The 144,179-nt window shown below is 40.7% G+C and overlaps 2 protein-coding genes and 1 long non-coding RNA gene across 7 annotated transcripts in view; 1 reads left to right on the top strand and 2 right to left on the bottom strand.

The window, feature by feature from the left end:
* The window catches only part of MAB21L3 (mab-21 like 3), a 24,611-nt gene extending 21,858 nt beyond the window's left edge, over positions 1-2,753 (bottom strand). Inside the window, exon 1 of the mRNA XM_057719815.1 lies at positions 2,618-2,753. Within this exon, the coding sequence (XP_057575798.1) occupies positions 2,618-2,665 (48 nt within the window). The 5' untranslated portion in view covers positions 2,666-2,753. The remainder of the gene's footprint in view (positions 1-2,617) is intronic.
* A 34,764-nt stretch (positions 2,754-37,517) lies between these two features.
* SLC22A15 (solute carrier family 22 member 15) lies at positions 37,518-121,352 on the bottom strand. Its single transcript, XM_057719803.1, has 12 exons — positions 121,092-121,352; positions 106,363-106,575; positions 80,891-81,023; positions 80,116-80,280; positions 72,135-72,264; positions 67,928-68,143; positions 62,977-63,117; positions 60,047-60,132; positions 46,528-46,648; positions 44,888-44,960; positions 42,854-43,042; positions 37,518-42,530 (listed from the first exon to the last, which is right to left on the bottom strand). The coding sequence occupies exons 1-12, from the start codon at positions 121,176-121,178 to the stop codon at positions 42,441-42,443; spliced, it is 1,644 nt and encodes a 547-aa protein (XP_057575786.1). The 5' UTR covers positions 121,179-121,352; the 3' UTR covers positions 37,518-42,440.
* Positions 120,733-138,673, top strand: LOC130843905 (uncharacterized). Of its 5 annotated transcripts, XR_009051101.1 has the most exons (5): positions 120,733-121,121; positions 123,388-123,465; positions 124,649-124,791; positions 129,369-129,460; positions 135,954-137,355. It is a non-coding gene; the product is annotated as an uncharacterized LOC130843905 (long non-coding RNA). The 5 variants fall into 5 exon arrangements; XR_009051102.1 differs by lacking the exons at positions 123,388-123,465; positions 124,649-124,791 and adding an exon at positions 138,659-138,673 and having other exon boundaries at positions 120,878-121,121; positions 135,954-136,102; XR_009051096.1 differs by lacking the exons at positions 123,388-123,465; positions 124,649-124,791 and adding an exon at positions 137,368-137,833 and having other exon boundaries at positions 120,884-121,121; positions 135,954-136,102.
* Positions 138,674-144,179: the final 5,506 nt, after the last annotated feature.

Here is a 144,179-nt window from a genome sequence, read left to right as displayed (position 1 = left end):
TCCAGCCTCAAGAAACTAAAAATAGAGCTACCATATGATTCTACAATCCCACTCCTGGACATATACCCGGAGAAAAACATGGTCCAAAAGGATACACACACCCCAGTGTTCATTACAGCGCTGTTTACAATAGCCAAGACACGAAAGCAACCTAAATGTTCATCAGCAGAAAAATGGATAAAGATGTGGTGTATATATATATATATATATATACACAATGGACTATTAGCCATTAAAAAGAATGAAATACTACCATTTGCAGTAACATGGATGGACTTAGAGATTGTCTCTTCTGCTTATTAAAACCCTATGCATTACGCATGTGCTAAGACTTTGCCTTCACTCCTCTTTCTGTGAGATGCCCCTCCCACCAGAGCTCACACTCTGCTCTTCTCGTCCAGCACCCTGTTTAAAACTCTATGTAGCCCTTGTGATGTGAAGCATTTGCCTGTCTGCATAGGGAACTTCCTCCTTTTCCCTTTGGGGTTATGTGCAAAATCTGCAGGTGCAATAGGGCCACCCTTAAAGGTACCCAAACACAAAATTTCTCTCTCACTGAGCGGGCCCCATCTGGACCTGTCTTTTGGGCACTGTGTTTTGCACTGTGTGTGTTTATGGTAATATAGAGGGTTTAGCAGAGGAAACCCTGGTTTGGTTTTAAAAAAGAATAGGCTGAAACCTCAGCACCTTCGCTAACTGTAGAGGTGTTTAATCAGCATAAGCTCTGCTGCTTCCTCTGTTAAAATGGAGGTATTATGCATGTGTCACAGAGCTGTTGATTAGAGTAAATGAGACCCTGTAGGGCCTCAACCCGCCAGCACCTTTAACACGCATCTTGCATTATCTTCAATGAGCCCTAAAGATACTTCTGACCGCATATGTGCAATGATACTATGTGAATGTCAAGGGGAATAAAGATATCCAAGACATTGTTCTTCCCTCTGGAAACTTCTAAGGAATGAAATGATATCATATTTAAGTTATCACCAAGATAGCAACAGGAAAGGTGTCCGGAGTCAAGATACAATTGATCGTCAAATACACATGATCAGTGATCATTATGGTGGGAGTTCATAGGAAGGCAAAGGTTTGTGCTGGGGTGTCAGATAAATCTTTCATGAGAAAGCGGACTCTGAGCTGAGTTTAAAGGATGAGTAGGAGCCAGAAAAATGAAGAAGAGACAGGATACCTCCCCGGGTAGCGGGAAGAGGGACGCTCTGGCCTGAGATCGTCTCAGAGCTCAGTTCTTGTGAGACAGGAATGTCAGACTGACCCATCTACAGGGGCGGAGTAGGGGACACACGTGAGAGGGAGGGGTGGGGGGGCAGGTGTCCGACTAGTCCCTCACTCTTTCTTTAAATGTTTCAGCTTTAAGGGTGGCTCTGTGCCTTAACAGCTTCATCTGTCAGTGGAGAGGCTTAACTTCGTTAACATTTCCGGTCCCTTCCGACTCTAACACCCAGCAGTACTGCAGCCTCCAGTGGGACAGACACTCAGCTCTGGCCCACGGGGCTGCCAGGTAAGAAACTGTGACCTGTGGTCGCCGGACAGCCTGGGAAGATGGAAATCTGGATTTCTACGCCAACAATCGCACAATGTGGAAATGTGTGTAACAAACCTGAAAAAGTTTTAAAATTCTCTGCAGGCCAAAGAAAACACTCGCACAGGCTGGATGCAACCTAGAGAGCTTGTGTTTAGAATTTCTGCAGTTGTAGATGCAGGGAAACAGAGGGTAGAAACATAAAGGATTATTTGAATGCCAGGCCAAACTACTTGGACGTTTTTCTTTCAGAAAACACAGGACCATGGGGGAAATGCCAGCTAGCACCCTTTCCACTTACAGCCCCCAAAGGGAGCAATCATTTAGTTTGCTATAGCTTTTATAACATGTTTTCCCCATTTATCTCTCTTAATAGTTTTGCCTAAGAAATCAACTTGACTTATCACTATAATAATGAACTCTGCTTTGTTTATTCGTAAAGGCATGAAAACCCTAGACTAGTCCCTAACTCTTTGTTTAAATGTTTTAGTTTTAAGGGTGGCTCTGTGCCTTAATAGCTTCATCTGTCAATGGAAAAGCTTAAATTAGATAATATTTAAGGTCTCTTCAAGTACTAACATCCTAAGAGCCTATGACCCTATAGAGAAGAAATTAAATTAGTTTGTAATTGATATGTACTAAAAATATAGTGATAACACCTATGTATAATAATCTAGCAGTGTTACAGCTGTCTAAAAGCTTTCTTATTTACTCTTTTTCAAAGATCCCACTAAGAGCCTATTATTGCTCCCATTTGACAGAGAAGAAAACTGAGGCTCAGACAGGTTAAGTGCCTTGTTCGTGACTACCCAGAGGCATCAGTGGCAGAGCTGGAGTTCCAGCCCAAGTTCTAACTCTTCGTTTCACATTCTATACCCAGCGTGCCTCTTGCACTAGAACCTCAAAGAGAGGAGTGAAATTTGATTAAGTCCCTGAACGCTCTTATGGGTGATGGTCTTGGGTTCCTGAGGAGCATTTTCTGTATCTTTGGAAACAGCCTGAAATCCTTTCTGCATCAAGGTTGGTGGGGTGGGAGGAGCGGAAGGGGCACATGAGAGAACCCCGTAACTGCCTTACCTTATTCAGTAGGCAATCTTCTAAGTCTCCTTCAGTTAGGGATTTCATGGCTTCTTGGTCAGTTCTGAGTGGAACAGCAACGTTTTGGTTTGTGTCTCAGTGGAGACAGCGCTTGTGCGTAGCTTTCCCAGTGAGGTTAGTCTCTGGGTGCTGAATTTCTCCGGGAATGTGTACGTGTACCAGAGACTTGCCTTCTCGATCCTTCAATCAGGCTCTCATTTCCAAATTGTGAGCATCCATCTTTCATCTTTTGGGAAATTAAAAAAAGAAAACAGTTAAAGACGGAGAGTTGATGAAACTGAATTTGAGTCCCACCTAATTTTACTCTATTTCTCTCTATTGACTGATGCTTTGACTGCAGGACAATTTTCCTAGTTGCATTTCCCACTCAAACACTCAAAAGCTCCATTTGAGACAGAAATGCCCTATAGTTGGCTTCTACCTATTCATGCTCTTATTCTAACACTAGATGCACCTTTGAGCTCGGTCTCTTATATCTCCTCGTTCTAATCCTGTTGACAGTAAATATCCCTTGCCCTCCAATCCAGAAAATCCCGCAGATGGATTTCCCTTCTTTACAATAAACAAATAAGAAACTTCCAAACAACCAGCACCCATCATTATGCCTACAAACAAGTGATTAGGACATAACAATTCACGTGTGGAAACACACACAGACACACAGGTATGGACACATACAGGCACAAACACACAGGTATGGACACACAGGCACAAACACACACACACAGGTATGGACACACACAGGCACAAACACACACATACATAGGTATGGACGTGCACAGGCGCACACACACAGGCACACCCAGGAATGGCCGGGCAGGACAGGGATCCTTCTGCTCACCTGCTGACCTTTAAATATAATCCCCCTCTTCCCACCTGAAAGCCAGCAGTAAAAATAAAGTCAGGGTAAACAGGCCCCTCAAGAGTCGAGGAAACACTTACGTCTGGTTTTGCCAGCAAAACCATGTTGGAAAACAGCTCAGGCAGCAAATTCCCAGACTGGCTGGCTGGGGCTAGTTTTATTACAGAAAAAAAAAAAATTCACAATGGCTTGATCTCCCTGAACCTAGTAAACATCAGGGTCTGCTATCAGATGATCTAAAGAAATTACAGCACTTCTGGGAGCCCAGCTCAATTTGGAGCAATGTTCCAAAGGCAATGCCTTTACCAAACCCACCTCTGAGTGCTGAGCAACCATGCTGGGCGCCTGGGCTGGTTTGCATTCTGTAACCACAGTATTTGCATATCTTCCCGAACTTGGCACCATCTGAAAGCCACATTGGCAACATCTGAAAGCCACATCAGAGCTCTGGCTGCTTGGCACTCCACCCACCTCACTAATCCCAGTGTTCTTCCAGCTTCTACAGCTCTCCTCTGGGAATCTGTAATCTGATATAAACATGGTAAAGCCACCCCTCCCCAATGCTGCCTCGATTTTTCATTTTCGTCTGTTAGCAAATGCTCCCGAATATTTCAGAATCTTCTTCTTTTGCCTTCTCTTACTGCTGGTCGGTGGTTCCAAACTCTCGGGTTTCACAGACAGACCTCCCTCTGAGCCTCTCCCTCTGAGCTTCTTGCAATTTAGAGTTCTCTTTCCACCTCATTTTCAACTTCACCAGTGTCCTCCTCTTTTTCCCAGGTGTCCTTGCTTGTGTCCTTACTTCCACTTCCCTGTAATCATTAACGTGGGAGTCCCTTTCCTCTGGTGGGGCATTTCCTACTATTCTAAGATCATCCCAGACGCCCGTCATCAGATGCACAAACTTTCATCCTTTTGTGCCTGTGGCAGCCCTACCTCAATTGCTTCAGTACCGCAGCTGATCAGAATGCCAAAAGTGGCATTCTTCTCTCGTGCTAGGGTCCAGTGACACTTGCCAGATGTGAGCGGGGAAAGCAATGAAAGGGCCTAGAGCCTGGGAGAGGAAGAAGGTGCACATGTTCAGGATGGCTTACTAGAGTCTAATTTTACCTGGATGTTGTACCAGGGAAACAGAGCGTTGTCTAAACACAACCAGTTGCCTACTCCGTGATGTGGCTCCTTACGGGCAAAGGTTCTGAAATACAGGAGAGTCCCACAAACACAGGTGCTCTGATGGATTGGCAAAGACAAACTTTCTTTGTAGATAGAGATCTCTGGCTAATTGGATATTGGATCAGCAAATATTTATTGAGCAACAAACGGCCCAAGGCATTGTGCTGTGTCACTGAGAGTCAAAATGAACTCGGATTCTTCTCTTTCCTCGCAGAATAAATATCCTCATTTTTCATGACTCACACCAAATGCAGGTATGAACATGTAAACCAACTTTGGCTCAATTTCTATTGTGAGCACTAAGAAGTTATTCTTTAAAGTCAGTTTAACAAGGTATTCAAACCATAAACCACCAATATGAGAAGCCCAGGGAAGATCACGTCACCTGGTTCGCCAGCAAAGGTGTTTGTTACTGATTTACCTTATTGGCTGGGATTTTCATACCCAAAAGGGGAAGGGTTGGCTTGATCCAAATCAATCTTAAATATACAAATTTGTTAAAGTTCACCAAGGTTACAAATTCTGACATTCTTTCAAAGATTTCTTTTAATCCCAGGGTGACTCAAATCTGACATTTCAGGGGACCAAATAGAGATAATTGTTTAAGCTGTGAGGAAACCCTCAACAGTGAATAGCAAGGCAGCGACCCTGTCTGTTCTGTGTTACCTGTATAGCCTGATACCTAACACATAACTGACCCTCAATGAATAGTGGTGAATATTTCTTTGCATTAAATATTAGTGACCATTCTAATAAATAATAAAATACCTTAAGATGCATAAAACAGCAAAGATGACCTGTTACAAAATAGTATATACTCAGTGATCCCAGCCTGGGCTAGAGGAAAGGAAAGGAAACTATCTAGATCTGTGTCTATCTGTGTTTCCATCCCTTTATATTTCTGTGCACTGGAATGTCATTCTGCATCTCCCTCACGCAAATAGCCCAATGCTGAAAGGCAACACAGAAACTTATTTTTAATAGAGAACAGCTGTCGATGTAATAAAACTCCCACTATGGCTTGGACGACACTTTATTTTCAAATTAAATAGTAAGGTGTTTCCATGTTCACGTCTCTATCCCTGGTAAACAGAGCTATATTTTCATCTGAAACTTTTCCTTAAGTCAGGGTGCAACTCCCTTCCCTCTGCTCAGAGTCATGTGAGGCTGGCATATTTTTCAGTTGACATCACCAGGAAAACACTGGGAGTGAAGAAAGCCTTTAAGGAAGAAGATGTTTGGTTTTATTAATTTGTTATACCATGAAACTAGTTCACCTCAGTTTCTGTGATATCTGAGTTAGGAAGTGGCAGAAAATAGGTGATGGGAAGAATTAATTGTTCTTAGTTCTCAGAACACGGGGGACTGCTTTTCCTCCTACCCTCCATTGCTTGTGACACACGACAAATTTGTCTGTTTTTAGTTAAAAGAGACCCAGAGGGAAGATAAAGGCATAGAGATCGATGGAACAAAATAAAAAGTCCAGAAATAGACTCACACAAACATAGTCATTGGATCTTTGATAAAGTGTAAACACAATTCAGTGGAGGGAAGATATTTCTTTCCACTAATGCTTATTGGAACAATTGGTCATCCATAGGAAAAGAAATAAACCTTGATATAAAGCTCATACCTACATAAAGATTAACTCAAAATGGATCATAGATCTAAATGAAAAACATAAGCTAAATTCTTATGACTTGAGGTTCGGCCAAGAGTTCTTAGCAATGACAACAGATGGATTATCTATTTAAAAAAATGATAAATTAGACTTCACCAAATTTAAAAACTTTTATTCTTCCAAAGATAGTGTCATGAGAATGAAGAGACAAGATATGGACTAGGAGGATATATTTGAAAACTACATACCCAACAAAGGACTTGTATCCAGAATATGTAAAGAATTCTCAAACTCAATAATAAGAAAACAGCATAACTTAAAAATGAGTAAAGGCCTTGAACAGACACTTCACCAAAGAGGATATAAGGATGGCAAATAAGCATGTGAAAAGATAGCCAGTATCATTAGACACTAGGGAAATGCAAATTAAAAACACAAAAAGATACAGCTACATACATACTTAATTGAATGGCTAAAATGAAAGAAGGCTGACAATACCTAGTGCTGACAAGAATAGGGAGCAACTAAAACTCTCATACATTTCTGAAGGGAATGGAAAATAGGAATGAAAAATGGTTTGGTAATTTCTTATGAAGTTAAATATATATTTTACCCCTAGCTATTCCACTCCTAGGTTATACAGCCTAGAGAAATGAAAACCTGGTTTACACAAAAACCTGTCCATGAACATTCACAGCACTGTTATTTGTGATAGTCAAAAGCTGGATGCCACCCAAAAGCTTTCAACAGGTGAATTGGTAAACCGTGGTAGATCTATAACATACAATAATATACAACACTAAAAAGGAACAAATTATTGACATACACAACTTGGATGAATCTTAAATACATTGTGCTGAGTGAGAGAACCAAGTTTCAAAAAGTTACATATTGTATGATTCCATTAATTTGGCATTCTAAAAATTCTTAAACAAAGACCAAGTTATGACATAAATCAAAGCAAGATCCTTTTTGACCCGCCTCCTAGAATAATGGAAATAAAATAAAAAATAAACAAATGGGACGTAATGAAACAAAAGATTTTGCACAGCAAAAGAAACCATAAACAAGACAAGGAGACAACCCTCAGAATGGGAGACAATATTTTCCAATGAAGCAACTGACAAAGGATTAATCTCCAAAATATACAAGCAGCTCATGCAGCTTAATATCAAAAAAGCAAATAACCCAATCCATAAATGGACATTTCTCCAAAGACAACACGCAGATGGCTAACAAACACATGAAAAGATGCTCAACATCACTAATCATTAGAGAAATGCAAGTCAAAGCCACAATGAGTTATCACCTCACTCCGGTCAGAATGGCCATCATCAAAAAATCTGGAAACAATAAATGCTGGAGAGGGTGTGGAGAAAAGGGACCTCTCCTGCACTGTTGGTGGGAATGTAAGTTGGTACAGCCACTATGGAGAACTGTTTGGAGGTTCCTTAAAAAACTAAAAATGGAACTACCATATGACCCAGCAATCTTACTACTGGGCATATACCCAGAGAAAACCATAATCCAAAAAGAAACATGTACCACAATATTCATTGCAGCACTATTCACAATAGCCAGGACATGGAAGCAACCTAAATGCCCATCAACAGATGAATGGATAAAGAAGATGTGGCATATATATGCAATGGAATATTACTCAGCCATAAAAAGGAATGAAATTGAGTTATTTATAATGAGGTGGATAGACTTAGAGATTGTCTTTCAGAGTGAAGTAAGCCAGAAAGAGAAAAACAAATACCGTATGCTAACTCATATATATGGAATCTACAAAATGGTATTGATGAACCCAGTGACAGGGAAAGAATAAAGATGTAGATGTAGAGAACGGACTTGAGGACATGGGGTGGGGGTGGTGGTGAAGGGGAAGCTGGGAGGAAGTGAGAGAATAGCACTGACATATATACACTAGCAAATGTAAAATAGCTGGTGGGAAGTTGCTGCATAACATAGGGAGCTAAACTCGATGATGGGTGATGCCTTAGAGGGCCAGGACAGGGAGGGTGGGTGGGAGTCGTGGGAGGGAGGGGATATGGGGATATATGTATAAATACACTTTGGTGTACCTCAAAAACTGGCACAACAGTGTAAAGCAATTATATTCCAATAAAGAACTTTAAAAAACAAAAAACAAACAAAAAATAAAAACCAAAAAAACAAAAGACCAAGTTATGGTGGTGGAGAACAGATCAGTGGTTTCCAGGGATTTTGGGTGAAGTGAGGGTGTGAGTACCAAGGGATAGCAGGATGGAGCTTTTAGGGATGGTCTAACTGCTCTGTGTTCTGAATTTTGTGGGGTTTTCATGAATATGTATATATGTCAAAATTCATAGACATTTTCACCAGAAAAAAGAAATGTTACTATAGATAATTTTCTAAAATAAAGAAACCCAAAGATATTGACTATAATGAAAACACAATCAAATCACCAGGTCCTCATAGATAATACATTTTGTGTTATTTTATTGGAAAATATAAGTGTTGTGTAATCAAAGTGTCTTTTAAAAAAAAAAACCTTAGAGCAATTTTAGGTTCACAGAAAAATTGAGAGGAACGTAGAGATTTCCCATATTCTCCCTCCCCCAACACATGCATAGCCTCCCCCATTATCAACATCCCCCACCAGAGTGGTACCCTCGTCACAGCTGATGAATCTACATTGTCACACCATTATCACCCAAAGTCCTAATTTACATTATGGTTGACTCTTGGTGTTATACATTTCTGGGTTTGGATAAATGTATCCATCATATAATGTTGTACAAAGTATTTTCACTGCCCTAAAAATCCTCTGTGTTCTGCTTGTTCATCCCTCTTCCACCACCCCCACCTCCACCCCCACTCCCACCCCCCACCAACAACTGGCAACTATTTTTTTTACTCTCCATAGTTTTGCCCTTTCCAGAAAGTCATATATTTGGAATCATATAATATATAGCCTTTTTAGATTGGCTTCTTTCACTTAGTAATATGCATTTAAGTTCTGCCATGTCTTTTCATGGCTTGATAGCTCATTTCTTTTTAGTGCTAAATAATAGTTTATTGTTTGGATGTATCAGTTTATTTATCCATCACCTACTGAAAGACATCTTGGTTGCATCCAAGTTTTGGAAATTATGAATAAAGCTGCTACAAACATCCATTTACAGGTTTTTATGTGGATATAAGTTTTCAGCTCCTTTTGGTAAATACCAAAGAGGGCAATTGCTGGATCATATGACAAGGATATATTTAGTTTTGTAAGAACCCACCAAACTGTCTTCCAAAGCGATTGTACCATTTTGTATTTCCACCAGCAGCAATGATTATAAGTTCCTGCTGCTCTACATCCTCTCCAGCATTTTGTGCTGTCAATGTTTCAGATTTTACCGATTCTCATAGGTGTGTAGTGGTATCTTGTTGTTTTAATTTGCATTTCTGATGACTTATAAGGCACAGCATCTTTTCATATGCTTATTTGCCATCTGTATGGCAGTGGTGAGGAGTCTTGTTAAGGTCTTTGGCACATTTTCTAATTGGATTTTTTGTTTTCTTATTGTTAAGTTTTACAAGTTCTTTGTGTATTTTGGGTAATAGTCCTTTATCAGATGTCTTTGGCAAATATTTTCTCCCAGTCTGTGGCTTGTCTTCTCATTCACTTGACATTGTTTCTCATAAAGCAGAAGGTTTTCCTTTTAATGAAATCCAGTTAATTTATTAGTTCTTTCATGGATGGTGCCTTTGGTATTGTGTGTAAAAAGTCATCACCATAGCCAAGGTCATCCAGGTTTTCTCTTAAGTTATATTCTAGGATTTTACAGTCTTGTGTTCTACATTTAGGTCTATTATCCATTTTGAGTTAGTTTTTGTGAAGAGTGTATGTGTCTACGTGTCTAGTTTTTTGTTGTTGTTGTTGTTTGGCATGTGCATGTTCCAGCACTATTTGTTGAAAAGATTATGTTTCATTGTATTGCCTTTGCTCTTTTCTTAAGGATCAATTGACTGTATTTATAGTGGTCTGTTTCTGGGTTCTCCATTCTGTTCATCCATCTGTCTATCCTTTTGTCAATACTACACTTAATTGTCTTAATTACTATAGCTCTATAGTAAGTCTTGAAGTCAAGTATTGTCAGTCCTCCAACTTTGTTCTTCTCCTTCAATATTATGTTAGCTATTCTGGGTCTTTCACCTTTCCATATAAACTTCAGGACCTGTAGTGTTATCCCCTCTTTCATTTCTGATATTAGTAGTTTCTGTCCTCTTTCTTTTTTTCTTAGTCTAGCTAGAGGCTTATCAATTTTATTGATCTTTTCAAAGAATCAGTTTTAGTTTTGTTGATTTTCTCTGTTGATTTCCTGTTTTCAGTTTCATTTATTTCTGCTCTAATTCTTATTCTTCTCCTTTCTTTTGATTAGAGTTAGCATAGAATATTTCTCTCCATGCCTTTTATCTTTATATTTAAAGTGGGTTTCTTGTAGACAACATAGAGTTGGGCCTTGGGTCTTGTTTTTCGATCCACTCTGACAAGTTGTGTCTTTTAATTGGTGAATTTAGATCATTGAGATTCAAAGTGATTATTGATATAGTTGGATTCATATCTACCAAGTTTGTTACTGTTTTCTATTTGCTGCCCTTATTCTTTGTGCCTGTTTTTGTCTTCCATTCTTTTTTCTGCCGTTTGGGGTTTTAATTAAGCGTTTTATGTGATTCCATTTTTCTCTCCTTTCTTAGCATAGCAGTTAATTAATAAATTAACTTATTTTTAAAATTTTTTAGTGGTTGACCTAGACTTTGCAATATATACTTATAACTAACCTAAATCTACTTTCAAAGAACACTATACCACTTCACAGGTGGTATGAGTACCTTATAATAACAAAATAACCCTAATTCCTTCCTCTCAACCCTTCTATACCTGTATCATTATCATTCATTTCATTTATATATAAGCATAAATGTGTGTAATGTAAATGTATTATACACACACACTCACATATAATATACAGAAATACACATAGTCAAATTCATTGTTGCCATGATTATTTTGAAGTATTCTGTTAGATCAGTTAAGAATAAGAAAAATAAGTTTTTATTTTACTTCATATATTCCTTCTTCAATGCTCTTCTTTTCTTTATGTAGATCCGAGTTTCTGACTTATTTTCCTTCTCTAAATAACTTCTTTAACATTTCCTGCAAGGCAAGTCTAATGGCAACATATTTTTTCAATTTTTGTTTGTCCGAGAAAGTCTTTCTTTCCCCTTCATTTCTTTAGAATAATTTCATAGGGTACAGAACACTATGTTGGTGGGTTTTATTCTCTCAGTGCTTTAAATATTTCCCTCTACCCTATTCTTGCTTGCATCATTTCTGAGAAATCAGGTGTAATTTCTGTCTTTGTTCCTTTATAGGTAGGTGGGTGTTTTCTTCCTTTATTTGACATTTTTTCCGTCTCTGATTTTCTGTAATTTGAATATGGCATTTATTATGCTTGGTATTCTCTGCGCTTCCTGGATCTGGGATGTGGTATCTGCAGTTTATTGAGGGGAAACTACCAGTCATTATTGTTTTAAACATTTATTCTGTTTGTTTCTTTTCCTTCTGGTGTTCTCATTATGTGTATTTTATAACTTTTGTAATTTTCCCACAGTCCTTAAATATATTTTTTTAAGTAGTCTTTGTTCTCTTTATTTTTCAGTTTTGGAGGTTTCTATTAAGAGAGCCTCTAGCTCAGAGATTTTTCTTCCTCAGCCATGTCCAGTTTACTAATAAGCCCATCAAAGGCATTTTCATTTCTGTTTCAGTGGTTTTTGGTTTGTTTTTTATCTCTAGCACTTCTTTTTGGTTCTTTTTTAGGATTTCCATCTCTCTGCTTACATTACCCATCTGTTATTATCTACTGTCTACTTTATCTGACAGAACACTTAGCATATTAATCACAGTTGTTTTAAATTCCATGTCTGAATATTCCAACATCTCTGCCATGTCTGATTCAAACTGTGTTTTTTTGTCTTTTCATCTACTTCTAATTTTTTCTTGTCAAACATAACATACTGGGTAAAAGGAACTGATGTAAATAGACTCTAGTAATGTGGTAGTGGGGAAATATTCTAGAGTCCTATGATTAGGGTCAGTCTTTTAGTGAGCCTGTGCTTTTGAACCATAAACTTCACTAGAGTTTCTCAGTTTTTTTGCTTTCATTTTTATTTTTATTTTTTCCTCACTCCCGAAGTGGAACAGGATGGCTAGAGCGGGCTGGAGTTGGCTATTCTTCCTCTCCCGTGTGGAAGGCTAGAGTTTACTAGAGTTGGGTATTTCCTTTCTCCCAGGCCTGATAATACCCCAGCAGGTTAGGCTTTGGTTAACCAGTTTCTATTGAGGACAGGCCTTGCTAAAAAGAATAGATTGCTCTGGTTCCTTTTCCCTCCCCTGCAGGAAGCATGAGGGTTATTTTTGTTTGTTTCTTTCTTTCTTTCTGATATTTACTGTGAGGATCTGGTGAAGAACCTAGAGGTAAGTCCCACAAAATTGTGGAGGTGCCCCCATGACCGGGTCCCCGGAGTTTTCTGTGCTGAGCTTCCAGCAATTCATCAATTACAGTGCAGGCTTCCCTACCTTGGTGCTGGATCCTGTGGTGATTTCTATGTCCACGTCTCTGCTCGGTGACTCCCTGTGTTTGCTTGTCTCTCTTCAGCTTTGGGGAGACTGGTCTGCCTTGTGTTGTCTCCTCTCTTACGACTCCAAAGAGAATTGTTGAGTTTTCATCCTGTTCAGCGTTTTTTGTTGCTGTGAGGATCGAGCGGCAACTTCCAAGCTTTTTTATGTGTGGAACCAGAGACCAGACATCCAATAGTGTCTGTTTCGAGCTCTCATTATTAGATCTCAAATATTGCTAATTATTAAAATGCTAATAGTGATTTTAAATTTTAAAATTAGATAGCTAACAAGTCAGATTTAAATAATTAAGTCTAATATTATGAGTGAAAAATCAAGAGAGTCATTCTGGATATGTAAAAGTGCTATTAATGCCTTGGACAGTGGCCTTTCCAAACAATACAGTTTGATAAACAGATATTTGGGAAATTTTTAAGAATATGTAGAAGAAAGGGGAGGGGTAGAAAAACATGCAATGAAATTAACAGCTGTTATTTTTGAATGGTGGAATAATTATGGGCTTATTTCTTTTCGTGAATTGGTTTTTATACATTTTCTACAATGAGCATATGCTATTTACAATCAGAAAAAAGGTGTAAATGCTACAAATGCTATTTAAAATAAAACAAAATGAACTCATTTCTTGATGCTTCTTTTTATATTTGCTTTCCAGTTTTGCCAACATTATTCTGCATAATCAGAAGACAGGCCCAATCTTACAAATGTTCAAAAGTAAGAAAATACTATTAGTGCAACTGCAAAGTATATACTTCTGCGTTGGTTTTCTTTATTAAGATATATCATGCTGAGGCCAGATATAATCAGAAAAAGAAACAAAAATATATGTAGGTCAGAGGCAGTAAGAAAACATTCGTAAATCATGTCATGGTACATGTCTATCTTTTCAAGGTAGCTACACAATTTCAAGGGCAAGCACTTAATATTTGAAAGTACATTGGGAAATTTTAAAGGAATCTTCAGATGCCATGACCAAACTCATTGCCCTCCCGCTTTGTACAAGTCCTGTGCTGGGTCCCCCAAATGCAAAGGTCCTATTGATTCCATAAGTTCCTCCCTCAGGTAAAGTTAGAGCGTTGAGGCCATAGGGTAAAGTCTGGTTATCATCAGTCCTATACAGAAGAATCAAGCCCCAGTTGGTCCAGACAGGCACTGCTGTAGGGAAGCATGGGAGGTGTACAGCGAGGAGGTGAATGATAAGAGAGGTGGGTGGGAGGGGATACCCTAAGCCAGGGATAACAGCTGGGCACAGGCACAGCCAGACACTGTGGTCAGAGCAAAACACCTGAAGGATGCCAGATTAGTCTGAAGAGATTACACAAGGTGCTGAATTCAAGGCTAAGGTATTTTGATTTTTCCTTGTAGGCAATGGAGAGCCTTTAAAGGATTTTGAGTAAAGACTGGTAGGATAGAAATTGTTCTTTAAAGTGATTTATTTGCAACTACTTGTCTATGGGATTATCCATCTCTATTAGCCTGTCAGCCTTGCAGGCATAGGTTGTGTCTGATTCACTGCTGTCACAAGACTCAGGACTGACACTAGCTGCTTTAACACCATTGTGCAAATCAGAAAGGGTGGCCTCTCTAGGTAGACTCAGTCCTACAAGGCCAGTGCTTGGTGAGCTGACCATACCCACGTGAAAAAGATCTTCCAGGAAGAAGCAGCCCTCACAAAGGTTTATGTCTTGCCGAGTAAATAGGATAATATTATATACACTTTCTCTGTATCTCACTCCCTAACAATATAGCGCGGAAATTCCCACCCCATCCCCCTGCCATGTTTACTGCTATAGACAGAATCCACTCTTTAAACACTTATATAATGGTCTATAGTATAAGCACGTCACAATTTACTGTACTTCTGATGGGCATTCCCTTTGTTTCCAGGTTTCTGCCTGGAAACAAACAATGCTGCAATTCATGCATAATTGTTGACAGTCTAGAATGGCTTAAATAATGTAAGAAGTGTCTTTGACTTCTTCAAAGATTCCAGCCCCACTTGCCCCTCACTCAGGCATCCTTGTGCGGTATACAACCTGCATTACATGAGGTGGAGACTCTGAGGAACCACAGGTAGGGGACCAGTTAGGAGGTGACCAGGTTAGACACAGAACTAGGGTAGTGAAGTGGGGTTAGAAAGAAGGGGAAAGGTCTAAGAGACATACTGTCTTGCACTTTAACTGGAATGGCTCCTCTAAGGGATTCTGGGTATTGTCTATCACAAGCACAGGCCTTCCTAACAAATTTTCTTCATTCATTCAGCTCCTCAATGATGCCTCTGCTAGAAAACTCTGTTTTCAAAGGCTTTGGCTACAGAGGCATAGGTGGGCTCCTGTTTCCTCCATTCTCATGTGATGGGATTTAAGACTGAGAGTTTACCCAAGGAAGCTCTGTGTTTTTCTGAGTTAATAGTCCCTATAAATACCTGTCCTCATGCTATATTAGAAAGAAGCTGTGAGGATGTTGAACAATTTGTTGGCAATGAGATTCTTGTGAGGAAAAGGAAATGGGGGGGCAGGGGTGGGACAGGGCGGGAGAAATTATTTCTCTTGTGGGTTTCTGAGATACCTGTAAAGACCACTTCTATCAAAGTGGGGTTCTTACTAACCCCATTCACTCAGTGTCTACTATCCCAGGAATACCTGTTTCCCTTGTGGCATTTCTGGTTGCCCCATCTCTGTCTTTCACTGGCGCTTCCTCTTCCACTGCACATCTCTTTGCTGGAGTTCTTTCTGCTTGGTCTTGGATTTTATTTTTCATGCACTTTGCACACCCCACTTGTCAGTCCTATCCATGCTCATGACTTCAAATGCCCTGGCTGCCGTGACTCCCACGGACGACCTCCAGTCCACACCTCTCTTCCAAACATTAGACCTTACAGCATCTTGGCCACTTGGCATCTCCTTGCAGAGATCTTGCATATTTCTTAAAATCCACATATCTAAAATCTAATGGATTAGTTTTTACTTTTTATCATGAAAGTAATATATTGTCATAGTAACAAGTGAGACCATTTGAAATAAAAAGGAAAATGTAAAAACTACATCACCACTACATTTGCACACATGTACCATTTAGGTTTTGTGGGGTTTCTTTGTTGTTGTTCCTCTTGACAAAAATTTGGTATTATCATATACACTTTCTCTGCATCTCACTCCCTAAAAATATAGTGTAGAAATTCCCACCCCCTTACCTTGCCATGTTTACTGCTATAGACAGAATTCACTCTTTAAACACTTATATAATAATTCATAGTATAAGCACGTCACAATTTACTCCACTTCTGCTGGACATTCCCTTTGTTCCCAGGTTTCTGCCTGGAAACAACCAATGCTGCAGTTCATCTGTATTTTTTGAGAGTTTAGAATGGCTTAAGTAATGTAAGAAATGTCTTTTCTTCAAAGCTTAGATACAACTCAGCTGCCAAAGCATTTTGGCTTGGTCCTTTTAAAGGTGAAAAATCTATTTTTGAACATCTCTCAATGCTATTGCTATGTTTAATTTTCTACCTCTTCTAGGGTCAACGCTGGCAGTTTATATTTGACTCAAAAATCATCCATTTCCTCTAAATTTTCCAGTTTATTGTCACAGACTTTTACATAATATTCCTTTATGATTATTTTCATTTCTTCATACTAAACTCTCGATGTTTCTCCCAAATTTGCTCTTTGTCCATGTTTATGGAGATCAGAAAAAGGAACCATCATCATCCCAAATTCAGTCATCCTTGTCTCTTTCCTTCCCTTCACCTCCCACATTCAATCCTCCACTCAATCCTGTCTGCCTCTACAATAATTCTGAGGTCCACACATCCATTCCTTCTGACCGCCGTTGCCATTGCTTCCCTACCTCACCCTTGGGAATATAATTCAAAGAAATAATTATATATGAGGATGCCAGATATGAGTAATAATGACAATACCATCAATAATAATAGCTAACATATATTAAACATATTTTATATGCCAGATACCATTTCAAATATTTTACAAATATTAAGCCATTTTATCCACATGACAATCCAATGAGATAAGTACTATTACCTTTCCCATTTTACAAGTGTACTAGAAAATATGAGTACAAGGATGTTTATTACAGCATTATTTATGATAAAGACAAAGGAATTGCCTATCATTGCCAGAATAGTTGAATAAAATGTGACCATCCAATGGAAGCAACATGAATGTCCATCAATAGAAGAATGGATAAAGAAGATGTGGTGTATATATATATATATATGTGTATATATATATATATATATACACACACAATGGAGTACTACTCAGCCATTAAAAAAAATGAAATTTTGCCATTTGCAGCAACACAGATGGACTTGGAGGGTATAATGCTAAATGAAATAAGTCAGAGAAAGACAAATATTATATAATATTACCTATATGTAGAATCTAAAAAATAGAACAAACTAGTGAACATAACAAAGAAGAAGCAGACTCACATATATAGAGAACAAACTAGTGGTTACCAACGGCGAGAGGGAAGGAGGGAGAGACAATATAGGGGTAGAGGAGTAAGAGGTACAAACTATTAGGTATAAAATAAGCTACAAGGATATATTGCATAACATGGGGAATATAGCCAATATTATAACTATAAATGGAATATAATCTTTAAAAATTATAAATCACTATGCTGTATACCTGTAACATATAATATTGTACAGCAACTATACTTCAATAAATTTTTTTAAAAAATCAGACCATCCATATCATGCAACAGTGTGTAACTATTTAAAAGAATGATTTGGATTTGTTCTCAACCCTGGTTACACACAGAATCATCTCGTAGCTTTTGCAAAACATGCTTGGGCCCCACTCCAAACCAATCAAATCAGTCTCTGGGGGGCAGTTAGGGTAAGAGTCATTGAGGTATATTTGGTAGTTATCTTGGAGGGATGTCCATCAAGAATTACTAAAGATGCCAAGAAGGATGCCTAACATAATGCCATTTTTTAAAACAACAACAAAGAACCCCAATCTGAGTGTATCTATATCTTTATATTGCATTTACATTTGGTGTATATAGACACACTATGTAGATATAGATACAATATATATACTTATATAAAATGTCATCTATTATATATGGCATATATAACATACATACTAACACATGGGAAAAGTATACATATGTTAACATGAAAAAAGTACAGAAATATACACACATTGTTGTTATTAGTTAAGAAATGGGGTACAAATGGCTTGTAACTGGGAGACAGAGAGGGAGGAGGCAGAGGGCAGATACTAAAAAAGCAAAAGAAGCTTAAATCTTTCTTTCTCTTCACCACGTGAAGCAGCATATAGTCTCACAGCAGTTATCTCAAGGAAGTAAAATCTCAGGTAATTTTTTTATAGTTCCCTGTGTAAAAAACATTTTCTATAAGCATGCATCATTTATATAATCAGAAAAAAACTTTCACATTATCTTCTTTCCTTAAAGCCGTTTTTGCTTACGGCTTCAGCGTACACAGTGCTCTCTGCTGGAGCAATGCTCCTCTGATTCTTTGCCTGGCTAACTCTCTGTTATCCTTAAGGCCTCAACTTACCTGTCAGTTTCTCAGAATTCCTTTGAGGTGGATCAGAATGGCTTCTCTCTGTCCCACTCAATCCTGTCTCACTGTCCTTTGCTTTCAGAGCCCTTATCACAGTTTGAGATTAAATGTGTGCTATTTAGAGCACATCTGCTCCCCACTCTACAGTGGAGACCACAAGAAGTCAGGGACAAAGTCTGCTTGGCTCTCAGTGAATTCCCAGTGCCTTGCCCAGGGCTGGACACATAGAGGTCTCAAAAAAAACCTTAGTAAATTGTTGGATCATGTCTCTGAACTTAATAACTTTCCACATGTTCCTACCTTGTGCTTTAATGAGATTTTGTGCTCTCTGATGTCTGGGACTGTGGCTTCCACCTCTCAGCACTCTCTGGAGTGCTCAACAGATCTCTGGCTGATTGGATATGCTGATAAGCCTTGGTTCCCCCAGGAGCATAAGCACTTTTCCTACCATGCCCACCGCTGCTGTCATTTTGTCCTGCTGCTCCAGGAGAAAGATAAATGGGGATAAAGTTTGCAACTACCCTAGAGATTTCAGTTCTTTTGACTACACTTCAGCTCTTTTGACTATACCTAGAAGGTCATTAGTTGCCAAGTATTGTAAATTACAGGCTTTTTTTTTGGCGGAGGGGGGCGGTGGTGAGATTTCCCCTTCTATGTCTACCAAAGGTAGACTTCACTGTCTCCTCTTTTTATGAACTTATGTTCCCTGCTCCCCTCCTCCAACTCATATGTTGAATTCCTAACCCCTAATATCTCAGAATGTGACTGTATTTGGAGTCAGGGCCTTTAAGAGGTAATGAAGTTAAAATGAGGCCACTTGAGTGTGGCACGAATCCAATCTGACTAGTGTCCTTACAAAAAGAGGGAGCAACATCATGGATGCATGTGAACAGAGGAAAGGCCATGAGAGGACGCAGTGCGAAGGTGACCATCTGCAAGCCAAGCGGAGCCCTCAAGAGAAACCAAACCTGTTGATTCCTTGATCTTGGGCTTCTAATCTCCAGAACTGTGAGAAAATAAATTTCATTGTTAAGCCACCCAGTCTGCGGTATTTTGTTCTAGCAGCCACAGCACACAAGTACTCCTCTGTTGAAGAACTCACGTGGGTTCCCCAGGGCTAAACAGGCCTCTTAGAGGAGCTGCCCTTTGTTCATTCCCTGTCACCAGTCAACCAATTGCCCCAGGCAGGGCAACAACATTTCATCTGGTGTCTCCTGAAGGGTGGGTTTCTTACTTTTCTGGGACCTGTTTCTGATACTCTTTCCACCTCTACCAGAAGTTGGGGACAGTTTTATCTTTTCTCTTTACTCAGGACTTTCAATCCTAGGAGCACAGAAAGCTTACTCTTACATCACAGTTCCTTCTTTGTTATTTTTCTTCAAATGAGTCTCCCAACGAGTCTCGATAACATAGCATTCTTGATTTAGGCCCCCAAACTGGAACCTACTAAGGTAGAATCTCTCTTCTGAGCTTTCTCTCAGGACTTTAGGAAATCTGGAAAGCCCACAAAGGCTACACAAGGAACAACGCCCTTTCTTTCCTTTGAGAAAGGTAAAACCTCTCAGAGCTCATGCTGGAGGCTTCATCACCAAGAGAAACACTCAGACACCACTTCTCTGCTTCACTACTCAGAATCCACAATATTTGTTCTTGAAACAGGACTGAGGAAACCAAATGCCAAGGAAAACATAGCTTTTTACCATGGGTGTATGGAAGTTTATAATCTACAATCAATGTTGAGAAAATAAAATTTGACCTTTTGGGCGGATGTTCCTTTAGTAAAAGTGATCAAGGTCAACCCATCCAGAGAAAATAACAACAATAAGAAAAAAAAGAAAATAATGAATGAAGTTTGATACCTAAACATCAAGCAGTCTTTATTATTAAACATTTTATTTAAAAAACAAAACAAAACATGGTGGAACAGAGTGCTAAATGACCGGTACCAACTGAAATAACTCTTTTACATTTTGCTTTAGTTCCTAAATTCATTGTATAAACACTAAAATTTTTCTTACTACTAAGTCTCTGCCTCAGTATGTAAGTCTCCTTGGGGTCATGGGCTAATGGAGTGAACACAGAGACAAGCCTGATTTGCACAACCACAGGATAGTTTTACTATCTTCATTTTATACTCTTAGCATCAGGAGAGGCAACTTGATACTACAAGCCCTATTCAGAGGAAGGCTATAACAAAGTCTTATTAATAAAGGATATGTAGGTTAAGTCCTTTTCTTCCACACTGCCATGTCTATTACAGATACCTCCCAATTCATTCTCTCCCATCACCATGACAACCCCCATCAGTCATAAGCAGCCAGAATGCTATCAACCGAGAAGTAAAGAGTAGGCCTTTATCCCCAGCTCATGTGAGTTTATTTCAAATAATGATCTTGTTTCTCAGTAAATTCTTGCCTTATTACAACATCGAGTAGCCAGTCATTAGCAGTGGAGAGATCCAAGGGCTTCTGGGCTCTTGGCACCAAAAACTGCTTAGATTCCGATTTCCTCTTCAATATGCAATTAAGGGTAAGATTACATAAATCCTCAGCTTCTCAGCTAAGTCTAACTATACCACAATCATTACATGAGACTAAAATGATCTAAAGTAAAAGGCAATGCTGAATGACACAGGGCAACAAATTAATCACACCCAGGCCTTACCAAAAGAATGAAAAGAAATGGCATAAAGGCCAACCACGTCTGTAGTTTTTGTACCTCAGCTTGGGTGTCCAGTACAGCTCAACATAACTCCTTTTGATTAACTACTTCAAGAAATTTCCTAAACCAAAATATCTGTTTAAAATATTTCAGGTTAATTGAGACGACCCACTTAAAGACAGAACAATCCATGGCTGTAATCATGAGGGAATTATAACAGTTTCTGTCCACAAGCTGGGGGCAGAGTACTTATTCTTCATAGAGTTTGTAACCCTGAATTGGGTAAAAGCCAATTACTCGCAGCAAGACTACTATGTGGGACTTCCCTGGTGGTGCAATGGTTAAGAATCCACCTGCTGATGCAGGGGACGCGGGTTGGATCCCTGGGCCAGGAAGATCCCACGTGCCTCAGAGCAACTAAGCCTGTGTGCCACAACTACTGACCCTGCACTCTAGAGCCTGTGAGCCACAACTATCGAGCCCATGCACCCCAACCTCTGAAGCCCGCGCACCTAGAGCCCATGCTCTGCAACAAGAGAAGCCACTGCGATAAGAAGCCCGTGAACTGCAAAGAAGAGCAGCCCCCACTCTCCGCAACTACAGAAAGCCCACACACAGCCAATAAATAAAAAATAAAATAAATAAATAAATTTTTAAAAATATTAAAAAAAAGACTGCTATGTAAGGTGGATAGAAGAACACATAACTGAAAAATCTGTCTGCCATTTGGAGGTCTATCCATAAGTTGGTTTTAATCTCTTGATAAATGAATTTTGTATCTTCTATTTTAAAGCCTTACGTAAAATCTTTCAGGGTAGCTGTGTGCATTTAAGTTAAGCTGTAGAACATGGAGAACACTTTTCTTTACATTAAACGTGGCACCACACTGAGAAGTTCCAAACTCATTGAAGGGACACAAAAGGGCCTGTTTTCATGATGAGAGAAACACAGACACTCAGTTGCAATAGAGGGAGATAAAAAGTACAATGTGATATGTAGGAGCAAGACCATTAACGGTGCTACAGTAAATAAGATCAATGTCGCCTGGCAGGTTAAGAAAAACTCACTGAAGAGGAACAGTTAGATTAAATCTTGAAAGGTGAAAAGGACTCCATGAGGGAGTTTAGTAAAATGATCTTTATTTGAAGATGACATAATCTTGTATAGAAAAAATCATAAGGAATCCACACACACCAAAATCCATTAGTGCTAATAAACAAGTTTAGCAAAGTTGATGGATATAAGATCAAAACTAATATACTAAACGAGCTGTCAGTTTTGTTAATATACTCTTAGAAATGAACAATCTGAAAATGAAATTATGAAAATAATTCAATTTATAATGGTATAAAAAGAGAATAAAATATTTAGAAATAAATTTAACAAAAGTGTAAGACCTGTACACTGAAAATTAAAAAACACTGACAGAAATTAAATAATACTTAAGGAGGTAGAAAGCTATTTCATGTTCATTAAATGGAAGACTTCCTAGTGTTAAGATGGAAATGCTCCCCAAACTGGTCTACAAATTCAGCACAATCTCTATAAAAATTTCAGCTACATTTTGAAAAGGGCAGAAATTGACAAGCTGATTCTAAAATTTACATGTAAATACAAGGGACAAAGAATAGCCAAAGAAATCTTGAAAAAGAAGAACAAAGTTGAAGGACTCATGCTTCCTGATCTAAACTCACTACAAAGCAACTATAATCATGATTGTGTGATACTGGCATTAAGCGCAGACATCTAGAACAATGGAATAGAATTCAGAGTTCAGGGGAAAAAAACCATACATCTATGACCAAATGATTTTCAAAGAGTGTCAAGGTAATTTGATGGGAAAGAACAATCCTTTCAAAAACAGTGCCGAGGCACTGGATATTAATATGCAAAAGAATGAATTTGGATCCCTACCTCATACCATATACAAAATTAAATAAAAATGGAACAAAGACCTAAATGTAAGAACTACAAAACTCTTAGAAGAAAATATAGGTATAAATCTTCATGACCTTGGAATAGCAATCATTTCTTAGACATGATACCTAAAGTACAAGTTATTAAAGAAAAATAGCTAAATTAGACTTCATAAAAATTAAAAACTATTGTGCTTCAAAGATCATGATCAAAATGTGACAAGATAACCCATAGGATGGGAGAATATATTTTCAAATTATATTTCTGATAGAGTCTGGTATCCAGAGTCTATAAAGAAGTCTTCAAACTCAACAATAAAAAGACAGTTAATTAAGAAATGGGCAAAGGATCTGAATATATATTTTAACAAAGTAGACATACAAATAAGCCAATAAACACATGAAATGATATTCAACACCATTAGTCATCAGGAAAATGCAATTTAAAACCATGAGATGCCACTTCATATCCAGCGGGATGGCTATAATCAAAAAGACAGACAATAACAAATGTTGGGAGGATGTGGGGAAGTTAGAATCTTCATAAACTGCTATTGGGAATGTAACATGGTGCAGTCACATTGGGAAACAATTTTGCAGGACCTCAAAAAGTTAAACAGAGAGTCTGACCCAGCACTCCAAGGTATATACCCAAGATAAACAAAAACATGTCCGTACAAAAATCTGTACCTGAATGTTCATAGCAGCATCATTAATAATAGCCCAAAGTAGAAACAACCTAATTGTCCACTGACTGAGGCATGAATACATAAACTGTCATGTATCCATACAATGGAATATTATTTGGCAATAAAAAAGGAATGAAATACTGATACATACACACCACAATATGGATGAAGCTTGAAAACATTATGCTGAATGAAAGCAGCCAGACACAAAGGGCCACAAATTATATGAAGTATCTATAATATGTCCACAGAGACAGAAAAGAGATGAGTAATTGCCAGTGGCTGGGGACAGGAGGGAAAGGGAAACAACCACCAATGGGTACAAGGTTTCTTTGTGGGGTGATGAAAATACTCTGGAATTAGATAGTGGTGATGGTTACATAATCTTGTGAAGCATAAATCATAAAAAAAAGTGAATCATACATTTTAAGAGAGTGGATTTTATGGTATGTGAATCGCATCTCAATAAAAAAAATAAAGAAAACACGAAGCTGTAACAAGTTTCCTAAAGCATTCTCTATATGCTTCCTGTTAACCTACATGATAGGAGTTATCAAAACTGGATTGATAATAAAACTGATACATTTCTCTGCCTCCTCAACCTGTCTTAAAAGATCCTTAAAATTAGAATTTATTAGAAAGACTCTGTTTTCCCAGAGTCCGGCATAATGCTTAGCAGAAAGTAGGCTTAAGGTATTTAAGCAACTGGAATGAGTTTGTCGGTGCTGGAGTCAGGTGAAAAGTGGCCTGATTTGAGACCCTAGAGGTCAGCAGTGTCCAGGTAATGGCTAGGCCTAACATGAAGAGGCATCTGAACTTTGTCCTGTAGGTATTGGGGAACCCTTGAGAGTTTTTAAGCTGGGGAGTAAAATGATAACATTTGCATCCAGAAATAAATCCCTCTGATGGCAGAAAGATGGCAACAAAATAGAGATATTAAGTTAGGAGGAACTGAGTGACCATAGACTTCCAATCAAATGATAAAATAAGTCCAGGCATCAAAAACTCTCCTCTATTCTCACCCCCACGCCAACTGAAATGAACGAGAAAAATATGTTTGTTTTTTAATTCACATTGGAACTAAGGGGTGATATCATCAATCTGTCACAACCTGCAGAGGGATACAGACTGGAAGACACCGAGAGCCAATTCCCTCTAATGACAGTGAGGATGGGATGTATGCTATAGTAGGTAGGTATGGGTTCTACCAAAGCCCATGAATAACCCTAACTTGGAAGGAGAGGGTAGGATACCAGCCAGAGGAGATGTGCTTCACCTCTCCCAGTTCCCAGTTGTGAGGCATCGGTCGCAGAGGCTATTGTATTGGAAGTCCCTAGGTGAGAGGAAGCCCAGCCAGGTGGTAAGCTACTAGTAAGAACCCAGATGCAGGCACACTGACCACCTGGCATGGCAGCCAAGCCAAACAGAAAGTTAAAGTCAGTGACGCAGATCCCGGTTCAGAGGTTTTGCCCAGCCGGAAGGTTTTCCGCTGCAGCCCCAGCTCTGTCTCTCCTCCACTCAGGTCCTGGGACATCGAACTACTTAGGTAAACTTTTATCAGCCATTTCCCAAAGTTAAAATCCAGGGAGTAAAATTCTAATAGTAACCAGGTGAGGGGATTCTCCAATAAGAATCCAACAAATTTGCTGGCAAGCATGGGACTGGATTTGTCCTTTTGGTTCATAATCACTTAATAACTAACACGGGACTGTGAAAGTATTATATAACCTAAAAACATGGAGGAAAAGCATCTTTCAAGACGTGGCGCGTGAGGAAAGTACTATAAGAAAGAAAATTTAGGGAGTTTCCGTTTTCATGTTGTATATAAAATTAAAAAGAAACACATGGAATTGATTAAATAAAAGGAGAAAGATAAAACTCTAAGGCAAGCGGGATCTGGCTAGACTGAATTAAATGAAGAATGTGAGAAATACAATAATAATCAAAAATGAATTTAAAACAGAATTAAAAACAGAAGAATCTGCATTACTGTAAGTCAAATTAAGCATGTGGATAAAGTTGAGAAACCTCTTCTAATGCAAAGAAAAAGGACAAAAATATTAAAATAATGGGAAGATGATGGATATAAAGAAAAGAAAATGGAAATCCAACACATGGTGCAACTTAAGAAGAGAGGACAAATAGAAAGAAGCAATAATTAAAATAAAAAATAGAAGGAAGCTTCTTCCAATGAAAAAACACCTGAATCCACAGGATAAAGGACTCACATGTTCTATACAAGATAGATGAAGAGACAAGATTAGTTAGATGTGTCCACGCAAATCTTTACAACTTAAATCATAAGTAAAGAATTCTACCAGTATGCAGGATGGAGAAAAATACCTAAAAAGGAGCAAAAAATGAGGTGGCCTCAGACTCTCTACAGTAATGAGTGATGGAATACAATCAAGAAAACTGACAGCTTTGGGGGCAAATATTTTTACTCATCATGAAGACAGCAAAATATCCTCGGAGGTATAAGAATTTAGAAAGTATACAACTATGTAGCTATCCTGAAAAATTTACTCAAATTCATGAGGACAACTGGATTTCCACATGCAAAAGAGTGAAGTTGGGTCCCTACCTTAAACAATATACAAAATTTAACTCAAAATGGATCAATGACCTAAAACATAAGCATGGTAATTATAAAACTCTTAGCAGAAAACATAGGGGGAAGGCTTCATGACATTGGATTTGGCAACAGTTTCTTGGATGTGAAACCAAAAGCATAGGAGACAAAAGTAAAAAGAAACTGGAGTATATCAAAATTTAAAACTTGTGCACCAAAAATCATTGTCAAGAAAGTGAGAAGACAACCCACATAATGAGAGAAAATATTTGCAAATCATATATCTGCTAGGGGAATGATATACAGGATATATAAAGAACTTCAACTCAGCAACCACAAAGCAACTCAAAAAAAGGGCAAAGGACTCAAAAATCATTTCTCTAAAGAAGATCTACAAAGAGCCAACAAGCACATGAAACGATGCTCAACGTCACTAATCATTAGGGAAATGCAAATCAAAACCACAATGAAGTACCACTTCACACTCTTAAGGACAGCTATGATTTTAAAAATCAGAAAACAACAAATGCTGGTGAGGATGTGGAGACATCAGAACCCTTGTACACTGCTGCTGGGAATGTAAAATTGTGTAGCTGCTGTGAAAAACTGCGTGGCAATTCCTCAAAGAATTAAACATATACTTACTATCTGATCCAGCGATTTCGCGTCTGGGTAGTGTCCGCAAAAGAAATCAAAGCAGGGACTTGGACAGATATTGCATACCCATGTTCATGGCATATTATTCACAACAGCCAAAGGGCAGAAGCAATCCAAGTGCCCATCAACAGACGAATGGATAAACAAAATATGGTATATACAAACAATGGAATGGTACGCGACCTTAGACAGCAAGGAAATTCTGACAATAGGCAACAACACGGATGAATCTTGAAGACATTACACTGAGTGAAATAACCCAGTCACAAAAGGACAAATATTGTACGATTCCACTTGTGCGAGGTACCTAAAGTAGTCAAATTCATAGAGTCGGGATGTAGAAAAGTGGTTCCCAGGGGCTGGGGAGAGAAGAATGGGGATTTAGTGTTTACTGAATAGAGTTTCAGTTTTGGAAGATGAAAAAAATTCTTGAGATGGATGGTGGTGATAGTTGTAAAACAATGTGAATGTACTTAATTCCACATAACTATATATTTAAAAACGATTAAAATGGTAAATTTTATGTTATGTGTATTTTATCACAATAAAAAAACCCAATTCATACAGAAAAATATAGAAAATACATAATATAGCAAGGAAACATACAAGCCAGAAAACATATGACAGAAGGCCGAAATATCAATTATGACAATAAATATCAGTGGGTTAAATGCCCTTATAGACTCTCACATGGAACACAATTATTTCAGTTTTCTGCTATTTTTAACAGGCATTGTGAATATGTAGTAGTCAAGTAAGAATCTTCATGTACCATTACAAACATTAAGAATAATCATATAAAGCATAAACTACTAGAAGTACAAAAAAGAATTTGGCATAAACACAATTGTAGTGGGAAGTTTTAACACACCTCTTTCAGTCCTTGGCAGATCCAGTACGCAAAAGTTAAAACAGTAACATGAACAATCTTATCAAGTGCTCATAAAAAATATGGAAAAAATCATGGCAAAGAGAATCTTAAATATTCCAAAAAGATACTGCACTGATTACATATTTTGACTAGTGCAAAACAACAACAAAAAATAATAATGATTATATTCAAAATAATTTCAACTACTTGGAGATTTTTTTAAATAATTAAAAATAACAGAAACTCACAAAGACACTAGTTAATCTTATCCAGTAAAAAGAAGACAATTACAATATACAAAATAGGAATCAGAAAGATATAGTCACAGACATAAAGAGATTACTCTGCTAAACCATATGCTAATTAATTCAGCATCTGAATAAAGTGGATGATGTCCTAGAAAAATATTAATGAGGGACCAAACTCCGTCCAGTCACCAACCTCCAGCGGAGGAAGGGGAGGGTGGCCTAGTGAGGCCCTGTGATGTCACGGGGCACCACCTGGGCCTGCCTAGTGGTGCAGTGGCTCCCGCCGAAGTGAGCATTTAGAAAAATATTAATGAGGAAAATCAACTTGAAAGAAGTAAGAACATGTTAAGGATGACTGCTGTAGAAGAAAGGATAAAATAGTTAAGATGATGCCAGGCTCAATTTACTGGTGATTCTCAAACTTCCAGGGAATATACAGTTCTCGTAAATTTTTTTCCAGAGCACCAGAAAAACACAGAAAATACTTCTAGACCCCTACATCCAGACCTCACAAATGGAAACATTTGTCATTTTTGCCGCTGATCTTTTTTAAAACATGTAATTGACACACTGCTACTCATAAAGCTGAAGTCCCTTTACTTACTGCCTTTCCCAAGCCCCATTCCCTCCCACCCACCTCCCTTCTTCTGCCTGAACAACTCTGACCAAGCATGAGCTCTGAACCCGTACGGGCTCTAAGATAAAGGTGGCATTTTTAATCTGTGGGGATGAAATGAACCACTGAGATGAAAGAAAAATGCTCAGCTATTCAGAAAAAAAAAAAATAATAATAAAGCCAGGTCCCTATATCCCTTTACACACCAAAATAAATTCCAAGTAAATGAAGGAGTTACGTATAAAAACAAACCACAAAAGGAACCAGAAGATAAATGAGATCAACATTTATCTAAACATATCTTGTGTATATGAAGAACACATGCTGAAAGTCCTGAAAACTTTAAATAAAAATTCAAAACTTCAAAATTAGAAAACATAATTCCACAATATAGAATAAGCAGCGAACCCGAGTAGGCAATCAATAGAAGAATAAATACAAATGGTTAATAAACATTAAAAAAACTATCACACCTCTAGTTACAAACACATGCAAATGAAATTCTAACAATGAGATACTCCTTCATCTGACCCCTCCCCTAATTTGCTACCTTGGCAAAAATTAGGAAAAGGTAATAGTGCTTAGAAGACTGTGCGGAACGTGGCCCTCATATATTAACAAAGGCAATGTAAACTGACAGGGCAATTTTCATCCAAAATTTTAAAAATCATGCCCCTTGACCCAATGATTCTGCATCTTAAAATTTACACGAACGAAACATGAGAGGTATGTCAACTCTCTGTATGCCTCATTTATAACAGGAAACAATGGACATAAACTAAATAACAATTGGATGCTGGCTAATAAGTTACAATACATCTATATGATGGAAGACTTTGTAGCCTTTAAAATTTATGCAGTAAAAGAATATTTAATAACAGAAAAATGTTTGTGATATTATTGACAGATGGAAAAAAGTAGGTCATAAAACATTAATCATACATGGAGAAAAAGTTACAATGGCCTTCTCTGGGTGGTGGGAGTGCATCTAATTTTCACTTTGCATGTTAGTTTTTCTTTTTTCATTGAATTTTTTTTTTACAATTAAGATATTGATATTTTTTATAATCAGAGAAAAGATATACAAATAATAAAATTCGATATTCAGAGTGGATGGCGTTGAGATTGCTCAGGGAGTGTATATAAATTGGAAAGGGAAAAGGGCAAGGAATAGAACCCATGTGAACAACTAGATACAAGTGAGTGGTAATATCTGTTTGTTCTCAAAACAGTAAGATCTGTCCATCAACCTTAAGAGTGGTCCATATATTGTAATTGAATTTGCTTCCTGTTTGTTCACCTAAGGCTCTCTTGAGTTTTAATGATTTAAACACAGATGACACTGGCCAGATCACACTCTTCCTTAGCACACCTACAGCCAGAAAGAATTCTCAAGAATTGTTCTCTCTCCCTATGGCCCAGAGAATGGTGAAATAAGCATTCGTGGCTTCCTCTCCCCAATTCCCTTGTAGAGCTCTAGATAGGAAACACACACACACACCCCGCCCCCACCATTGCCTCTCTCTCACACTTACCCTTCCAAGCTGGTTCCAAAAGGGAAAGATCTGAGATCCAGGGCTAGAGGAAATTGATTATATAGTCCTTCCTCTCCTCCCACCAGGAGGCTACTGTCTCCTCCCCAAACCAGGATTCCTCCGAAAAGTGGGAGGGGAAGGGGGAAGGGAGCTTACATATTTTCAAGGAAGGTAAAGAAGAAGGAAATGGTCTTACAAAGTCTTATTTCCTCAGTTACATGATTAGGTGGCAAATGAACTGGACCAGATTGAAAATTATGTTTTCTTGAAACGGTCCATATCAATTTCATTTTTGGAAAAAAATATGGCACCATGAGAGTCCACTTTTTTTAAAACTTTTTTTTTTTAAAATGTGCGTATTAAATCCTTGTTTTAACATCTTTGGCAGTTTCTAGGTAGCAAAATTTAGTGAAGTCCTCCTACTTGGCAGCTGGAGTTTTACATACACATTACTTAGAAATCAGCACAAGCACTTATAATAAAGATGATGTTATTAATATTTCATGTTAAAGAAGAGGAAAATGAGAATGAGAAAAAAATATCTCTGATTCTAAAACCGTATTCCTGTGATACTGTGATGCTTTCAGAGGGTACTTAAAATATCTTTTGGGAATATTCTGAACTATTCCAAAGCTAAAAATTATTAAGTATCAAAGAAAGAAGTTTAATGAGGAATGTGAAAAAAAAATGGTGGCAGTAGGGAAGGCCTGGTGTGTGTACTGGACTTTGAAACGTGGTTAATCTGATAAAGAGAAAGAGTATTTACAAGAGGAAATGTTTATGTGTCCCTTTGCTGATAGGAGCATGCTTACTCTCCCCAGAAGATAGGCTTCAGCCTGTTAATTAATTCTAATTGTTGGCGTAATTACAAGCTTAGGGTGAGGGATAGCTCAGAAGTTACGTAACTTAGACTTCTGTGCAATCACTAACAAACGTCTTGAGCCTGAGACCTCACTTCTCAAGAAATCCTTCATAGAAAAAGAAATCCATTTCTGTCACTAGCAAGTTTCCCAAACTGGGATCCCAGAGGCTGCTATCAATTTCACCAAGGCCTTTCCAGTGACTCTGGGAAGGCTCACAGCTTGAGAAACCCACCTCACTGATCTTTGATAACTCCAAGCCTACGACAATGCCTGGTACATGGGCCTATCTTTTGGCCTCCTGCCCAAAAGATAGGAGGCGCTCAGGGAATTTTTCTTGAATATATTTGGTGAAATGGTAGGTTCATAGTCACCCTAAAGTGAATAACGAAAGTAACCTCATAGGGTACTCCAGAGATATGGAGAATTTTTCCATCTTCTCTGTGAGATCACAGCTGGATTTGGCCCGTTAATGAGGAGTCAAGCGTGATGGGCTTCTCAATCCATATTTTCTGACTGACTAATATATTTCCTTTACTGATTTAATTCTGGAGAGAAAAAAAACTCAATGGTTCTAAAATACAGGGAGAATCAATCATTAACTAATTAGAATCCTTAACATGCTCTGCCTCCAGAAAGAGCCTAATCAAAATGTCTGGGCCTTGGCTGTGACCTTGAAAAAGTTATGTAATACCCCTAAGCTTCGTTGTTTTCATCAGCAGAGCAAGGATTATATACCGACCTAAAAGAATTGCTGTGAGAGTTTTAAGAAACAGCCATCACCGGCCTAACAGAATTGCTGTGAGAGTTTTAAGACACAGCCATAGAACGTACTGACATATTGACATGGTGACATGGAGCGTGGTACTCAATACACAGCAGTTATAATCACCACCATCCGTATCATCAAACAGCCCATGGAAAATATAAGGTCTGGCTCAAATTTAAGAAGCCCTCTAGAATTGTAGCAGTATAGCTTAGTCACTTAAGAAGTGGCCTCTGAAGTCAGATAATCCAGGCTTTGCCAACTATTAGTTGCCAGACTCGGGGAGGTGACTCAACTAGGGCCTCAGTTTTCTCATCCATAAGATGGAGTGCACAGCATACATTTCATAGTTTTCTTCTGAGGACTGGATGTACCAAGAAGTATAAACCGTTTGGAATGGTGCTCAATACACGTCCTTTCTTCTAACCCAGCACCAAGAATAGGACACGGCACAGAGTAGGTACTCGCCATATTTTATTAATAAATAAATGATTTTTTTCCCCTGAAATAATCTTTTGCATACAAGAATCTAATTAAGGAAATCTTTTGATCTTTTGTGCACACCTTCCTAGGATAAACTTGAAGTTATCTGGGGTGGTTTGAAAGAAAATTTAAAGACATACAAAGCCTAGGTGGTCCCTCCACTTCTCATTGGATGTCATTTTATGACACCTTTGTTAGGAAAACTTGTTAATGATTCTATACCTCTTCTTACCTCAAATGCTTTGTTCCATGAGACAAAATAACACTACCTTTGCTCTCTGATATTTTTCCCCCAAATTCTCTGCTGCTGTGCAGGTCTTCAACTTTTTACCTAGTCATACTTTCCTTTATCAGTTAAATCCTTATCAAGTCTCATCTCTCTCCTGATGCACTGGATTGGGAAAATAAATTCTTTCACTGTGAGATATGCATCTGCTATGCTCTGTGCTTTGATATTGGCAAATCAATCATTATAGAATTCTATAGCTTAACAGCATCTAAATGCATTTTCTGGCTGTGAAGATGTTTTGGAACCTACTCACCAATAATAAATAGCTTCTGGAAATGGCAGGAGAAGTAAATACAACCAGCGTAACTGTCCAGCCTTCCCCTTAGGCTTTACTCTGAATTGTTTTCAGGTATGTATTCATTCCTCTGACAAAGCATTCCTCTGATAAATCATGGGAAACTTACATTTTAGTTAACAAATGAGAGCCAGCTTCTGAATCACCTAGCAAACAGGAAAATCAAGACATTGATCCAACTCCTAGTAACTTTTTTCTTAACGGTCTGATCCCTCAAATGCCTGGAATCAAATTAATGGCATTTCTGAACTTTTTACATGCTGTTTCCATTAGATGAATTATTTTAGGAGATCTGAATATTACAGCATTAATGGTTATACCAAAAATTCCTCCAAAGAATATCCTCTGTGGGGACAGGGAGATGCCACAGTGAAAAGAAAAGAATCACAAAATTAATTTATTCTACAACTCAGTAGGATGAATGGTATTTTAGTAGTAAGTCTATAAATATATGGATAAGATCGTTATTTAAGAATCAACCCTTCTTGGGCTTCCCTGGTGGCGCAATGGTTAAGAATCCACCTGCCAATGCAGGGGATGTGGGTTTGAGCCCTGGTCCAGGAAGATCCCACATGCCACGGAGATACTAAGGCCCGTGTGCCACAACTACTGAGCCTGCGCTCTAGAGCCCGCGAGCCACAACTGCGGAGCCCACATGCCACAATTACTGAAGCCTGCGTGCTTAAAGCCTGTGCTCCACAACAAGAGAAGCCACCACAATAAGAAGCCTGCACACTGCAACGAAGAGTAGCACCCCCTCTCCTCAACTAGAGAAAGCCTGAGGAGCAATGAAGACCCAACGCAGCCAATCAATCGATTTATATATAAAAAAAATCAATCCTTCTTTGCTGACTTCTATTTTCAAGGTAGACATTTTGGACTTTGTTAAAGGGATCATTTCTCTCTTGAACATATTCTAATCCTAACTCTAACTTTGCTCAAAAAGGTGATTTAGGTAATAGGAAGGTTAATATGGAATGAAGGTTTTTCTAGTTTCCTGTAAATAGCTTTCTCAGAGCTAAATAATCCACAGACCTTCGTTTCAAATTGATCTTAGGGGAAAGTATACCGTTTGAGAACATTACTTGATATGTCAGTTAAGCCAGTCTTGACTACCTTGTGTCTAGGTATTCACTCATTTAAAAATTTAATAAATGCCTACCATGTCTCAAATACTGTGGTAGTTCTTAGTTACTAAGACGAGTAAGATACAGCCCCCTTGGTTGCTTTTGAGTTTGATGTAGTGACTGAGCTCATAGAAGAGTGGTGAGGGATTCATGCATTTCTTTAAAAGTATCTGAATGTCTAATAACAGACTGGGTCTGGTCTACAGGCGGGCATGTAGTATGAAAAGAGACAGACATGTACCCAGTTTTCATAGTTTATGGCTTAGTAGGGAAGACATCATCATTTGCAATTACACAATAAGTACTATAATTATGGGAAAATATAGGATGCTTAAAAGCATATAACAAAGGCAGAGATAAAAACAATCGATTTTGATAAGAAAACTACTGGAAATTGTTAAGATACAGCAACAAATAAAACTCAGAAACAAAGTCTCAGTAGGTTTAAATTCTTTTGTAAGCAGTTCATTCTTTCAAACAGTAACTGGGAGACTTCAGGCTTAGCCAACTGGGTTTATAAACTCAATAAAAACGTAGATTTGAGGCTGTTATCCATGGTCTGGGTCCAGCTTCTCTCAATGATGACAAGGTTTTCCCTTAAAACTTACAGTTATACACTGATGACTCCAGCAGGTCCTGTCTACTTAGAAAACTTTAATGACACACACTTAAGACACCTGTGATAAGCTGAATACTGGCCTCTGAAGATATCCACATGCTAATCACCAGAACCTGTGAATGTTACCTTTTATGGCAAAAGGGACTTTGCAGATGCAATGAAGGATCTTGAAATGGGGAAATGAACCTGAGTTATCTGGGTAGGCTTAGTATAGCCACAAAGGTCCTTGTAAGAAGGAGGCAGAAGATCAGAGCAAGTAGAAGGCCATGTTAGACAACAGCAGCAGAGACTGGAGTGATGTGACCAGGACCGAGGAATGCTGCAGCCTCTAGAAGCTGTGAGAAGCTGCAAGAGACAAAGGACTGGATTTCCCCCCAACCCCAGGAATTCAGGAAAAAACAGCTCTGCTGACATCTTTTCTGTAGTCTGACCTCCAAAGCTGTAATAGAATAAATCTTGTGTTGTCTAAAGTTTGTGGTATTTTGTTACAGCAGCAATAGGAAACTAATACAATGCCCTATTACTTATGTAAACTAAAAAGGGTCTTGGGAGTCTTTATGGAAAAGTTAGTTTAATGGGCATTTCCTAACCCCCAGTCTATTCTGCTGCCATTCTGCCTGTAAAATATTCTCCCTCTTCCTCCTCTTCCCTCTTGATTATAGTATCCATTCAGAGAAAACTATAATGGAAAACTTAATGACAATAAATAGTACGGGAAGAAAGTGAACTGCTCCTCTCCACCAATTTTCTTCTCTGTTAACTTCAGAATTAAGTTTTCCAACCTAACTATGTTGCATTAGAGACAAGCATATTATAGACATAATGATTCATTTCAGTTCACCATTTTTCTTTTTTTTTTCTTTTTATACATTTATTTTATTTATTTATTTATTGGCTGTGTTGGGTCTTCACTGCTGCACACAGGCATTGTCTAGTTGCGGTGAGTGGGGGCTACTCTTTGTTGCAGTGCGCAGGCTCCTCATTGCAGTGGCTTCTCTTGTTGTGGAGCACAGGCTCTAGGCACATGGGCTTCAGTAGTTGAGGCACATGGGCTCAACAGTTGTGGCTCAGGGGCTCTAAAGCACAGGCTCAGTAGTTGTAGCACATGGGTTTAGTTGCTCTGCAGCATGTGGGATCTTCCTGGACCAGGGATCGAACCCATGTCCCCTGCACTGGCAGGCGGATTCTCAACCACTGCGCCACCTAGGAAGTACCACCATTTTTCTATTTTGTATTTTCAGGGAAATTAGTGGGGGGAGATGTGACACTTTAAAATATTTGGGGATCCTCATCAATCTGTTTCCTCAAAAAAGATCATCAATATGGTGAAATGCTGCCCTTGATGTTACTAGTATTTCCTCAGTACCCACTGAAAGAATCAGAGAGGCTGAGGGAGGTCGTTTGGCGGATCATGCTCCAGTTGTAGGCAATGTAAAACACGTTATAGTCCCTCTTCTTTTATATTCATACACATATAACTTGATCCTGATACACAATTAAATGGGTGCATGCCACCTGCAACAACAAATAGAAAAGCAAACATCCTATGTATGGTGAAAGGCACCTGTAATAATTAAAGTGGCTCTAGGAAGCAAATGGATCTATTGTATTATCAGCAGCAACCATATCGTAGCTTCTACAACTTTAAAACCCTAATCTGACATGGCGAATATTTACCAACTTTCAAGTGCTTTCCAGTGCTGAACAGCTCACCTCTCCGGATCCACTCCTTGCCCTGGGCTGTGCCCTAGGAGGCTGACCTGTGTGGACTGCATCAATGGGGTTCCTTCCGCATACAGCCTTCTCTTCTGTGGTTTCTGGAAGCTCTGTCCACATATTGATAAATCATTCCTTTATTAAACTCACCTCCAAGTTGAGTGTGCATTTTTGCCCATCTTACACAATCATTTCACTCAATTTCTTGAAGTTATATTTTGAAGCAAAGCAATTCCATCAGAATCTATTCTATTCAAAATCAATTGTTCTGCAAGGTCTAGGCTGAAGTTATTTTAATACTAATTTGGCTACATCTGGCCTTGACATTTTTCAATAAATGAGTAATCTCTTCTAAGCTTTATATTACAGAGCTCCAGGGTCTCAGCTGAGAAGTTGTCTGAATGTTTCCACAGATGCAAAGCCCTTTTCCAAGAGATATTTAGACCTATAGGGAAGAGGGATAACTCTTCATTTGGGTAGGAATAACAATGAGACTTGTATTTGTGCAACAGAATATCAACAGTATTGACTGTAAAGTATGGCCTAAAAAGCATTTGAATCTCTTTAATTGGCAAATACTCCTGTCATTCACTAAAGAATTTAACCATGAAATAACTTTGATCTAGCAAAAATTTGCTAACATTCTGTTCAACACTGAACATCCATCTACCTCAATACATAGAACGCCCAGGTTTTATTCCACTCTATGAATATAAAATGGTATCTATACATTTCCCTACTGAAGGTATTTAATTTCATTGTTTTATTACAACTACAATGGACATCTCTGTACATATCTACTTGCACACAAGTCCGCTAGGCAACTACTAAGGTAAATATGAAAGGTTTTATTATGTTTCACTTTTTCCAACTGCATGGTTTGATTTGCTTAAGAATTGTGAAATCACTTTTCTGTGTTCACCAATATTCTTTTTGTGTTAAAGTGAAATATAATAGCATAGAAAATACAATGCAATGTATATAGTAAGGGTAAGTATTATTTTATAAAACTTTTTTGGTGATATATATATGTAGATATGTATATGTAGGTGTGTTTACTGTGTGTGGCACAGTATGAAAACTCTTCCATGATAAAGAATTAGGAGCTGTGTCACAGGATATATACAATTTTCAGCCTCACTTGCTACTGACAATCTAGTTGATGAATAAATTTACACTTCTATCAGGATGTAAGTAAATTCCTTTTTCTTCATATCTTCAGAATTTGGTATTAGGACTTCTTTTCTCCAATCTAATGGATTTTGAATAACTTACCGTTGTTTCAATTTGCATTTCTCTGATCCTCTAGTGAGGGTTGAGCATCTTTTCATCTGTGAATTGCCTAAAAATATTTTTTGTAAACTTTCCCATTATTTTTCTTTCTGATCTGTGCAAATTCTTTCTATATTCTGGATATTGATATTTGTCTTTTACAGAAGTTGTAAATATTTTTTCCCTAATCTATTGCTTTTCTTTGAACGTTGTGGTGTGTCTAGTCATACAGAAAGAAGTTTTAAATTTAGATGCAGTGAAACATATCAATCTGTCTTTTTAAAAATGATTTCTGATTTTTACTTCCTGTCTGAAAAAAATCCATCTATTCCTCCAAGGTCATAAGAACATTCTCGTATATCACTTTATAATTTTTTTAAAGTTTTGCCTTTTTCCATTTAGGTCTTCAATTCACCTGAATTTTTGTTATGGTGAGAAGGTCCTAATTTTATTTTATTTTTTGATATGGAAACCCATCAGTTCCCACATCAATAACAGTTCAGTTTTTTTTCCCACTGATTTGCCATACCATCTTCAAAAAATGCCAAATTATTATATATGCTTTGTCTTGTTCTGGGATCTCTCTTATGTTCTATTGATCTGCTTATCTATTGCTACACTGACACCATAGCTTCAAAAGTTCCAATATCTAGTAAGTTGAGTCCCTTCTGCTTGCTCTTATTTTGGGGGATTGTTGAGTATTTTTGAGTCTTTACTTTTCCTTATGAATACCAGAGTTATTTTGCCAGGTTCTATGTAAAAAATCTTGTTAAGATTTTAATCAATATTGCCCCTGACTGTCAACATCTCTGCTGAAACGGCCTCAGCAAAACCAAATGCCTCCACCCCTGCAGACCCCAGCAGGAAAAAACAACGCATCACAAATATGGTCTCCACCTCACTCCCAGCTTCCAAATTCCATCTGAATCTGACTGATGGAGAGTTAATTGCACCCAGAAACCTAGCTGCAAAGGGAGTTTGGGAAATGTACATCTTAGCTTTAAAGCTTCTGCAGCGCAAGCAGACAGAGAAGAACCATGGATTTTTAAACTACAGTAGGTCATGAAATCAGTTTAGTGGGTCACAAATGGCGTTTTAAAAAAAAAAAATGGGACAGAATATAAGCTATCAGTGTACCAAGCAAGAATAAGCATGCTTCATGGAAGTTTTATATATATATATTTTAATATGTTTAAAATATACATATATATATATAGTACTTGTAAGGCAGGGAGAAAGAGAGACAGAGACAGAGACAGAGATTAGAAAGAGGTGCAGGAAGAGGGAAGAGGAAGAATATGTAAAATACATTTCTTATTGTGGTCACTATCAAAGAAAGGCTGAAGGCCAAGGTCCTGGGAAGGTAAAGAGATCCGGCGTGCCAAGTCACCATGGGTACTACCACACCCCTATCCTGCTAAGGTAGTTTCCTTTTATTCCTTGTCTGCTAGTAGCTTTTGTTTTAAATAGGTGTTGAATTCTGTCAAATAATCTTCACATATCTATTGAGGTAATCATAAGGTCTTTTCCCTTTAACATGCACTTTCTAACAATGCAGTATCTTTGCATTTTTCTCTTTCTAAAAATATTTTTATAGTTATCTTTTGTACCCACTGACTCCCTAACTTTGCTACAGCCCCTGTCCCACATACCACCCATAATTTCTAGCAGATTCTACATTTGTTCAATTTGTCAAAGATACTACTATGTACATCCTGACACATTCTGTAAGAACAAACAAAAAGGTCTACGTTTTACAATTTTTTACCAAATTCACGAGAAGCCAAAATACCTGCATTTTATTTCATTATAAAATCCTTTATGGGTGTCCAACTTAACAACTAATGATCTAGTAAGAATCTGTAATGGAGGAGTAAGTCCTATTAGAAAACTGCAGTTTAATTCTGATTTAGTAGAGAGAATTACTTCAATATGTTTTTGTTAAGAATATGAGTCTATTAAAAGTACCTTTATCAACTTGACCTCCATAAAAATACTTGCCCAGATTACATTTACTTAAGCAGTGTCCCAGAAACTTTCATTTGCTTCTTATTTCTTGTATTTTATTTGTTCATTTTGAAATACTAAAGAATATCTACATTGCTTGAAATCAGCCAAATGACAAAAATTGCATTTTCAATGGGCAGTGGTTTTAACTCACCAATCAGGAAACTACAACACAGTTTCTTTCAACATATCCGTGTGGCGCCAAGGTTCTGGACAAGCTGTTGGTAAGAACTTTGACCCTGGAAGCCCTGGGATTTCTTATGTGTCTTACATTTTTCTTGCTGCTTTTTAGGAAAAAAGAAATTTAATTTTGAATCCAATAAAACATTTAAAAGGATACCTTTTACAAATCACCTGAACAAATAAAATATGCTACCTATAAATTAAGAATTCTCCAATAATTTAATCAACACAAATATACTCATGGGCACAATCTCCAAAATCACTATTTTTAACAGTTAATAGCAAAAGGAAAAACACCGGTTTTTATAAAAGGCAAAGGGATGAAAACACAGCAATTATTAAACTTTGCCAAAAGACCATCTAGAAACAAAAATGTAGTGACATATCTGACTTGAGCAGTTGATAGTCCAGCCTTAGCAACATGCGTTCAAACTGTGTATCCTTCCCTCCCTTCTTCTACCCTAGAGCTGGGAGAAGAGAATATCCAGGGACAGAATGAATGGAATCCTCATTTTTCTAGCCAGAGGCAGAGGGAACCCCAGTGCCAGTAGAAAGATGGATACCCAATTGGTCTTCAAACAGAACAAAGTCACAGCACTGGTTGTCTCTGGGTGTTGGGCCTGTGATTACTACATTTTTCAACTTCGTTTCCACATTTTTTTTTACAATGGATTATTACTCTTATAATGCAAAGAGGGCGCCAACCAGCCAAGAATCACCTATAGGTTAGTTTTTATGTTAGTCTGTTGTTTTACATTTAACTTTATGACGAAGAGCTTCTAAGGGTCCTTGTAAGTTCTTCCTTTCTTCCTCTCTTGACGGTGGGCAGGGTGTCCATTTCCCACAGAATGACAGTGAGATTCCACAGTTTGGGGGTTTGGGTCAGATTTACCTGTGATTTACAAAAATGATACTGGGAGGAGTTCCACAATTTCCCTGATGGCTAGAAACAGTAATACTTACTGTGTTCTGGGCACAGCAGAGAGAAATAAACAGTATTAGAGATGGCCCCTATTTACAAAGAGTCCAATACATAATCAAGGGCATGAAGGACATAAAAATACTTTAACAAACACAAAGGTACAGGCTGGTATAGTGCACACCAAGAGGTCAATGGAAGAGGACAGGAGTGGGTTGGAGCCAAAATGCGAGGCCAGTCCTCCAGAATTTCAAGAAACAGACACAGTGATGACTTCTCTTTATCTCTAATGAAATTTCTTTTTCTCCAAGAGATTAATAGAAATGGAAATTCCGAAAACATAGAAATTTTCCCAGTTGGGAAAGTGACCTAAAGCAACACTGTCCAAGCTTGTTGACTCCAGGTTAACGCTCTTATTTGAGATAACACTCGAATTTCACGGGAAACACTTTCAGCACGTGGTTTTAGGCCACTGAGCATGGCTCAGTATGACTGAAGATGACTTTATTTGAAAGCTGGCAGTACTTAACGAAAACAAACATGTCCTAGGAAATTACTGTGCCTTCCATTCTAGCTAACTAAACAGGCTGGGGCTGATGTAGGACTAGAAGAGTTCAAGTCCTTAAATGTTGCCCAAGTCCCTCCTTGTACAACACTGAAAACAAAACAAACAGAAAATTGTGAAAGATAATTTTCTTTTCTTCCTTATTAAAAATGGCACCTCTTTTTTCTTCGTCCTTTTTAACATCCAAGGGCTCAAGGTGTCGCTTTTAAACTGCCCTTCCCCCTCATAAAACTTCGTCATTTACCGGGCATTGTTTGGAAGTTATTGCTGGTACTAGAATCGGAGATGGAAATTTTTTCTTCAAGTGCACAAGTGGGAACTGAAGAAATTACACACTTTGAGAATCAAAGGGAGCTGCCAGGGAGATGCAGCCACACCGCGGACTCTGAACATTCCCTTGGTACAGCTGGCTTTTCCTGGTGGGTCATCTGTGGGACTGACTAAAAGCACAGGGAGCTCAAGCCAATCACTGGGCCAGGAACCACGCTGAGGGCCCAAATTTCATCAGCTGGGATAAAGCTGGAGGGTCTCAGGCCACACGAATAACCTCTCAGCGCTTTTCTTCTGGCACAGAAATGAATGAAATGCTAACACCAGCTTGCCTCAAAAGATTCCTGGTGAGGAGCGACTGAGAGGGGTGGATGTCAAATCTGGTGGACAGATTACATCTTAGTGGTGAGAAGAAATTTTACACATTTGCCTTTAGGTCACAATGAAGTTGAAAGGCAACGTAATCAAGCTTCTGGAAACAAATGAGCTTACTACTCTGGCATGTGGACTTGAGCAATCTGGCCAGAGGTCACAATTTTGAGCTAAACCTGAATGGTGGGCAAGGTAACCACTATTCACTGGATGCAGTGATGTCTTCTTTCATGAAATCTCTTCTCCAACTCCCTTTGTGCCTAAAAAACATCAGGCCACACTGAGTATCTTCCATGTTTGTTCAAGCCTATCTCTCCACAGCTCGCTTCAGTTTCCTGGGAGGACCTGCCCTTGCCAGAGGCACAGAAGATGGTCCTCTGCTCCTGAGGACGAATCTGGGGGTCACTTGATCATCTGAGTCTCTTCATCTGCATCGTAAAACTCTTCCTCTTCCTCACTCTCACTCCCTAAAGGGCTCTCCTTGTCCACAGACTAAAGCAGGAAAGGAGAAAAGGGCAGGAAAATGATGTCATGACATTTCTAGAATTAAATTACTCTCTAGCATTCAACTGACAAGTGTACCCTGATGACATTTATTCCCCTAAGAATTAGCCCCTGAAGTGTTCTAAGAAAGCTAATGAATCATCTTTATTTCTCTGAAAATCAACTGCTATTAGATTCCACCTTTGTTTTCTAGCAGGTTTGCTCAGTTCTATTTAATCTAACCAGACATTTTTTTTTTTTTTTCTCTTTTCCACCAAACCCATCATCATCTGAGTGGTAAATCTGAATGATTAAGAAAAGTTCCATCATACCTGAGGGGGATCCATGGTCTGTAAAGATAACGCCTCCTCCCCCAGCCTCCGATATGAGTACACCTGAAGGTCAGAAAACGTCTCTAGCAATGGGCTGTTAAGGGTTTCTGGCAGTAATAAACTCAGGAGGCCTGAGGTCAGCCCCGTGGCTCCAAAGACAATGAAAGGTAAAGACCACTGCACATACTTCTGTTGGGTCAGGGAGTGGAATGAAAACAAACAAAAACTCAGTATTAGTTTCCTAGCAGACGACGTCAGCAGTCCTATGACCGAGGACCTGCCATGTTACTGCCCACATCCTGCCTTCTCACTAGAATACACTAGAAAGCCCATCTTCTTTCCCCATAGAGAAGTACCCTGGGAAACCAGAGCCAGTCCTCAGGCACAGAGGTGGGAGTGAGGAGATAAAGAGGACAGTGCTGGCGTGTGGAGCAGAAGCAGCAGACCGCTTCATGCTTGGGGTGGGGACCATGGGGAAGGGGCTTGGCTGTCTGAGCGGGGCAGACGCATGGCCAGAGTGCGTGGCGAGTTGAACCCTCAGCTTCCTCTCCAGGTGAGCGGCCTGCAACACGGGGAGCTCCACACGCAGGCGACACACCACCTGCTTGCTGACAACGACAAACCTGAAAGTTCTCAACCCTGGAAGGGGCCAAACATACGTGTGCTGATTCACTAAGCACTGGAACTGAGAGGCGTGGGGGTTAACGGTGTAAACACCCTGAAGAGGAAGAGAAACGCCTAGAGAAGCCTATACACATGGTTTGGACAGGGCAGCGGGCTGGCCCAAAAGACGTTCTCAGGAAAATTTAAATACAAGCCTATAATTTCAAAGGTGACACCAAGGTCCTGGCAGGACGGGGCTCTGGGGGGTTTCTGAGCTGGTTGCCATTCCTGGATTCCTGCACAGGAGCCGGCCTGCTTTATCATCTTCTGGTTTGGGCTTCCAAATTGGGTGGCTACTTAGGATGTCCCCTCTGATCATCTTTGGCTGAGTTTTCAAAGGTGAAGGGATGACAGGGGAGGAGAAGGAGGCATGGGGAGGGGAGAGGAGGGGGACGAGAAGCTCTGACCTCCGGCTCTCTGTGAGCAAACACGCGGCCAGTACTGTGGGCCTGTGGCTGAACCAAGGGGAACTTCCGCTCACCACTTCTCAACTTAGCAGGACTCAGGGGAGACAGTGCTGGGTGTTATAATAATGTTCTAGGACAGCCATCCAAAGCCGAGCATCTTTAATGATAAACACCTAAGGTTGGACACATTTTGCAGAATGGAACTTAATATGACTCCTTCATAAGAAGGATCTTGGGATCTAAAATTGAGCACGAAACACAGAGAGAGACTCAAAAAAAGGAAGTGTATTCCACTCCTCAAGAAAGGAAAAGGCTGCAGTGGCACTGCAGACATCCTGTACTAGGACGCGGGGAGTAGTCGCCTGCGCGATGAGCAACTGTCTACAGAACAGGCTCAAAGTCCCACATCAAACGCAGTCGTGCTTCGGCAAGTCTTGGCTGGGAAAGTCCTAGAGGAGACCAAGCAGAGACGTGCACAGGGGCTCCATGGGATCTTTCTCAGAACATAGGCATTTTAAGATGGGATGGAGTCTACTCTATCTCCCTTTCACATATTTTTCTTCTAATTTTCTTTTCCGAGTGGTGTGCTATTTCTCCTCATTGTTTAATACAGGGTACCAATGCCTACCGCATATGGTTATGGTGAAGACTGCATGATATGATATATGTAAAGGGCTTATCACAGAGCCCCGCACAGAGTAGAAACTTAGGAAATGTTGACTAATCAATTAACTTACAAATGGGGACAGGAAGGGGCAGTATGGTATTAGCTAACTCCCCAATGAGCACAGCGGATCCCTGGGCAGGGTGCATCTGCCCGGATGGATCCTTAACCCGAAAGGCACAAGGTTCATTTTGTGCCAGGCTGATGGTACACAGCCGCTGTTTGTTACTTCTTTCTACTCAAAAACACAAACGTTTCCAAAGCAGAGAATCAAGAAAAAACTAGGAGGTACAAACCAACCAGTGAGGGCACGAAGGGAGCAATGATGCCACCAACTCGGGAGAACATGGAACAAGCTCCAAGCCCAACATTCCTGAAAAGCAAAAGCAAACGTGAAAAAAAATCAGTACGTTCTAGGGGGACAATTTACAGACTCTCAGGGATAGAGGACTCAGAATAACAAATCCCAGAGTGGAAGCACTGGATGCTATAGAGCAGTACTGCCTGCTAGAACTTCTGTGATGCTGCAGGTGTTCTGCAAGTGCCCTGTCCGATGTGGGAGCCCCCAGACACAGGCAACTCCCGAGAGCTCAATGCAACTAAGAATGAGGAACCGAATTTCTAATTCATTTCATTTTAATGAATTTAAACGTAAATAGCCACTTGTGAGACTGGACAGTGCAGGTACAGAGGCTGGTGCAGAAATGAACATGAGAATATTTCTTGGTAAATGTTCTCATGGGTTCTCGTGTCTCAGGTCTCCTATCAGTTAAAACAGCCATAGAAGAGCCAGGGTTTAATGATCTGAAAAGTCTGCCCGTTTCTTTAAACTCAACGAATTAACTACAAAAGGATCAGGCATTTAAATAGGAATTGGCAACATATATTCTCAGGAAACCAAGAACATCACCTTCTTGGGGAGTGTGGGTACCAAGGAGGGGGGAGGAAAAGAGAATGATGATAATTATAGGTTGGGTGACCATACAGCGCCCCATTACCCCAGCCGGGTGGGTAATGATGCCCACATTTGCTCTCAACTGGGTCCCAGTTTGGAACCAACTGGTCATCCGAGCTCTATAGGCAACAGCCAGAGAAAGCAAGTTCTGGGAATAATCAGCAAATGACAAGCCAATCGCAGACAACCTGATCCCTTACTGGGGAAAAGGCAGACAGAACCATTAGGCTTCTCGCATGGACAAGGGAAACAGAAGGATTCATTTGGAATACTCCTCAAAAAAGACTGGGAAACTGCTGACTGGGGGACTACAGCCCAGACCACAGAGGTTCTGCAAAGATGGAGCTGCATCCCTGCCCTTCAAACTTAGGTTTGCTTTTTTGTTTTCAGACTTACTTTATGAGGGGAAACACAGGATGGAATATGTTGGGTTTGGGGGTTTTTTGCTTTTTGTTTTGGTTTTGGTTTTGAATATTTTTGATATAAGCATGATGTATTTTTGATATAAGCATGTCCTACTCATTAAAAACCACCTTTAGCAATATGTAAATATAATATTCACTTATAACTATAGAGAGTTATCTTTTTTTACAATGTGTATATTTTGTGCTAAAATATAGGCTCTGTGATACCAGGGACCTTGTCCCCTGGCCCATCGTGTGCCTGACACAGGAGGGTGACTGAATAACTCAAGTGCACTGAAATAAAAATGACATCTGAGCACTATCTGGGTGACAGGATATGTTTAGTGTAGAGCACATCTCTCACAATTCACAGGGCATTCAGCTCAAGATAAAGCTCCGGTTTCCTGCGCCAAGCGTGCAGGAGCAGTCTCCACAGGCTCTGGGCGCACAGCGGCTTGCTGAGGTGCTGCTGGCCCATGCTCTCTGTGCTCCAGGGGACGTGAGGACCACGCCTCTGTCGATGCAAAACTCGGTAAGAGAATGCAGGACGTGGGACGGAGAAGGCTGTGTGCAAGGCATACCTGATGACTGTGGGATACAGCTCCGAGGTGTAGATGTACACGATGTTGAAGGCAGCGCTGATGGTCAGCTTCCCCAGCAGGGACAAGGAATGGCTGTTCACCACTGCGAACACACCTGTGTCTGAGGAGGACAAGAGCCACATCTGTGAAGGTCGTCGGCGGAGAAAAATTCATCTAAGTGACACACTTAATTCGGAAGGAGCGAGAGACGTTCACGGTGAACTCAAACAGTGAAGAGGTCGTATAATCAGACATACATTCAGAAGGTTTAGTCATCAGCAAATATTTCTCAGCGTTTCGGCCATCCCCAGGAAATCTTACACAGTACCTGTCGCGATGCATGATTAAACCTGCACAACCTAAATGTCCGTCAACAGATGAATGGATAAAGGAGATGTGGTACATATATACAATGGAATATTACTCAGCCACAAAAAAGAATGAAATAATGCCATTTGCAGCAACATGGATGGATCTAGAGATAATCATACTAAGTGAAGTAAGTCAGACAGAGAAAGACAAATACCATATGATATCACTTATATGTGGAATCTAAAATACGACACAAAGGAACATATCTACAAAACAACAACAGACTCACAGATATAGAGAACAGACTTGTGGTTGCCAAAGGGGAGGGAGGGTGGAGGAGGGAAAGACTGGGAGTTTGGGATCAGCAGATGCAAACTATTATATAGAGACTGGATAAACAAGGTCCCACTGTTTAGCACAGGGAACTATATTCAATATCCTGTGATATGCCATAGTGGAAAAGAATATGGAAAAGAATGTAAATGTATAACTGAATCACTTTGCTGTATAGCAGAAATTACCACAACATTGTGAATCAACTCTACGTCAATAAAATAAAAAAATAAAATAAAATAAAATAAACCTGCACTCCCTCCTGAATGACAGAGCTCCCTGAAAACTTCTGCACTAGAGTCAGGTAAGCGTCACAGAAGCTGTAAGTTCCCCCTATCTCAGGTATTACTTGCCTCCCCTTTCTTCCCAACTTTGATCAACAACCAGTGATGTAAAAGGCTGATCAGCATGACAAGCCCTGACACCTGAGAGAAGTTAAGTCTCAAAAAGCTCCCATCTTGATAAGTTTGCATTCCTTGGTGTTACATTGCAAAGATAAGGAATAATCCTTCTAAACTACTACTGGAAGATAGAAACATTATTGTTCTTCAAAGAACAAGACTCTAAATATGGAACTACTTTTCCTGCTTCCTCCTCCCCAACTTCTTACTTGGGGATTACTGATCAACAGTAATATTTGAGTTTCTTAATGTAACATTTTTACATAAAATGCAAAAATACAATGTATGCTAGTTTACTTTCCTATCAAAAATGCTGTCAACTGTCCAGTGGTTCTTTCCTTTATTCATACTATCTTCTTTGGCATCTTACAATTTAATTATTCCCTTTCAAACATATTTAACCTCTTCCCTTCAGCAACCCACTAGGCCTCTACCTTAAAAATAACACTTTTCTCCTTCTTAAGAAAAAACAAAAATTCTCATTGGCTCCAGTGCACCTTCCCCCCTTCAAAACCAAACATCTCCAATGAGTGACTGACCCTCCATTTCCTCAAATGCATCTGCCCTGTAACTCACTATCATGGGGCTTCCAATACCATCTGCTCCTGAAGCTCCTCTTCTTGAAGGTCAAGAGCTATGTCCTGATCACCAAAGCAATTGCCTCTCATTCTTCTTGACATTTCTGCCTAAGAGAACACATTTGTCCCTTCCTTGCAGCTGCAGGGGGGCTCATCGAAACCACTCTTCCCTTAAATAACTCAAAGGCAATATTTTCTCCTGCCCTTGACGTCCATGGCCCCTGTTTCCCAATCCACGCAAATGGCATGCTTCGTACACTCTCTGTAGTTGCTTACTTTTCCACCTTGTCTGCCTAAGGTATATTTTGAGTTGTCTTGGGCTAAGGTCTTGTTTGTATCTTTTTCCCTCGTGGCACCTCCCATAGTCTAATACACAACTGTGCTCACTAAATATTTACTGAATGGGTAAGTATAAGAACTACAACAGGGATTAATTTAAGTGAAAAGAATCATGCTCTTTCAGCATCTGAGGGGAGAGGCACATGATGTATCCCATTCCAAAATACAGGCTTTACATTCCCAGCTTGACTATGAAATAAATCTTCATCTACTTTAAAGATGGCGTTCTGAACGCAGTGGCCCAAGCACTGCCAAACTTGACCATCTGGGGCCTTCTTCTCTCCTGCCAGGCTATTTGGAAGAATATGTCAGCAATTTTAAGTACTGAATATATTATTATAAGCCATGAGGTGCTTCTGGAAAAAGAAGCATGCCCAAGGTACAAGTCTGGGCTTGTGACATCTAACGATTTCAAGGAAACCAATAATGAGGGCAAATTAAATTCATCAATGATTTTCCAGAAGACTGAGTGAGTCAGGATGAGGTCTTGGGTAGCACTGAAGCAAACAGAAATGTGCACATTAGCTTGACTGCAAATGACCTTTGGGACTGTTTTCAACCCGTACAGGATGGCATCTTTCAGAACTGTGTTGGAGGTACTTTACAACGTCTTTAAAACAGGTTAGGGTGTTGCCATACTGAAAATTAAATTCAAATAATGTGTCGCAGAAGGCTTATCATCTAAACACCCACAAGATCCAAGGCTGGAAGATGTCTCCCCTGTGAGGCTCAGGACACTTCCAGCAGTGGCCCATCTGGGGAGCCTGGCTCCAGCTGCAAATCCACAAGTGCTCCCATTGGCTTGACACCTCATCGGATGCTTGAAACTTCTCTCTTATCTTCCTGCCAAGGGAATCTGCAGTGGCCACTTGAACCTGGGGGAACCCACTTTCTCCCAAGATAGCCCATGTTAATTTCAGACAGCTCTGTTTATTAGAAAATTATTTCTTAGCCTCGCTGTGGAGCTGCTGGTCTGTCGGTCATCATGAGTTAATATTTAGGAAGGCTTTGTGGCCACTGGGCTGGTTCCCTGGATTTCTGACCTTGGTTCTTTATCTGAAAATGAAATCAGATACTATTGACTATTATTAATGAATGTTCAAAGTGACTGTTTAGGAAAAAAGAGTGATTTAAAAGAAAAAACTAGCTCAATTATCTTTGGGAGAAAAAAAGGGAATTTTCGAAACACTTGTACCCTTCAAAGTACTGAGCTTAAGAGATTATAAATTGATTCCAATGATGTAGCTACTAAGGACGTCATTTTCAGAACTAGTTATCTGAAGTTTTCTGAGTCCACTGGGATCACCAGAACAAAATGTCTCAGTATGTTATAGTCACATTTCACCAACCCAAATAGTAAAAATTAAACCTAATCGGACTTGCTTGATGGTGCAGTGGTTAAAAATCTGCCTGCCAATGCAGGGGACACGGGTTCGATCCCTGGTCCAGGAAGATTCCACATGCTGCAGAACAACTAAGCCCGTGCGCCACAACTACAGAGCCTGTGCTCTAGAGTCCAAGAGCCACAACTATTGAGCTCATGTGCCACAACCACTGAAGCCCGTGCACCTAGTGCCTGTGCTCCACAACAAGAGAAGCCACTGCAACGGGAAGCCCACGCACCACAACGAAGAGTAGCCTCTGCTCACGGCAACTAGAGAAAAGCCCGCGTGCAGCAACGAAGACCCAATGCAGCCAATAAATAAATAAACAAATAAATAAATATTTAAACAAAATAAATAAATAAAAAATAATAAACTATCTAATAAGCAACCTAAATGTCCATCAACAGATGAATGGATAAAAAAGATGTGGTACATATATACAATGGAATATTACTCAGCTGTAAAAAGCAAGGAAACTGGGACATTTCTAGAGACATGGATGGACTTGGAGACTGTCATACAGAGTGAAGTGAGTCAGAAAGAGAAAAACAAATACCATATATTAACACATATATGCGGACTAGAGAAAAATGGTACAAATCAACCGGTTTGCAAGGCGGAAATAGAGACACAGATGTAGAGAACAAACATATGGACACCAAGTGGGGAAAGCGGGGAGGGTTGGGGGGGAATGAATTGGGAGATTGGGATACCAAATTGTATGCTCTAAATATATGCAGTTTATTGTATGTTAAAAAAAGAAAAGGAAAAAAAAGCAACTCCTCAAAAAAAAAATAAAATAAACAAAAAATAATCATTCACTGGGTTATTATAGTAAACTTTTATTGTTTATGAATATGTTAAAAATCTTTAGGACAGCTGTAGGTCCTGTTCTATGATACCTAAGTTGGGCAAAGAACCACAATTCATTTTGCTTTCCTGTGGCTTTTTTTTTTCCTAAAGAAAAATAACCACATATGCTGAAAATTCTGTCACTATAGTTTTGCCATTTCTAGAATTTCACATGAATGAAATAATTCAGTTTGCAGACTTTTGTGTCTGGCTTCTTTTAGTTAGCATAATGCTTTTGAAGTTCATCCACGTTGCTGCATGTATCCGTAGGTCATAGGTCATTCCTTGGTTGTTGGTAACTCATTGTATGGATATGACACAGTTTGTTTATCCATTCCTCAGCTGAGGGGCATTTGGGTTCCTTCCAGTTTGGTGCTATTATTAATAAAGCTACCATGAACATTTGTAATCAAAGTCCTTTTGCGGATCTATGTTTCTGCTTCTCTTAAGTAAAGTTGAATCAGACAGTAAATGTGTCAGTTTAAAATAAGCTGCTAATGTTTTCCAAAATCTCTGTACCATTTTACATTTCTATCAGCCGTGTATGAGAGTTCCAGTTCTTTCTTATCACTGCCAACATTTGGTATGGTCAGTCTTTTTAATTTTAGCCATTCTAATAGGTGTGTCATGGTATCTCACTGTGGTTTTAATTTCCATTTCCCTAATGTATAATGATGCTGAACATCTTTTGCCATGCTTATTTTCCATTTTATATCCTTTTGGAGAAGTGTCTGCTCAAACCTTTTTCCCTTTGTTTTCTCACTACTGAACTTTAAGAGTCCATTCTATATTCTGGGTACAAGTCCTTTATCAGGTATGTGTTTTGCAAATATTTTTCCCATTCTGTGTCTTTCTTTACATTTCCTTAATAATGTCTTTTATAAAGCAAAAATTTTGGGACTTCCCTGGTAGCGTAGTGGTTAAGACTCTGTGCTTCCAACACACAGGGCCCAGGTTCCATCCCGGTCAGGACACTAGATCCCACATGCATGCTGCAACTAAGAGTTCACATGCCACAACTAAGGAGCCCACCTGCTGCAACTAAGACCCAGGGCAAATAAATAAATAAATAAATATTTTTAAAAAATAAAATAAAAAATAAAAAGCAAAAGTTTTAATTTTGATGAAGTCTAAGTTATGAGTTTTTTGTGTGCTTTTTGTGTCATATTTAAGAAATCTTTGCACAAAGTCACTGAGATTGTCTTCCATGTTCTCTTTTAGAAGTTGTGTAGTTTTTAGCCTTTATAGTGTCTCAACTGAAAAAAAAATGCGCAACCTAAAAGTTGACAATTACGTTTTATTCCAGGGACACACTTGGAACTTAAGCCTGGGAGACAGCCTCTCAGATAGCTCTGAGAGACTGTTCCGAAGAGGTTAAGAGAGGAGCCAGGATATATAGGAGTTTTTGCAAAAAAAAAAAACCAAAAAAATCAGGTAGTTAGAACTTCAAAAGATTACTGTCAATTAAAGAAAAAACAGACATCTCAAGGTAATGAATTTAGCACTTTTCTATGTATGAGAAAATGCAAGAATCTGGGCTCAATGAAATCATTCTTTTGATATGCACCTTAACTATCTAGGGCTAATATCCTGTTTTCTCCATCCTGAATCACCTCAGGGTGCATTGCAGGGGGCGTGGCTGTGGTGGCTGATGGCTTGATGGCTGCGACATCCTTTGTACACTGATACAGCAGGTGACATTCTTTGTCCACAACACTTAGGTCTACCATCCATTTCAAGTTAAGTACTGCATATGATGTGACGTGCAGGTTGAAGGTAAATTTGTTACATATGGATATCCAATTATTCCAGCACTGTTGAAAAGATTTTTTCCTCATTGAATGATTTGTCATCAAAAATCAATTGATCAAAAAAAATCAGTTGATCATGTATATTTTTATTTATGTGTGTTATGATTGAACAAAACGTTTTTAATACAAAATCTCAGCCCCCCTCAAAAAAAAAAAAACCAATGACCATATATATAGGTCTATTTCATATTCAATTCTGTTCTGTTATCTATACATTCACTCATGTCAATGTCATACTGTCCTTTTTATTTTTAGGCTGCACCTCTCAGCTTGTGGGATCTCAGTTCCCTGATTAGGGATCGAACCAGGGGCCACCACAGTGAAAGCGCCAAGTCCTAACCATTGGACCGCCTGGGAATTCCCCATACTGTCTTGATTAATGTAATTTTGTAGTAAGTGTTAAAATCAGGTAGGATAAAGTCCTCCAACTTAATTTTTCTTGATAAAAATTATTTTGGATATAATTTGTATTTCCATAGAAATTTTAGTATTAACTTGTCAATATTTATTAACAAAAAGAAGCCTGCTGGAAATTTGATTGGGATTGTGCTGAAGATAGACTGATTTGGGGAGAACTGACGTCTTAAACGGTATTTTCTGATCCTCGAGTATAGCAAGCTCTTCATTTATTTTATTATTGCCATTACCACCAATTCATTTATTTAGTCTTCTTTAATGTCTCATCAATGTTTTATATTTTATAGTTTTCTAAAGGTCTTATACATATTTTTAAATGTTTATACCTAAATATTTCATACTTTTTTTTATAAATGGCATTTTTATTTCAATTTTAAATTGTTTTTTGCTAATATATATAAATAAAATTATGTGTCAAAAGACTGTTAAACTCATTTATTAATTCTAATAGACTTTTTTTTTTAGGATTTTCTATGGAGACAATCATGTAGTCTTGTGAATAAAGATAGTTTTATTTCTTCCTTTTCAATTTGCATTCCCTAACTTCCTTTTATTGCCTTATCTCATTTGCTAATAACTTCAGCACAATGCTCCAAAGAAGTGGCACGAATGGATATCCTTCCCACCCCCCACCCCCCCATCTTAGGGAACAAACATCTAGTTTTTCACCATTAAACTCGATGTTAGCGGTAGGTTTTCCTTTATCAGGCTAAGGAAACTTCTAATTGCTGCTAGTTTTTGTAAAGAATGGGTGTTGAAATCTGACAAGTGCTTTTCCCACTTGTATTGAAATGATCATTTTTTTTTCCTTGTTGGTCTTTTAATATGGTGAATAACACTGATTAGCTTTTGAATGTTAACCCAACCTTGCATTTATGGGATAAATCCTGCTTGGTCATGATATATTATCCTTTTAATTCACTGTTAATATTTGGTTATTGATTTTTACATCTATATTAATGAGAGATGTTGGTCTGTGGTTTCCTTATAATGTCTTTGTTTGGTTTTGGTATCAGGGTAATTTCTGGCCTCACACACTGGGTTGAAAGCATATTCTCTCTTTTTTATTTTCTGGAAGAATGTGTAGAATTATATTATTTCTTCCTTATGTGTTTCATAATTTACCAGTGAAGCCATCTGGGCCTGAATTCTCTTTGTGGAAATGTTTTAAACTACAAATTAGATATCTTTACTGGATAAAATGCTATTCTGGTTATCTATGGTTTGGTACACTTTGGTAGTTTGTATCTTTCAAGGAATTTATCCATTTTGCCTATGTTGAATTTATCGGCATAAAAATGTTTATAATATTCCCTTATAAATGTCTACAGTTTCTCTAGTGATGTCCCTCTTTCATTCCTAATATTGGTAATTTGTGTCTTCTTTCTTCCCTTTATTAGTTGGCTAGAAGTTTATTGATTGCACTGATCTCAAACAACTAGCTTTTGGTTTCATTGATTTTTCTCTATCATTTTCCTGTTCTTCTTTTATTGATTTTTACTCATTATTTCCTTCCTCTTCTTCATTTTGTGTTTAATTTGTCAGTCTTTTTTTTTTTTTTTTAAATTTGCCTTCTATTTTCTTAAGGGAAAGGCTTAGATTATTAATTTGAAAACTTCCTTTTTTTCTGATATATTAAAATTTTTTTAAATATTTATTTATTTATTACAGCACATGGGATCTTTGTTGCCACCTGAGGGATCTTTAGTTGCGCCATGAAGGATCTTTAGTTGTGGCACGCAGGATCTTTTAGTTGCAGCATGAATGTGGGATCTAGTTCCCTGACCAGGGATTGAACCCTGGCCCTCTGCACTGGGAGCGCAGAGTCTTACCCACCGGACCACCGTACCTCTGACACATTTTTCAATTATACAAATTTCCCTCCAAGCACTCCCTTACTGCATCCCACAAACTCAAAATGTTGTACTTTAATTATTCTTTAATTAAAAATATTTTCTGATTTCCTCTGTGATTTCTTCTTTGACCCATGTGTTTTTAGAAGAATGTTTTTTAAAATTCAAATATTTGAGGATTTCCTGATCTCTTTCTATTACTGGTTTCTAGTTTAATTCCATTCTGGTCAAAGAAACTATTTTTGTAAGACTTCAATCCTTTTACACTTATTGAAACTTTTTTATGGCACAGAACCTGGTCTCTCCTGGTACACGTTCTGGGCGCACTTCACACAGCGTGCATGTTCTGCTGTTTTAGGGTAGTGTGTCTAACAAATGCCAATTACGTCATGTTGTTTAAGTCTTTTCTGCCTACCTCTTCTATCAATCATTGAGCAAGAGTACTGAAATATTCAACTATAATGCTGGATTTGTCTATTTATCCTCTCAGTTCTGTCCATTTTGCTTCCTGTACTTTGAATCTGTTACCAGGTACACACACAAACGGGATTGTAATATATTCTTGACAAACTTACCACTTTCTCATAACGTGTTTATAGTTTTCATCAAATCTGGAAAGTAGCTGACCATCATTTCTGCAAACATCTTTTTTGACATCCTCCTTCTTAGGTTCCAGTTGCATACATGTTGGGCTTGGTGTTATCCTACAACTTTTGTTTGTTTCATTCTGGTGTTTCTTTTGTTGTCCTCCTCACTGTTCTTTTCTTCTGTAGTTCATCTCATCCACTGTTTTTTTTTTTTCTTCCATATAATGTATGTTTCATCTCCAGATGTAACATGTGTCTCTTTTTCTATCTTCTCTTTCTCTGCTCATTACGCCCCGGTTTTCTTCTACCTTCTTAAACATACGGAGTATATTTATAACAGCTGTTTTAAGGTTCCTGCCTCCTCATTCTGTTATCCGTGCCACTTTTGGTTCTGTTTCTATTGACATTCCTCCTGGTCGTGGGAGGTATTTTCCTGCTTATTTGCACGCCTGGTAATACTGACTGGATGCCATAGGTCGTGAATGGTACACTGTTGGGTGCTGGGTTTTATTGTATTCTTTACATATCGTTGCTCTCTTTCCTGGGATGCAGTTAAGGTACTTGGAATCACTTGATCCTCTGAATTCTTTAACACTTTTAGAGCAAGCTCTGCTATAGCAGAATAGCCTATAGTGTTGGGCTACTTTGACCCAGGAGGTCTCTACCCAACGCTCCACGTCCGGCTAAAGAGAACACAAACCAGGCATGGCCCTAGGTTCCAAGAATTGTTCCACCTGTTCTTTTCTCTCCAGCCTCAGTAGCTTCCTCAAACACATGCCCAGATCAGTAGCAGCCAAAGGCTCAGAGATCTCCTGCAGATCTCTGGAGTTCTTCCTCTATGTACCTTATGCCTCTCCAGTATTTTGCCCAGGAAATTCTAGCCATAGTGGCCTTCCCTGAGTTTACTATCTGTCTTCTCAACGCGGTAAGAGCACCAGGATTTGCTGGGTGCCCCTTTGTGCACTGAGTCTTGGAGACCTGAGCTAGGACACTCTTAGGGCACATCCTGTTTCCTTTCTCTCAGTGATCACTTCCGTTCTCTGCAGCCTATTGTCCAATGTCTGAAAATCAGTGCTTTTTCTATTCTCTCTGATTTCATAGTTGTTTACAACAGGAGGTTAGCTGGTCTCCATTACGATCATATCCTATTAAAATCAATAGCATTCTGTTGTCAGTTCTCTTACAGCACCTTCTGGTTTGGATTGTTTTTGTTTCTGATTTTATGAATCATTCATTTTCCTCACTAGATTATAAGCTCTTTGAGGCCAGGACCTAGGGCGTATTTATAAACAGTACCCTGTATATAGCAGGCCCTAGAGAAGTCAAATGAATAAAGAATGGGCAGGCTGAGCTTGAACGAAGCAATGAGATATAAAGGTTCTGCTAGAGCTGAGTCTGTGGACACTCCCTTCAAATGTGAAACTGTTTATCTAGTCATGTGCTGTGACTTCCCAATATTCAGATTCTCTGGCAGGATCACAACTGCCAGAAACCTCTTTGCCAACCTCCTCCCCCACTGCTACACTGGCAAGCCAGGTTCTTGAACTCTGGCCAGTTCTCATCAGGTCTGCCCACTGAAGAGTTAAGAATGGGTCCTAGTCAGGCAGTATTAATCCTCTAAGGCTATGGCTTTACCATGTGTAATGAATACTTTGGTCCTAAAACTCTAACATGGCAAATAAGCATTCCCAAAAGAGCACTGATTTTAGAGTCAGAGAGATCTGAATCCCAGGTACGCTGCTTACTTGCTGTGCAACCGTGGACAAGTTGCTTGAGCTATCTGAGCTTTAGTTTCCTTAGGAAATGGGGATAAGAGGTAATATCTCCATAAATGACGAGAACCCAGCACAGAGTCAACACTTAATAAATGGTAGCCAGTACTGTAGCTTAATTAGGACCCTTCAAGCAAGGATAGAGATCAGGTAAAATGTATGATGACCAACCTGCGGAAGAAATCAGTGACCACTTGGTAACACAGCCCCCAGGGGAGAACACTTACTCGGAGGCCAAGCAGGGTGCAAATATGTACTGAACAGGATACTCTTGTTTTGTCCAATAATTAACAACTATTGGCTGAGGAGTGCCAAGCAATCTATTTTCTAGCTTACTGGCTATCTCTTCTAAAGGTATACTTATGTCTGTACCTCAGACACTGAGCACCACAAAAATATGTAGATGCTAAAGAAAGAGTTGGTAGGTAGAGGGCCACCTACACTGGCAGAGAGAGTGAATGCATGTTTGGTGGGAAAAAGTGAGGGCAGATGAGCATAAAAAGCAGTGAGAAAATGAGTGGTCATCAAGCTCACATAAGATATTAACAGACGTTTTCCAACTGCTAGGTCTCTTTCTTAATATATATTTATCAGAACTTTCATAACAGGTAGCCTAAACCTTGGAACCTTGAAAAAATTGAGATTTAAGAGAAAGCCATCAAAATATTTTAAAGAGTAAATATGAAAGGTTCAAAGAGAGTTTAAAGAACAAATATTTTTAGCTCAAAGCAGAGAAGATTCAGGAATAGCTAGATGACTCCCTGCAAAGAGAGAAAGGATTATGCAAAAAAGGGGTCACCATCTGTTCTGTATCTCTCGTGATGAATAAAAGGAAAGGAAATGGGTTCAGTTGTAGTGGAAGAGGCGCAGTCTAACGTTCGAATGGCTATTAAAAATAGAAACAATTTGCTAAGGAACATTATGGAATTTCTTTCTCTGGAAATCTTCAAAAATAGACTATAGCCACTTTTCTAAGTATGACAGAGGACTCCTGTTCCCGGGGTGCATCTGTGAGTGTGTGAGACACTCTGCCGTGCTGTGTTTGTTACTCAGTGTCCACCAAGGACACGCTCCATCAGGGGCTCAGCTGCTCTCTTAGGACAGACTGGAAGTGAGCAGGGAGTGATGACTGCTCGAGACGGGGGACCACGAATCTCCTTTCCTTTTGGGTTAGTGTAGAAAGGTCTGTGTGCAGAGTCCCAAGGTGTGGGTTACCTGGAGTACAGATACGTGGGGGCGAGGAAAGACATGAATCGGCCTGGCTTCCCAAGGTGTGACAGCTTAGGGAGGCACTTAAAGTAACAAGGAAAGGTTTCTCTCTCAAAGGTGACAGATAGAACACTGGACTATTACAGGTAGAAAACAACTGAATTTCCAAGTTGTCTCTGAAAAACAGAATGTGCTGAAGTGAAAGCTGCAATGATTTGAAGCCCATTAATGTCTCGTCCCAGACAAACAGAACTGGGCACTTAGTTCTACAAGGCCATGGCAGGGCAACAGCTGAGTTTCTTCTTTTGCTGGCACTAACACAGGTGACAACTTTCTTAGAAGTAAGAAATAGGCAAACTTACTGAATTCTCTAGTTTCCAGGATTCCGTGAAAATCACTATAAGGCTGTTCTAAATATTGAGTAAAATCCTAACTAGTGAACCAACAGCACTCCGGATTTAAGGCAGAGAACTTCAGGCAGCAGCCAACAGCACAGCAGGTGTACTGGAGGGCTGCAGAACTAGGACACGTGGCCTTGGCGTCTTCATGGAGATGCTGGTACACCTGAACCTCAAGGATAAGCGATCACCAAAGGAGCACTTCATACAGATATGCTCTGACGGGAAATGAACTCCTCAGCTGTCTTCCTAATAGTTATCAACACTTTATGTCAGGGAGCTCCCTGGCAGTCCATGGTTAGGACTCGATGCTTTCACTGACAGGGCCCGAGTTCAATCCTTGGTCGGGGAACCACCGCCCCCCTCTCCCCGTTCAAAAAAAAGTTACGTTAAACCATGTCACGATTCCCACCTAAAGAACAAACTCCATGATAGAGCCCTATCAAAATCCAAAAAACCCCAAAACAGGGCTTTCATTGTAACCTATGCCCCAGCAGCAGAGAGTTTATTACGGCTCACTTCTTATGGTTGAAAATCCCTGCTAAAACCACAGTTCTTGCTGCAATAGAGGGCGTGCCTCAGGTGTGCTAGTACACAAAAGAGGTTGAGATCCAACACTATCTATAGAATTTCTACAGAGGCGCAGAGATCGCGTTAGGTATGGATGCTAAAGGGACCTTTTTTTTAAGGCTATGTTTACATAGCAAACCTACAAATACAAAAATAGCAAATTTCCTAAGGCTGTTTTATTCACACTTTCTATAAGACTGCGAGAAGGTCAACTGTCACCAACAGTGCCTACTATTCTTCCTGTGCTGTTGTTATCATCAGGGTGCCTTGGGAGTACTGATGGAGATACTGAGGGGTGCCGAAGCCACTGTGGAGAACCAGTGCCTCTCATCCCCAGTCTCGTCATTGGTTGGAACGAGGAGAGCAATCTGCAGCCTTGGACAGAGTTTGCTTCTGTGCAGGACTAAATGGCCCTCATCATCATCAAATAAACAACTCCAACATCACCAGTACTGCCGTCCAGACACCCCAGATGGTAGCTTAATCGCCTGAAAGAATTAATAGTGCACCTCTAAGCACATTATTCACTCGGAGAATAGTTCAGGCAATGGAAAGAATCTGGCCCATTATACCCCACACAATTGCTAAAAATATGCAATCACAGAAATGAAGTATGGCATATGGTAATCTCTCCACTACACTGAGATTCATTGTAATAAAAGTGCTATTCAAAACCTTCACGTAGAAATTGGAAAGGCATACCTTTCTTTTCTGGAAGAAACATGACAATAAGACAAGCCAGTCCTCCTAGGCTCAGAAATGCTGCTAATGTCCGCTTCCGACCAAACCTACATAATAACAAAGAAATTCACGTTTCTCTTGAGAATCTTATACATTCATCTGCTTCATCCCCCTAACCTTCCTTTTTGAATATCCTCACTTTCATTATATGTGCATCTTTTCTTAAGTAGTGGGTGGCAAATATGACTGACCCGGATATGAAATAAGTAACCAACACAAAGCCAAGGAAAACCTGCTGGGTGGGGGGGTTAAATGATGTGTGCAAGAAACAAACAGAGAATCATTCTATCTATTTCTGCGAGTCTACTATGTTCCAAGCACTGTCGGAAATGCTTTCTGTCTATATTATCTACTTAATGCTAATAATAAACCTGTAAGGCATGTGCTGTTATATTCTCCATCTTCTAGAGAATAACACTGAAACATGGAGAATGGCATCTTCCAGCTCATTTCATTTTCTGGTTACTTGTATCTTAAGCAGTTAAAATTGTAAACACATATCTCTCTCTCTCTCTCTCTCTCTCTCTCTTAAAAAGACAAACAGAAAGAAACTTCTTGTTAGTACGTCAGAATGAAGTGAAATTTATTGCACACTTTACTGGAAGAAATAATTTTCAAGTAAGAGCTCTAGCCTGGGAAGAAAGATAGGAACATTAAGAAGCCTTCCTTTACTAGCAGCCAGCAATGTGCTAGGTGCTCTGTTAGGGGCTTCAGTGTGACTCGTTAATTACTATAACAATTTTGCCAGGGGAATTTTATAATCCCTGGTTTAAGGATAACTACATGGAGGTTTAGCAAGGTAACTTCTCAAAGTCATAAACCTAACACGTGGCTAAGACTAGACCTGGACTCAGGCGTGCCTGATCCCCGGGGCGGTGTCCCTTCCTTCTGCTTCAGATTGTAATCCTGACTCCCGTGGGGGTGGCTGGGAGACAGGGAAGGACTCGCGTCTCCAGGTTATTGTGCGTAATTTAACAGTCAGCATCGAGTGCCTTTCAAGTGATAGGCATCATTCTGGCAGGCACTAGGGAAGCAAAGACATACAGGAAATCCCCATCGACAGTGTCCTTGTAACACCGTACGTGGTCGTCAGAGGGGGGCACAGGAAGCTGTAACGGGAAGCACACCTGGGTGGGCATCTGGCATCCGGGGATGCTGGGGACAGGTTTCGGAATACGCTGCCAGACTCGGCCCTTGGACCATGATGAGAGCATGATCAGTCACTAACAGAAGGGTCAGCAGAGGCAACCGGGACCACCTCCCAGGGAAAAGCCCTTCAACTGAACAGAATTCAAAACTGCCCTTTAAAACGCGCTGACCACGATATCCATGATGACAGCCCCCAGTGCAATGCTAGAGCCAGGCCGTTTCTGGTAAACATGATCACTTCTGGAGAATGAGAAATGGCATCATCCAACTGACTCCTAGCTCACAAGTTCCCATTGCCCTGGTCAGGGGTTCAGTAACAGAAGGAATCTGAGAAAGCCGAGGAAAGAATTTTTAAAAACTATTTCAAAACGGTGCCCACTGACAGTGAGTAGCAAAACCTAGATCTACTCTCCCCGCAGCAGAGGGAAGAGGAGTCGGTCTCATTCATCCAGTTCTTTGTCTTTGTGAGAGCTTCCAAATGACAGTGATTGGGTCATGGAGTTTACTTATGTAGAGCCAACATTCCCATATGTTGGGACGAACAAATCACACAGACTGCTCAAAAACAGTCAGGTGGTGATGTCTTTTAATACTGGATTAAAAACCTATGAAGCCCTAAATAGACATTTCTTCAAAGAAGACATGCGGATGGCCAAGAAGCACATGGAAAGATGCTCAACATCACTAATTATTAGAGAAATGCAAGTCAAAGCCACAATGAGGTATCACCTCATACCAGTCAGAATGGCCATCGTTAAGAAGTCTACAAATAACAAATGCTGGAGAGGGTGTGGAGAAAAGGGAACCTTCCTGCACTGCTGATGGGAAAGTAAATTGGTGCAGCCACTGTGGAGAATAGCATGGAAGTTCTTTTAAAAAACTAAAAATAGGGTTGCCATGGGATCCAGGAATTCCACTCCTGGGCTTATATCCAGAGAAAACTAATTTGAAAAGATACATGCACCCCACTGCTTATAGCATATGAACATAGCATATTTACAACAGCCAAGATATGGAAGCAACCTAAATGTCCATCAACAAACGAATGGATAAAGAAGATGTGGTGTATATATACATACATATATCTTGGAATATTAGTCATAAAAAATGAAATAACGCCATTTGCAGCAACATGGATGGACCTAGAGATTACCATACTAAGTGAAGTAAGTCAGACAGAGAAAGACAAATATCACATGACATCAGTTATATGTGGAATCTAAAATATGAAACAAATGAACTTATCTACAAAACAGAAACAGACTCACAGATATAGATCACAAAATTATGGCTGCCAAAGGGGAAGGGTAGGGAGGGATAAATTAGGAGTTGAGGATTAGCAGATACAAACTACTATATATAAAATAGATAAAAACAAGGTCCTGCTGTATAGCACTGGGAACTATATTCAATATCTCGTAATAAATTATAATGGAAGAGATTATAAAAAAGAATATATACATGTATAACTGAATCACTTTGCTGTATACCAGAAACCAACACAACATTGTAAATCAATTACATTTCAATAAAAAAACCTACATAATAACTCATAAACTTGAAACCCAAGAAATAACACACTAAAAAATGAATTCTCCCTGTATTTGGTCTGAAAAGAATTCTAACCACCATGGAGTCACTTAGCAGATACTGCGTATGGACAAGATAATAATATTTAGATATTTGTATATGTTAGCATGTATATCCTCTACATGGTGCACTTCATATCCACTCATACTCACCATTTTTGGTTAATCAAGTAGATGCAGATAGGGTAAGACGGAATCTCTATGAGGCCAGACAGGGCCAAGTTGACATAAATACTTCCACCTAGATCACCTGCACTGAGAGTTAGGCCATAATACACCAAGCTGCACACAAACCTGCAATTGGGGGTAAAAGACAAGAAAGACAATGGAAAAGCTCATAAGAATTTGCCAGAGAAGATTCAAATATTGGTTCAAATAATGCCATCTGTCTCAAGCAGTAAGCTTGACTCTCCCACTAAGCTTTCTATTCTAATATAATTGCTATACTAGGACAATATAAAAAATAAGGGGGCCTGGAAATGATTGGAGCTACATCTATGAAGCAAATGTGTGGCCAGCTCCTGACAGAGGAGACATTGTTGGTGCTTTCATCACACTTTTCTGCATTTAATTGAAGACAATGACTCTATTCTTACTGTATTTAATTCAACAATTTATAAAACACTTGCCCTAGGCAATTGGGATATTATCAAAATGACTCTGGAAAAGAATTCCCAGGGAGAAAGCCAATAGAGGATGGTGTTGAAAACAGATGCTGATAAGTGCCTAGGTTGCCAGTGGGTGGTCTGCAGGCCAGCGTGACAGGAACTCTAACCCCTGACCAGGTTTTCAGCCCCTCCTGGCATTCAGCAGGTACCTCTGCTGCTGACACCCAGAACAGGAAAGAGAAGACGAGGGCCATGGCAGAGGCAGCCTCCTCTAAGATGATCAAAGGCCTGTATCTCTTTCTGTGCACCACCACCACTGCCAAAACACTGAGGGACCTCTTGCTGGGTGGCAGGTATTGTGCCAGGCACGGAGCCCACATCCCACAGGCCAGGAGCTTTGCCTGAGCAAAGGCCATCCTGAAACTCCAGGGTGGGGAATAATAGGAACTTCTTCCAGAGTGAAGGGAATACCGTCATCCCCACTTATCCACAGGGGATATGTTCCAAGACCCCCCGTGGGTGCCTGAAACCACAGATAGTACTGAACCCTAGATATACTATGTTTTTTCCTAGACATACACCTATGATAAGGTTTAATTTATAAATTAGGCCCAGTAAGAGAACATCCGAATTGGTGGCATCACTACTTTTGTGCTTTGGGGCCATTATTATAAGTAAAATAAGGGTGACGTGAACACAAGCACTGCAATAAGGGATCGTCTATCTGATAAAGAAGACAGTGAGAGAGGAATGGGCAGGACATTCTGGACAAAGGGATGACTCAGGTCCCAGGTGGGATGGAACGGGATGGGGTGAGATCTCATCATGCTACTCGCTATGCGGAGCGGCATGCAATTTCAAACGCATGAGTTGTTTCTTTCTGGTATTTTCCATTTAATATTTTCAGACTGCCGTTGACCTTGGGTAACTGAAACCACAGAAAGCACAACGTTTTGTGCCTAGGAAACTGCATTATTAAAAATAAAACAAACCAGAATAGAATGAAAATAAACCCTGAAACTAGGCTTTGGTAATATATGATACATTTTGTAAACTATAAATTTATTTTCTTTAATTAATTTTTTTGGAGTATAGCTGCTTTACAATGTTGTGCTCATTTCTACAGTACAGCAAAGTGAATCAGCTATATGTATACATGTATCCCCTCTTATTTGGATTTCCTTCCCATTTAGGTCACCACAGAGCACGGAGTGGTGTTCCCTGTGCTATACGGTAGGTTCTCATTAGTTATCTATTGTATACATAACATCAATAGTGTATACATGTCAATCCCTATCTCCCAGTTCATCCCAACCCCCCTTCCTCTTTTGTAAATCATAAGTTTCTGGACAAATAGTAAAACACTTGGGCTTTGGAAGTTCATTAGTTTTACGTTCTTACAATTCCTTTCGACAAATGTTTATTACAAGGAAATTCTCATTTGCTTCTCTTTTCCTTAGAAAAATTCCAGTGAGCTACAACGACGATGAGACCCACAGGAAAGGGAAAGCCTTTCTTCCATCTCTGCCGCAAGAGCAAAGTGAGCCAAGTGCCCTGGGCTGTAAGAATGGGTCACAGGAACCAAGGAGAGGGGTGGAGAGGGAAGAGGGACCCCTGGAGCTGGCCTGCTTAGTGACTCCTCCTTCTCTGGCAAATGAGCCTGGGCAGCAGCTATGTCCCATCACTTCTTCCTGGGTCGAGCTGTCATTCACACACTAAGGGTGACGAGCAAGTCGCAGCCGGCACGTCATGGGTGAGGATGCAAGGTGATACTGAGTTGTCTGTTTTTCCCATGTCCTAGCACTTTGCCTGTAAGCAGCAGGCTAAACAAGTTAAAATATTTTCCTAAAATATTAAAAAAAAAAAATCCTTTCCCTCTGCAGTAGAGACCCTCCTCTTACATAACACTATTCCTAATGCGCTGCATGTGTTAGTGTGTATCTATTCTGCATGAAAATAGAAATTCCAGCGAAGTATTGCAGCCATGGAAACACACATACATATTTAAACTAAGCTGTGATGGTAGCGAGTAGGGTACGAATAAACAAAGCCAGTTCCAGACACTCGAGGAACTTAGTTACCAGCTGGTGGTGAGAGAAAATGGGGAGAACATGGGCAGGGAAGGCCTATGGTCCCAAGGCAGGGGCTCTGCTTGCAAATTGCCTTGATGGTAGAGCTGGTCGCTGGGATGTATAATTACAGCTATTAAAATCATTTCAATCCTCTTTATGGGGCCCAAACAAAATTTAAAATGCTTGCATAATATTTAACCATATATTTAGGGCATCAAAGAACTATTTTGAAAGGCACTACTGTGGGAAATAACCAGAGGAACAGATGTTAAACACAGAGGTATAATTTTACTCCCCAGTTAAGGCTTTCTTCACTGACAGACCCACAGAAAAGACTTTAGAATTTTATAGCATCTTCAAAAAGGATGGCAGTATGTGGAATGACATTGTCTCTGTAATCGTGTATTTTAACATTCTGAGCCCAGAGGGAAGAAGTTTATTTGAGAAGAGTTCCTTTGGCTGTGTAAGATATAAAATAAACATGAACATTCTCCCTAGCTCGAAGTCTAGTTTGTTTGTTTGTCTGTCTGTTTTTTTATCCCCGAAGGCCAGAACCCAAAAGTTAATATTCCTGGAAAAAACAAAAAAAACTTAAAAACAAGAAGTAAATAATCCCTAAGAAAGTAAATGCTTCCTTCCAGGCAGAGGGTTGGACTGACTGTCTACGTGACACACTAATGCGGGTTTTATGGAGCCTTAAGTACCTGAACATACTTTGTAAGTATTTCTTTACAATTGGTAGAACCTCAAATTGGTAGCTCCTACACTGGATTGTCAGGTTTGGCTTTAAAAAAGAATGAAATAATGCCATGTGCAGCAACATGGATGGACCTAGAGATTGTCATACTGGGTGAAGTGTCAGATGGAGAAAGACAAATATCATATGAGATCGCTTATATGTGGAATCTAAAAGAAATGGGTATAAATGAACTTACCTACAAAACAGAAATAGAGTTAAAGATGTAGAAAACAAACTTATGGTTACCAGGGGGTAAGACGGGGGGAAGGATAAATTGGGAGATTGGGATTGACACATATACACTACTATATATAAAATAGATAACTAATAAGGACCCACTGTATAGCACAGGGAACTCTACTCAATACTCTGTAATGGCCTATATGGGAAAACAAGCTAAAAAAGAGTGGATATGTGTATGACTGATTCACTTTGCTGTATATCTGAAGCTAACACAACATTGTAGATCAACTAAACTCCAATAAAAATTTTAAGTAAGCAAATAATAAAGGCTCCCTTAGTCTCCATACCTCCAAGCTTGGATCCTTCATTCAACATTTCTTATGCATCTGTGATATTCCAGCATTAAGCTGGCTCCGCGGGAATGGTGGCAGCTGGTGTGACCTGGCCCCTAACCATACAGGTGGTAGCCAGGGTTTGGTTGGGTGGGAAAAGAGAATCCTGATATAGAAAACTATCTTTGCAGCTTCTTATTCTCAATATACTGTCCCTTTTAGTTTTATATATGACTCATTTCATATAAAATGACTCTCCTCTATTCCCAAGTGAAAAATATAGGTTTCTATGCAGCCTTCTTGCCAAATACAGGCAAACCACAGCACAACAGTCCTTCAGGCCAATAAATATGATGTTCGTGTCCAATCTTGCACCAAATCACATTCATGGCACTTTAACAGAATGAATAATATTAAAACACATGGGACTCCACAAACTCTATGGATGGATCATCCATTTCTCTCCTTTCCACAATTTTATTCTTTCAATGGTACCATCTTGAACCATTCAGTGCAATCTACATTAATGCTGAGAGCATTTTGAGGGCAGGTCAGAATCAGCCAAACTAGAAAATCAGGTTCAGAGAGTGTTAATTCATTCATTCACTGATTTGCACACATGGCTTTGAGGCTGTCACATCACACTCCCAGGATCTCATTTGTATAGGGGATAAGATCAGCCCACCTTTCAGTGAGTCAGTGGGATGCATCCTGAATTGCAGCACAGTGCTTTGCAACTGGAATGTGCTATCTAAGTACCTGAGGCCAAAATCAGGGGGAGGGGCCTCAAAGTCCTCCTTAGAAAGTCTTAAATCTCTGGTGTGCTTGTTTTCTTTCCTTTTTTTTTGGGGGGGGGGGGGATGTTGGTGGGGGAGGAGGCGGAGGACTTAAAAATTTACATCAAATACCTCATAAGCAAAGATGTGTTTCTGACACCTACTTCTACAAGTTCAGTAAACCTCTGCCTGGCACCATCATTTCCTCCTTGAAAGGGAGGTGAGAGATCACAGGCGAGCACCATGCCTAAGGCGGGGTGGAGGAGAGAGGAGATTGTTTTTCTGAAAACTTCATGCTGAACAGAAGAGTGAAATTTTCTGTAACCCTGAAGAAAGAACAGATTATCAATAACCTGAACTGCAGATCAACAGAAGAGCTCTGAGAGAGAATTACCAGATGAACATCAGGGTCAGAGTGTGCCCCAAGAGGACCCGGTAACGGAACAGGTCCAGGAAACTTCCCGTCTCCTTGCAGCTCCTGTTGGCCGGGTGTGTCAGCGAGAAGGTACACTTGAGCTGGCGGTTCCTCCTGGCGATGAGGTACAGAGCGGCTTCAGCCTCACGCAGTCGACCCTGGGAGTATAACCAACGAGGTGATTCAGGAATGAATCTGAAAGAGACGTCATCAAAGGCTGTATATTCGTATAGGAACACGTGCGTCGGAAGGAGACAAAACACCCACGCAGTATGTGGATACCCAAACCACAACCAGATTCCACCTTAGGTTTAAAGCTTGACTCTTCCAATGACACATGGAAGAGAGAGAGGGCCACTGTCCACGGCTGCCAACATTAAACGGTGGCCTCCTTTATGAGTGGAAACCAAAAACACGCTTCCAAAATTGCGGCAAAAGAAGTAAACAGCATGCATTCACTTTTAAGTGAGTTTTAATATGCGAATAGCAAGTTAAGTTTACAATACTGGATAATTCTTCATAAAATGTGCGTCAGAGATATGGCTCTAAATCATAGCCAAGTGATGTTAGGATAATACCGCAGAGTAGGTTTTCAAAGTTCTGAAAAAGCCTCACAAAGGAGATAAAAATCTCTATTATCCATCAGAATAGAATTTTTAAGTGTTTTTAATATAGTGATAATTATTAATAAGGGAGAGATTATTTAAGACTACACATAAAAATGAAACAAATTTATCACATCTTAGCTACTTTTGAGCTTTAACGCTTCAAAATATTCCCATCAGCTGACACACTTTACCATGTCCTGAGGATATCTCCTGATCCCCCCAGACCTCCAAGAATAAAAGTTTACTTTTCTGGTTAACTTCCAGTTACAAAACAACAGTTATTTCTTGCTATAACTATAAAGTATGAAACATTTCTATTGCTACTGATACCTTTCAACAGTTTCAAGACTTTGATATTATGTATCTTCTCTCCTCCTCACAGTTCTGCCTACTTTTAGAGGACTTTTCAAAAACCAAAGGGCGGCAGGAACAGGGAAGCCGCGTTTACGAAATACAGTATCAGGTATCTTTGGATCTAATTTCATATTATTTGCCTAAAATGAAACGTGTATGAATAATCCTGGCTACTTTTAAGGTGCCTTTCAGAACTCTCCATGCCCTTCAGTAAGGAGAGTAAACTGGCAACAAACGCCCCGGAATTTGCAACTTCATGGACAGCCAGTTCGTCACTAACCATTTACTGAGCACTTTCATTTTGTGCGGAGCACTGTAATAGGTGCTGAGAGGAAAGACAACAGAAACAGAAAGACAGGCATCTCCCCAGGAGTTCTGCTACTGGGCAGAGATTACTCAAGCCCGACATGCCGCCGTCAACAAAAGCAGGAACAGAGGCCTCTGCAACATCCAGAAAAATTCCTCTCTTTGCTTCTCCATGGTCTCTGATTATCGTTACTAACGCACAAGTAAATAATCACGTAAAATACTGTCTCGTTGGAACTTACGCCCGCCGATCGTCACGGGATCCACTGGACCTGCCCACCAGGCCATCTATGAGGTACCTCTGTAAAAGTACCTGACCAGTCCAAATACAAGTAGAAAGACTCTAAGACTAGTGGGGTAAATACAGAGGGGATACTTGTGATACAAACGTAAGTGAAATGCTAGAAAGTCTATGATAGTAAAAATTACAACCGAGGAGGACTAAGAGGAGTGAAAAGGACCAACAAGGGAACAGTCGAAATGTCAGCATTACTATTTTCTTTGGATAATTTAACTCATTTTCCCCCTTCCTATTAAGCACCTCTGTGTTTTCAGAATTGTTTACAAGCAATACAAATTACTTTAAAACTTTATAAATCATGTTTAAAGATGATAGTTGAGAGATATTCAGGCTTTGGAAATTCGACTCTGAGTTAATAAAACTATTTCTACTCGGGAGAGGGTTTACCTGGATTATGTAAACTTAGGACCTGATATTTCTCCACCTTTGAGAAGCCGATAAGCTTCTCGGTAACAAAGCCTCACCTAGCTGCCAATGGACAGATTTGGGAATATGAGTTCTAACACATGCTTATTATGAATGTAAAACAGTAAGACGTGTTTTTAAAAGAAACAGCAGGCCCTTGAACTTACTGTCTGCTACATAGTGCCGTTCTCACTTTTAGAAGCTACAATGCTAATTTAATAAGGAAGCCTCTGCTCAAAATGTCCTGTGAATTTCTTTAAAAGTGGAAAACCTTTGTAAATTAAGGGGGCACTTGTTTCTAAAATAAAACTATTCAAATTCAAGTGCTATGAAAATGAGGAATTTTTAAGCTAAATAATAATATCTCTAGTAAAACAAATAAGGTGTGTCTCTAAAATAACATGACTTTTTCTGGTGTTGCGGATGGCTAACGAAGGCTAATTCCAAAGGCTTTTGTGCCAACATCTGTCTATGGATACCAGGCGTCTATTGTATGGAAGGCCCAGGGCTCTGGTGCTGGGGGAAATGTAGCTGAGCGAACGTGTGCTGTCAGAGAGCTCCTGCTTTACAAAGAGGACAGGCTCCATGTGGGGCAGAAATAAGGGGCCACTCAAAGGGTGCCGGTTAAATGCTGCAGAATTCAGAAAAGAAAGCGAATGACTGGAGGTCTGACCAGGAAAAGCATGGAGGCAGTGGCATTTAAGCAAACTGGGAAGACTATTAACTAATAAAGAAGAGGGATGGGAGAAGGGTACTGAGGGAGCCAGCGATAGCACAGAGTAGGAGGCACGGAGGCAGACAAGCCTAAGGTGTAAACTGGAACAAAGAGCAGCTTCGTCCGCCTGGAGCAGCGTATACGAGATGGGATGGGAGATAAACTGGAGGCTGGCTGCAGCAAGCCTGACTTTCTAGGCTTGATGGAACACACATATATTGCGATTTTACATGCTCTTTTCTGTTTCCCATTTTTCATGACCTGATTAATTTCCCAGTGAGTCAAGGTCCCCATCTAGTACTAAGCAGTAACAGACTACACATTCTGAAAACGAAAAGCAGAATGCCTCATCATCCAGTGAAGTCACTCTACTATTGAAGGAGAAATGAGAGCCAGGCTGGATTAAGAAGTATGTGACTTGTTAAATATTTAAAAAGAAAATTCATTTATCTACATGATTGCTTATTAATTCAAGGAACTATACTAGACACCCATTTATTCCAAAAATTTACAATACACAAGCTAATAAAATATGGTTAGTTTTCCTTTCTAATAAAATTATCTCACTCTAATTCACATAACTAAGTGCATTTCATAAATTTTGCCTTTCTAATATAGGTTAACTATTTCTGTTATATTCATTTTTGCACTTAACAATTCTCTTACTTTCAAAGAGAGAATGAAAACAGATTTCGGTTCAATTCCCACCAAATCTCAGTAGAACTTGAGTAAAGAATTACTAAATCAAATTGCTATGTAAGTGAAAATTCTATTACATCTATCTCTCACTTTATGGCACAGAAGAAAGCTGGTAACCATTGGCTGAAAATGCTATTTATCCCAAAGATTTTAATGATTAAAATTAGAGGCCTGATACCTGAGGGGAGAAAACCTTTCATAATCACAATAAAAGTTCTGGTGAAATAGGCTTAAGTTGGTGGCTCATCTTACAGCCTTTAGCGGACCATGGTGTGAACCCTGCCCTGACCAGGGCATCATCTTTTTACTACTTTGAGTCCATGCACTCTAAGGATTTCTCCCATGTCTGAGCATCTTCCCATGTCCAGATGTGGAGGCGCTGAGATGACACTCATCTGTGGGATAAAGTGGTGTTGCTATATATTCAACATGCAGAGATTGTTCTATAATATCATACCTCAGTTGCACCCCTAGCACATGACCTGATCCAGCCTGAAGATCTTTAAGGTTGAGGTATCAGGTTAAAAAAGAAATTGGTACCCTCCGTTGGCAATTTGAAGGTTACAATGCAGTTTATCGAGAGGTTACTTTAAACAAGGGATACCTGCATTCTGAATTAATTAAGCATCACTCTTCCCAGGAGCTGCCAAGCATTGGAGCGCTTGCGGAATTTAGTTCTTCACCAAAGTCAGTTCAGGCAAACTCCTGAAAGGGAATAACGCCGCTCATTGACCCGCATCCTCTTAAGACATTCCTTCTGCTTATTAAATTAAAAGTCTGAGAAGAAGGACTACTTACAAAGATAAGAGAAAGACCACTGTTCCCTGCAGGTTAACCAGAATGGCTAGGGTCCTCCAGGAGCGGATGAAGTATCCCAACAGGGCATACTGGGCGATGCCGACTGCGAAGAAGAGCCCACCGATTGACCCTAATTCCGGAAAAGAGACTTGTTACTGGAGAAAGGACCATCTGCAGCCCCATTTCCAACCCAGATCACAGAGCCAATCCCTTCCTTGTGAGGTGTCAGCGGAAAGAAAAACCCGCACAAATAGTGAGGATCAGATGATAAAACTAGAAGAGAGGCCAGGAAATTAGATGAAAAATATGAACCACATGTGGTCAAGATGAATTTTAAGGGCCTGCGCAAGTGCTTTCTGCACTGATGTTGTACTGACATCCACCTGAATTTGTGGCTGAGGCTTGGAAACCTTGTTTGCTGCATGGTGGGAAGGCTTTTCGGTCATGAAACCATGGCAATGCTGGGACTGCATCTTTATCACAGAGGCTGCCCTTGAAATCCTTATCTTAAATCACATCTAGTCCCCAGTTCTCCCTATTGTCCTTCCCCACTTAATTTATCACCTTCAGATACATGACATTTTATATTTGTCTCTTGTCTATCTCTCCTAAGTAGAATATAAGTTCCATGAAGCATGAATTTTTGTCAGCACACCAATAGAAAAAACATCAACTGTAGGGTTGTTAAGGATCCTATGATTTTTGAAATAAATAATGAATGGGTACAAACCCACTGCCTTGCCCAATATACTTGCAAATTCTATACCTCTGGCACACTTTCTATAACTGCTACATTAGTAGTAGTTAAATAAATATATCACTACTTACTTATATAACAGCTACTATTTATTGAGCATTAAGCTTTATATACACATTGTCCTATAAAGCAGGTACCTATTAGCCATATACAGAGTGAGGAAATAGTTCAGAGAGAGTTCGGTGCCATTGTCTAAGGACACAGGGCTGCATGTGACCCAGGCAGGAGGCATTGTCCCCTGGTCTGTCTGACTGGAGGGCCTGAACTCCGTACCGTTCCCCTCCCCGTCACCCTTCTAGGGAAAGGCAGGCTCCTGCGGGCACCCCACAGCAATAGGGTTGTTACAAGAATTTTCTACAACAATCCTCCAAGACAAATGTTTCTTTTATTCTTGTCCATAGATCATCAACCGATAACAAAAGACAATGACTTGTATGCTGTCTGCAGGAAAAGGGGGACGCAGAAGGCAGAGCTGCCGTGACAGCGAGTTCAGAGTGTTCAGAAAACCAATCAGAGCATGTGGTCCGCTAAGTAAGGGAATGGGACTTCCATTCCCTGTGATTTCCCTGGAAACTTAATAATCAATAGCTATTACAGGTTCATTACAGTGCACCGAATAGCACCTGGTTTCCAAGAGCAAGGCTTTCTGTCATTGCTCAGAACAGCTCTGAGTACTCAGTATCCATTGACAACAATGTAGGCAAAAAGATGAAAGCCCACATGATGGGACCACTTCAGATGGACCAAGTTCAGACCCCAGTTCTGCCACACACTGCTGTGTGACTTTAGGCAAATCTCTAAATGTCTCTGAGGCTCAGTTTGCTCATCAAGGAAAGAGAAATAATAATATCTACCCCAAAGCGTAGTTATTAATTTTAAAGGAAGTAATGAACCCTATACAGATGTTAGTTATATGATCCTACTGTAAAATGGGTATAGCCCCTTATATCTAGCAACCTCCCCACAAAAGCCATCTGGACGCCTCCTCTGGTGAGTATCTATTATAAAATATTGTCTACCTAGCACTCCTTTCTAACTCCAAGAACACTCCTTTCCCTTTTTGGAGAGATGACCGTCCCTTATTTCATCCCTGTGGTTCAAGTTAGGGCTGCCAATCATGGCTCACCTAGCTGGGACCATCAGAGCCCCTACCAAGGATTTTAAATAACGGACTTGGCGGTGAAACCTGAGAGCTGCTGGGACCCATCCCTGACTGAGCGGAGGAAGCGTCTCAGAGATGATGGGAAACAGAAGTGTGACACATCTGACATCTAGGTTCCAGACATCACCAAGGTGTGGCTCTTCTGTGGTTTGGCTGTGTTGAACAAATGATTTCCCTTTATAACTCGGCTCATCACAGTTGAGACTCTGTCACAATCAGAAAGACTTGCTATCAACTGGATACGACAGATAGGAGGAAATGATTCAAAGGTTGTAGTTTAATGGCTTTAAATACCATGATGACATTCCTATAGAGAGGGGTCCCAGAAGAGGATGGAGATTTTGGATGAAAGAAAGCAATACTTTTAACGTGAGGGGCCAATAGACATTCGGATCTAATATCCAGCAAGAAGCTGCACACGTATGCCCTGAAATGACAACAGGGATAAAAGGTGAGGAGATACAGATATGGTAAGGCTCTAGGACATTTGGTTAAAAACTTTAATTTAAAAAAATGAACATTTCAAATCAGCACTTTTATATATTGTAATTCTGGAGTACCACAGGTGCTTTTGTAACTGTTTATGGGCCTTTGGGTATTTATGGCTATTTTTCAGATTTCTTCTCTGCTTATTTTTAATTAATTTCCAGTCTGCAATCCCTGCTCAGTTTTCACTAGTCAGTGGCTCCAATGATCCACCCGGTTTTCAAGCACACGCCCTGAAGTCCCCTTGATCCCCCTTGCTCTTGCCTTGCCTTCTCTGCTGAGTCTGTAACAGGTCACGCTCCCACCAAATTCAGCCCAGATGCACCCTCTTTCCTCCTCCTCCACCACTCCACCTGGTCTAAGCCTCCCCCAGGTTCCCAGGGGCCAATGACACCAGCCTCCTGAATGACCCCTCAATTTCTACTCCTGCTCCTTTATAATCCACTCTTCACACACCCACCAGAGTAATCTTTCTGGATACAAGAGCCCATTGCTCCTCTCTTTAATTCACTCAGTGGCTACTCACTACACTTTGAATAATAAAAAAAAACACACAAGATTCCTCATCTGGCCTATCATGGGACCTATGTCGTTCAGCCCCTACAACCTGATCTCATCCCAACCTCCCCCTGCCTCTCCACACTGCATCTTTCCAGGTCCTCAGAGAAGCTCATTCCTGCCTCAGGGCCTTGGTCCTTGCCATTCCACCTGACTGGAATGTTCTCTCAGAATCTCGCACACCCAGGTCTTCCTCATCATTCACGTCTTCATCAAACACCTACATCAACGTTTTCTCTAACTATCCTACTTAATGTAACTGCCCCCTGCACTTACTGCCTAGTCTATTGCCCTGTTTAATTTTCTTCATTGCACTTAAAATTTTCTGAAATCACCTCATATTGGTTATGTCTCTCCCGATTAAAACAGAAGCTCCATAAGAGCAACGACCTTCCCCCACCCAGGCCTGTCTTGTTCACCCTTTTATCCCCAGTGTCTATAAAAGCAGTGTCTGGTACATGGTGGGGTCTATTTAATAAATGAATGTTGCAGAAGAGATATGCAAAGAAGAAGCTCTAGAAGGATACACAGCAATACTTACAGTGGTGGTCTTTAGGTGGATAGGACAATGTGTGTTATTTATATTTCACTTCTATATGTTCTTGATTTTTTTTTTAACAATGAACATAAATATCTTTTGTTATAAGATATTTATGTAAGAAAAATAAAAAATATGTGAACATGACATTTTTCATAGCTTTAGCATTTTACTTTTTCTACTCTCAATAATTTTCTTTTTTCTTTTTAAAGATTTATTTGATTATTTATTTATTTTGGTTGCATTGGGTCTTCATTGCTGCGCACGGGCTTTCTCTAGTTGTGGCGAGCAGGGACTACTCTTTGTTGTGGTGCACAGGCTCCTCATTGTCGTGGCTTCTCTTGCTGTAGTGCACAGGCTCTAGGTGTGCAGACTTCAGTAGTTGGCGTGGGCTCAGTAGTTGTGGCTTGCAGGCTCTAGAGCACAGGCTCAGTAATTGTGGCACACGGACTTACTTGCTCTGTGGCGTGTGGGATATTAACAGCCCAGGGATTGAACCCATGTGCCCTGCATTGGCAGGCAGATTCTTAACCACTGCGCCACCAGGGAAGCCCCATTTACTCTCAATAATTTTCAATCAATTATTCTCATTCTTGTCAAGCACTACACTGCAAATTGGTCAAAAATGGATGTTTTCAGTATGTACTTATTTTTTTATATGTACTTTACATAGTATTTTATACATACTTTAAATATTTTATAATCAAGCACAGTTTTTCAAATTTTTTTTAAGCTGCTAAACATTTAGGCTAATCCCAACTAATCTCCTATTGCTAACCATTTAGTTTTTTTCCCCAGTTTCTTGCAGTTCATGAGCGTATCTGAAGCCACAGGAGTGTATAAAATTGTGCAGGAGAGAAAACAGCTTAGAAAGAAAGGCCAAGAACAAAATTCTGGGGAAGACTTTGCTCATGGGAGAGGGAAGAAGGAAGCCCCTCACAAAAGACTTCCAGGGGCATCAGGATCTTACTTCTGTCCTGGGTGCAGGTCAAGTACCCTGGCCTTCAGGGAACTCTCCTGCGCCTGCTGAATTTCACATTGAATTTGGCAACCGTCTGCTACCACTGTTGCAGGCTTTCTTTCCTTTCTCCCTTTTCCCTTTGCTATACATAGTTTAATAGCCTCATCTTAACTCAGCTTCAAGGACAAGAATGGAAGGTTAAAGCACTTTAACAGGAATCTTTGCTCTGGCTTTAGGCGACTGGCAAGGGAGCAAGAAGACTAGGAGGTCTTTCTTTTTGTCCAAAATATGCAACAGGAATAATCCTAGAGAATTTGGAATGGTATGTGTTTTGTAAGAAAGCATCTTCTTCATGGAACAACTAGAGTCAACTGTGAATATTCCAATAGAGGGATGTGCTGGGTACGTGAAAAATACGTACTCGTAATGCTCTACGTGAGCACGATTTTTTTTTTTGGGGGGGGTACACCAAGTTCAATCATCTGTTTTTATACACATATCCCCGTATTCCCTACCATGACTCCCCCCCACCCTCCCCATCCCAGTCCTCTAAGGCCTCATCCATCCTCAAGTTGAACTCCCTTTGTTATACAACAACTTCCCACTGGCTATCTATTTTACAGTTGCATATGGTAGTTCTAGTTGTAGTTTTTGAAGGAAGCTCCAAACTGTTTTCCATAGTGGCTGTACCAACTTACATTCCCACCAACAGTGCAGGAGAGTTCCCTTTTCTCCACACCCTCTCCAACATTTTTTGTTTCCAGATTTTGTGATGATGGCCATTCTGATTGGTGTGAGGTGATACCTCATTGTGGCTTTGACTTGCATTTCTCTGATGATTAGTGATGTTGAGCATCTTTTCATGTGTTTGTTGGCCATCTGTATGTCTTCTTTGGAGAAATGTCTATTTAGGTCTTCCGCCCATTTGTGGATTGGGTTATTTGCTTTTTTGGTATTAAGCTGCATGAGCTGCTTGTATATTTTGGAGGTTAATCCTTTGTCCGTCGTTTCGTAGGCAACTATTTTTTCCCATTCTGAGGGTTGCCTTCTTGTCTTGTTTATGGTTTCTTTCGCTGTGCAAAAGCTTTTAAGTTTCATGAGGTCCCATTTGTTTATTCTTGATTTTATTTCCATGATTCTAGGAGGTGGGTCCAAAAGGATCTTGCTTTGATGGATGTCATAGAGTGTTCTGCCTATGTTTTCCTCTAGGAGTTTTATAGTGTCCGGCCTTAACGTTTAGGTTTTTAATCCATTTTAAGTTTATTTTTGTGTATGGTGTTAGGAAGTGTTCTAATTTCATTCTTTTACATGTTGCTGTCCAATTTTCCCAGCACCACTTATTGAAGAGGCTGTCTTTTTTCCATTGTATATTCGTGCCTCCTTTGTCAAAGATAAGGTGCCCATATGTGTTTGGGCTTACCTCTGAGTTCTCTATTCTATTCCATTGATCTTCCTTTCTATTTTTGTGCCAGTACCATACTGTCTTGATCACTATGGCCTTGTAGTATAGTTTGAAGTCAGGAAGCCTGATTCCACCAACTCCATTTTTCCTTCTCAAGATTGCTTTGGCTATTCGGGGTCTTTTGCATTTCCATACAAATCGTAAGATTTCTTGCTCTAGTTCTGTGAAAAATGCCATTGGTAATTTGATCGGGATTGCATTGAATCTGTAAATTGCTTTGGGTAGTACAGTCATGTTCACTATGTTGATTCTTCCAATCCAGGAGCATGGTATGTCCCTCCATCTGTTTGTGTCGTCTTTGATTTCTTTCATCAGTGTCTTAAAGTTTTCTGCATACAGATCTTTTGCCTCCTTAGGCAGGTTTATTCCTAGGTATTTTCTTCTTTTTGTTGCAATGGTGAATAGGAGAGTTTCCTTAATTTCTCTTTCTGCTCTTCCGTTGTTAGTGTATAGGAATGCAAGAGATTTCTGTGCATTAATTTTGTATCTTGCTACTTTACTAAACTCATCAGTGTTAGCAGTTTTCTGGTAGAGTCTTTAGGGTTTGTGAGCACAATTTTGGACTTAGGCAAGCCACAACCCCAGGAGAGGGTGCTTCTGTGTCATCCCAGGACAGTGTGAGTGGTCACAATCACCATCCTTACTCACTTCTTGGGAGGTCCCAGCAAGTCTGAACCCACCACTTGAAAAAAATGACCTTAAAAGTCTCAATACAAACTGCACACTCAAAGGAGGTTTTCTTACTGATCCTAACTTAGTGGCTGGGCTATGGAAAAAAGAAGCCCATCTCTAAAGGCTTTGAAAGCTACTATAGACAAAGTGAATCACAAAGCACCATGTGTAGGAGACAGACAGGAAGCCTGTCCTGCTAGGATGGAGCTGGTGTCTCTTGCTCCCCAGCTTAGTTCTAACTTGTCCAACCCTCTATGTCCTTCAGCTTGGACAGCAGTTTGGTGGACATACAAATAGAGTGGAGTTTATTTTATTTGGTCTCTGCCTTCCAGCTCAATACATTAGCCCTCACCAACTTCGAGAATACCACCAGTGAGAAAAAACAGGCCACGCAAACTGATATTCACATGAGGTGACCCACTGAAGATCCAAGAGTGGGGTCCTTGGGGAAAAGTAGGACCTCATCTTGGGTGTCATCTTGAGCTGGGTGTCATCTTGGCCCCGTCAGGCAGGAGCTGTGTGAAAATGCGCATCTCACCTCTCCTTTCAGAGGTGGCATGTCCTCACCCATAAAGTGAAGGTAGACATTCTTAGCTGGGAGGCTCTGGCAGTGTTACAGACGTGTCAGATGCAGAGCGCGGTACCTGGCACATAGAGATGCTCAGCAAACGGTAGCTGGCATGCTCTCATCTACATCCCTGTGCAGACACATTTCTACAGTTGCATGATCAGCTTGTTCCCATATTAGTATAAGAACATCAGTAGTACTCAGTTAATTGTCAAATGAATGGAAAGCAAAACAAAGTTCTCACTGCAAACCTATAGTCCACAGAGTCTTAGTGAAGTCGCTCTCCTGAGACATTATTTTAAGTCAAGGAAGCTTTTAAAAATCATTTATTTTACTACAGTGTAGTTCTTGAGAAGATGATGGGATGGTTAAAAATAATACAGAATATGGCCTCCATTTTGGAACTTAAACATCACTAAAGACTTGAGAAGACCAGTAAAAACCAGAAAGGCCTATGAGATGAAGATTTAGTAAAATACAATACGAAGGCACTGAGAAAGGAGTTTCTAGTATTTCCTCTGCATTGTTTTTTCACTTTAGGGTAAAAAGCAGTTAACAAACGCCCTCAGGCACTCTGTGAGAAATGGGGCAAGGTCACCATCTGTGAGGCAGGCCCCAGGGGGGACTATCTATAGAGGAATACAAATAAAATGACTAATGACTCATTCAAGGTCATACAGAACAAACTTAGGAAAGCAAACCTAATAGCTGAATAGAGCACCTCAAGTCCAAGTGCATTTTTAGACTCTAAACTGGTTCCTGCCAAGTTCCCTGGAGCAGCTCCCCATCCCCATGTCTGCACTGGTTGAAGCAGTACCTGCGAGTGCCCAGTAGGAGGTGCCCACACATTCGTTCAGCAGGACAAAGGCCACCAGCGACATCCCTCCATTCATCACGCCCACCAGGAAGCGAGTTATTGCAAAGAACTCATATGAGGGGGAAAACCCATTTGCGATAGCAAATAAGATGTCCAGGGCAAAACCTAGAAAGAGAAGAACAGTATTCAATAATTCAGAGGCAAAACAGCATTTGATGAATGTCAGGTATTATATCCATGAGTGTGTAGAGAAAAATCTTTGTGAATTTAAATTTTCTGAGCTATGTTTTTTTAAAAAAATAGTTTCTCTTAAAGACTATCAAGAAGAACTGAGGTTTTCTCTGTTACAAGTTGATCTCTGTGTATCACGTGCAGTTTTCAATTATTCACAATAACGCTGGAAACTGAAACTTGGCTGAGTCCTATGAAGCTTATCTGAAATGAATCAACACACCAGGTATAAGGAAACGGATCTAGCAGACTGCCTCAACCTCTGTTCTCCTTAGAAACGTGGCATGAATTAGGATCCAGGGACTGTAGAATTCACCACTATGAAAAGCTTACAATTGCAAATATCTGGCCTTCCTCAGGTATACTGGTCACTTTAAAATGCGTGGCCAGAATCAACTAGGCCTCTTGCCAGTGAAATAAAAATCAGTTCGGGGTCCACGTGGCAATTCCCTGAGAACCTTAAGGAAATGGTCCCCTTACTATTTTCCTGGGAACCTTAGGGAAATAAGTCCTCTTATCCAGTCCACGAACACTAATAGATTACCTGTGAGATAGACTTTTTTCCTTCCGAAGCGATCTGAGAGCTGACCAAAAGAGATAACTCCCACAAAAACACCACTGAAGAAAAAAGAGCTTGCTGCACTCACTTTGTAAGATCTGTTGGCAATTAAAAACCACTAGAGGAAACAAAAAACAAAAGGGAAACATTAAGGTCACAGAAAAGATGGATGCATGGAGTTAGCTATTAAAAAAACCAAATGTACAACAAAAACTTGTACACTGGATGTTCTCCACTGCATTACCACTGTTAACCAGAATTCAGCAGAACATCCATCTGGGACAACACCCAAGGAGATTCTGTCTTCAGAAACTCCAGAAATTGTTATTCTAATGTGCTCCCACAATAGTCTATATACATCTTAGTCCATCACTGAACACAGTATGTGATAGCTAATTACTTACTCTCTGTTGGCCACGGCCCTCATCTGCCTAAGTCCCTGTGTTTCTAGAGAGGAGGAGCCATATCCCATTAATTACCATTTCTCTGACACCTAACATACTACCTGGCATATATGAGGCAAAAGAAAAATGAACAGTTCTTTCCCCCAGTAAATTAATGGGTTTAAAATCCCTTGAGTACTTTCCTTCAAAAATTAAACATACAATTATCATATGACCCATTGATTCCACTTCTTAGTGTACACACAAAAGAACTGAAAGCAGGGATTCAAACAAATATTTGTACACTAAGGTTCACAGCAGCTTTAGTCACAATATCCAAAAGGTAGAATGAACCCAAATGTCCATTCATAGATGAGTGGATAAACAAAATGTGGTATATACGTCTAAAGGAATATTATACAGCCTTAAAAAGGAATGAAATTCTGGCAAGCTAAAGCATGAATGAACCTTGACCATATGCTGAGTGAAATAAGCAGACAAAAAGAGAAAATATTGTACCATTCCATTTATGAGTGTGATATTGTAATTTACAGTAATGTATATTTTGTTTTCATCCGCTGTTCCTGGAACACTAACTCCTGAAACCCTTGTAATTTCCTACATAAGAATCATAGAGGTGTCCTTTTTTACAATATTTAGATTTTTTTCCCAGTTCCTGAAAAAGCTTCAGAGGAATAAAGGTAAAATCGGTGTCTTTCGTTGTTTATAACAAGCCCCTTTCAACCACACTGAGCTTTTGTTAATGTGGTGACGTTTAGAAAGCCCCTTAAGATGGGGCTGCTTGTCAGGGGAACCAGCCATGTGAACAGAGGATTGGCACTTTCAGCCCTACCCTCTAGGCCTCTGGGTAGGGGAGAGCGACTGGAGGTTGAATCAATTGCCAGTGGCCAATGGTTTAATCAATCATGCCTTCATAATGAGGCTTCCACAAAAATCCAAAAGGGCGAGGTCTGGAGAGCTTCCGGGTTGCTGAACATGTGCAAGTGCTGGGAGGGTGGTGAGCTCAGAGAGGACACAGAAGCTCTGTGTCCCTTCCACCCTTCCCTACCTTGCCCTGTGCATCTCTTCCATATGGCTGTTCCTGAGTTATATGTTTAATAAACGAGTGATCTAGTAAGTAAAATGTTTTCTTGAGTTCTGGGAGCTGCCCTAGCACATTAATCTAACTGAAGGAGGAGGTCACAGGACCCTGTGATTTATAGTCAGTTGATCAGAAGCATAGGAAACATCCTGAACTTGTGGTTGGTGTCTGAAGGGGGTGGCAGGGGCAGTCCTGTGGGATCTGACGCTACCTCCAGGTAGATGGCGTCAGAACTGAACTGAACTGTAGGACACCCAGCTGGTGTGGCAGAACTGCTTGATGTGGGAACCCACCCCATCTCCCTACACTCCCACCCACCCACATCTGGTGGCAGAATTGTCTTAAGGGAAGTCGTTGCCAGTAGAGGAGACACAGGAGGCGTGTTTTTCCTTTACCTGGAGTAGTTAAATCCACAGAGACAGAAAGTAGCATAGTAGTTACCAGGGGCTGGGAGAGTGCGGAGTTACCGGTTAGAGAATATAGAATTTCAGTATGGGATAATGACAGAGTTGTTGAGATGGATAGTGGTGATGGTTGCACAAAGATGTGAATGTACTTAATGCCCCTGTACTGTATACTTTATGTTTTTATTTACTATTTATTATTATTTTTTAAATTTTTTAACTTTTTATTTTTTTGGCTGCGATGGGTCTTTGTTGCTGCACATGGGCTTCCTCTAGTTGTGGCAGGTGGGGGCTACTCTTTGTTGTGGTGCATGGGCTTCTCAGTGTGGTAGCTTCTCTTGTTGCAGAGCACAGGCTCTAGGCATGCAGGGCTTCAGTAGCTGCAGCATGCGGGCTCAGTAGTTGTGGTGCATGGGCTTAGTTGCTCTGCAGCATTTGGGATCTTCCTGGACCAGGGATCAAACCTATGTCCCATGCATTGGCAGGCGGATTCTTAACCACTGTGCCACCAGGGAAGTCCCATATACTTTAAAATGATACATTTTACGTTATGTATATTTTACCGTAATAAAAAAGAATCCCTTGAGTACTATTATCTTCTATTTTAGGGAAACTTATAAACTCAGAGAGAAAGTAATCACCCTCTGCTTAAAACGCCATTACCTAAAGCCCTGTCTAGTGACGTGTTATTGTGATCTTTGGTTATAAAGATAAAAGCCAACCTGTGTCTCAGAGGTGACCTCAAAGAACCATGAGAATGCTCATCTCTCCCCTCCACAGCCCCTTTCCTAGGGTCAGCAAAGATAGGTTTAAGAAAGCCCCTTCTCGAAGACTCACATGGAGACACTCCTTAGTTGTCCCTTCTCTATCTTTCAGACCACTCCTGTCCCACATTTTGACAACCAGTCATTATGGCCCAAAGCACGTCTAATTTCTCTTCTCCTGTATTTCCTGTAAGACTAGCTCGATAAAGATCTTGACAAGACAGCTTCTGTACATCTTTATGCAACAACAACACACACAAATTTAGGCACTGGAAAATAAGCAAGGATAACACCCCTCACTAATGCTGTGCTTTACTTCTAAGTTCTTCTGTCCTTCACATGCAGTTCTTAACAAGATTAACTAACTGGTTTTCCTAGCCCTTCATGAATTAGAAATAGTAGTCTAGGGTGCCACTGCCCTTAGTGATAGTAACCATGCAGTTACTGCTCTTGGTGGCAGTCATAATTTAAATGACAGTGATGGAAGCAATATGACAAAATACTGAACTACATTCCAGGCTTTCTTCATTCTGGTATTTAATGAATAGTTGATGAGTTTCTACTAGAGATTAATAACTATTCTAAACACTGGGAATACAGATGCAAATGATCTGGACTTGGTCCCTGCCCTCATGGAGTATAAGTTCCAATAGAGTAAGCTAGACATTAAACAAGTAAACACATAGGGAGAGACTGGGAGGAAACCTCTTTAAATAAGGCACTCAGGGAAGGTTTCTCTGAGGAGATGACATCTATGACCTGAATGACGAGGATGTGACCAACCCTGAAGAGCTGTTTGGGGAACATGAGGATAAGTGCAATGGCCCTAAGATGAAGACACATCAGGGCGCCTCTCATGGGGGTGGGATGAAATGAGGCCAGAGAAGTGGGCAGGCATCAGGTCATGCGGGGCCCTGAGCCTCAGTAAAGAGCTGGGATTTGATTTCAATGCAAAGCGAAGACACTGAATTACTGGATTTATGCCTCTAAAGATCAGCCTGGGCCATATTTAGAGGATGCATTACAACAGGGGGAAGTGGGAACAGGGAGGCTACTGCAATAGTTCAGGAGATAATGAGGGCTTGGACTAGGATGAAAGCAATAGTGATGGAGAGAATTACATGAAAGTGGGAGGGATCCTGAAGACAGAACTAGCAGGACTTGCTGATAAATGAGATGTGGAGCGCGGAGGAGAGAAAGAGAGAGGCAGTCATAATTTAAATGACAGTGATGGAAGCAGCATTTGGGATCTTCCTAAGGATTTACCTAAGTTTTTAACTTTAGCCATTCAGCGAATGGTGATGACATTTATCGAGATGGAGGACGCTGCAAAGGGGTATCAGGTATGCGGTGGGAAAGTTAAGAGTTCTGTTTAGACACCTGCAGGTTGAGATGTCTATAAAACGTCCAAGTAGAAATGCCAAGCAAGCATTTGGATGTGAGTCTTGAGCTCAAGGGAGCGGACGTGAGGGCCTATGAGCCCAAAGATGAGGAAGAAGGCTCGGGACAGAGGCCTGGGACACAGCCACATTCAGAGGCTAAGTAGAAGAGCACCATGAGCAGGGGTCAGAGAAAGCAAGAAGACAGGAGGGAGGGTGGTGTCACAAACACTGCAAGAGGGGATGTGATTCAGGGAAGAAGAGGTAGTCAGGTATGCCGAATGCTGCTTTAGAGGTCAAGTTAAGATGAGGACAGAGATGTGCAGTTATATTTAGAAACAAAATGGACACTTAAAAAATAGTAATTTCAGTAGAGTGCGAATGGCAGCTGGATTGGAGAAGGCTGAAGTATTGGATGAGCTTGAGGAACTGCAGGCAGCAGACATGCACAGAATGAGTCCCATAGGTTTTTCTGTGAAGAAGAGCCAGGAAATGGGACAGGTAGGTGGGGTCAGAGATTACTGGCGAGTTTTTTAACACGTGTGCGCGTTGACGAGAGCGGTCCAGTAGAAAAGATATCGTTGCAGGAGAAAAGTACTTGGAAAAGCAAGAAGGCAGGGGCTTGAGTGTACAAAGTACACTCAAGAGGGCAGCCTTTCATAGAAGCAGGGAGGCTCCACTGTAAAAGGAGGAATGCAGAACGTGGACTCAGAAGCAGGCGGTAAAGGAACTCTTGCTGGATTGCATCATTTCTTTTTCACTGAAACATCAAGTGTGGTCAACGGCTGAAGGGCGTACAAGTGGAGGGGGAGCTAGACGTCTAAGGAGGAAGAAGACAGGCCCTTCTCAGAATGGGACGCGGCCCATTCAAGAGAAATGTCACAGGACTGCCAGGGCACACCCAATGCACACTTGACTTTTGTACCTATTCATTTGATGAGGAGAAGGTGGAGAGCTGGGGGTTTCCCAGGAGTATTACACAGGGAGAGAGGCACCGGAAAGTTGCAGGGATTTGCAAAGGAGTATTAATTACAACAAAATATATCCTGGTTAAGGAGAAGAGGAAGACATAGGAGGATGGGGGGTTGTGAAATAATGTCACCATCAGGAAACCCCCCTATTTCTTTAACTCCTCTGTACGTTCCATTCCTGCCCTTGTCGAAATTCGGTTGTCCCCAGAGGAAATCACTCACTGAACCAGAGCCCTCTCAACTGGAAGCTGCTTTGCCTTTTACACCCATGGACCTGAGAACCTGAGATGGGAGCAGATAACCAAACTTCACAATGATCAGCTTGCCTGAAGATCACATCATTAGACTGTGTAACCTACCACCTTTCTGGGGCAGAGAATCTAGCCCATTTTGAAACAGCCATTCTTCCTTTTTTCCACAGGAAGAGAATGTTTTGCTGGGCATGTGGCTACCCAGGATGAAGGCTAAATTTCCCAACCTCCCTGACCATTAGGATGGCCACGTTATCAGGTTCTGCACAATGAATGTAAGCAGAAGCATCACGTGCAGCTTCCAGGAACTGGTCTTGAGAGATGGCTGATCTGTCCTTTGCCTCTTCTTTATTTCTACCATCCTACTGCTTAGAAGGTCCATTTGAAAGCTGGGGCTCTAAAAAAATAAAAGTAGAGCTACCATATGATCCCGCAATCCCACTCCTGGGCATATATCCAGAGAAAACCATAATTTGAAAAGATACATGCACCCCCTATGTTCACAGAAGCACTATTTACAATAGCCAAGACATGGAAGCAACCTAAATGTCCATCCACAGATGAATGGATAAAGAAGATGTGGTATATAAAGAGAATGGAATATTATTCAGCCATTAGAAAAGAATGAAATAATGCCATTTGCAGCAACATGGATGGACCTAGAGATTATCACACTAAGTGAAGTAAGTCAGACAGAGAAAGACAAATACCATATGATATTTACATGTGGAATCTGAAAAAAAAAAGCTACAAATGAACTTATTTACAAAAGAGAAACAGACCCACACACATAGAAAACAAACTTATGATTACTGGAGGGGAGGTGATAAATTAGGAGAATGGGATTAACACATACATACAGCTATACATAAAATAGATAACCAACAAGGACCTACAGTATAGCACATGGAACTCTACTCAATATTTTGTTATAACTATAAGGGAAAGAATCTGAAAAAGAATATATATATGTGTGTATATATATGTGTATGTGTGTGTACATATAAAACCGAATCAGTGTGCTGTACACCTGAAACTAACACAACACTGTAAATTAACTATATTTTTAAAAAATAAAAAGATAATGTGTGTATGGAAAAAAAGAAAAAAAAGAAAGAAAGCTGGAGCTCAACCTGAGGCCATGATGAAGAGGGTCACATGTTAGTGATGGTGAAGTCAAAAGCCAGGTCCCTGACAACACTGCGACAGAACCCAGGCGCTGCATATGTTTTTAAGTTCTCCAGATGATTCTCATAGGCAATCAGGTTAAGAACCCCTGTCCTGGACCTTGTCATCCTCAACAACAGCATCGCCTCTAAAATCTCGATTTTGAACAGGCCTACTCTCAGATCACCATTCCCTAGACTTCCGCCCACTTCCTCCAGGGCCCCTACTGCAAATATTCTTCAACCTCTTCAAGACCTCCAGTTACCAAACACTACAGGAAGTATGGCCTGAGTCATCAAAAAAGATTAAGTCATGTTAAGAAGCCCTGATTTAAGGATCTATAAAGGGAAGGGTAAAATATATTTTAAAGTCTCACATAAAATAATTAAAAGAGTTTTGCAATTTGAAGGAGGAATTTTGTTTTATGAAAAATTAACTTATTTTCGATGTATGGATAGTTCTGTAGTAGAATTTTCAACTTATGAGGAGTGCATATGGCGACTTTTTGCCAGGTTGAAAAATGAATCAAATACTAAATATTAGGTTGGCATAGAGAAGACAGGGCTTGTATTTGTCACAGGGCTATATCCCTTCTCTTACAATGGCCAATAAAAAACAAGTACAATTAGGCCTTGTTAACACCCTGGAGTTCAAACACTTGCTTTTATGTCTTTCATATTCTTAGTGTTTATTTTGGTGCTTTCATGGCTTTAAAATCTGGCCTGCACGTTTAGCTTTGATTATCCTGCACCTCAATTCCGCTGGTCTGTTTATATGGCCAAGAGGTTCAGGCTCACACTGATTGGTTTTGTGTTTAATCAATAAGGGGAGGCCACCATGGCAGCTCCATCATTAACTATCCCATGGACCACATTTGCAGAACTTCTCAAACTCATCAAAAAGGCTGTAATACTATCCTTCCAGCAACTGGATAACTATCAACTTGGACGGTAGTTTTAGGAAGACGTCGCCCAAGGGATGTTTGACAGGTAAATTTCAAATTCTAATCCTCAGGCTGCCAGTTCTAAGTGTCAAAGTAATTTCTAGTAATTTTTCTTCAGGTCAATGCTGGCTGGGCTAATGCATCCCCCTACTTCTCCTAGATTATATTTAGGATCTGATAGAAAAATGGAAAAGCACTGCCAGATTTTAAAAAAGCAAATTAGAGAATGTGAAAACCGGAACCCAGGAGATCTCACTGACAGAGGCAGGTGAATTGGGGATGGCTGACTCAGGAATGCCAAGTCAACCACTTAGGACAATGTGTTTACAATCAGCTTTCTACATCCCCTGTCCCCGAAACTCATGCAATTTTGGTTTAAATGTTTTGTCTTGTGTTCAATATTTAAAACTTTCCAAATATAGTTTACATATTTATCACATACCTACTATACGATCTAAAGAGTTTTACTTTGTCAAAACTCAGACAAAATACCCTAGGAGAGTGATTCCTACAGTATTTGAGAAAATGTACTGGGGGATGACCTATTTTTACAGTTTTAGAAAGAGGTCACCCACCAGGTTAGACTCAATTGCTAGGTTATTTTCTTGCCCCTTTAGTCAATACTCAGTACCAAGGTAAAACCCAAACCAGCATATCACCAGGATACCAGAAATTAAACTATAAGAAACCTAAATATGATGACTGTGACATCCTTGAAAAATGTGTTCTTTATGAGGTTTTAAATTTTAAAAATCATACATTTATAAGTCACTCAAACCCTTAACTGGCTAGAGACTATTAAAGTGATGACTCTCCTATTATTTTTAATGACAAGCCAAATTCTAAAGTTACAGGATGTTCCTTTTTATACTAATTCATTTCAAAGTGAAACATCACTTGCAAATTGAAAAAGCAGGAACTCTTTTCTTTCCCCATACATTAATAGAAAAGGAGCACTATAAAGACAAAATATTGACCTAGCTATAGCTATATCTATTTTTGTTTCATAACCAACATCTGTACTTTTGTTCATACGCTTACCACAATCACGATATTGATTTCTTAAGTTCATTTACCATACTGTATTTTCAAAAAGGATTTAAGGAGCCTACCATTAAAAGCACTGGTACCATCATTCACCCATCTAAAGAAAGCAGACCTGAGAGAAAATCGGGCACAACTGGGGATAGACACCAACAGCAGGTGCCTTGAAAAGAAAAGATGAAAGGAACATAAATACGGCAAATACGGGTTTCAGTACAGAGCCAGGTGCCATGCCAGGCCTTCCAGTTCTTAAAGAGGGAAAAAAGGCAGCCAACCAGAAGCTAAGAGTTGAGACAGTAACTACTGACTGGGTATTAAGGAAGCATCTGGAAGGGTTTTTGTTTAATATTAGAATTCTTACTGCTTAGAGGCTGAGAATTAATGGCATCTCTCAAAAAGGGATAAAGTATTGGTGTATGTCAAGAAAAGTTGCTCTAACTATTACACATAGAAGGGATAAACAGCAAGAACCTACTGTAGAGCACAGGGAACTATATTCAATATCTTGTGATAAACCATAACGGAAAAGAATATGAAAAAGAATGTATATATATCTGAATTGCTTTGCTGTACAGCAGAAATTAACACACTGTAAATCAACTATACTTTAAGAAAATAAATTTTTTTAAAAAAAGTTGCTCTAGCTGCAATTCAGAGAATGGAAGAGTGACAGTAAAGATGGGCGTGGGAAGACCTGTGAAGGTCATTACAGTGACCTAGGCCAGCCTGGATAAGGTGGAGACCTCAGAGAAGAGAACAGATTCAAGCTGGATATATGCAGGCTGACTCATCCATGAACAGCTATTAACTGACACCAGTAACATGGACTAGATCAACCACAGATAGAGTGAACCTTGAGATACGTTTTAAAGGTGGTAACAAAATATGTTTTAAGCATTTCCCTTGAAATCATCAAACCTTAAGCTTTAAGGAACCGTCACAAATCAAATCAATCTTTTTTTCTGACATGACAGAAATATAATTCGAAAAAATAAATTACTGCTTTAAAATGGATTGCATGCATATTATAAAATCCTAAAAAAAAATTAACTGAGTAATAAAAGTGTATATCAAAGATATATCACAGACATGTAGATCAATGGAACAGAATAGAGAGCCCAGAAATAAACCCATGCATATATGGTCAATTAATTTATGAAAAACAAACCAAGAATACACAATGGGGAAAGGATCTCTTCAATAAATGGTGTTGAGAAGACCAGATGAAAAAGAACCAAACTGGACCCCTATCTTACATCAATCACAAAGATTAAAATAAAAAAATCAAGATGGATTAAAGAGTTGAGGGTAAGACCCAAAACCACAAAACTCCTAGAAGAAAACATAGGTGGTAAGAAGCTCCTGGACATGAGTCTTGGTGATAATTTTTTGGACTTTGACACCAAAAGCAAAGGCAACCAAAGCAAAAATAAATAGGTGGGACTACATCAAACTGAAAAGCTTCTGCACAGCAAAAGAAACCATCAACAAAATGAAAAAGCAACCTATTGAACAGGAGAAAATATTTGCAAATCATATATCTGATAAAGGGTTAATATCCAAAATATATAAAAAACTCATACAATCCAACAGCAAAAAAAAAAATCTGATTAAAAATTGGGCAGAGAACCTGATTAGACATTTTTTCAAAGAAGACATACAGATAGCCAGTAGGTACACGAAAAGGTGTTCACTAATCACCAAGGAAATACACATCAAAGCCACAATGAGATATACCTGTTAGAATGGTTAGGATCAAAAAGATAAGAAACAACAAGTGTTGGTGAGGATGTGGAGAAAAGGGAACCCTTGTGCACTGTTGTGGGAATGTAAATTGAGACGTCCACTATGGAGAACAGTAGGACGGTTCCTCAAAAAATTAAAAACTGAACTACCATGTGATACAGCAATTCTACTTCTGAGTATTTATCTGAAGAAAATGAAAACACTAACTAGAAAAGACATACACAACCCCATATTCACTGCAGCATTATTTACAATAGCCAAGATATGGAAACAACCTAATATTCACCAATAGATGAATGGATAAAGAAAATGTGATATATATATATATGAATATTATCCAGCTATGAGAAAGAAGGAAATTCTATTTGCAACAACATGGATGGGACTTGAGGGTGTTTATGCTAAGTGAAATAAGTCAGGCAAAGAAAGATAAACAAATACTGCATGATCTCATTTATATGCGGCCTCTAAAAGAAAAAAAAAGCTCATAGATACATGAGAACAAATTGGTGGTTGTGGGGGGGGGCACAAAATGGGTGAAGGGAGTCAAAAAGTTCAAACTTCCAGTTATAAAATAGGTAAGTCACAGGGATGTAATATAGAGCATGGTGACTACAGTTAATATCATATTGCACATTTGAAAGTTGCTAAGAGAGTAGATCCTAAAAGTTCTCATCACAAGAAAAAAAATGTTGTAACTATGTATGGTGAGGGAGGCAAGCTAGACATACTGTGGTCATCTTTTCACAATATTACAAATATCAAACCATTATGTTGTACCCTTGAAACTAAATGTTGAATGTCAATTATACCTCGGTTAAAAAAATATGTCAAATGGGAAAATGCTGCTTAGAACCAGATAATTCATAACCATCCAACCTTCATATCATATTCTCCTCTAATCCCAAACAACCACCTTTTAAAACAGGTATTTATTATTCCCATTTTATAGATGATACAATTGCAGCTCAGACCCAGTCACAGTAGATTAAGCAGTGGATCCTGGCCCTAATGCCATGACATTGGCCTCAAAATCTTCTTTGAGCACTATATGCGTGAATTAGTTAGGTCGTAGAATTCTGGAGCTAACTAGTGATATAACAGTATATTTGAGCATGTTAAACCACAAACACAGAAATTACAATATTCTGGGTAAAGACTTTCTACCTTTTAGCATGGGTTCCACCTAGGAAGTTATGAAAAAAGGCAACTGGATACTAGAAGGAATACAAGAAATAAGTAGGTCCTCGTGGTTTAGGGTAATAGAACCAGGGGTTGGTAGCAAGGAGAGGGAAATGGGAGGAAAGCAGGATGGCATGTCAAACGTGAAGTGAAGGTTCTGTAGCCTCGGTGCTCAGGAAATGATAAGAAGGCTAGGGGGTGAGGAGACGGGAATAATTCATTTTAAAATCAACTTCCAACTTGGTTTTGTTTATTTATTTTTTGGAGTAGATTTATCTCGTTCTACAGTGTATGTTTTAAATACAAACACTTAATAAAACTTCTAATTCAACTTTCATCCTTTACTTACTGTCTATCTGACACCCTGATGTAGCCACACGGACACAAACAAACCATCCCCAGGTTGCTTTCTTTTCTTCCCTCCGCTAAATAGTGCTGTGCTGCCTTATCCTTCCCCACCGGCCTAGAACGTAGATTATAAGAGACGTTTCTTAAGTTGGTCATGAATATTAGGAAGACTTCTTTAGAGCAAGAAGGACCCTTAGACACACACCCAGCCTTTGCTCTGAGCAGCTTCTCATTGGCTGTCAATGTCACGAACGTGTCCATCTCTGCTTCAGCTGTCCCCTGCGACCTGAGCTGCCCCCCTCCCCCCCCCCACTAATGTAGGGTGACATTTCACAGAACAGGGGTTGAGAAACATACTGTAACCACAGACCATTAGGGCGGCACATGGTAAATAAAAGCCCTTTCCCCTTAGCTTTCTCAACCACGGGTCATTTCCCTTCCCCTAGGAGGCTGTGCCCTTCCCGTCCTCCTTGCTTTGGCCATCACCGGGTGAATAACTCTGCGTTAGCCACACATGAATAATGCAGGACCTTGCAGCCACCCAGGGAGGGCATAGCGCGCCAAAGGAAAATAAACATGACTCCACTTTTGCCGAGAAGCCTGCGACCTTACAGAAACTGACAACTCTTCCTAGGGGCTGCGCCCCTGCCTCCCACGCCTGCCCCCAACGCCACCTCATCCCCAGGTGAACTCCTATTTGTCCTTCCTCATCTCCTGTGAAGTCCTGCCCGACTCGCGGGAGCAGGGCTGGCCACTCTAGCCATTCTGCCATCTCTTTCCTATTTTTGGTTCTACTGCGATGTATGGTGAATTATGTGTTTAGTTGTCTCTCCCCTAAGATGCTATGAGTTTCCTAAAGACATATTTGTGTCCCAAGTGCTTACCTGAGAGTGACAGCTCAAATTGAATATTTGCTGAATTACCTGCATAATAAGAATGAATGTTGTAATCTTACAGGCATCTTCATATACACTATCTCAATGTCACGACTTCAAGCATCAAGTTGCAAGTTTACGGACACCCGGGAAACTACCTAGCTCGTCATTTTTTCCTTGGAGCCGCTGAATGGCTTTCTCATAAAAGGGAATGAGAGGGAGATTTGGAATTTGAGGGGCTTTCCTTCCTCCTAGAGCCAATCTTATATATGGAACACTTTGCTTTCATCTTTAGCCCTACATTAATGAGAAAGAAAGCTAAGCAGAAACATAACTATGGCAGGTTTCTGGAAACCTAGCTGAAAAAGCTGTAAAGGCAAAATCTGCGCCACTGAAACACCTACTCCCCAATGCCTGAGTGATCGAAGCAGTGTAGCCCTGAAAATACTTCCACTGGTCCACAGACACCCCACTGAGAGAAGCATGGGGAACACGCAGGGGTAAGAACTTTGCTGTAGACGATATGCAGACCATCACTGAGCCTGCAAGCCAGGCAGGGACCGAGGCAGGTCGGAGAGAGGTACCCAAGCCCCCCATCTGGCTGCCGTGTCTCTTTTAAAAGGCACACTCGCTCACGAGCCCAGAGGAGATAACAAGTCCCAACGCGGCCTTTCCTGGAAGGAGGACCGAACCCATGGCTACTCGGGGGCATAGCCTGCCTGACCATAAAGGAAAACAAAGGTTAAAGCAGCTTCTGCGGGTGACGAGGTGGGCCAACCAACAGGGGCAAACAAGACTGGGCATGTGTTATTGATCGAGCGCCTTGTCACCCGAAGGCCTACTTTGATGAAAACCAAGTCAGATTACGGGTGCCAGAGCCCAACCCAGACTGACTCCACGCTTGTCAGTATTTCAAGGCTGCAGGGCTAGAACGGACAGTAGCTTCCCCCTACACCCCTGCAGCACATCCCCCAGGGCTCCGCACAACTGGTGCACTGGTTACTGTTCTGAGAAAACTTCTGAATGGCTCTGGTAACAACTGCAACCAAACTTCAGCCCTCCACTGTCCTGTATGTCCCATAAAAATATTTATGGCTTCATACAGGAAAATCTCCCTTCAGTAGAAAATCAGGTCATCAGAGGCCTCCTGTGATTAGGGAGTACTTGGACAGGGTAGTTCAGGAACAGTTTCATGGTGATTAACTAACTTGCTTCATTTCAATGTAGTTGTCACTCTGAATTACCACTTAATGGGTGAAGTGTGCAGCCTATAACAATCAGTAGTACAGGCGTAAGGAAGCAAGACATTAAAAAAAAATTAGCCCCTAAAGCAATTATTGCAGTGAATTTTTCAAATAGTTTTAACACTCCGTCTTTTGACCCCAGGGTATGGCTTGGGGAAAATATATTAATCTCAAGATAATAATCAGTCAATTTCAGTTCTTCAATATCCACAATGATATTAAAGATTCCAACCTTACTCTTTTTTGGTTGCAAACATTAATTAAGCATGATAATTGTGTGTCTCCGTGATATTTGGTGCTTTTTGAATGAGTCAGAGCTCAGGGAATAATCTGAATACAGCAGACAGCAATTTGCTACATAAATTCACCCCAATGGCTATTAGCTCATTTTAAAGTAGTCAAGACTCCTAGATTAGAGGGGTTTTTCTGCATTAATACCAAGTTAATCACATCTACATAACCTTTTATTCACCCTTCCCCAAAACCCTCCATGAATAACTTCTGCAAGGCCTGACCTGCATGTAATAAGGTACAGGGTAGGAGTTTTCAAACGTGTATTTTTAAGACCATCTCCTTAACCTGTAGAGTTCTGCAGACTCTATCCTGATATTTATTTTCAGGAATTTAATATGAGAAGTCAACAAGACTTTATACTTTTTTTTTAAACTCTCATTTTATACCAAATAATTGCAATATGAACCATGTATTACCTACATACACAGATTGTATACGAAAGATATTTACCAACTTACTGGCAAAGTTCGAGTGCTGCTTTTAATAGCACCACTTTGGAGATTTGGAGGAACAGCGAACAAACCAGAGCCGTAATCAAAATGAAAGTAACACTAAGCAATTCAGTGGCAGGCTCGGTTGGGCTGCACTCACCGCAGAAAAGGTGAACCGCAACTAGGAGCTGAGTGCAGAGAGTGGCAGCTCCTAAAGGACACTGGCTGAAGGGTGGCAGACGCCGCCCTCCCTCCTGGCACCGCTGCCCCTTGATCATCATCTCATTATTCTGTCCTCTGCCGCTGTTTCTCCGTTAACTCTTGTCACTCTGGTAGCGGCAGCAGGAAACCTGGACGCCACCCATCCCACCTGCTCCAAACCACTCCAGGCTTGGAACACCACCCGGCGAGGGCTCCGCTGTCCAAGGTCGAAGTGGAGCGTGTGAATCCGCATGGAGCTCACGTACTCCGAGTGCTGGAGATGTGGGCACACGGAGGGGGGCACTTTATTTGTACCTCGAAATAAAATAACTTCAGGGAAGACATGAGGTTCTGCATTAAAAATGCAAAGGGGACGAGCCTTGTCTTGGGTCTATGTGTACATATGCAAAGAGATGTGGGGACTTCCTGAAGACCAGGGCGGCAGGCTGCTGAGCTCAGAATGTGCGGGTGAACCGCGGAGAGGTACGGGAGTTGTTGCTCATTTTACTTGATTCTTTGTTATTTTTTGTTAGATCAGGACACCTGTAAGTTTATCTGGGCCTGGCAATTACGGAAGACGAGCTGAATCGTGACTACTTCTGCAATACCTGTGTGATCTGTCTGTGTGGGACCGCTAGCCAGGAGCCTCGTGAGGTGGATACAAATATCCCAAGAGTCACATCACTTTAGAGAAGACAAGCCCGTGACAGATTCCTAAGTCGGCTGACTCCCAGCCTCCCTCCCTGCCTCTGTCACAAGCCACTGTAGAAAGGCTACAGAAATCAATGGCCACGCTCCGTTTACCAGCTGTGACACTAAGGAAGTCACCCAGCCACGCTGAACCCGGGCCGTCTCATATTTCTAATGTGCGAGCCGCGATACAACCATTATGACTCTTTGCCCTTCTCCCTTAGAATTCACTGTGTCAGAGGCAATTTCAAGCAGGCAACTGGCAGCCTGGATATCTACCCTGCTTAGCTTTCAACCCACTGTGTGTGCTCCATGTGCTTTCACTCACAGTCACTCTGCTAACCTTCACTCTCCCCGATCCATGCACCCACACTCCATCCGCTCCTCCCAGGCAGAGCGGAGCTCTTGCCCTGTTCCCCACGGAAGGGCCTGTGGAGCTGGCAGGGCTGGCGGGCCACAGCAGGGCTGGGCCTGGCCTCTACTCCTCTGCATAGCACCCAGCTCTTTTCAATACTGAAATGCCAACTGAGATACCACGCAAAACTAAAGGCTTCTGTTCATTAAGAAAGAAAAAAGAAGAAAAAAAAAAACAGTTTGAAAATCACTGATGTAGAGGGAAGAATATGGGCTCATTGAATCCCAGACGAGTGGCTTATTACATACGTGATTTAGGGCAAATTTTAAAAATTCTTTACGTCAGTTGTTTAAGCTACAGGGTAGGGCTGTTGGCAGGAGTAAACAAGCAGCACACGTGGAAGGCCCCTGGGAGAGCCTCTGACACGAGAGGGCATTGGGAAAGCCGTCACGGTCATCTGCCTCTTCACTCACCTCTACCTAATAACCCTTATAAGACGCATCATCTCACCCACGGACTCTCTGCAAAGTATGGAACAGTCTCGTTGCAGCTGAAGAGCCTGTGGGGACTGTGGACTTCTGTCCCAGCGATGCCATCACCAGGGCGATGCCATCACCAGGGCGGGCAGGCCACAGCCACCCTTGAAAGCATCATGAACCCACTCAGGCGGGGAGCAGCCAGTTGGGAATCTGGGATGCTCCAAAGGGAATTCATTCATCTTAAACCACGATCCCAGAGTCTCCATGGGACATCCCCTGGAGATCCCACAGAGCAGCACGTTGATATCAACCAGCTGTACAGCTGGGCAAGCCCCTCACCCCCCACCCATGGTTCGGAGCACCTGCTGGAGACTGAGGGTCACTTTCTGCACAGGGGATGTTTATGCCTTGAGACACATCTCTGAAGTAGAGAACTGTCTGACCTTCTGATGGCATGGGAACATAATGTGTGCCTCTATACCATGGGGGGGGGAAGTATCATGTATTTATAAATCTATAATGACATATGTATAATCAAGATGGATAACGGTATATGCAAGTATGTGCATCTCAGTGGAGCTACATAGGTGGGAATGAGAAAGAGGACAGATGAGTAACCAGGAAGAGGGAGAGAGGACAGGGAAGAGAGAGCAAAAAAGAGAAAGACACACAGAGATACATACAGAGAGACAGAGACAGAAACATCAGAGAAAGAGATGGAAAGGCAATTCAGAGACAGCCAATGAGACAGAGACCAGAGAAAGGCAGAGATGAAGAAACAGGGTAAATACAGAGAGACAGAAACTGAGATGGAGAGAGGTGGGGACTGAGAGAAACAGACTCAGAAAGACAAAATGACAGAGACACAGGGATACAGAAAACAAGGAGAGAAAAGGATGAGGGATGGAAGGAAAGCAGGCAGGCAGACACAGAGTTATAGTCTGACAAAGACAGACTGCAAGAGAGACAGTGACTCACAGACACATGCAGTGGTAATAAGAAGAGGGACCTAAGGCTGCTATCACAGGTAGGTCAGGTAAGGGCCATCTCAGTCCTTTATCTCGTCTTTCTCTGAGCTGCTTTAAAGACCTTCGGTACTTGCTGGGGAAGCTATTTAATTCCATTTCTCCTGCAACCACAAACTCTTTGTCTTGGGAGTAGTAGCCCTCTGGGCTCCCTTCCGTCTGTATTCAGCCTCCAGCCAAGCAGTGTTAAGGGTGAGCCTCCCAGGCGCCAGCACAGGAGACGAGCTGGTGACCAGAGTGCCATTCCCACCTATGTAGCTCCACTGAGATGCACATACTTGCATATACCATTATCCATCTTGATTATACGTCCCAGAGCATAGGGTCTGACAGCTCTATCCTTCCCTGTATCAAGGCTTTCTCTGACATCAGGCCAGAGAAAGTGGCCTGTAGTGATTACTCAATGGCATTTGCTAAGAATGTTGTCCCCCTGTGATATATAAAAGGGCTCCTAATTACAGATTTCCTAAGTATTCATTTAATTCAATTCCAATGAAATTTGTTGAGTGTCTGTGATGCTGAAGCATAGTGCTGCTATGTCACCTAATTTACTTTAAAGTGTTAAGCACATTCAGTGGGATATTCTGCATAAATGTTACTTAGGTCAAGCTTTCACCCTGGTACCATGATCCTTCTCATCAAGGTTGCATTGTCCAGTGGTGGTCAGCTGGCTTTCCCTTCAGAAAGCCCATTCTCCAGAGTGAGCCTGGGCTTCTGTAATCATTGTCTCTATCAACAATGGATGCTTTGCTTATTCTTGATTAAAATAGTGGCCTGCTGACTAGCACTGATGAATATAAAAAATGGGCTATCCCTGATGAAATTAGACATTCAAGATACACAGATTAGCTCAACACATTTTAGAGACACTCACTACCTTTCTGTGAATTTTTGAGATAATCTAATGTAGTCTGTTCTCTATATACAGGGGTGATGCCCTAAGTTAAAATCCCTCTTTGGTCCTGAGCCAATATGAACTCTGGAAGGTTCCATGTGCTTGATGCTGGTGGAAAGGGGGAGGGTGTCAATATCCTAACTATGGAAAATTGGGGTTTGCCTGTAGTTACCTGCCTTGCAAGTAGAGTGCAGAACACCTATAAAACCAGAGCTAAGACTTCTAGAGCCTGCAAGATAGTTTATTTTGAGCTTCTTTGAGAATAATAACTGAGTTAATAAGTTAATAAGTTCGTTTATATGTGTGGCAGAATTTGGTCTGAGATCCACTTTCATTACAATGTGGTTAATGAGTTGGCTGGAGAGCAGACCTATGGCTCTCCCCCATTTCAAAATCCTGTGGGGGCAATAAACAGAACTAGAGCTTTTTGGAGAAATGCCTGATTCCACAGTTGGAGGAGTGAGATGCAAGATAGACCTGGACTATCTTGTTATGCCAGTAATTTTTGAAGTGCTAAAAAAAAAAAAAAAAAAAAAAAAGGCACACCAAAAGGACATGGACTTTCAGCTCCAGGAAGATGGAGTAAATGTACTATGATATTGTGATTTACAGGAAAAATATATATTTGGTCACTCAGATGACCAAATACAGATATATTTGTCACATATATATTTGGTCTTGATTCATAATTCCTGGCTCACAGCCCCCCAAACCCTTGAAATTCCTAGTTTAGGTTAAGAGCAAAGGAATAATTGTCCCTTGTCCTTAGTTCCTGAAAAATGCTTCAGGGAAGGTAACTTTTGGGTCCCACCCAAGGGTGGAGGCTGGTTGCCGGGAGAACCAACCATATGATTAGAGAGTTAGATCTTTTACTCTCAACGTCCATCCCTCCCCCCAAACTCTAGGGAGAGGAGCGAGGCTGGAATTTAAATCAATCACCAACAGCCAATGATTTAACCAATCGTACCTATGTAATGAAGCCTCCATAAAAACTCAAAAGGAGGGGATTGGGAGAGCTTCTGGGCTGGTGAACATGTGGAGATTGGGGAGAGTGGCTCTTAGAGAGCACGGAAGCTCCAGACTGTTTTCCCAGGCTCTGTCCTATGTAGCTCCTCATCTGGCTGTTGTTCCATATCTTTTAATACCCTTTTATAAAGTAAACCAGTAATCTAATAAGTAAATGGTTTTCTCCTGAGTTCTGTGACCCATTCTAGCAAATTAATTGAGCTTGAGGAGGAAATCATGGGAACCTCTGATTTATAGTCAGATGGTCAGAAGCACAGGTAACAACCTGTGTTTGTGACTGGCATCTGCAGCAGAGGGCAGGCTTGTGGGATGGAGCCCCTTGCCTGTGGTATCCCATTCTATCCCTGGGTAGAGAGTATCAGAATGGAGCAAATTCTTGCACACACTGCTGGCATCTGAGCATTGTTTGTTGGAATTGGGTCCAGGAACTCTTTTGCATGTACTTTTCCTTGTTTCTCCTACTATGAACCACTAAAAATCCTGGCCATTATACATAAAATAAACATTAAGACAACTCTGAAAGGTGGAGAGAAGACCAGCTAAGGACCTTGGGACCCAAGGAGTGATGTGGTGGTGAGTTCCCTGGGTTTGCCTCTGCCTCACACACCCCAGACTGGGTACTGGAGAAGCCAGCCACTCAGAAATGCTAAGAGGAGACACAAAAGAAGCCCCAGTGAGGTCTGCTCTCTCTAGCCAAAGGCCCAGGAGAGGGACGGCCCAGCAAGACAGAAGACTTCTAGGCAATCACTGCTTTATTCTGGCCAATCATCACCACAAAAAAGTAAGTAAATAAAAAATAAACAAAAAAAACCTAACAACTGTGGCTCCAAACCCATCCACACCAGCAAAGTCTAAGAGGAGAACCGGGGCCTCCCCCTGGTCAGGCAGTGATGAACCACGCCACCCCACCCCACCCCACCCAGGCGGTATCAGAAAAGACAAGTAGGAGCCAGCACTTTCATTCCAGCTGACACCCACCTCCCTCCTGCCCCAGTACCACCACCACCACCACCACCACAAATGTCAGTGGAGACCATGTGGGGAGACTGGATTTCACTACCTGGTAGTAATGAAACACCCTTCCCTTCTTCCTATGCCACATCAGTGTCATGGAAGGCCAGGTAAAACAGAAGGCTTAAATAAGACACAATTATCTTCCAACATAATCCCCCAAACTTCAAGTTTCAAACAAAAATAATTTGTCATATCGACAACCAGAAAAATCTGAAAGTAGAATGAAAAAAAGACCATCACCAAGCTGATAGAGATGACAGAAATCACTGACAAAGATTCTAAAGCTGCCATCATGAGCACTCGTAAACATGCTTGAAACAGATGACAAAACGAAAAGACTGGGCAAAGATAAAGTCTCAGCAAAGAAAGAGAATACATAAAAAAAAGAACAAAATAGAAATTTTTTAACTAAAAGATACAGTGAATGGATTCAACAGCAGATTAGAGGAGACAGAGGAAAGAATCAGTAAACTTGACAATACAACAACAGGAAACACCCATCTGAAAACAAAGATAAAATAGACTGGAAAAAAAAATGAACAACGCTTCAGGGATCTGTGGGGTAGAACAAAAGAATTAAAATTTCTGTCACTGGAATTCTAGAAGGAAAGGAGGAAGAGAGAAGTACTAAAAACAAAATAAAACAAACAAACAAAAAAACTACTATATAAACAAACAGCTGAAAATCTCCCAGTCTGTCAAGAGATATAAACCTGAAGATCCAAGAAGCTCAGTAAACCCCAAACAAGATAAACCTGAAGAAATCCATACCAAGAAACATCACAATCTAACTTCTAAAAACTAAAGACTAAAAAACCTTAAAAGTAGAGAGAGAGAAATGACACCTTCCCTATAGGAAAAAAAAATTCAAATAACACCATATTTTTCATCACAAACCATAAAGGCCAGAAGGAAGTTGCACAGGAGGTTTTAAATGTTGAAGGAAAAGAACTGTCAACCAAGAATTTTACAACCAGTGAAAACGAGATGAAGCAAAATCAAGATATTCTCAGATAAAGGTAAATTAAAAGAATTTGTTGCCACTAAAACAACCCTAAAACAATGGCTAATGAAAGTTCTCTAAAAGGAAACATAAAAGAAGGGACTTTGGAACATCAGGAAGAAAGAACAACGTAAGAAAAAATTGGGGTAAATGCAACAGACTTTCCTTCTCCTCTTGAGTTTTCTAAATTATGTTTGATGGTTCGAGGAAGCAGAATGTTGGTTCTTTAAAAAGATCTATAAAATTGACAAAACTCTATCATGACAGACAAGCAACTAAATAAGAAAGGATACAAATCACCAATATCAGGTAATAAAAGGGGATATCATTTCAGCTGCAGATGTCAAAAGGAAAATAAAGTAATACAATGAACAACTCTACACACATAAATTGGAAAACAGATGAAATGGACCAATTCTCCAAAAATCAGAAACTGCCCCAACTCACAATACAATATAGATCATTTAAATAGTCTTATAACTTTTGAGGAAATTGAATTCATAATTTTAAAACTCCCAAAAAAGCATCCTAAAGACCCAGATGATTTTACTGGAGAATTCTCCCAAACGTCTAAAGGACTAACACCAATTCTATATGAAAAGCCAAAGGAAATAAAAAAACGAAAACAATCTTGAAAAAGAATAAAGTGAGAGGAGCTAATCTACCTGCATACAAGACTTAGTATATAACTAAAATCATATAACTAAACCTAGATGAGTCCGCAGAGAATTATGCTGAGTGGAAAAAAAAAAAAAAGCTAATCCCAAAAGGCTACATGTATGATTCCATTTTTATAACATTCTTGAAATGATGAAATTATAGGAGAAAAGATTAGTGGTTACCGGGGAAACCAGACAGCAGTTGGGATGGGAGGAAAGTGGGTGTGGCTATATATAAATATATGTGGCAACAGATCTTTATGGTGAAGGAAATGCTCTGTGTCTTAGCCGTATCAACATCATTATCTTGGCTGTGATATTATATTTTGATTTTACAAGATGCTACCATTGGGAAAAATGGGGCACGGCATTCACAGAATTTATCTGTATTATTTCCAGCAATTGTATGTAAATCTATGATTATCTCAAAATAAAAACTTTAATTAAAAAAAAGGAGGTAAGAGCCAGCTTGAAGAGGTTCCCACTGGTAAATTGGGGATAATTTGAGCACCAAAATAAATAAAGACTGTAATAAATTATAAATAATTGAAAAGACTAGGAATCCATTAGTACATACTAATGACAGAGAGAGAGAGAGGGAGAGAGAAGGAGAGATAGATAGATATAGAGAGAGAGAGAAAGAGAGAAGAGGGAGATGAGGGAGGGAGAGAGAGAAATAGAGACAGGCAGACAGACGGACAAGGAAGAAGAAAGGGCTGTTACTTACAGCAGAATCTAGAAAGACAAAAAACAAAAAACCAACCCAAGCTCCCAGATACAGAGAGCAGACTGTGGTTGCCAGAGGCAGGAGGTAAGGGGTTAGATAAAATGAGCGGAGGGGATCAGAGTGTATAGGCATTCAGTTATAAAATAAGTAAGTCTCGGGGATGTTATGTACAGCAGGCTGACCTCAGTTAATACCGTATTGCACATTTGAATGTTGCAAAGAGAACAGATCTTAGAAGTTCTCATCACAAGGCAAAAAAAAAGTTTGTAACCAGGAACGTTAAGTAGACTTGTTATGGTGATCTTTTCACAATGACAGAAACAGCGAACCATTGTGTTGTACGCCTGAAACTACTATAATGTTATATGTCAATTATACCTCAATGAAAAAAAAAAAAAAAGCCCAAATGGCAAATGTGGAAGAAGCACCAGAGTTAAGAATTCATCATTCTGTAACCATCGCAGTCTAGCCGGGTTTACGAAAGAATCATCAAAGGATGCTAAATTGGAGGGAGGGGTTTCTGATAAGGAATAGTGACTTAGCATAATCTTAAAGTGACTGGACTCCCCATAGAGTACTTATTTCTTGAAATGGAAAAAAAAAACCCCAAAACAGTAACTGTACAAGGGAGAAATCAGGCAATTCCTGGCACAGATGGTCAAAATTAACATCACCCAAAAAGGGCAGGTGAATATTGCATGTCTCCCCATGTGAGCCCCTGATGAAACCACATTACTTATATACTATTCTGCCTGTGGGTGCATAACCTGAATGCAAAATCATCAGACAGCTCCAAAATGCAGAACATTGTTATTTTTAAAAGGGGAGAGATTATGTATTCTTCAAAAGTATAATATCATAAAAGAAACAGAAAGGCTGAACGTGAAAAAATACTGAAAAGCCATGGCAACTACATGTAATATGTGATCCTAAACTGAATTCAATGCAAGAGGGGAAAACCAGCACTGTCAAGGACATTAGTGGGTCAAGTGGCGAAACTGGGTATGCAGAGTAGACTTGATAAAACTACAGCATCCGTGTTACGTTTCCTGAAGTTGATAATTGTACTGTGGTTATGTAAGAGAATGTCCTTCCTTTTAGGAAATACACACTGAAGTGTTTGGGTATAAAAGAACACCAGTATGTGCACCTTTCAAACGGCTTGAAAATATTGAGAAAAAGGGCCAGTAACACCAATGAGGTAAAATACTAACAACAGATGAAACTAAAGGACATAAGGGTATTCTTTGAACTATTCTTGGAATTTCTGTCAGTTTGAAATTATTTCCAAATAAAATAACTTTTAAAGTTCTTCGACATTTGTTAACCTATCAAAAAGAACTAAGAGATGTGCATAGCAATTTAGATTGGATAGGTCCCTAAAAAGTACAAAAATAAGAGCATAGGTTTCTGAGTTAAGACACATTTGGGTTCAAATCCTAGCTCTGCCCTCATTAGCTGACCTCTAGAAGTCTCAATTTCTTCGTCTATAAAAGGCGGAAAATAATGCTTACCTCATAAAATTACTGGAGGGTTAAATGAAATCAGGGCTGTAAAATATTACAATGCCTGGCATACAGTCATCGTTCCACAATGCTACTTCTCATTTTTATAGATGACTAGTGGTGATACTTGTGGTGATGGTAGTCAGTCCTCACCACGGTAGTCAGCTGCGGTGGCCAGTAAGTCATGGAGGTACAGAGGTGACCCAAATACGGCTTCTGACCTCAAAGCACTTGAAAAACTAGAGTTGAACAGCAAACTACAGGGTCACATAAGTGCAAAGACAACGTTACTGGAGCAGAAACAAAGTATATTTACTTCTTCCAGGGAGTGGGTCGGGAAGGACCTCTCGGGGAAGGTGATGGTCAAGTAACTGGCAGAGGGTAGATGAGGATTTCACCAGGCAGAGGTGCAGAGCAGTGGTTGGAGCCATCCTGACCCAGGTAAAAGGTGTGGCCTGAGGGCTCAGAGCACACACTGGGAGCAGGGGACGCAGAGGGCAGTGCAGAAGGGCTGGAAAGTACACCCTGGACCAAGCTGGAGGGCGAAGGGGTTTGAGTGTAACATGTAGCGTTTCACTGTTTTCTGTGTGTGGTGGGAGAACCACTGGAGGTTTTTTGGCTGCGGGGTGACAGGACTGGATTTTTGTCATGGAAATACCACTGGGCTAGGGTGCCAGCAGGCAAATGGACAGCTTGTGGGCAACAGGCAAAGGACACAGTATTTCAACATTTCCACACCAGGACCCGTGCTTTCCAGGGCCCTGCACCTCTTATCCCAGGGGTTCTCTTCGCCACACTATCTATCCTCAGCCTATTTACCTCCGGCTGGCCCAGAAGGCGCTCTCCTTACCAGAGCCTTCTTGGCCAGCAAAGTCCCCTTGAAGGGAAAGCTTCCTGTCCACACTGGGCGGTACCACGTGTATTTTATGTTGTACAGTCAACGTGCCCCATGTGGGCTACACACAGGACTGGACTTAAACATCCACTGTGGATGCTACGGAGGCGTCATTACATCTCTCTCTCTTTACTTTGTTAATTTTTGAGGATATAAGGAGAAGACATGAAAGTTTCAATTGACTTTTTAAAAGGATACTCTAATCAAAATGGGGGCTCTTATGGAGTTTATGTCTTACTTCATCTATAACTAGTTTGGTAGGACTCAGGCTTCTCCCATTTGTAGTCAGAAGGAAAAAGAATGTATTTCCACAGGATATTCTCCTTTAACTCTCAAATTTACTGGAAAGTGATGTGAAGATGGGCTGAGATTTAAATCAACAGGACCGCGCAGTGGCTGCCGGCAGGTCACTGGGTGGTCAGAAGGGCCCATCCCCCCCCCCCCCACACAGGTACCTCGGAGGCAATGGAGGTGAAGCTGCTGCTGAAGTGCACGTGCTTATGCATCTCGCTGCCGTTGGCCGTCAGGAGCCAGGCCCCCAGCGCCTGGTCCTCACCAGCCGACTGGTTGCTGTGGCTCTGGTTTGGCAGGAGCTCGGCCAGGTCCCAGTGGTACGACGGCGTGGCCCCAACCAGCGCGATGAGGATGGCCTCCGTGGCCACGTACAGCTGAAAGAGGAAACGCAATTAGTAGGCTCCAAACCTTGAAAGAGCAGTCTCGCTTTTGTGTCTGCAGGAGCTACAGAAAGGAGATGCTTCTGAAACAAAGGAGAAAACAGAAGGAAGCTTCCTGACCTATGACTAACAGAGCCATCAGCAACCCTGTCTGTAAAGCACCTTCTACTCTCTCCCAGGGTTTTCTTCTACATGTGAGATATGTCTGATGCTGCGGACACAGCACACAAATGGTTCCGCGTTGGCAGGGAGTGGGCGAGGGGTGCTCTTAGTGGCTCTGATTTAGAAGACTAACATTCCAGCTCTCTTCTCCTGAACACTACACCTCAGTTCAGATAAGCAGTCACCAGGGTCCAGGAGTATCTTGGTCTTGCATTCATAATCGAAACAAGAAAACATGTTGTGGCACAGTTAAATGTTTCCCAAAACAGTACGTGTGTATACACACACACACACACACACATACACACACATGGGGGAAGGGGAGGACACGCTCTCTTAAATCAGGGAAGCATTATATGCACCTGAGTAGGTACTAAAGTCTAGTATACAACTTATAAGATGAAAAAACTTCAAAATCCCATTATAACCTTTACCTGTAGTTAATCACTGTTTAATCTAAACATAGTTTCCCTCTAAGGAAAAAAAAAATTATTTCATTCATTCATTCATTCAAGGAATATTTTTTTTCATAAATTTATTTGTTTTATTTATTTTTTATGTTTGGTTGCATTGAGTCTTCATTGCAGCACGTGGGCTTTCTCTAGTTGTGGCCAGTGGGGGCTGCTCTTCATTGTGGTGCACAGGCTTCTCATTGCGGTGGCTTCTCTTCTGGAGTATGGGCTCTAAGTGCACGGGCTTCAGTAGTTGCGGCACGTGGGCTCAGTAGTTGTCCGCATAGGCTTAGCTGCTCCACGGCATGTGGGATCTTTCCGGACCAGGGCTCAAACCCGTGTCCCCTGAATTGGCAGGCAGATTCTTAACCACTGCACCACCAGGGAAGCCCAAGGAATATGTATTGAGCATGTGTGACATTTGTCACTGGCTGTTTTGGGCTTTATAGCTATTCACAATTGGGTCTATAAGCTGTTGAGCCCCATGCAGCCTTTGAAGGCTATAGATCCATTTATATTACTCTCACTGGATTACTGTTTCAAGCTTTAAATTTATTAGGAAAACATAGAAATATTCTGTTCCATAGGGAGACAATCTTATTTTAGGAAATTTTCACTATTTTTTTTAAAAAAAGTTTAATTAAAAAAAATTGCTAGCAACTTAGAACTTAGTCTTAAAATATCTTTAAACAGAGTGTTTTAAAAAACACAAAGCATGTGATTTCTGTACAGCATATAGTAACACCCCCACTGGATGGACGAACCGACGGAGGCATAAAAAGCCCGCAGCATTATCTCCACTGTCAGGGAACTCCCAGCTCCTTCCACACCATTCTGGAGGGGCATATTCAGCTGTTAAGTGGATAAGCTAAAGCGCCAAAGGCAGAGTAATTTATCACAAGTAGATGATGGAATTACCATCAAGGAAAGAGAAAAGAAGCCATGACATTGTGTGTGTCATAACAGAAAGCTAATGTAAAACCCACGATGTGATTTTCCCCTCTCTGCCAAGGCTGCAGGGATGTAAGGCAGCCCCAATCTATTGTGAGTCGAATGACTGCGAGCCTCTGGAGATGCACAAAGCTGCCACGGGTCAGTCTGGGTGCGTGATTTATTGAAAAATGCAAAGGAAAACATGTTTCTAGTTTTATATTGCTTCCTGGCCCCTATTTGCATACTATTAAGGAAGCTTTCAGGACACGAGGCAATCAGCTTACAGAAGTGAAAACCTTAATAATTACAAGAACAGATAGATTACACATTTAGCAGCAGCTATAATTACAAAGCCACTTGCACCCACTTTAGTAACTGCCCTTCCTGATTACAATCTGCTGAAATTTAATTCATGGGCAAAGAAATGAAAAAAAAACATGGGGCAAAAGCAACTCAGGAGATGACGCAAAACACGTGTTCTGGTAAACACACAGTCTTCAACCCAGCAAAGCTAACTAGTTATTTTTTTCTCTAAATGTGCTCTTTCCTGCTTTTGTTTGTACCATTCACTTCATTGGAAAGGTCTTTCCCCTGCTGTGAATGTCTGAACCTTTCCCATCCTCCAAGAGGCCCCCTCCTCCATGCTACCTCCTACCACCCTTCCTTCCCTCCAGACCCTCCAGAAGCCCTCTCCCGCTTCTGCTCACCCCCAAAAGTTCCATCTAGACCTTTCTTAGAACGCACATCATTTTCTTCACTGCACTGCATTTATGTACTTGCTTGTCTTATTTTTTTCTATTGAAACATACTCTCTCTGAGGGCAGGATCTGTGTCTGATTCACCTTTACCTCCCACAGCAAATAACGCAGGGCCTAAACAGCTGATATCACACATTCAACAGGTCAACGGAATACTAGCAGCTAACACTTCTCTAACGCTAACTATGTGCCACGTACCATTCTAAGTGCTTGCTGAAAATATATTAATGCATCTTATTTTCATCTGGATTATTCGAAGATAAGCAACGCTCTAGGTAAAAGAGGAAATGCTCCAAAGGGTCCTCTAATCTGAGTTGTATTTCATTGCGGAGGCTACCATTCTTGGAAGAAACTACAACGTGTAGAAGAAAAATTAAAAAAAACAAAGAGCAGGTGCTGATATATACCCTTGTTTATAAGGCGGGGAGCAGTAAAACCTAGCTAATCAGTATTATCTGCATTAATCAGTATTATTCCTAGCCATCTGTAGGCTGAAGAAGCACTTTCCCCCTTTCTCACTTTCTCTGCTCTCCTCTCACCCCTCACCATGTTTCAATTACCCACCCCACGTGCGCACGCGCACACACACACCTCATGGGACACACAGGGCCATGGCTTTGTGTCGCCAGAGGAGTCAGAAACATGCAGCTCGTCCTTGCGGTGCCAGCTCCCATAACATGGTGTCAGCCTTTCTGTCTTTGACACAAATGTCCAGGCCTGGTTTTGCTGAAGATAAAAGAGACAGCGTAGGCAGGCAGCTATGATACTGCGTGATACGTGCTAACTATGAAAGGTGAAAGGGGCATCATAAGGATTAGGAAAAGAGGAGATGCTTAAACTCTGCATGCAAATTACTGTGAGGTCCTTTACACCAGAGCCACATACATGGGTCACACGGTGCTATGAAGTCAAAGATGCTTTAGCCCTTAGCGAGTCAAGGGGATGCGCCACCCGCACAAGGAATATGGGGTGGTTTTCCTCGGTTTGCCTTCTTTGGCTATGCACAATGTCACAGAGCTCTCATCTTGCTTCTCCCGCCAGTGTACAACCCTCTCCCACTCTTCCCTCTGCTGTGACTCTGCGCACACATTCACCACGTAGCCTTGTCTAGAGAACCGCATCCTTCAGCAGATGGGTCTTAAAGCCGCAACGAGAAACCACCATCCATTCTCCTTCGGAGTGGGACTAACAGCAGCTCAAATAAATCATTATCTTCTCTAGTGCTACCTCCAGGGAAAGAGAACAAGTGCCACAGATGGCAGGATTGTTTTTTCCCTTTCAGTGTAATTATAATTAGAAAAGTGACTAAGATGCACTGGGGGATTGAAATTTTAAAAGTTTCAAAAAGTGAACATTTTACAAGTAATTTTACATTAAAAGCATGATAAGCTTTTATAATACTCAGGAAACTGAAAACATCTCCCATAAATTATCTCATCACCATATCTTGTGCTGTGAAGTCATGGTAAATACGATGTTTATGTTTTAAGCAAGAAAGATGAGCCACAGAGGGATTAAGTGACTCATTCAAGGGTACGTAAAACACTAACGGCGAAGCCAGGATGAGTGGGAGCCACCTAACTTTGGGGCCAGAGCTGTTTTCAGAGAAAAATTGGAGGGGAAGGGGGGGGCGGAGGGGAATCAAAGATGATTTTATTTAGTTGTCATCACTGTTAGTATTTTATGCACTTAGTATTCAATTATCTGATTGACTCAGCCAAAAGCATTGCATGAGCACGACCACATCACGAAGGCAGCACCAAATGCCCAGGGCCCAGCACAAAGTGGGTATTCAATAAATATATCTGTGGGGTGACTTACTGATACTATTTTTTGTGTTTAAAAAAATTTAATTATATCCTGAATGGTGTCTCTAAGTCCCATTTCTTCCCCAACTCTAATTTATCCACATGATGCCACCATTTCAGTCTCCCTGAGACATTCCTCGTGAAACTCTTCTGGTCTAAAAACACTAATGGATAAATGATAGATGTCCTAGCATCCAGATCTCCACTACATGGCCCAACTACTACCTTATCTGCGTTCGAGCTTTCTGTACTAGCCTGTTCAGTTCCCCAGACAGGACCTTTCATTGTGGGCTGTGAAAAGATGTGGCATATATATACAGTGGAATATTACTCAGCCATAAAAAGGAATGAAATTGAGCTATTCGTAGCAAGATGGATGGACCTAGAGTCTGTCATACAGAGTGAAGTAAATCAGAAAGAGAAAAACAAATACCGTATGCTCACACATATATATGGAATCTAGACAAATGGTACTGATGAACCTAGTGGCAGGGTAAGAACAGAGATGCAGGTGTAGAGCACGGACTTGAGGACACTGGGGGGGTGGGGAAGCTGGAATGTAGTGAGAGAGTGGCATTGACGTATACACACTACAAATGTAAAATAGATGGCTAGTGGGAAGCTACTACAGAGCACAGGGAGATCAGCTTGATGCTTTGTGAAGACCTAAAGTGGTGGGATAGAAAGGTAGGGAGGGAGGTTCACGAGGGAGGGGATATGGGGATATATGTATACATGTGGCTGATTCACTTTGTTGTACAGCAGAAACTGACACAATACTGTAAAGCAATTATACTCCAAAAAAGATTAAAAACAAAAAAAGCATATGGGATCTGTACACCTGAGTCTGTACCTCAGCTCTAGTAAACTTCCAGCAAATCAAAACCTTTCTAAACTTCATGTTTTCTTCCAATAAGACTGGACACTGGCAGTACATCTATATTTAATTCATTCATATCTAACTAACCTATTTTGAAGGTTAAAGGGGATACTTCTTTAGCCAACGTCATACAGTAAGTCGTATGGCACCTTCCAAATAACATCAGTGTCTCCCAAATTTTAATGTGCAGAGTCTGATTCTGTAGGCCGGGAGAGGACCTGAGATTCTGCTTTTCTAACAAGCTCTGGCGAGGTCAATGCTGATGGTCTGGGCTATACTTTGTGTAGCAAGAGTCTAAGATATGCCCTCTTCTATACTTTCTCCAACATATGTTTTTCTACCTGAAATGACTTTCCCACTTCTCTATAAACCAGCTTTCAAAGTTTAGCTCAAGCTCAGTCCTCTTTCTGAAGTTTCAACAAACCACTCTAGACCATGCTGATGGCTCCTTTCCTGATGTCTAAAGCATTCAATGGCTGTATTATTTACTGGGGAAAAATTATTTTGTATCATTATTTAGCAGTCTAATTTTTTTTTTCTAATGATTTGTCATCTCCTGAAGAAAGAAACCCTAACTTCTACTTCTATATTCTTTCAAGAAACTCAACACACTACTGTGTACATAACAGTCTATGATACATTTCATTCAAAGAAAATGATGATAGATTAAAAACCAGTAATTATGGGACCTAATCTTGGTTCTCACCACTAAGTAAGACCTTGGATGCATTATTTGACTTGCATCAGTTTCTCCCTCAATCTCCCAAATAAAATGGGAATGCTACCACCTGACCACCTTCCTTCTGTTATTTCAGTTTAATTTTTTAAAAATTTTAGTGAGTACCAGCACTTTGCAACACAGTGTATTCTGAGCCTCAGGTGATACCAATGATGGATAAGAAACAGTTGCTTCCTTCTTAGGCACATACATTCAAGTGAGGACAACAAATGTGTCCAAAGCTATAAAATACAAGGCAGAATTGGGCGAATGCTCTATTAGCTAGAGTAGAAATGAAGTTAATAAGAGAACAAAGAAAGAAGATGTGAATTCCAACTCGGGGAATAAGGAAAATGTTGCAAATGTGATATCTAAGCTAGGCAGTGAAAGACTGCTAAGGGTTTAGTCAATACAAAAAAATCAGGGAAGAAGGGCCCCCCTGGTGGCGCCACAGTGGTTAAGAATCCGCCTGCCAATGCAGGGGACATGGGTTCGAGCCCTGCGCCGGGAAGATCCCACATGCCGTGCAGCAACTAAGGCCGTGCGCCACTACTACAGAGCCTGTGCTTTAGAGCCCATAAACCACAACTACTGAGCCTATGTGCCGCAACTACTGAAGCCTGCATGCCTAGAGGCCATGCTCCACAACAGGAGAAGCCACTGCAATGAGAAATCGGCACACGGCAATGAAGAGTGGCCCCCGCTCACCACAACTAGAGAAAGCCCGTGCACAGCAGTGAAGACGCAATGCAGCCAAAAATAAATAAATAAATAAATAATAAAATAAATCTTTAAAAAAATAATAATAATTAAAAAAAAAAATCCGGGAAGGAATTCTTAGGCCAAAGAAAGAGTCCAATCAAAGTCAGGAGAGTAAAGAACCTATTTTTAATGTTCTTTGAGGAAGTATTACAGGGCAGGCACAGCTTTTCCCAAACTTCAGTCATGTGCATAACCCCTGCAAGAGTGTTACATGGCTATTTGTTTTTTTATTATTTACTTAATAGCCTGCTTTTAAATTGACTCAAATTTTTTAAACTTAAGTAAATTTACATAGAAATAAAATTGTATATTGATACAAATATAACTGGCCAGATGGAACGATAAAAATACAATGTTCTGTTACAGAGCTAAGTGTTAGCTGGTACATTTTTATTTAAGGTGGGGCACAAGAGATATTTTCGGGCAAGTTTTGGGGGGATGAAAGTAAAGGAGCAGTCATTGGTGTTTATGCTCGGAAGGTTGGGGCCAGTGATTCTATGCCTCACATCCATTGTCACGGCAACACAGCAGCTGGACCTGCTACTGATCTACACTCCCCTGGACCCTCCTTCGGCTGCCCTGACTCCTGGGCCAGGTGTGTGTTTAATTCCATAAGGAAAGGGATGTGCTTCATCAAGTTTGCAGGCAATGAGAATGATACAGATTCCAGTCAATTCTGATAGGTTCCAGGCTGCCTTCCCTGCAGACTTCAAGCTCCAACATCAGACACAGAGATGACAGCCTTACACGGACTGCCGAACCAGCTCCCACAATTGTATATGGTCAAATCCTCATAATAAATTATTCATTGATTACATATATAATCACACACATATATACAGATACAGTACACGCATGTATACAAACACATACATCTCCATTCTAGGAGTTCTGCTTCCTGTTTCTCTGGCTGAACTATGACTGACACAACCATAAACAGACATGGCAAAATATCAGCATTTGTTAAACCGGGAAGTAGGTACATGTGTGTTTGTGATATTACTCTATGTATTTCATTTGAAATGTTTAATAACTTTAAAATGTTTTAAAAGAAAATGAATAAGTACAATAAAAACAGAATAATGTTATTCAAGTCTAACCAGGTAACGTTTTCTGCCAAAGCCTGAACTTTCCTTAATTTTGGTTCATTCCCTTTGGTAAAACAGAAATATTTGCAAATGTTTTGAGAAGTGCTAGCACCAAATGAGACTTTCCTCCTTAGATAAATAAAAGGATTAAAGGAGAACTGAAAAGGGAATAACCCTCTCACTTTATGAGTTAATGCTATTTAATAATATTTCCATATACCACCTAAATCTGCCATGCAGGCCATTCTTTGGGATGTGAGAGAATGCAGAAAGATAGCAGATCAGAAATAACTGACATAGAGTAATATGGGATCAACAACAAAAGTGAGAGGATATCCCTGGAAAGAGGGTAAAGATGTGTCTTCCTCTTGCACCCTGTGGAGAAACATAAAGAAAGACAAGGATAAAAAATTGATTCTGAAGTAAAAGGAAAGGATGTTTAGGAAGTTTACACCCAGTAACCTCCATCTCATTCGTAAAGCTGGGACAAAGGACATCTGGGGAAAATGAGAGGAGCAGAATCATCAGAAACATGGGCTTGAGAAGAGTGGTAAACATTTCACTGGGAGAAGTGAGGGCCTGAGCCAAAGAATGACCCAAAAGTCATGAGTTCCAGAGCACTGAAAGACAGAAACCAGCCTACCTACATCTGCAACAAGAGACCTGAACAAGCAAATTATGATATGGCTACACACTGGGACACTATGCTGCAGCCATTAAAAAATATGTAGTTGTGGGGCTTCCCTGGTGGTGCAGTGGTTAAGAATCCGCCTGCCAATGCAGGGGACACGGGTTTGATCCCTGGGCCAGGAAGATCCCACATGCCATGAAGCAACTAAGCCCGTGTGCCGCAACTACTGAGCCCACGTGCCGCAACTACTGAAGCCCGTGTGCCTAGAGCCCGTGCTCCACAACAAGAGAAGCCCGCACACCACAACGAAGAGTAGTCCCCATGTGCCACAACTAGAGAAAGCCCATGCACAACAACAAAGATCCAATGCAGCCAAAAATAAAAAAAATAAAAAAAAAATTTTAATTTTTTAAAAATGTAGTTGTTCACTTGTAAGCACAGCAAGACAGTCACAATATTATTGAGAGACAAAATCAGGTTAAAATATAAATTTCTGCCAAAAAGACAAATGTACATATTTGTATGATACAAAGTTTGGAAGGCTACACGCCAAAATGCAAACAGGTTTTACTTCCAGGACGTAGAAGTTCTGGTGATATTGTTTTTACTCTTCTACATTTTCACTTTTTGCTACAACCACCATAAACTGTTTGTTGCGTACCATGTGACTCCCATGAATGCAGATGTTAGTTTCTGTTACGCAGATGTTAGTTTCCATCTGAGCATTTGGTCAAGGAAGTGAGGGAGGAGATTTCCGAGCTGTCTTTGGATTTGACGGCTCTTCCTTCTAAGGCAGTCTCTCACTGTGGGGATGAACCAAGCCTGCATTCTGAAAACCCCAAGGCCAACGCTGACACAATGCCAACTAATTGCTGGGCGTTGAGCAACTTGAAGAGTTCCTGAACTTGCAAAACAAATGAATTAAACTTTCATGATCCAGCCATTTCCAAGAGCACAGTGAAGACTGAGGGGTCAGCCACCTCTCAGCAGTGTCACGGCATTCACGTCTAGTGTCCACACTGCAATATTCACATTGCCTGGCTTGTGCCATCTTGGAGGGCAATATCTTCTCTTAGGGCACACATCAATCAGCTGTGGGTGGCCCTGTAATGGTGTCAGGCTAGTTGCTTTCCAAGGCACATCCCAGTTCTTGAGATGTTCCAGGATCAAAGGCGCTCCCTACACCTTCCAGAGGCCTCCTGGCATCTCTGTATCCTCCCCTGTTGGAAATATGAGGGTCTGATAGATTTGCAGCTCCCTCTGCTTTACACCAGGGGGCAGTGTCTGTCTAGAGACAACAGTTTTCCTGAGGACACACTGTGGACAAGGGTAGCTATGGTCTCCTTGACCTATGGTACCCCACTCACCTAAACTGATGGAAGGAACACCAGGCAAAGGGCTTCCAGATTATCCTCCAAGATCTCAGCCGTTGTCTGGGGGCAGACAGAACTAAATTTGAGGGAAGTGTGACATAAAACTCGTTCAGATCAGCAGAGAACCCTGGTAGATGGTCACATGCCTTAGAGTCGTGACAGCAGCTTTTACTAGTGCCACAGTTCTTATTATGGCTGAATGCCTGGTTGTGGTGAGAATCCCCGGGGGCCCGCGGGCTGGTCTTAACGACTGCAGTACAATAAGGTCTTCACTAAGGTTTATGGTGTGGACTTCATCACTCACGTGTGGTTGAAAGGTTAGAACCACCAGCAATCCATCTCAGTGACACCTCATCAAAAGGTAGTCCTCTGATGAATCTCCTGGGGGGAGTGGACATAAAGATAAAGAACGGCAGGTAGGAGCCACGAGCTGGGATGATGTTCTACACAAAGTTTAATAAAGCATCCTGAACAAAACTCATTCTTCCTCACGCCTCCTGAGTGTTAAATGACCACAACTCACAGTCATAACTGGTTGAAGGAATAGCAATAAAGGAGTGAATTGTTATTCTCATACTGTAGCATTCTCTCCTAGGTCTGCAGATCTTCTTTTACCATTTTAATGTTTTAAAAAATTCTAACACAGAAAAGCAAAACAAATAAAATAAGATGCATGAACCCACCACCACCATTAATTAGTGGCATTTTATCACACTTGTTTCAGATTTTAAAAATACAATATTGCAGATAGAGAGGAAATCTCCTGTGCCCCCCTACCCTGTCCTTTCCCCTCCCATCACATCCCAAGAGGAAGCCAATCTCATGAATCGGGTATAGATCTCTCTACCCCATGTGTTTATACTTCTAAATTGTTCATATACATTCATAAGCCACATACAGTATTGTTTCTTAATTTTTGTAATGAGAGTACGTTTCACATTGTATATATCACATTGGTTATTTTTTTCATTTCACATTGTGCTTTAAGAGATTCATCCACGTGGCTATGTGTAGACCTAGTTCGTTCATTTTAACTGTTAGGTTCTATCAAATTTATATCACATTTTAATTATCCAGTCATTTAGGTGGTTACTAATTTTTGTCACCACAAACAGTGCTCTAATAAACATCCTATACATTTCTGCTTATGCTCAAGAGATATTGCCAGACATATACCTGGGAGTCCAATGCTGGTTGTAGTTTTACATTGTTCTCTCAATGAGGTACTTTCTACTTTTCATTTTCATCACACTTGTACTGTTAGACTCTTTAATGTTTGCTAATCTAGTAAGTATGAAATGGTATTTCATAGCCATTTTAATATGCCTGTCCCAGATGACCACTGAAGGTAAACATCTTTTCATGTGTTGACTATTTTGGTTTCCTCTTCTGCAAAATACCTGTTCAGTCATTCCACCTTCTAAAACACCGTGAAAAGATATTTTTTTGCGTGGATGATATGAATGCGCTGGTAGTTCTAGGATCTGAAAAGTAAGGTTGGGGTTATTAAGAGTTTACATAAAAATAATGCATTCCAAAACACAAGAGTATTGTATCTCAAGCTGAGGTTCACAGCAGCATCACAATTCTGCTGGTGAAACCAATGCTTATTACAGGTTACATGTTCCTGTTGGTTAATGGATGTTTTAAATTCTGTGCAAATTATACCACAACCTATGATTCACGATCCTGAGGAACATGAAGGAGCCAGAGTCTCTGGCTTAGAACAAAGAAGTAGGATCCATTTCCACTCTATATCTAATGGGATCAAGAAACAAAGAACTGTATTTCAACCTTCCTCCAAACAGTTTGGCAAATAAACACACACAAACACAAACGCAAAACAGTGATGATGGTGTCAGCTTTGAATCAGGCTTGGAAAATAGAAATGGTAATAAAGTAAATAGAATTATTCATATTTAAATACCACAAATAGCTCTTACCCAAAGGACGACATGTATATTTGGGGGGGGGATAAGAATTTTTCTAACTACAAAATTATAAATCTTATTGCTTGTTCATAAGACAACCGGTTTTACAGAAGGCAATTTTCCTCCTCCAGCTTTCTGCTCAGGTACCGTAAAATCAAGTATCACATTATCAGGGCACCTGCATCTTATCATGCTGATGAGAAATCTACAAAATCGACATTTATTCTGTATGTATCTGAAAATTGACCACTATGGAGATTCCAAAGATAGTGTTTGCAAGGCAAGTGAAGGTAGGTCTCCTAGCCAAAGGAAACTGGATATTGAGATAACACTTGAGGAGCTACCTGATGATATCTATAACCAAAAAAAACAGTTAACCTAAAGGCCTTTAGGTTAACTTTAGAGTTGGCTTGTAATGTGGTTTTGTCCTCTTAGTTTGAATTTGGATGTGTTTGAAGTAAAGGGAGTTAATATTATTAAAAAAAATAGTAATGATCCTAGAAGGAAGAAAACAAAAGGATCTGTAAGGTTTCCATCTCTGTCCCTCTAGTTTTGTGTTTCTCGTCTGGAGACGGTCCTCACCAAACCACAGATGTAGAAAAGGCTCCTGCTGAGGCAGTGGCCCCTCTCCCTGGCGGTCCTTCTCCCTGGCAGCCCCACCTACAATGTGCAGGACTTCCCCTCTCTGGCAGGGCTGCTACACCAGTGGTCTGTACCCTCAGTGGGCACTGGTAGACAAGTGTTTTGGTTTTAAAAGCAGACAAACATCAACCTCCTTCCATGCAAGCCAACCAACTCTGAAAAAAGGCTTCTTACTTTTTGCTCTGTTAGAGGAAGCAATTCCCACAAGAATGATGAAAGCATTGTGTTACAACTGACTCTCCAGTGCTTGCACTCTGCAGGCCAGCTCCCCTAGCCTAAATTATCTCCAACAACAGACTTGGCAGAGCAGGCTTTGGGGAAGCCCATTCTCATATCCAGGATAGCTCTAGGTGACCCTAGGACCATTTGGATCTTGCATCCCAATGGAGTAGCTGAGTCTTCACAAACAGGTAACAGCTGTGAAGAATTCACTTCTGCTTGGACTTGGGCATCTACTCTTTTGGGATTAGCGCAGATACAGGGCACCTCCTCAGCCCACACCTACAGGATAAACAGTCACTCATCCCCAACACTCTAAGAGCTAGTTCTTCTATGGTGAATACTGACCACACATCAGGTAGGGTTCAGTGAATGGTCATGGTGATGGTCATAGGCTTAGACCTCGTTGGTACCAAACTCTAAACAACTGGGTCAACCATAAAAAAATAAATAAATAAAATAAGTGATGGAAATGTAACAGGACCTGTACCCAGGATAGCGGCCTTTTTAGTGCCACATGCCACTCAAGACAAACTTATTCGAGGTAGATGGATACCTAGCTAGGCAAGTGAGAAGATAATGACACAGGAGGTAGAGTGTAGGGGTGAGGGGGAGGTGGGACTACTCAGAGAGGCAGTCATGTTCCTGAAATTCTTGGTTAGAATAGGAAAAGAACTTTCTCAAAAAGAAAATATTATAAATGAACATCAGGCATCATGGTTACAATTCTATTCTCTCTGCATTAAATACTCTTTTGTGATTTAGCACAAATACTTTTTCACAGGAAATTTCATTTAAAGCTAAAACAACACATTTAAAGGAGCTTCAGAATATTGCATATTTGTGAACTGAGAGCTTGTTTTGCTAGAGAAAGAACTGACTTCATCTATCAGTGCATCATTTAGATGGTTCTTCTGGCTGGTGATGAAATCAACTGAGCTTTGAAACATTTTAATGGGAAAGAGAATCACTTAGTCAACGCTCACCTCCAACCCTCCCAGTCTTCCTGTTGAGCAGCTGACTTATGCAAGGTTTAAGCAACTGGTGGACTGGTGCTTATACCCATGACCACCCTGTCCTTCCCTCAGAATAACTATCCTCACATGTTAATTGTAATTATTTAACCGTCTTCTTGCTTCACCCCACCCCCACTGGAATGCAAACTTCACAAGAAAGGGGCTTTGATGTATCCGACACTGTAGCCCCTGCTAAGCACACAGTAGCACTCATTAAATATATGTTGAATGAAGGAATAAGTAGAATGGCCAGCTGGGAGTAGATACCAATAAAGGATCTGTGAATGAAAAGCCTTTAGAATAAAAGAAGTAATTGAAGTCAAATGGGCCATTTAAGCTGGCGAAGGAGGAGTAACTTGCGTGGCAAGGTGTATTTGCAGTGACCTTCAGCATGTGGCACCCGCATTTTTAGGCTGGGGTGTGCAAGCAGTCTCTGAGAATTCTGCACAATGAAGAAGTGATTCCATTTTACACCACACGTTGTAGATGGCACTAGGGACTTAAACAGTCTCAACCCAAGCGGGCTCCCGGCAGAATGACCCAGCAGAACTTAAACCGGAAAGAAATAAACCCTATTCATTGAAAGCCCCAGGACAGGAAGCCTCAAATCCAGGAAAAGATGCTAAGCAGATGCCAGGGCCGAAGGAGGCCGCTCTAGATCAGCCCTTTGTCAGCGGGTGATCAGGGCCCTCTCCGTGTTCCAGATTCCAAGGTGACGGCGCCACAGGTTAGAAATTCCCTTTCGTATCCACAGCTTATTCCAGATAACAACGGGATTTAGCATCTCTTACTAACCAGCTCGCCGGCGTAAGTCCCCCCCGCCCCCTTCCCCACTTGAGGTGAGGGGAGCAGGGCGCCTACGGGGCGAGGATCCGAGGCTTGGGCGGGCACTAAGCTTGACAGGCCGGCCGGCGACCTTGGCTTTCCGGGGCCCAGGCCAACGCGCGGCGCCTCGCCCAGCGCTGCCCTCGCGCGGGGTGGAGGTGGAGGCGGAGGCGGGGGAGGCTCGCCACACCTGGGGATCTGCAGAGGCTCGGCATCCGGGCCGGGCGGTGGGGAGCGGGCAGCGGGGTACGCCTCGCCCCGAGCGGCCAGGAAGCGGGGACGTGGGAGCCATCGGAGCAGCGGGGGACTCACCTGCAGCAACACGGCCAGCAGGAAGCACAGGTACATCTGGTAGATGCCCATCTCGCCCACCGCCTGGAACGCCTCCTCCACCTCCATGGCCGGCCGCGCGCTCAACCCCGGCCCAGCCGCCAGCGGGAGCCGGGCCCCAACCCGCCCTCCCGCCGCCCCCGCTCCGGCGCGGCCCTCCCCGGTCGGCTCGGCGCGCGAGCCCCGCGGCGCCCGGTACCCTCTCGGCCCCGCCAGCGAGGAGCGGGGCGCGGCGTGGGGGCGCGGGCGGGGCGGCGGGCGGCGCGTCGGCGCGGGCGGGGCCGGGGGCCGAGCGGGCTTGCGGGACCCGGGCGGGATGCCCGGTACCCGGGCCTCTGGGCTTCCTGTTAAAGACTTTTTTTTTTTTTCTGAGAGGGATGGGTGTCTGCGCCGCTTACAGCGGGAGGAAAGAGGAAGTGGGAAGTGGGCTCCGGCGTAGGCATCCTCTCTGATGGAGAAATACGGGAAGGGCAGCCGCGTCTAAGCCGCAGCCCCTGCTTCTGGGGCGGGGGGCGCGATGACTGTTGGGAGACCTGGTGACCCCTGGCATGATCTGTCCTTTTGTACAAGTCAGTTAAATGCGGGAAGTGGGAATAGGTTCTAGACCCGTCGGAGAAGAGCGCTGTTCAACATTTCTTTCCATCCTGCCCTGTGCAAGCTATGTATGTGGTCAGGCCGCAGGTAACCAAATTCTTTCAAAACCCTGAGGTACATTTGGTTATAGCAATATGCATGAGGTACGAAGGAAATACAGAAGGCGAAAGATTAACTTGTGGGGCAGGACGTGATGCCTGTCATTGTGTTTGAAGGATAAAACAGCAGTTTGAAGGGCTGGAAATGGAGATAGATGCAACAGAACCTAGGGACGCTGGTTACCTGCCTTAAGCCCCCTCATTTCTCCACTTCCTTAGATTGGTTCTAACAGCTGCACAGTATTCCACTGTCCAGGCCATGGCACCCAATATAACGTTGAGCAGAGGAGGTGACCAGCTAATGCTTTATCTAGCATTTTACATCTAAAAGAGTGAGATTGGCCTATAATTTTCTTTTCTTGTTACTGTTCTTGTCTGGATTTGGCTGTGAGATTATAGTCGTTTAGTAAAATGAATTGGAAGTATCTGGTAAAAACTCTTCTTTAAACCATCTGGACTTGGCTTGTTTTGCAGGGGGAGCCTTTTTATTACAGAGATGGATAGAAAGATAGAGACATAGAGAGATTTATGTCACATTTTTATGGCTTTTTTTCCTTGAATATGTTTTTTTCTAGAAGTGTTACTATTTTATCTAGTTTTTCTGTTGTTTTTGGAATAAACTTGTTCATCTTGTTCTCTTAGGGTTTTTAAAATCATGCTCTAGCTGTATTTATGCCCCATTTTTTATCCTTAATAGTGTTCATTTTTATTGTGCCATTCTTAGCAGTCTTGCCAGAAGCTTGCCTACTTTATTATTTTTTGAAGAACCAATTTTTATTTTGTGCTTTTTCTTTATGTCTTTGTCTTCTATTTTATGGAATATATGAACTCTTTTCTTTACTTATTTTTGCTAGTCTGTAATTCTCTTACTACCTACATGACAAAAGTTTAGCTTTTTGCTTTCAATTTTCCTTTTATAAGAGTAATTATACATAAGACTATGCATTTCTCTCTAGGTACTACTTTGCTCTACTCCACAAGTTTTGTCATGTGGTACTTTCATTGTCTTTAGTTTTAAATACTCCATGACATTGTAATGTCCTCTGTAACCAATGAGCTATTTGTTCATATTTCTTTTAGTTTCCACTTAAAGGTCATTGTTGTCTTTGAACCATCTTTTTATCGTTGATTACTAACTTAAATGCTTTGTGAACAGAGATGATATTAAATCTTGGAAATTGTTTGAATTTTCTTGTGACCTAGTATATGATCATTTTAGAAAAGTGTACTGAATGTACTGAAAATACTCTCCATTTCTTTGGGTGCAAGGTTCTTTATGTATTAGATCAACCTTGTTAATTTTATTAAAGTAGTTTATCTTACTACTAAATTTTACTTTGCTGGATGTATCAGTTTTTAGTAAATGTCTCAAAATCTTCCAAAATGGGCATTTTTGTTTTTATAGGTTTCTTTTTATTTGTGAAAGTTTATGAAAGCACCAATTGAATCATTCCTTTTATCATGATAAAACACCTCTTTTTCTTTTAATGCTTTTTTTCTTAATTTTTATTTTGTCTAATGTTAATATTGCTGTGTCAGTTTTTGTTGTTATTTTTCTTATAATCCCTTTATTTTCATCCTTTCAGTTTTGTTATATTCTAGACATGTTTATGGAAGGAGGGATTTTTTGTCTATCCAATTTTGTAGTCTCTGTCTTTTAACAGGTGAGTTAAATCCAGTTATACTTATTGTGAATGATATATTTAGAATAACTTCTACTATTTTGTGTTTTATGTTTACCATTGTCTTTATTTCCTGGACATCTGTTGAAGTCTTAAAGCCATTTTTATATGGTTCTTCTTTCTTTCTGCTATTTTTGGGAGCTACAGATTGTAGTATTATTGTTATTATTATTGATTTTATTATTATTATTTTAGTAGTTACTCAACATTTTTATTATTATTATTTTTTTTTAAATATCCAGGGCAGTTTTTTAAAATTAATTAATTAATTAATTTGTTTATTGGCTGCACTGGGTCTTTGTTGCTGCACACAGGCTTTCTCTAATTGCAGTGAGTGGGAGCTACTCTTCATTGTGGTGCGCTGGCTCCTCATTGTGGTGGCTTCTCTTGTTGCAGAGCACAGGCTCTAGGCATGTGGGCTTCAGTAGTTGCAGCACATGGGCTCAGTAATTGTGGCTCATGGGCTCTAGAGCACAGGCTCAATAGTTGTGGCGCATGGGTGTAGTTGCTCCATGGAATGTGGGATCTTCCTGGAGCAGCATCGGCAGGTGGATTCTTAACCACTGAGCCACCTAGGAAGTCCCTCCTCAACATTTTAACATCCACGTAACTATGCACTGTTCTACAATGTTGATAGTTATTTAATATACTTATTCTCTTCTCAAACTACATGAGATTCCAAGAATGCTTTATCAGAGAAAACATAGGAGGACATAAAATGTTATGTTCTGAAAAGCTTTTGTAGGTGATTCAAGAAGTGACTATTGTGGTGCCAAAACACTGATGAAGAAGACTAATGTGAAGTGTTTTAATAAAAAACTTTCATTGTTAAGGAAAATTATCCTGCACTTGGAAATAATAAGAAAGCAAGAAGAAGACTATATGTCCTTTCAAAGTAGAAATAAAGCATTACTCAACAAGCCCACCCCCAGGATTATTTAATTATTTAATTCAGTAGGAAAAGTTACCTGTGTTTGACCTGGCTATTTGCTATGAATTAGAGTCTAGATACTGTGCAGTTACATGTAAATTTGTAGACTTTTGTTTGGTGGAGATGTAAATGATTATCTTTAATAGGAAAGATAATAAACTATTATTTCATTGCCCTGCAAAACATAACTGTTTTATATATAACCTAGCAATCTTTTTTTTTTTTTTTTCCTAGAAATAACCAGTTCTTCTTAGAACCAGCTTTACCATCCTCCTGGATCCTTCATCAATTAAAATAAAATCATTGACATGTGTTCATTCTGTATGGCTAAGAGAGTCATATTTTTAACTTCTGAAATTTTCCTTTGATATTATGATGTGAGTGAAAAAATTATAAATCAATATTTTATGATATCTAGCTAAATTAATGAAGTGTTAAGTAGAAACTGGGTTATTTCATGTTACTCACTAAAGTTTATATATTTTAAGTGGGTCAGAAACTTTCCTACATAACCAGTGTTAACTCACACTGTATTGGAACACATATGCTAAAAGCAGTTTGGTTATTGTGAGAACAGAAATTACAACCTGGGGAGTGTCAGAAATGAGGTCTGTGGGTTAATAGAGGCCAGGTATGCAGTGCCAAGGAGCTTCAACTTTTCCTACAGGTGATGGGGACCACCGAAGTGTTTTTTAAGGTTGAGTGGTATGATTTCTAAAAGATGATTTGGCAGCAAAGGAAAATGCACATAACACCAGTTGAGACACTGTTGTAAGGCCCAGGCAGGACCCAGTGAGGGCCTGAGAGCTTAAACCAGGACGATGATAATAGGGATTGAGAAGTGAAGTCAAATTTAAGGTAAAATCTGCAAAAATTGGTAGTGATTGACTTTGCAGAAGCATAAGAGAGAGAAATCAGCAATGATTCCTATGTTTCTGGCATCAATAACTGGGAAAATGGAGGTTGTACTATTAACTGAGGTAGGGAAACACAGAAGGTAGAGTAGGTTGGTGGTGATAGGTTGAAGGGCCTGAGACAGGAATGGTGGGGCCGAGAGGCATTGCTCTTTTAAATGGTCGTTGCCCCTTTAAGATCCTGCCCTTCCCCCCTTAACCCACCCAGGCCCCTGCTGGATTTCTTTGCCCTAATTTACAGTGCGTGCCAGAGCCTCTGAGCATGCGCTGGAGGAAGAGCAGGACTAATTAAAGGTCTCCTGAGGCTCAAGGTATTGCATCTGTGGCTCTTAGCAAAGAGTTCCATTTTGAGAGCATGTTTTCCCCATCTGACCATTCTTTACTCATTTTTCTTTTTCTTGAGTCCTTTCCTACTATAATTTTATAGTACCTGTATTTCTGTTTATAATTCAGAAGTAATGAACATCTGGGGTTTTTTTAATAATAAAAAATTAAAATGATGTTTAAAATAGTGTCTATCAAATATACACTTGTTGGGATGTGAGAGGAAGAAAGGTAAACTTTTATCTGGTAAATTACGTAAAGCCTTGAAGCAAATATACTCAGTCATTATCATCTTCATTCTTTTATTGTAAAACCTGCTCACCTAACCACTGTGTCATGCCTTTTGCTTCATTGGTAATTTGGTGTCCCAGAAGGCTACTGAAATTTGGCATGCAAGAAAATAGACTTCATGTGTGTTGTGTTGCCTCAAATCCTTGGAAATCAGTGCTGTATGCCAGCCTTAGTGCACCCAGAGTTAGTCTTTTTAAAAAATCTGAGGAACATTTTTCCTTCTGCATAAGCCTTTGTGCTAAGATAACTATTGTTGATATGTTACAGCAACATACCTTAATAAAGACCTCTGTCAGCATTAAGTTGATATAAACACAGAGAATGTGATGAGAGTGACCAGATTACAAGGAATCCAGATTTTGAGGACAGATGTCTGGGAGGAAGGAGCAAGAAGACAAAGGGAGGAAAAGCAAAAAGAAAATAGAATTAGCAGTGAGATGGACATGTCTCCGTCATCTGGCCTCCCAAACCAGCAACTATCATTCAAAAATCATCCGTAAATGGGTGAAAGCGTATACTAAAATAGAACTAAATTTAATTTGGAGGAATTGGCCATTTCCATGTCTCAAACCTTAGCAATAAAAGAGTATGAATAGAGTTAGGTCTAAAATTCAGGAGGTTACAGCAGAGAGAGATGAAATATGAGGGAAATTAGCCATTAATTATGTTTGAATTTAGATCGTAGAGTGTTTTGCTTGCTGAGTCCAATTTTACATGCAGTCCCAAGAGGCACTGAGTTTAGATAATAGGACATTCATTTAATTCAACAGATTCATTCCTGAGTGCCCAACTTTAATGAAAATGTCAGGGTTGTTGTTGCTGTTACTGCCGCTATGCTGCTGCTATTTCTTACGTAGGAGAGTTCTACAACTAGAGAATACAGACTGAAATGATGAATTTGCCATACACATGGGGGTTGATCAGTTGAGGCTATGATTCAGTAGGATGGATAAAAATTTGCCAAATGCCCCAGAGTTCCCCAGGATTAAAATCTGGATGCTATTGGAATTGCCTGAACAGCTTGAGTTGGTTGGGTGTGGCACAAACATGATAATAACTTGCATATCAAGAGTCAACCCCAACTGGGCTTTCAAAATAAAACCTGCAATTTACATTGCCTTCAGAAAGTAGGAAGCCAAAGTAGATTTCAGAGAATCAAGTTGGATCCACTGGATCTACTCAGTCTCAGAAAGAAGTCACCAATCCTGAAACCACTCTGAAAATCGTTAAGTATGAGAATTCATTCAACGAATGCGTCCTGAGCAACCACTATGTCCTGGGCACATTGTTGTAGGTGTGAGGAATACAGGGTTAAACCAACAAAGCCTCTCCTTCTCCCTAGGGGCACTTGCCTTCCAGTGAAGACTTTCTTCTTAGCTGCAATACTGGATGGGGTAGCTGGGGTGAAAGCAAGGAGGAGGAGGGGGAGGAGGAGGAAGAGGAGGAGGGGGAGGAGGAGTTGTTGATTCTGGAAATGGCATACCTCCTTCACTATCTGATCATGAAGTGGACTCCAGGTTAAAATATAACAATATGAACCAAGTAGATTATAAAGAAGGATAGTATCCATTATGTCTTCTTCAGTCTAAAAGCTCTTGTCCCTATGTTTATCTGCCTTAAGCAGAATTAGCCAGATCTTATTATCTCCCTATAGTAGTGAAAGTCGCTTAGTAGAAAGTTACATTAGTGCACAAATTCACATGATTTTCAGAACCAAGTTAATCCTTAATTTACTGGCATCCAGCTATTTGAGCCTGAAGATCATATTGCATCTTAAATGATATAAACTCATCTTCCTAAGTTTTCATTTGAATGAGAAGAGTATCTTATTCTCAGCAATACAGAGCAAATCAAATCCTCCTGTCAATTATCTGTTCCAACACAAGATTTGGAAGTCTCAGTTTTATTTGCCCCTCCTACCAGGCCTGAGATTCTTCTTTCACCTTTTTCTAATAAAGAAATTTTTTAATAGAATTATAGTTGATTTACAATTTTCTTTTAGTTTCAGGTATACAGCAGAATGATTCAGTTATATGTACATATATATGCTTGTTCAGATTCTTTTCCGTTATACGTTATTAAAAGATATAGAATCTAGTTCCCTGTGCTGTACAGTAGATTGCTGTTGTTTATCTGTTTTATATTTAGTAATGTGTATCTTTTAATCCCAAGTTCCTAATGTATCCCTCCCCAGCTCCTTTTCCCCTTTGGTCACCATACATTTGTTTTCTACGTCTGTGAGTCTGTTTCTGTTTTGTAAATAAGTTCATTTGTGTCATATTTGTAAATGTTTCTTTGTGTCATATTCCTTATATTTGTCCACATATAACCAATAGCATATAGTATTTGTCTTTCTCTGCCTGACTTATGTCACTTAGTATGATAATCCCTAGGCCCATACATATTGCTGCAAATGACATCATTTCATTCTTTTTCCTTCCCCTTTTTTTAGTCAAAGGACCTTGTGCAAACCCAATGAAGTTAATGCTTTCTCTCAGAAAAACGCGGGTACTGGAGAGGGTACACTCACACACACACACATTTTGAATGCCATTCTTTAGAAATCACTAAGCCCACCCCCCAACTTATAAAAATTTTAAATTAAGGCTGTGGGAGTTTAGATAATAGGTTTAAGGTGATTCAGGGACATACTGAAAGTCACATAATTAGTGGCCACGGCAGCAAATAAAACCAAGTTCTCAAAAGTTTGCGGGTTGTGTTTTTGTTTCTTGTTTGTCTGTTTTTACTAACAGAGACCACTGTCTGGTACGGGCCCCATGTCTGAACCATTTTTTCTTATCTAGAAATATTAGTATAGAACAATATTATCTTTGTAACACATTTTGCACTCTGGTTCCTTTGTAAACAAAGTAAATGTATCCCCAGATCCATGATTTTAAGGTTGGGGCTTTAGCTGAATAGGGCCCTCCCTCCCTGTCTCCCAAGCCAGACGCTCTAGTTGGGCACATATAATAACTCGGCGACGTGACTGCAATTGCAAACACGTGCCGAAGGGGTTCTCAGCGTTATGTTTGAAACCAGAGAATGGCATAGCATTGTAGCTTTCCTTTGTGGATTATTCCTTACTCAACACCCATTCTGCTTTTGACCTGAAAAACTGGGCCACAGAGATCTTGCACCATCAGGCGTCTTTCTTATTGGGCTGTGAAAGTCTAGCATATGGCTAATTACAATTTACACCTCCTTAAGTGCTCTAACAATCCACTAAAGGATGTTTTGTCTCTTTGGTTTACTGTTCAGAGCATTTTTTGCAGACAAAGCAGTAAACAGTTCCTTTGGAGGTACTTTTTAATTTTAAATGATGATGGAAGATGATGATCTTCTGTCTGGGGTCTTAATGATGTATTCTCGGCCTGGTCTGTTATATGACTGTGTTCCTAATGATGCGTCATTGCCATTTACAGCATCCTGGTGAACAGCTTGCCTTTTCCTCATCATCTTCTTCCCATGGTGAAGATATGGGACGTGTCTATTGAGGAGAAAGTGAAGAACTAAAGTAAGTGAAAGAGGATGAGATTTTAGGAACAAAATGTCTATGGCATAAAATAAATTAATACAACTGACAATAAAGATATTGGATCAGAGATACCAGAGTCATTTTGTGTTTATGTTTTTATTTTTATCATCGCTCTTTTCAGCTGTGTGTGCATTTGTGAGATAAAAACACACTCTGAGGGCTTCCCTGGTGGCACAGTGGTTAAGAATCTGCCTGCCAATGCAGGGGACACGGGTTCGATTCCTGGGCCGGGAAGATCCCACATGCCGCGGAGCAACTAAGCTCGTGTGCCACAACTAGTGAGCCTGTGCTCTAGAGCCCGCGAGCCACCGCAATGAGAAACCTGCGCACTGCAATGAAGAATAGCCCCCGCTCATCACAGCTAGAGAAAACCTGCACGTAGCAACAAAGACCCAATGCAGCCAAAAATAAAAATAAATAAATCTTTAAACAAAACAAAACAAAAACACACTCTGTTGCAAGGAGATGGGCGGCTCTTGGAATAACATATAATGGAAAGTTATTGCTTTAGACTAAAAATTTAGTTTTTAGTTTGTTGCATGTCAAAATAGAAGCTGGTAATGAGACATCACTTAAGCAGAGAAGTTTTCTGTTCAGGGAAGTGGTTTGCACAGGGAGAAGACATGCTGATGGAGATGTTTTATTTGAAGGTGGATGTAGGAGGTAAGGGTGAATTTAGCCCTGGGCTCTCTTCGGGCCCTGCCAACAGGTGACCAGCTGGCACCAGAAATAAGCATGACAGCTCGGTGCACTCAACTGAGACCCACATTTCTATTTTCCTTCATCCAAGGAGTAGCTAAAAACACAATCTCTAATTCCCTTGCTGGCATGGGGCTGTGCAGACATAAATAAGTTTTCAGTTAAAAGAGTATAAGTAAAAATATGTCCAATCATTTGTAATTTTAAAGTTTAAGCTTTGTGGTAGTGTTTTAGGAACTAAAGTGTTCTATGAATCAAAGTAATATGAGCTCTCATGAGTTCTTGATCGTATGAACAAACTTGGAAAAGCTGATAATATGGGAGATTTTAAATTTGAAAATTCACCTTTGAGATCAATGTTTATGGGATGAATATCCTTAGGGGAGACCTATACCTCCTTAATGGGGATACAGAGCCAGGTGAGACCATCTGGTCTTTCTCCTGTTACCCTAAATTGCTTGATGTGACCAAGAGTCAACATAGCTCTGATAAAGACTCTCACAAATACATCAGATGAGCTCCTGAACTGTAATGTTTTCCTTTTAATTAATATTTCTCTTTTAACTTTAAGTATACCTTTAAAAGTACTCTTAAAGCTCCCAAGGGATGGTTAAAAGAAGCTGGGAAAAGATAACATGGCCAGCAATTATGAGAGTTCTGCCACAATAAGGCTCGGGAATTTTAGACCTTAGGTTCAGATGGAGCAACAGGCAAGTGGACCTGAGACACCAGCCTGTTCAGGAGAACATATAACCTGGTCATCCCTGCAGCTCTAGCCAGCCACTCTGTGCTCAGAGACCAGGAAGTCTTGTACTTTCTATAAACAATGTCAATTCCGGGTAGAAGTGCATGTGGAGTTTTATCACAATCACACCTCCCTCCCTCCTTCCCCAGCACCTGTCCAGGTCACTTTAAACTTTCTTTAAAAATTATATATGACATGGTCCCCGAGGCAATTTTAAAACACTTCCATACAGGGAAACAAAAGCACAAAGTTATAGGAAACAAAAATCTTTTGCAGAAAAGAGGCTGCAGGGCTGGTTATAGCTTTTTTAGGGGGGAGGTGGTGCTTATTGAAAAAGAAATCTTGATATGATTTCTTATGTTTTCTTTTTTATGTTTCACTTCTCTTATAGTCATATTTCCTCCAATATATGGCCATATTTCTAATAACTATTTTGAAGTCTTTGTCTGCTCATCTGCTTATTCTCTTATTTCTTATCTCATTTCAAACACATCTTGTTCTAAAATGACTGCATGATTCCAGACCACTGCCCTGCACCTGCTTCTCTCCCAAGGTTCCTGTCTCGTTGAAAGGCATCATCCAGTTTCTCATGCAAAAAAACTCAAGCATTCTTCTTAAAGCTTCACTCTCAGTGTATGTGAACCATCAAATACAATCATTTTTTTCCTTCTAAATATCTCTTGAATCTGTCCCCAAGATACAACAAGAAACTATTGGTCCTCTAGACATGGTTCTAGAGCGGAAGAGAGATATGTGACCAAGGATGTGCCAGTGGATTTCAGAGTAGAACACGATAAAGGGGACAAGATTGTTCACCTGGCACCCACCTCATACAAGATCTCAGCATACCTTCTTCCCCAAATTCAGATACGTACCAAGGAAGAGGTGGAGAGATACCCTCCCCCCCACCACCAATTGACTGAAGTCAAATTTACAAATTCCAGAAGAATGTGACTTGAGACTGAAATTAACTTCACTTAAAAAATAATACTCTACTTCTTTGCAAAGGAATAAACATCATACTCAATATATGACCAACATCATTGATAAAGACTTGATAGTTAATCTAAATTATAAATAAGTATAAATGCAAAGATTAAGTAGGCTCTGCAATTAGGAAATCTTCATCCTCATCCAAGCCACCATTGTTTCTTGCCTTAAGACCAATAATCACCTTCTGAATGTTCTCTCGCTTTCACTCTTATTTACCTCCAATCCTATTCTCTACACCAAAATGTGGGTGATCTTTTTGAAGTGCAAATGAGCCCATCAATCCTCTGCTTGTGACCCATTAACAGCTTCTCTTTGTTTTTAGAGTCTAAACTCATTTACCAGGGGCTCCAAGGTTACCCATGTGGTCCTCTCTCCTTTATCTTCACTTTCAGTCTCTATGCACTGGACTTCTCACAGCTCCTCTAGTGTCTCAATTCCACAGGACTCCAGCCAGACCTGGAATACTCCTCTTCAGTTCGTCGCTACACACACACCAACCGGGCCAACTCCTATTCCTCCTTCAGTGTCCTGTTTAAGTGCCACTTCCTCCCTGAAGCCTTCCTTTGCCCAGATCAGTCCGGGGACTCCTGTGAGCCACTCTCATTTGCTCGCTGTGATTTTCCCTCATAGCACTTTGCCACCACTGTGCTCCACAAGAGCAGGGCCAGGCTCTCTCCTATCCTCCATACACAGGACCCATGTAGCACCCCAAACAAGGCTGTCTGGCACCAGAGGACATACAGGAAATGTTGAATGAAAGAAAGGTGTCCAGAAAATGAATTCCCACCAAAGTGTTTAAAATGCTCCCTGGAGGGTGGAAGATATTCAGATAAAATTTCCAAACTTAAAGGAATGCATCTCTACTGGTAAGGCTTCAAATACTGGCCTATTTCTTAGCTAGAAACTTAGCTCCTGATACTTCCAGGCTGTTCACCAGGAGAAAGGGACCAGTGATGTCTGCCATTACCCTTGAATCCCTAGGTCATCGGTCCCCTGCCTACCTAACTTCATCTGTACCCTTGTCCTCCCTTGCAGCTATGGTCTGCCCAGATGAGTTTGTTTCCATCTCTGACATACACTAAGCTTTTGCCCCACCTGTGTCCTTGGATGCTATCTCTCTATATGGAATGCTCTCTTCCCCCCACCTTGCTCTTTATAAGATAAATGGCACTTCCTGAAACAGGTCAGCTCTGTTATTCCCTGGCATTGTACTCTCTTTATCTCTGTCACAGCATTTAACCACAGTTGGTCCTTTTATGCATGTATGTGTTTACTTGCTTTAGTCCATCTCCTTTACTAATCTGTAAGTGAAGGCAGGGACCATATTGACCTTGTTCTCTGCTGTTCTGCCAGGATCTAACATAGTGCCTTGGGCATAGCTGGTTCTCAAGAAGTATTTGTTGAATAAATGACTTAATATTTGTAATAATCCATGAGCTGATAGCTATATTTATTATTATACCATACATGGTTTCACAAGGAAAGTTGGAATGTCTTTGTTAACATTATGGAGGTTTGGCAAGTCAGACACAAAAGTACATCTGAAGTTGCATTTGGATGGGTTGCTAACTCAGGATGGAGGATATTGGGAGAGGAAGGGCAAGGAAGGACAAGGGGATGGAGAATCCAAGGCTAGAGAGATGGAAAAAAGGTAAGGAAAGATGAGGGGGCAAATGCCACTTAGAGCACTTTACCCTTTGATCTGTGTTCTCCCAAGACCTTTATCTTAGAGATTTCTATTTTCCATGCTGTAGGCCTATAAAAATTAATGTGATTGAAGGGAAAAAAATTCAGCCCCTAGGTTAATTTTGTGAAGTCACTGGGATCCTTTATTAGGGTCCTACTGCTGTCACTACACAGTGCCACAATGTAGTGGCTGAATACAACAGAAGTTTACTCTCTTACAGTTCTGGAGGCCCGAAGTCTGCAATGAGTCTAATGGGACTAAAATCAAGGTGTCTGCAGAGCTCTTTCCTTCTTGAGGCTCCAGGGGAAAATCTGTCCCCTGCCCCTTCCAGCTTCTGGCAGCTGCCCGCATTCTGTGGCTTGTGTTACATCACTTGGGTCCCTGCTTCGTGGTCTGTAGTCTTCATGCCTTCTCTTTTGTAGCCAAATCTCCCTTTACTTTTTTCTTGTAAGGAAACTTGTGACTACATTTAGGGCCGCCTGGATAATCCAGGATAATCTCCCTATGTCAGGATCCTTAATCACACCTGCAGAGTCCCTTTTGCAATCTAAGGTCACGTTTCCAGCTTCCAAGGATTAGGATGTTTGTGACTTTGAGGGCCATTACTCAGCCTACCATGGGTCCATTTCAAATTTGAATTTCTATCATATTGTCTCTTTAAAAAAGCAAGTGCTTTGTTTGGGGTTTGATTTATTTATTTATTTATTTTTAATTTATTTATTTATTGGCTGCGTTGGGTCTTCATTGCTGCACACAGGCTTTCTCTAGTTGCTGAGAGCGGGGGCTACTCTTCATTGTGGTGCACAGGCTCCTCATTGTAGTGGCTTCTCTTATTGTGGAGCACGGGCCCTAGGCATGTGGGCTTCAATAGTTGTGGCACATGGCCTCAATAGTTGTGGCTCATGGGCCTTAGAGCACAGGCTCAGTAGTTGTGGCGCACGGGCTTAGTTGCTCTGTGGCATGTGGAATCTTCCCAGAGCAGGGCTCGAACCCGTGTCCCCTCCATTGGCAGGCGGATTCTTTGCCACTGCGCCACCTAGGAAGTTCAGGTTTGGTTTATTTTTAGAACTCTGTCTCTTCATCATTGTTCTTCATTTCTTCAGAGCGCTAGCAATTCTCAATGCTAACCAAACCAGCTCTAAGCGTAGTCCTCTCATTTCTCATAGACCAAAACTTTGTTTTTATAAGAAAGAGAAAGTATATCCCAAACCAACAAAACACTTCAGTTTTGTTTTACATCAGGCATTTCTTTTGAAAGGCACCTCCAGTGAAACTAAAGTAAATATTTATCTGATTAAAGGTTTTAGAGATGACAAAAAATAAAACTTCCAGAGATTTCTGCTAGGCAAAGTCCTGAGCAACACAGGTTTAAATGTTTCTTCTTTTAATAGATCTAGTCCCATTTACTTAGAAAGTAGAAATTCACTGTAGGGGGTTTTTTGCTTTTCTGCTTTGACTCCACAGAAGCGGTGCTTGAAAATCAACTTAAATGGAATTTGCCCTTTAGGCCGTTATCTCATAACCCTGAAAACCTGCTAAACGACATATCCCCAGGTTAAGTCAAGCTTCTGACGGAAATGACTTTAATGACCGCTCCCTGAAGGCACATAATTTGAGAGCTTGAGTGCAGAGCCTGGAGCTGCTCTTTGATGGAGACCTAAGTTTCCGCCACAACCATGCAGGGGGGAAGCTATTCCTGGAAAGAACCCCAGCTTTCTCAGCTCAGTTCATGGACATGAATTAGTTACTTCCAGCCTCCTGCTGTCCAAATAGAAACATAATATAAGCATTATATTTAAATAGTAATTAACATTTTTCTAGTAGGCACATTAAACATAGCAAAAAGAATGTGAAATTAATTTTAATGATATAGTTCACTTAACCCATTATATGCAAAATATTATTTCAACATGAATCAATAAAATAATTACTGAGAAATTTTAGTTCCTTTTAAAGTTTTTTTCATATTAAATCTTGATTCTGGTGTATATCATACACCTCCAGCACATCTCGGTTTGGATCAGCCCCGTTTCAAGCGCTCAGAAGCCAATACAGCTAGCAGCTACTGTGTGGGTTACGTAGCATTTTTGGATGATTAACAAAACTTTAGTCAATAGTAGTTCTTTGCCATCATAGATGCATGCTTTTACTTCTTTATATACTTTCTGGTTTTATTGTATTTTTGCTTAGTAGTTTTTTTGTTAGATGTAAATCTTTGTTTTTAAAAGATCTTTTAAGATTTTTGTTATATTTCAATGGGAAACAAGAACTTTCTCTTAAGCGATGAAAGTCAGAGGATAACCCATGTACTAAAAATGAGATTAAATGATTTTTATTCCCCTGGTTAGCTTCACAGATGCTCTCTGAGCCCTTCAAGAAGATCTCCAAGTCCTTGGCCGGAAAGACACACATGGGAAATGGTGATGGAACTATACCACAGCTGCTCTAGCAAAGCCACATGCCTCCCAAGACAGCAGTAACACCTTCTCAACACAAGGTCGGGGCAGATTTTGGAATAAACTTGTTTTCTTATATCTGAGATTCCTCAGCCTCTGCCTAAAGAAATAGCCCTGAACTGAGACTCAGGATACTTGGCTTTCTTAGCTACTTGGGAGACCTTGGGTAACTTATTTAAATTCTCTGAGCCTCAGGGTGCTCATGAGTAAAATGATGAAGCCAGAATAGATCCATGGTTTTCTAACACTAAGCAGTGAACTTGCCTTCCAAACAAAACTTTACAAATCCCAATACATTAAACAGATCCAAGTGGAGCTGCTCTGACAGCAGTCAGGGCAGGGAGTTGTAGGAGATGGGGATACAAACAGGAGCACGGTGGACCAGGGCCCCAGTGCCTCAACGTTCCTTTTGCATCTGAGGCGCAGTTTGAAAACCTGAATAAATGGTCTCCGCTGTAGCTTTCAGCATCAAATGTTCTAATTCCGGTATTCTCCATTATACTCTGTCAGCCAGTGCTGTCAATTAACAAGCTATAGACTAAGAACAAACTAGGTGGAGGATCACTCCCAAGAGGTTTAAGGCTGGTGTAGGGCTTGCATATATTCTAAGTACTTTTCCTTTAGGGCCCCACTACCCTACCCTATAAAATATCAAACACGTAATTTTCTTTTGGCATTTGACAGACAATTTTTTTCAGGTAAACATTTCTGAAAGTCCTTAAAAAACTCAGAGGCTGAAGGTACCATGCCTTCAGCTCCTGATGGATAAATAGCCCAGGGGAAGGAATCTCAGTGTTAGGTCTCCTCGGGTCCAATTTTCTTTATTTCCAGTGATGGAACGTGATGGAGCAGAATTGGCCAATGTGCAAAACTGTCCATTTCCTTCAGCAACTCTTTTTTTTTAACCCCCAATAATTCCTATCTTGCAGCTAGACTATGAAAAGAGCTAGTCTAGGATATCAAAACCATGAGCAAATCAATGAAAGGAAATAGGAGCTATGGAAAAATTGTGGTAGAACTGAAGCTCAGTAAATGTTAAAATATCTGATCTGAACCTGAATATTTCAGGGTATGTGACCATTGACATAATCAATAATGTCTGACTGATATTCCTGAGTGAAGAAATACCTAATTTTAGGACAAATAAAATAATTATTAGATGATGAACTTCTTTTGTTTTTCTAATCTGACTGCCTGTTAGTAATATTATTAAATGTAGGCAATATTTTACTTTGTGGCATTATCAGAGAATGAGATATTCTACTTGAACAAAAAGGAAATTAACCCTTTTCTTAAACCCATATAGATTCCTGCATTTAACTAAGCCCTGTGGTGATTTCTTGATATCTTTACTGAAGGTCACATCTCTCAAAGCATTCACTGCTTGACGATCACAGCTGAGGCGTGGGAGGAAGTTCCCTTTTCCTGACAAGATGACAAACTTTGTTTTGTCCCTCCATCTCAGCTTTAGGGATGCCAACGTAATGAAAGAGAGGTTAATGAACTGGCCAAACGATCCAAACAAACGACAACATCAAGAGAGAAACAAAACAAACAAAATAGCCGAGAGAGAAAAAAATAAACATAAGCAAAGGTCTTAATAATTTAGGGAAATAACTGGAAGAATAAAAATAGAATGTGTAACTTTTTGACTCCTTGTTATGGTCTCCGTCTCTGCTGAAATTCCCCTGTGCTTCTTGTCCTCCTTTTCCATTAGATCCTTTAGCATATGCATCACAGTTATTTAAAGTCCCGGTCTGATAATTTGAATATCTGGATCAGATTCTTTGGTTGCTTTATGTCTTGGCACTGTTTTTCTTACCCTTGATTCTCATATGTCCTATAATTTTTTTTTTTTTTTAGTTCTATGACCTTTTTGAAATTAAAAAAATTTTAATACAAATTTTAAAAGTTACCTTCCATTTACAGTTATTACAAAATACTGGCTATGTTCTCCATGTTTTACAAAGACATACTTGAGCCTGTCTTACACCCAGTAGTTTGCATCTCCCACTCCTCCTCCCTAAGGTTGCCCCTCCCCCCTCTCCCCACTGGTAACCACTAGCTGGTTCTCTGTATCTGTGAGTCTGCTTCTTTTATGTTATAGTCACTAGCTGGTTGTATTTGTTAGATTTCACATATCACTGATATCATACAGTGTTTCTCTTTCTCTGTTTGATGTATGCCCTGTATTTTTTTTTACTGAATGCTGGACCTTGTGTGTAGAGGAACAGTTGAGTCTGAGATAAATAGTATTTATGTCCAGAAATAGGTAAGCTTCTTTTTGTGACAGGCCATAGATATAGAGGGTTAAGTCAGTCTAGTCAGGAGTTGAGCTGAGTGTACCACAGGATTTCTGTTCAGTTAAGGAAAGTTGAGCATAGATAATAAAAAGGTGATGAATTGCGAGAAGATATTTCCAATATCCAACATTAGCAAGTGCTACAGCTCTAAAATATATAAGAAACAACTTCAAATCAACAACAACAAAAAGACAGGATGCCCGATAGAAGAACAGTCAAAATATACATACAGACAATTCTCAGAAAAGACATAGGCCTAGCTAACAAGCATATGCTCAATCTCACTCTCCCCAGAAACGAAAATTTAAAACACTATTGTCGCCCATCAGATTGGCAAAAATTTTTAAAGTCTGACGACACAGGGTGTTGACAAAGGTGTGGGGAAACAGGAGCCCTCATGGTCTGCCAGCATGTGTGCAAGCTTGTGAGCAGGTGACCACCAATCCGTGAATTTAGGTAAGTAACCCATTCCTGACTATACGTCTCTGGGAAACTAATTCCCGCACAGGACTGAAGAAAAACATTGCCCAGCATGTATGACACACTCAGTAACTAAATGTATGTTGAGTGAAAGTCTGAAAGTGTTCATCACAACATTGTTTTTGGAACGTGGAGTTGAGGCAACCCAATCATCCATTATTAGAAGAACAGGAAAGTAAAACCTATAGAGCATCCGACAGTACAGCGGCTAACATTGGTCAAATCGCTGCAGTGTGCCAGGCAGCCTTGTAAGTGCTCCATGTGTATTGACATGATTGCCCTCACAACGACGCTGTCAGGTGTTTATTTCCTGACATTTTCATGATGCAGGAGGTCATGCAGACAATAGGCGGAAGACCTGGGTCGGAACGCAGACACCTGGCTCCAGCAGCCAAGGGCTGAGCCACCTGGGACCAGGGGCTGCCTGCCTTCTCTCCTGTGTGTCTCTACTGGAGACCTGCCCTGTGGTGGGGCCATTCCCACCTTCCCAGCCAGCCCTTTCTGTCACGGGCCTTCTTTTCTTCTTTAAGAGGAGGCTGTTTCCTGCCCAGCAGATAGGAACATATCCTAACCAAGCTCTGAGTGATTCTTCCCCTATATGGTAAGTGAGAGGGTATCCTCCCAGGCCTTTCAAATCTTTTAGGGTCCTGTGATGAGAAACGGGGACCTCAGGCAGCCTCTTTCGTAGTCTTGAGGTTCATTTTTAAGTAATCTGAGACAATATGGTGATGCCCTCCTCCAAGGCACTTTCCCCTGGGGCACAGGCACATGCAATCCTAACAGGATCTTTCAGGGATACTCTTTGTGTATTGCCAAGAGGCTGTAGACACGTCAATGCTAATCATCACACTAGGATGTGAGGTAGGAATCCCTCAGAGGCGACTTAGGAATCTGGAGGGCTGTTTTTATCTACATGAAAGGACCCCAGGCTGCCAAACTTTGGAATTTTGTCTTATTTATGTACAATGTTCTATTTTCTCCTTCTTTATGTATTTATCCTCTCTCTTAGCCCTGTCCCTTTTATACCTGTCAGCGAGTTTCCCCCTTTGTAGGCAATCAGGTGACCCAGCTTGAATTTTGCCTAAAGAACAGGTCATTAGGTCCTGAACCAAACACTGAAGACCTGTGTATCTGAGCTCCGTGGAAGCTGTTTTCAAGTTCAAGTTCAAACATTTGTTGGGTCGTTAAGTGCCATACACCATGTCCTGCACTGTGCTGTGTTTCTTATGTCCTCCTCACGACCACCCTGTGAGCTGGGGGAAAGGGTCCCCATTGAGCGGACGCTGCAGTTCAGGGAGCGGAAGGGACTTGCCAAGGGTCAAATAGTTCCAAGCTTGCAGAGCTGGGACTTAGCCCAGGTCTTTTTGGCACACTTATCCCAAAGTCCTCCATTCTTTTTTGTTGCTGCTTATTTCCATGCTCTAAATTGCTAGTTAATTAACCTCTACTTAAATGGTGCATTTCTGTATTTAATTTTTTTCCCTTAAAATCAAGTTACCTATAATTTGAAGCACTCTCTTACTTTAAAATATTCAGTAGTCTAGTAGAGATGAATTAGCAAATGGATATTTCCTGCAAGGAAAAAAATCACTTTATTACCTGAAATACGATTCAGTTCTTCGCAAGCAAAGCTCTGTTTCTACCAGCCTGGCTAGTTTGTCAAGGAGGAGGAGTCTCCTTTCGTTGGTGCACATTTGTTTATTGATTTAGCCAACACATGGTGCATTATGTACTAGGAACTATCCTAGACTTTTTATAGATATTAACTCACTTGCTCCTGCAGCTGAAACTAATACTAGAAGTTTGTGTCCAGAGTCCAGGGGCATAAGCACTGCACCATGGTACTTCTTTGCTAACTCATGTTCCATGCTTTGCCAAGCAAAGTAGAACAAAGCACATAGGAGGCGGGAGAACTCAGGGAGGAGCCCAGGGGACCCTTCTCTGTGGATGGTTGAAGAAGCTTTGAGAGCCAAACAGACTAAGATGAAACTATCCTCAGAGCCTCCATCAGCTGGGCTGTGCCACGGGTTTATTATCGTGGGCGCAGAAACGGAGAGGGGCCCTCGGGTCTCTATAACTGACCCTGCTTTGGTCTGAAGCAAATTAGTGTGAAGGAGAAATGTGTTAGTCTTTTAGATAACCTATAGCAAGGTGACTGCCCACTCTGGCTTTTCTCACGCAAACCACCTGCGTGGCATTTTACAGGAAAGATCCAGGTGTTTAGAACACCTTATACTTAAGGGGAGCAGGTTGTTGAATCAGAAGGGAAAAAAAAAAGTCTTTTGTAAGGAAGTGGATTGATGTGTTTGGTTCGTAGTTATGAAATGGAAAGAGGAAAAAAAGAATTGCATTTTGCTTCTGCTTTTACAGTTTATAGGATGAAAAATGCTCTCAATTCTGCCTTTATCCACAGAGGGGAGCAGAGGGGTTATAAAAGCCCAGGTCTCAGCACAATATAATCAAATTCTACCCATTAAGAGTCTGGTTCTGATGTTTGTAGACTATCCCTTGCTTTCCATTTCACTTTTCTCTTGATTCCAGCCTTTGGATTAGTTAGGTCACAAGAGGAAGAATGGGGTAAAACTAAAAAGATGAAGGACCGGTTAGTTCACAGGTTTCCTTTTTAAAGGTTGATGAGAAAGAGAGTTTCAAACAGGATCAGGAAGTTGTAAGGAACAGAGATTCAGCAGTTTCCTGGGAAATTCAGTAAATCCTGGAAGTCCTGGGGGCTCTCCCCTCAGCCTCTCCCCTTTCTTTTCCTCTCTCTCTGAGTATCTCTGTGTCTCTCCGTTCGTACACTCTGTCCACTTCTCCCCACCAACTGATTTCCTCGTCCTGTTTTATAGAGGACAGGCTTTACCTCCTCACATTAGCTTCAGTGTGATTTTTACAAAATCAGAGCAATCCTCTCCCTTCAGCTCCATTGCCAACTTTCTGTCTCTCAGTTTCGAGTTCCTGGTTCCTGTGAGAGCTATTTGAGTGGCCCATCTTTTCAAGACAGGCTGCATAAGCTACAGGCTAGTCTCTAAACTGGTGGCCTTTGGGCAAGTCACGCACAGTTCCTCCATGGTGGGGATTAGAATAGCAAAAGTGTCTGCTTCAGCTACAGGGACTGGATGGAGGTGGGACTTTCTCTTTGAGGGCGGTGAGTGGACAAGCTCCATAAACGAGTCCAGTGCAAGGCAGGTGAAGCTCAGTTAAAACGAGTACGTTGCCTGAAGACATACTTTAAAGGCCATCTCAGCATCTGTGCCACTGACCTTACTTTACATTAAAAGGTGATCGATGCCTTTTATGGTCCTTCCAGAACAAAAACCTTTGGGTGGACTCTAAGACAGATGCTTTTGATATAAACTTCAACTATGGCTGAGTTGTATTATGGAAAGTTGGTAGGGTCAAATCTGTCACTTTAATTTCTGATAGCATAAGTAGATGAAAATAATAACCTGGTACACTGGAAAGATCCAGTCAGGAAAACCTGGGTGATCTACCATGTGTGACCAATCTTCAAACCAGCTTCCTCATCTGCAAAACATAGACAACCCAGGAATATCTTCCTCATAGGAAGATGTGAGAATTGAATCCATAGTAAAGTACTTTTGTAGCACTTGGCTCCTATTAAGCTCTTGATAAATGGTATTTTTGAGCAGCTATATCCCCTTTCCCAGGACACCTTTCAGGACTTGTATGGCCTGGATTTTACTGAGGGGGAGGCATTAAAATAACATAGAGACTTGGTAAACATGACCTACATTCTAGTAATGGTATACTTACTCTCTGGTCATCTTTTGAAACCCTCTGAGGACACCACAAAAAACAACAACAGAAAGATAGAAAACCTCATTTTCAAAGAACCAATGAAACAGCCAAGGTATCAGTCAGCCTTTTTAGCTCCAAACATAAAAAATCAATTCTTGCAGATATAAGTAGAAAAAAGAGATACTGAAGATATATTTTGAAGCTTATCAACTCACTGGGAAAGCTGGAAAATCAGGGTCAGAAAATGACCAGGAACAAATGGAGGTGAGGAAGAGAGAGCCACACCAAAATCACACCAATGGAACTGCCTACACCTTAGGGGTCACTCTTGTACTGAACATTCAATGGGTTTGGACAAATGTAAAATGACACCATTATAGTACTGTACAGAGTATTTTCACTGCCCTGAGAATCCTCTATGCTCTGCCTGCTCATCCCTGGTTCTTTGCCTCACTCATTCCCTCACTCCAGGCTCTGTGGCAGCCATCCTGGCACCATGAGGGAGACATTATCAAGCAGCTGAGGATGGAGGAATGAGAGGGTGGAAGGGACTGGTTCTTGGATGACCTTGTTGAGCTACTGAATCTCCCCTTAGTCTGCCTTCCTCCAGACTTTCCATGATTTAGGGTGTTATGATTTAGGTCACTTTTTTTTTTTTTTTTTTTGCACACGGGCTTAGTTGCTCCGCGGCATGTGGGATCTTCCTAGAGCAGGGATCAAACTCATGTCCTCTGCATTGGCAGGCAGATTCCCAACCACTGCGCCACCTAGGAATCCCATTTAGGTCACTTTTAAATCTATTGCTATAGTAGACATTTAAAGCCAAATGCACCCTAACTGATATATTCCCCTTAAACAGGTTGGGCTCAAAAGCCCTGACCTACATCAGAGCTCCTCCCCACCCCCTTTTGCCTATTCCTTTGGCATGAGGAGTCTAAAATGGCCAGGTGACAGTCTCAGCTTTTATTTCAGTGGGACTACTGCTTCATCGCCCAGGACTGTTCCTCCATTAGATTATAAATCCTCTATGTCAGCAGGGCGCTGAGTTATGGGGAACAAAAGCAGAGTTTCCCAGCTCGGAGGGAGGCATACCACCCACTTCTACCTTCTTGATTCCAGATAGGTAGATTCTTTCTTTTTTTAATTTAAAAAAGTTTAAAAAATTGAAGTATAATTGATTTATGACATTTCCAGTATACAGCAAAGTGATTCAGTTTTACATATACATATATCTCTTCTTTTTCAAATTCTTTTCCATTATAGGTTATTACAAGATACTAAATATAGTTCCCTGAGGTAGATTCTTGCCATGGCAGAAGTGGCACCATATGTTGGCCACTTGTTCAGAAAATAAACTTTACCTCCTGGACCCACACTGCAACCTTACCTGCTTTTGTTTCTAGTGAGGTTCCATGCTGAGCCTTTGATGGACAGTTCTACTCCTCTGTGGTAGGCAGCGTACAGGGGTGGTTACAAGCACAGCCTCTGCAGCTGGGCTGTCTGGAGTCAAATCTCAGTCCCTCCTTCACAACCAAATGACCAGAGGTAGTTTGTTAAGCATTCTTGCTCCAGTGTC

Source organism: Hippopotamus amphibius, chromosome 1 (assembly GCF_030028045.1).
Source record: "Hippopotamus amphibius kiboko isolate mHipAmp2 chromosome 1, mHipAmp2.hap2, whole genome shotgun sequence".
In the NCBI taxonomy this organism is placed as follows: domain Eukaryota; kingdom Metazoa; phylum Chordata; class Mammalia; order Artiodactyla; family Hippopotamidae; genus Hippopotamus; species Hippopotamus amphibius.
The sequence above is the reverse complement of the archived record's forward strand: the minus strand, read 5'-3'. Positions and strand labels throughout refer to the sequence as shown.

Bases quoted from the DNA above. Each gene is read 5' to 3' on its own strand.
- SLC22A15 (XM_057719803.1), bottom strand. From the start codon at position 121,178: ATGGAGGTGGAGGAGGCGTTCCAGGCGGTGGGCGAGATGGGCATCTAC. The intron at 46,649-60,046 runs GTATGCCTTTCC...TGTCCTCCTCAG, and splicing joins GTTTCTTCCAGAAAAGAAAG to ACACAGGTGTGTTCGCAGTG. The intron at 42,531-42,853 runs GTATGATGGAAC...TTCCTGCTTTAG, and splicing joins AGACCATGGATCCCCCTCAG to TCTGTGGACAAGGAGAGCCC.